Genomic DNA, 123,383 nt, shown 5'->3' on the forward strand with positions numbered 1-123,383 from the left:
TAGTTTGTATTCGCTAATGAGTGTCAATAGGTTGGAATTAATGGCAGCCATTGAATAAGAATCTATACATGTACAAGTAAAAACACACGCATATTAACTACCATCGATAAAAAAATTGAGCATACACATCAATGGTCTCTCATAATTTAGGTCTTCCTTATGACCCAAAAAATGAATTGGATACCTACAACCCTTGTATGCATAACTTAACCTGTCGGGAGTCATTATACACACCGTGGTAGTGTGGACCAAGGTTCTAAAACTCGGGTTTCGACTATCTAGAAAACGAGTTCATCTCGGTTTCGACCATATCTCGGTCGAAACTGGGACTTTCTCTAGGCTAACTTGAACCTTGATTTCAAGGCCCAAAAGTTTTTTTTTTGCTCTGATTCTTATTGTGTTGCCTATTTTTGACATTTTAAACTCAATCCATGCATTAGTTCACATAGAGAACACTAAAAATATTACTTGTGGTTTTTATCCAAGTTTGATATTGTACATTGTTCTTGGACATGGTATCGAATAAGGTTTGACCGGAACATAACTCCTTTAATATAAATGAGATTTAAGCAATCTTGGATTTGTTAGAAAGCTTTGTTTTGATAGCTTTCCAACAATTCCAAGATTGCTTAAATCTGGTTTATATTGAAGGAGTTGTGTACCGGTTAAACTTAATTTGGTGTGCGTGAATGCTATCAAAATCGCTCTGAATGAAAATATTTTTTTGGACATCAAAACAAATGAATATTTTACTGCACTTTTGGTTTTTAGCAATGTTTTACCACAGTAAAATTTATGAAATTTTTAGATTTGAGAAAAACCCCAGCATTAGAAAGTTGAAAATTGCACTTACTGTCGAAAATCCAGTTTTTGTTCTTAAACTAGGGGGGGGGTTGAATTTTTTTCCTTTTGGAATTTGATTTTCAACTATTTTTATTGGATTCAAATAGGGGTATTTGCTTATTTATGAATAATATCTAAAGTAAATGAAATACAAATTAAGTGCATGTCCTAGTTTCTGGCAGTTTTTGGCATAAATACCTGTCTGTCCTAGTTTCGAGCCTAGTTTCCCCTAGTTTTGATGGGCATATGTGTCAAAACCACCAAAATATAGTCAAAACTGGTTGAAACCATCGAAACCTGATCAAATTCAGGGATTTTATAAAAATCCCCCTTCAACTCGTCTCGGAAACCTGCAAAATTGAGTTAACTTGGTGGTTTCATTAGGTTTCGATAGAGTTTTTCTTCCATGGTGTGGACTAATCAGTCCAACTCATGGGCTTCCAATATTTTCGGCCACCTGGGTGTCATGTCCAGATCCTGTCAGCTGACATACACCCAATCAGGCATACACCTATTGCATTAGTTAGAATCATAAAATCATGAAAGATGGTCCATTATCGCAGTGCCCTCTCATTATCCATATTCTAATGTATCTAGATAGAGATAAATATAGACAACCATGTGACAATGAATCTGGCAATGTCTTGTCGGCGTATGCGGGGTCATATCACACAACCTCTACATTTACCTTCAATAGGAGGCCATGGATATGTCTTCTAACTTAGACTAATCCATATCATACATGTATTATCATCAAAGAGGGTTAGCAATCAACTCTCACATACATATCATGGATGGAATCAAATAACATAATTAATCAACATTAATTATAAGTGATTATGGGATGGCAGCATTTTAATTAGAAGAAATTAAAAAATCCTCCCAATAAAAATTTAAATCTAATAAATTTCAAGGGTGCATCATCATGCCAAGGATGTGGCTTGCTTCAACTCGATCACCTCCTCCATCTGGTCTTCCTTCAAAGTTGGCGATTATCATCTCCATAAACTTTGAACACATGCGGATCATCATCAACATGCTTTGGAAAATCTCATCTCCTCTAAAAATTACAATGAAAACCTAGAAAAAATTCTATACACTTTCCTTTCCAACCCACCATTTTGGGCTGCCCATGGGGTGGAGTACATTTGTTTATAAAAAAGATAGAGGGAGAAAGAGAAAGAGAGAAGCATCACATCCATCTATTAACCCAATGCATCACATACATAAATTCACCATCCATTTTATTAGAAAGCCTATCCCTTAATCACATAACTATGTAACATCATACATGGGCATCATAAAAGCAAGTAAACAAAAGATTGGATTTCTTCAACTATTGAACCACCACATCACATGTGATAACATGTATCCAAGCCCATAACCAATTAAAATCCCATTTTAATTTCAAGTGGATGGAGAGAAGAATCTCTTCACCCATCTTCTTCCTCAAAAAACAAAACAAATAAAAATTCTGTTTTGTAAAAAACCCTTTTTTTTTATTTATTAAAACTGGAGGGAAAAACACTACCAAAAAAAAAATCTGCAGACTGCACTTGGGCACAAGCCGCGGGCAACACCCATTAGCTGCGCACAGCCTGTACTGGGCAGACCACACGCGCATGGTGCTGTCTATGGCTTGCTGCAACCGGCTGCCGTGTGGGCCAGGCGCTCAGGCAGCAGCCTGCACACAGGCCGTGCATACGCAGGTTGTGCGCTTGCTGCTGTCCGCACTCCAAGTTGGCAGTGGGCATGGGTTATGGGCAGGAGTAGGGGCATACGGGGATGGTTGGTAGTGTGCGCTCCACCCCCACATCCATTAATAAAAATTAAAAAAAAAAATTCTCTTCCCTTTCATGGATACAATTTTTCAATAATTGCAAAAACTACATCTTTCAAATCCATGGTCAATCATAACCAACTCACATAGGCAAGTTGCTAGAATCTAACAACCTTGTAACTACCCATGTGCACATGGAAAGGTTGTTACAATAACCAAATAACTACCTATGTGCATCTCTAACAAATTTAATAGAGAATCTAAACAACTTGCATCCCAAATATGATAATTACATCAAAAACTTAATTATATGATATCCATGGGTGAGAAAAATGGCTCTGATACCACACTGTAGGTCATGCTACAGTCCATGGGATCATTGTACTCATGTATCAAATTGAGCTCACAAATATTGGTAAGTTTGGGTTGCCCTAGGGTGCCCCATAGTTGCCCTAGGCACCCTATTTAAATTTTTAGGGTTTCCCATGGTCGCCCATGGGTGCCCTACTATGACCCAATTATGGTTTGGTATAAAATTCAATGCCCAATCCTTCTCTTTCTTGTCCCACAAAATTATGGGATCCATGTTAAAGAGAAAATCACATCTCTATTCCATCCCATGGAAAGAGAGATCCATTCCATACCTGAATGCGCAGTGGTAAGAGATCGATTCGGGTTTCTTTCACATCCCATGAATAATCACATAATTAAAACAAGAAGAATTAACAGAAATTTGCTAACCTGATGAGCCTCAAGTGTTGCTCCTCCAATAGACAAGGGTTCTTCCTCCAACGAGCACTCTAGGTAAACAGACTTGAACCTCCAATGGTGCAGCCAAGGTTCTCCAAGCCAATCCTAGATCCTCTTCAGTTCTTTAATCACAGATCTGGGTTTTCAAAACCCTAACTCTCAAAGACAAGTGAGCAAGAAGAAGGAGAGAGAAGAGATCATAAGAGAGAGAGGGAGAGCCAAAAACCCTGGAAGGGGGAGCACTGCCAAAAATGTGGAGTAGTCCCCTCCTGCATTTTTGGTGTTTATATAAAGCCAGGGTTTCTAAAACCCTGAATGGAAAAATCCCAGTGAGAGTCTGACACTCTCTCTCCTCATTGGCTTAATCCTGTTTAATCCTGAAGAGCTTCTAATTGGTGAAGAAGCATAATCTAATAGGGAATAGTATAATTAATTAATTATTTTAATTTATGGATAATTACAATTAGCACCATATCCCGTTAATTAAAATAAATAACCAATTATTTTAGCAAGTTCTAAATAAACCCCTACATGATAATAAATCATCATGTACCAACCCTCCACTAATCAACACCATCATTATAGAATCTAGGGCATGTACACTAGTACTGCCAAACCCCATTCCATAATACATGTCCATATAAGAGTGTCTGTGTATGTGATCGGGTCCCGCAAAACTCGATAAAACATTTTAATTAAATAACTACATATAATCTATCATTTTATGTAAAATAGGTTTTGTAAAAAACCATTTCCAAAACGGCATTGGATCCAGATTTCGATCTGACCATTCACAGACAACCTCAATCTTGGTCTTCCCCAATCGGGCAGTGGTGACCATGTTGAGTAACTCCTTCAATTCACTCACAAAATGTTTGCTCATGCCCAGAACACAGGCTTTGACTCACTTGAGTCTCAGTCATTGATGAACCAAAGAATGCGGTCACATTTTGCAGTGACAGGGTCCCCTCAAATACAGGGTCTCGATGACTCATGTCTATCCCATCCTCCATCTAGCAGTAACACATGAGGGAATCGACAAAGCAGATTCTTTGCCAATATACACATCGAACATGTGAGTACTCGCATTTGTACCCTGACATCATATGTCTAAGCATACCCAATGCGATGACCATATGATAAGGGTGCCCAGCCCAAACCCTAGTTGTGACTACCATTTTAAGTAATACTTACAAACACATAATGCTCAAAAAGTTTACATCGCATGTGATAATATTAAACTAAAATGTCAAAAGGTTCAATACAAAGTAAACCGGACCGAATCGGATTTGATGGACACATAAATCCAACAAAATCTTCTGAATTATCCAACTTACTGAGAAAAGTAGGGTGCAGCTCTAAGGATATCACTGAACCAATAACCAAAAAAACAAGACATTGTTGAAGCTCTAGGTTTTGGTTTTGGGACGGGAAAGGAGAGAAAATCATTGAATAAATTGTCGTTGGAGCTCGTGGAGAAGATTGGGAAATCGAACTCAAATTCGGCCTTAGTTCAGGCACTAACGCTCTAGGTTTCGATTCCAGCCAGAAAAGGAAAGAAACCATTACCAAAATTGTTGCCGGAGCTTGTAAAGAAGATCGTAAAATCATCTTTGGCCTTGGTTCCGACGGACACTTTTGTCATCGAGTTCCAAGGCAGAAGAAAATGAGGAGGCTTGGCTCAAGTTGAGCTATTTAACAACCTAAGCCACATAAAAAGAGCCAAACCAAAATGAAAATTACTTATCTTGTCCTTCATTTCAATACTTATAAGAAAAAAAATAAGGGTAAAAAAGTAACGTTACAAAATCTGTTGTAACCAGCTCGGCTATAAACAAATTTACCCTTTAATAAAAGGGACCCAACCTTTCCCTTTCGCAAGGTTATAACCTCTAATTAAGAATTTGATCTCCTCAAGTGTTTATTAATTAAGAAGATTTTTCTATGAAGAACTTCAGCCATAGGAACAATTCAATTGCCACACTAGGAACCAATTTTGAGGCATTCAAGTTAGAATGTATGCCCATGGAAGGTAAATTTTGAGAGGAGAATTGAAATTTAATCATGTCTAGAATTGTTAAAAACAATTTAGGCATGCATAGAAAAGATAACACAAATGTTATCCAAATAAATGTTGGCAGTAGTTAATTAAGATGTCTAATGTAGCTAGCAATCGGCAAATTTTCTGTTTAACAAGCTTTATAGCAAACATCTTTTGATTTTTTTTGCTAGAAGATCATTGCATTAAAGAAAAGACGAAAGGGTCAAAGACCCAGATAGAAGAAGAACCTGAAAACCGCTACCACGGGCTGAGACGGCCAACCATCTCCCCCTACCCATTACAAAATCTGTATCTAGGCATGGCCATTGCATCACGAGCCAGTTGTTCTTCAATATGTCTAGGGAAAGTATGGCTTGCCAAAGACTCTCCTATTTTTGCCGCATGCTTAGCCATGTAGTCTGCAATAGGGTTCGCTTCCCTGAAATAATGTGAGATTTTCCAATTGCAGGACTCTAGAAAAGGTTTAAGCACCTGCCATCTTTGGAGTGCAAACCAAGGAATATTGGAGTGTTGAATGGACAAAACCAAAGATGATGAGTCAGATTCTATCCACAGGTCCTTGAAACCTCTCTCCCTAGCAATAAAAAGGCCGTCTATCAAAGCCTCAAACTCAGCCACAAAGCTGTTGGAAACACCCAGGTATCTGCAATAAGAATGTACTACTTGGGCCAGGTGATTTCAAAAAACTCCCCCCGCCCCCGCCCTTCCTGGGTTCCCGATAGAGCTGCCATCAATATTAAGCTTGATCCACTGCCGATCAGGCCTGCACCGAAAAACCTCCAAAATATCACGGGCTTTAACATTAGAAACAGCCAATCCCAAGTTTCTGACACAACTCAAGTCCTGAGTATTTTTCACCCCTTTAATCACATAATTGCAGTCTCTTATCTCCCCTTTCACACATTCCAGGACTTGCATCACGCTCCGGAAAAGATCCTCATGGCGCCTTCTAGTTCTTTCTTCCCACAAAATTGCACAAATCATTGTAGCACCTGCTGCCCAAGGGTCCTTCACATTCGTCCTGCTTAGTTTTATTTTCCACCACTCAAAGAACTCTTGAATGGTGGAAGGCTTTCCCCACACAAAACCAAACCAGGCAGAGAAAGAATTCCAAACCGCAGTACTGAACTCGCAAGTGAGAAACATATGAGGTATCGACTCACTTTCTTTCTTGCACAGAGAGCATCTAGCTGCCAAACAAATACCCCTTTTTTGAACTTCCTCGTCCGTGGGAATCTTCCCATGAGTCAGCCTCCACCTAAAAGTAGGGTGCCGTGGTTGGAGATTTCTATACCACACCAGATTCGCCCAAGGAACAATACGCGACTTCCTTCTAATACCCTCCCAAGTCGCTGCCACTAAGAATTCCCCTGACTTCGACAAGCTCCATCTAACTGAATCCTCCACCGGATAACTAGGGATTTGCATATGTTTAATCACTTGGAAGACTTTGATCAAGGCAGCCGATGTGACAGGCGGCAACTTCCATTCCCCCTCCATAATGAAATCACTCACCTTGGTTCCATCATTGTTGAAGAATTCCTCATCTAGCCGGGTTTTTTCTTGAACAGATACAGGACCCAACCATTTGTCGTTCCAAAAATTTATTTGTTTCCCATTCCCCAGGATCCAACGTTCCTTCTCTGCCATAAAGCTCCACATTTTTCTAATTCATGGCCAGATGGAAGAGGCTCTACACCCAGGCCGCACATTCCCCCATTTATTGACAAACCTGTGTCTTAAAAAAATGGAGGACACCAAATCCTCATTCCTAATCTTCCAGGTAAGCTTGCACAACATTGCTTTATAAATCTTTTGACTGACTTTCTCATAAAAAAAAAATAGGGTAGAGCTAACACACAAGAGAAATTCCCAAACTGCCCCTGACTAACAACTCTCATCTTCTAGTTACTATTCACATGAACAGTATACGGTACTGTTCACAACACTGTTTACGTGAGTAGTGTATGGTACTGTTCACAACACTGTTCACGTGAACAATACCCAAAGCACATTAACACTCCCCCTCAAGCTGGAGCATAGATGTTAATCATGCCCAGCTTGTTACAAATATAATCAATTCTCACACTTCCCAAGGACTTAGTAAAAATATCAGCAAGTTGCTCCCCTATACGAACATGTTGTGGAGCAATAAAAACTTCTTGTAGTTTCTCTCGAACAAAATGGCAATCAACCCGTATATGCTTCGTCCTCTCATGAAACACAGGATTGGAAGCTATATGGATAGCAGCTTGATTACCACACCACAGCTGTATAGGTAACTCCTTCGTAAATTTCAACTCAGTCAACAACTGCTTCATCCACATCAGCTCGCAAGTAGCCTGTGTCATAGCCCGATACTCTGCCTCTATACTAGATCTTGCTACTACTGGCTGTTTCTTGCTCTTCCAGGACACCAAATTTCTCCCCCACAAAGACACAATACCTAGTGGTAGACCTCCTATCCACAGGAGAACCAGCCCAATCAGCATCACAAAATCTCTCAACACATCCATGACCATGATCGAGTGTAGAGTAGACCACGACCGGAGCTTTCTTGAGGTATCTCAGACCGAATCACAAGATCCCAATGTGACGTCCTAGGAGAGGACAGAAATTGACTTACTACACTAACCGAAAAGGCAATATCCGATCGAGTCACAGTGAGATAATTTAATTTCCAACAAGTCTTCTATATTTTTCCGGATCATCAAGAGCATCAGCACTATCAGTTGTCAACTTCAAATTTGGGTCCATTGGAGTATCCAAAGGTTTAGACCCAAGCATACCTATTTCGGAAAAGGGTCAAGAACATATTTCCTCCGGGAGAGAGAAATACCTTTACTAGACGAGCTACCTCAACTCCAAGAAAGTACTTCAACTTACCAAGATTCTTGGTCTGAAATTTACACTGCAAATGTAACTTAAGCTGCTTAATGCCTTCAACATCATCACCAGTGATGACTATATCATCTACATATACCTCCAAAAATATCATGCCAACCTTGCTATGCCGATAGAACACCGAATGATCACTGCCACACCGAGTCATCCCAAATTCCAGAACAACATCTGAAAATCTCCCAAACCAGGCCCTGAGGAGATTGTTTCAAACCATACAACGACTTCTTAAGTTTGCACACTAAACCAGACTCCCCCTGAGCAACAAACCCAGGAGGTTGCTCCATATAAACCTCCTCATGGAGATCACTATGAAGAAAAGCATTCTTCACGTCCAACTGAAAAAGAGGCCAATGATGGGATGCGGCAAGAGAGATCAAAAGATGAACAGATGCAAGCTTGGCAACAGGGGAAAAGGTATCAAGCTAATCAACTCCATAAACCTGTGTATAACCTTTGGCAACTAAGTGTGCCTTCAAACAAGCCAAAGAACCATCAGGGTTCACTTTAATCACATATACCCATCGACAACCAACAGGCTTCTTGCCAGCAGGTAACGGTACCAAGTCCCAACTGTGATTTTCAACGAAGGCAGCCAATTCCTCCTCCATAGCTGTCCTCCAGCCAGAGTGGGATAATGCCTCCGAAACAGACTTAGGGGTAAGATAAGACTCAACAGTAGAGAGACAAGCAATAAAGTTAGCAGATAAGCCTGTATAAGAAACAAAATGAGACAAAGGATGTTGAGTACAACTACGAACACCCTTACGAAGAGCAATGGGAATATCAAGATTAGAAGAAGGAATACTTAACTAAGGAGTAGGATCCGCAGGCGAAGTTGAAGTTGGAGGATCAGTAGAGACCGGGGGTGCTGTATCATCTCGAGGACGCCGAACAAATGTAAACCGAACAGGGCGACGGGCAAGCCGAACAGGAGGTAGAGGCAGAGGCGGAGGTGGCAGAGACAGAGCAGCAGCCGGTTGACCATGGGAAATAGTACGTTGCACCACATATAAAGGAAGATCCTCATCTAACTCCAAGGAAGCAAAAGACGTATCATCATAAGCAGTGGACTCAAAAAAGTTAACATCAGCAGAGACAAAGTAGTTTCGAAGAACTGGTGAATAACACCGATAACCTTTTTGAGTGCCTGAATAACCCAAGAAAATACATTTAATAGTCCGGGGATCTAATTTGGATAGACCTGGACGATGGTCATGGATAAAGCAAACACACCCAAAAATTCTAGGTGGTAAAATAAAGAGAGGTTCAGTAGGAAATAAAAGAGAATGAGGAATCCCACCCTGTAACACAGAAGATGGCATACGATTGATAAGGAAACAGGCAGTCAAGACAGCATCAGCCCAAAAGATTTTTGGTACTTTCATCTAAAAAAGAATTGAACGGGTCACTTCCATTAAATGTCTATTCTTCAGTTCAGCTACACCATTTTGTTGGGGTGTATTTGAACAAGAAGACTGGTGCAACATGCCACAGTCAGCCATAAAAGAAATAAATGGAGCAGAAAAATATTCAAGGGCATTATCACTACGTAAAACATAAATATTCTTATTAAACTGAGTCTGAATTTCAATAACAAATGCACGAAAAATGGCAAACAGTTCAAAACAACTTTTCATTAAATAAATCTAGGTGACTCGAGAATAGTCATCTACAAAAGTAACAAAATATTTAAATCCCATCTTAGAAGTAACAGGGCAAGGCCTCTATACATTAGAATGCACTAAAGAAAAAGGGTACGCAGACCGTTTATTGACTCTGGGGGGATAACTCACACGGTGGAGCTTTCCAAACTGACATGACTCACACTCTAAACTATAAAGGGAACTAAAATGAGGATCCAACTTCTGTAAACTCTACAAAGACGGATGGCCCAGTCGACAATGAACTTGGTGTGGAGACAAAACACTGGAATAAGCAACTGAAGGAGAGTCTTCAAGATGATACAACCCCCCTTGCTCACATCCCCTACCAAGCATCTTCTTCGTCATAAGATCCTGAAAAACACAGGAATCAAGATAAAAGGTCACTGAACAATTGTAGGCTTTAGTAATTTTACCAACAGAAAGCAGGTTACAAGGGAAGTCAGGTAAATGGAGAACAAAAGACAAGGACAAGGACTTAGTTGGGTTGATAGTACCCATGCCATGACTTTGGCAAGGGAACCATTAGCCAATGTAACACTAGACTCAAGACCGAAAGGAAGAAAAATTACCCGACACACGGACATATGATGAAGCACCGAATCAATGATCCAGGGACGAGAAGTGGAGAACAGGCAAAGTGGCATTACCTGCTGGGAAAAAGTAGCCGTGGAGGAAGATGTAGAAGGCCGAGAAATCTGAAACTGTGGAACGGCATAATCCTCATCGGATAACCTTACCAACTTACCCTCGGAAGGTGTAGCGGGAGACTCGGTACTAGTCGTTGAATTAGCATATTTGTTGTGGTGGCTTCCCATGAAGTTTCCAACAAAAGCGTTGGATGTGTCCTGGTCGACCACAGTGATTACAAGTCTTCACAGAACCAGAATTTTCACCACCATTAACACTACCACTGCCTCTTCCACCTCCACGGCCAGCTATACCACCACCACGGCCCCCATTTTGTCCACCATTACCTCTCTCTTGACTAGAACCAACAAGGGCAGAGCTCTCACCAGGAGCAGCTGCTGGTTCATGGGAACTATCATGAGAAACACGAGGAACGCGAGAAAAAGTTTCTGCAAGTGAGGCAATTTTATCTCCTCCAAGAATAGTGGAGCGTACTAAGTCATATTCCAGGCCCAGTCCTCCCAAAAATCCCATGACCGCAAGTTGTTCACGTTGATCTTGCATCTATTTCACATCCGAACTAATGGGCAGCAATGCATTTAACTCTTCGAACATTCATTTATAATTGACAAAATATTTGGTCAATGGACGTCCCTTCCTATCCGCTCGATAGAACTCCTGTGACAGCTCATATATATGGGATACATTATTCTGTCCAGAATACAAAACATGTAAGTAATCCCATAACTCCTTCACAGTATCTATGTGAGTCACTAAGTCAACAATCTGTGAATTCCATACTATTCAACATCTGTCCTCCATTTCATGAACAGTAACTAGAAGATGAGAGTTGTTAGTCAGGGGCAGTTTGGGAATTTCTCTTGTGTGTTAGCTCTACCCTATTGTTAATAATATTGGTGAAGAGGGGAGAATAATTTCATTCGACTGGCAGCATTGCAAACATCTTTTGATTGACTTTCTCACCAAAAAAAAATCTTTTGACTGACAGGTTTTAGAGGGTATCTCTAGACCAGCACCAAGTTTTTCCACATGAAAGGGTGATGTGGTAATTTTGACCATGTGGATATTTATAGAATGGTCTAGGGTTGGCCGCATATCGGATTTTAGACCTGGATTCAAGCATATAAACTGACATGTATTGGCTTATTCACTCGTAAAAAAAAATTTACAAACTTGTTTTTGCCACATGGAAACTGACAAATTGTATTCCCATTTCTTATAAAAAAAAAATTCATTTTTTTTCGTTGTATATTATCAAAGCTTTATTTACCACTTGGCCGACTCTATTTAAGCTAAAACTTGAAATGTGAGCAACAGAGCAGGGGCACCTGAGTTTGTACTTGTCCACAAAATTTCATCTCTAACCAATGTGCCTTGTGGCCGTAGATATTTGTGGAATTCAAAAGATATTGTAAGACTCCTATAACCTCTCCTAAGGTTTATAGACATGCACGAAGAAAAAGATTTCCCCTCTCATCTTCTCCTTTACCTCTAATACTTCAATGGAATGCCAATGCCAACCCAAATGATTATAAGTTGCCTCGATATCTATTCCATCATCTTCTCCAAAACAATTTTCATATTCAAAAAGCAATGCACCTCAGTTTAATACAATCTATTTACATCTGACCGCTCAAAATTTCCTCATTTAACCTTTCAAATACTAGGAGCTACATCTTCGAGTATACTCCTTAACAAGCTTTGCAAATGACGAGGACTTCATATCTAGCAATTTGGCAGGGGAATCATACTCCAATATAAGACCTGCTTATTACAAAAAAAACATGTCAATCTGATTAGGCAAGCACCATAGATGAGAAGACGTATTGCCATACTCAAATGAACCCATTTTAATTTGTAGTGTACTAATTGCTTGCTACTAACCATTATCAAGGAGGAGGACCATATCAATATCAAGAATTGATGTTATCCTATGTGCGAGTGTGATGATAGTAGACTCTGAGAAGTGTTGCTTAAGCGTTTGCTGAATTAGATAGTCTGTCGCAGTATCCATTGATGCAGTAGCTTCGTCAAGTACTAACACTTTGCTCCTCTTAAGTAATACCCGTCCTAAACAGACCAACTGCCTTTGACCCATGCTCCAATTCTCTCCATTCTCGGTCACTATGACAACCACCATAATGGGTTAGCTATTTGGATCTTATTTCATTAACTTCTCTTTCCCTACTCTTTCCTTTCAAAAAAGGGGTAGGGGTTGGAGGTTGGGTTGTGCACAAAAAATTAGATGCATCATACAATAACATTTTATTTTAAAGGATTATGTGCTTGTGCATGGATAAATTGATATTGAGCATCTTTGGTATAGAATAAATATGAGAAGAAACCAACCTGAAGAATCAAGCTTCCCTTCTTTCTTTCTAATTTCATCACCAAGTCGGCATTTATCTAAAGCCTAAGACAACAAAAGGTCAATGTCAACTTACCTCCTTCATTGATTATTAAAGATAGTATAGAATTGATCAATAAAGAGCTAAGCATAGGGGTAACAATTGGAAATAGAAAGTGAGGCAATAAAAATAGTGAACTTCCCAAATCTCAACTTATAGAATATCTTAGACCAAACTTAGCCCAAAGATAATCCGATGTATCCAATGAAATGATTTAAAAAATGAAATTAAAAATAAAAATAATACAACCACGAGAAAGGAGTTTATAGAGATACATATCCCAACCAGTCAAATGCAATGTGTTTGTTTGGTGTGAAAATCATCAGTAAGCAGTAAATCTCTCTATCCTATCTAGTCACTGATAAAAGATTATTCATCAAATGAGACAAAAAAGCAACCCACCTCCCTGATTTGTTCATCAATGTATTCTTCAAGCGGGTCAAGATTGCTTCTTAACGTCCCTTCAAACATTGTTGGATCTTGCGGAATGATGCTCAATCTTAACCGCAAGTCATGACGGCCAATCTTGAAGATGTTGATGCCATCTATCCAAATCTGACCGGTTGTAGGTTCAAGCATGTGAAAGAGAGCCTGTACAAGAGTTGATTTACCACTTCCTGTTCGCCCAACGATACCAATCTTAATCCCTTCAGGGAAAGTGCAAGTGAGACCTCGCAAGACAAGAGGAAGATGTGGGGCATATCGGACCTACAGTCATATTAAATAATCAACTCATCAAGCTCAGTAGAATTCCATAAGAGTAGGAAGAATATCAAAAAAAAATATTAGGCTTTAGAGGGTCTATTCCATAAGATCATGAAAAAACTAAGGAGATAAAGATTTAAAGAACAAAGATTACCTGTAGATCAACAATATCGACTTTCCCTCTTGATGGCCATTCATGACCTGGCTTATTTTCTTCTAACAACAAAGGAGGTTCACTAGGGATCCAGGCATACTGCAATATTCTCTCTATAGATATGATTTTATTCTCAAGACCGCAAAGATCCCATATGACCCCTTGCATACTGAAACTAAGCCCATATGTGATTGCTAAACCCATAACACCTTCAAGAGAAAAAAGAAAACAAATTAAATTCAAAAACATGTTTTCATGTGAGCAATCAATCATAGTTTTCCTCAATGATGGTTTTATAAGATTTCAAATTCAATTTTTTACCAGGACTGAGTACTCCTTTTGGCGCCGAGATCAAAAAAACCAAAAAAATGGCATATGTAATGGATGCCAACATATCCATACGGAAGCATAACCACTCTATTGCACCAGAAAAATAAAACTTGGGCCGGAAATAACCATCCACCAGCTTGAGATTTGTGTTCATAAACCTCTCTTCTTGATCGAAGCATCTAATTGTGGTTGAACCTAAGCTAGATTCAACAAAATGTTGTATAATTGGAGCTTGGCATACTCCAGCCAGTCGTGATAGTTCTCGTGCTGCAGATATGTAGTATTGCTAAAAGACAAGATTCATGTAAAGGAAATTAGGTATAATGCTAAAAACAAATGCAATGAATGATATATAGTTAGAGAATGATATAGGCTTTTGTTTTTTAGGGATTTCTTAACATAATTTGCTTTGATTTAGATGATTGATATACACCATCATTATGGATAAAACTGCAGTAAAATATTTATTTTTTTTTTATTTATTTTCAACTGTTGAACAGTTACTATTTTCTATTTTAGATGTTGATTGAATTATAAACATTACATGTATGAGGGTATACCCCAAAATTTATATCCTCAAATTCTTAAATGAGAAGTTAATTAAACATAAACATAAATGTATTAAAAATTTTGTGGTATCCATTTTTTTAACCAAATAATCATATGATCAAATTTCAATCCAATTTTTTGGTAAATCAAAATTTTTTTAATGGAGTGGACAATATGGTCTTATTCACTATTGCCAAAAACATGTGAATGTGCATTTTTTAAGCGTAGTGCAACCTAGGCACTTCACTTAGGTTGAGTGCAATTCATTGCATGCTCAGAATAAAGTATAGCCCACACGCTTCAATTAGGAAAGAATGAAGCATGTGAAGGAAAGGTGGAAAAAATAAGGGACGTTGAAAAGAAAGATGGAAAGGAAGGAAGGAGGAAGAAGAAGATTTTTCTATTGAAAAATTTTAACCAATTAATAATGTGGCAATAGATCTGAAGTGGTCCACCTAGATAAGCTTCTCTTGACTGCTCATATATTTTATCACCTGGCAGTTCCATTGGGACTCAAATTTTGATGATGTGAATTATCCAAATCAACACCTATCTATCTATCAAATTTGAGTTTTAATTTGTTGAGAATTCAACTTATGAGACTTTAGGTTGCTTCAGTTTAACTATTGAAAGGGTGGAAGTCCAAACATGGTGGGTCATAAAATGGAAATTTGATCCAAAACTTCACACATGAATAATGCACATAGGGAAAACCTATCCAATGGTAAGTTTGATTAAATCAGCCCTCTACATGGCTTGAAATTGTTGAACCATTAAGACAAGGCATTGTAATGAACTTTTTCCTTTAATCCTTAATGTTTAAATAATGATAATTATTTATTAACTTACCATTTCTAATTTATATTTATCCAATTTTTTGTTTTAAATTAATAAATAATTTATTTCCAAAATTATTAACTGATTTTTATTTAGCTAGTATACAAATGAAATTTATTTAATAATTTATTATTTTTTAACTTCGTTTATTTATTATATCGTCTTTAGTATGAAATTCAACCGACAAAGCTATCAATAAAACTTCATTTATTTAGTATATTGTCTTTAGAATGAAATTCAACTGACAAAGCTATCAATAGAGCTACTAAGTCATATTATATTTTTATTTGTATGTACTAAAATATTTTATGCATATCAAAAGCACAGCCATGCCACTTTAAGTGCACTTTACACTTTAATAACATTGGCCTTCTTTGATCTTTTTTTCTCAAACAATTTTGGTAAGCAAAAGACTATAGCTTTGTATTAATTTACATGAAAACATGTCATTAGAAAAATGGATTTTTTTTATATATTATTTATAAATTCAAGAATAGTATTAAGGTTTAAATTGCTACTTTCACACCCAAGCATACATATGCATCCACCACTAATATCCAATTATGGTGTGAACAAAGAAAATTCTGAATACTCTAATCAAATAAAGCGTGAACCAACTTGTATTATGGCATGTTAATCATGGAGAATATATGCTTATGCTTTATTTTGAAATGTTAATCATGCGAAGTGGAAGTGGCTACAAAATTACCTGATACCAAATGCATGCCACAGTCATCGGAATAAAAATTATCAACATTTGCCATGCAACTTGTGATATTACTGCAATAGTTCCCAAGAATTCTATGATTGAGATAAGAAGTTCTTCAAATTTACGTGGAATAGAGGTATCAACTGCACTTTGATCTATGGATACCTATTTACAACAATAGAATTTATTTAAAATATATTAACTTTTATAGTGATCAAACAAGATCATTTGAATCCCAAAAGTAATTAAGCATATTTACTAATCCGATTTAGAATCCTCCCACTCGGAGTAGAATCAAAAAATGACAGTGGAGCACGAAAAACACACAAATGCATTTTGTTGAAGAGTAAAGTGGATGTCTTGTATCCAGCAGTTACAATGAGCATGGACCTTATAAGTGTACAAAGAGAGCTTCCAAGGGTTAAAGCAATATAAATAAAGATGAGAGTGGATCCTCTAACATGAGGTCTTACATCCTCTGAAACAGGATTATCTAACACCATCCAATAACTACTGACTATTAGGAGAAGCTGAAAAAGAATTTGTGCCATAAGTATCAATGGTACAAAAGCCCCTTTATATGCAGTTGTAACATATTTCCAATAGATTGAAGGATTAACTCCACCCTTTTCTCTTTCTTCTTCTTGGACAAGTTGTCCTTTTGACTCAATCAATTTTTCTATTTTATAGTTTTTGGATTCCCTTACCTCATCATCTTGAATAGATTTCTCACTGCACAATAGAATATCATCGTCCCCGCCATTAATTAAATTATCCAAAGTAGCCTCATGTTCGACAAAATTAGTTCCATGTTCGACAAATTTAAGTTTTTCCAAAGCTTTCTTATGTGCACCCACTAACTCCATAATATCAGTTCCTGAATTAAGAATTTCTTCGTATTTTCCTGCTTGAGTAATCTTTCCATCTCTCATCACCTGTTAAACAAAAGATGGTAAATAATCACTCTTAAACAAGGTTGAGGTAGTTGAAGTCAGGAAAGAAGATGGCATATTCTCACCAGGATAAGATCGGCAAAAGAAAAAAACTCTACTTGGTGAGTAACATAAATTACTGTTTTTGAACCCAGAATGCCCGTTAAACACTCCTGTACAAAGTTCAAATATTCACATTTAGGCACTCAAAAAAAAATTTTGATTACCTAAAGGGGGAAATTAATGTAAATTAGTTTTCATAACAATAATTAGTAACACCAAACCATAAGTTTATAAAGCAAGAACATGTATTACTTAATCTCATGTGTCTATATATCTCGTTTTCTTAGATAACCATGATTTCATTATTCTTAGAAATATTTTAAATCAACCTCAAATTTTTTTAAATAAAATTGTGATGTAAGCAATGAGATGTATAGTTTCAAGTCAATTTTATCAAGGAAAGTTTTGGAAGTAGAACTTATTAAGATTACCTTAAATAGATGAGTTCCTGTGTGAGCATCAACAGCACTGAAAGGATCATCAAGAAGGTAAATATCAGCATCATGGTACAAAGCACGTGCAAACTGGATTCTTTGCTTTTGCCCACCACTCAAGTTGATCCCCCTCTCCCCTATAATAGTCTGGTCCCCAAAGGCAAACAATTCTAGGTCCTTCTTCAATGAACATGCTTCAAGAATCATCTTGTATCTTTTCTTGTCCATATCCTTACCAAACAATATATTGTCTACTATCTTGCCACTCTGTATCCAAGGTGATTGTGCAACATAAGCCGTTGTCCCCTTCAACTTAATTGCTCCAGATACCTTCAACACTTCCCCTAATATGCATGAAAGTAGGCTTTACTTACCTGACCCAACAGAACCACAAACAACCACTTTCATACCATGTTTCACTTGGAAATTAAGGTCTTTTAATGTAAGATTTGGAGAATGAAGGTCCCAAGAGAAATTCCCCTTGACTATCTCAACTGCAACCTCAGCACTATCTCTTGGAAGCTTTTGTACTATATTTTGATCAAGGTCATCAAGACAAAGAAATGAGGTTATCCTATCAAGAGAGACTTTAATCTAAAGTACCATGGAGATTGTGTCTGGGAGATTATAAATGGGTCCTTGCAACTTTTCAAATGTTGCAAGTGCAGATAAAATCTTCCCTGAGTCTAACCGAATTCCCATAAGTACACAAGACCCAAAAGTAACCATAGCTACAAATAAGGGAGTAGACGAGTAGACAAAGGAAGTCATAGCTGATGTATAGAGTAACTTCTCTAACCATTTTGTTTCAAACTTCCTCAGCTCAATTATCTTAGCCAAGAATTTCATCTCCCATCCCTGTAGCTTGAGAATCCTCATATTCCTAAGAGCCTCAGATGTCACCTTCATCCTTTGATCTTTTGAATCCATCAATTCCTCCTGAATTTTCTCCTGTAGTTTTACCAATGGACCATTTGCTAACATCAAAATCATAGTGGCAACAAATGTTACAAGTGAAGCGAGGCCAAGGCTCTTGTACAAGATCAACAATGCTAGAACAAACTGAACAAGCACCCTCCATATATCGTGCAAGTACCAACTGAAAAAGCCAATCCTCTCAACATCAACAGTCATCAAATTAATGTTCTCCCCACTAGTGTGGCCCTGCTTTGATTGGCTTGAAAGCCTAAGATTCTTCTTATAGATTATTGCGAACAAGGCAGCAATAATCCTATTTGCCATCTTTCGTAATTGAAAGAACAAATGTCTCTCTGAGATGCACTTTATGAGCTTAGAAAGAAAGAAAATAAACACTAACGAATAGCCTTCATCTTTTAATTGGTGAGAGGTGCTGAGATACTGAAAAAATGCGTCAATAAGATATGGTCCAACATAAGAAGTCAATGTGCATACAATGGATAGTAGAGCTGTCCATAGAATTTCTTTCCACGTTAGGAGAATCAATGTTTTTACCAGCCTGAGTGTGTTTACCTGACCACCATTACCACTTCTATTACCATCAAATCCAAGTTTATTTTTAAAACAAGTGAAAACCACATCGGCACTATCACAACTGGCAAGTTGAGGGACATCTTCAAGATCCAATGTTTTTTTATATCCAAGAGCAACCAAAGGACCCATCCAAGCAAAAGTAAAAATATTAAAAAGATTGGCATTTTCATAAGAAGTTACACTCTCTCCACCAACACTTGATCCATGTCTGTTGTCGCCATTGTTTTGATTAGAACTACTATTCAAAAGAGGCTCCAAATGATGGAAATCTTTATCTTCTCGCCCTTTGCCAAACATTCCAGTATAACAAATGGATAAACTAGCAATGATGGATACAACATCGGAAGCCCATAGCAAAATTGGTAAGGGCAAATGTTTCCAATAGAAATCAAGATGTATAACAATATAGAAACAAGACATTAGGAAGTAGAAGGCCCACCAAATCCTTAGTATAATGGGGAACCTACGCTCACTTGAATGAGAAAACTGGATGTGCAAGTAAGCAGAGATCACAAACCAAGTGAGTGTTCTGAAAGTAAAATCCAATTGGGCAGCAATCTTTAGATCAGACCAACCATGTCTATACCCAGAGAGATAGTTAAACACGCATAAGAGAAGATCACAAAAAGATAGACCCATGCAAGATATAAGGGCTGACCAATAGTATAAAAAGTATGTATTTTTCAGCATTGATTTTGAATTTTCAAAGGTAAGAATTGTGTATCTCTTACAGGCCCAATAAATGGATAGAACTAATAACAAAATTAGGTGTGAAGACGCTGAAAACCCGTGCAGAAAAATGGTTGCATAAGACCGTGAAAAGAATATCCAAATATTCATATCATTCTTTGATCCTTCAAAAGAATCCATGTTTGCAAATTCTCCTTTCTCCTTTTTGTAATTTGGTGGCTAAGTTTAGATGGGTCCTCTACAAATCATATCAGATCAGTTTTACTGCATTTTGAATTGATGCAAGCCCACAATGTTGTGGAAACTCAAGCATATTAATACCAATCATTTCGCACCTTATGTGTTTTTGAAAGACTTACACCAATGTTGGAATCTCAATATCACCCTTAAATGCAGTTGAACCTGTTAACGAATAGACAAAAAGAAACTGTTTGAAAATGTATAAAGAATAAGAAAATCAGTGAACTTTTTATTAAAAAAAATCAAGAATGAAAGAAGTTATAAGATTAAATAAACTATAAATATTTTAGAATTAACATATTGAAGTAAAAGGCAAGGAATGTCAGAAAACTTCATGTAATATGAACACCAAGTGATGAGTTGTAAAAGATTTTTATAGCAAAATAGAAAAATTAAACATCCAAAATACCAAATCCTTATATGAAATTGTAAATAGTGATACCACAGAAACAACATCAACAACATAATTAACTTGTGAAGAGAACTTTTAATGTCCACAAGAAACCTTGTCAAACCATCGATGGCAATTTGAAGATCATCGAATGTGAGGGATAAATCCTAGTGACACAACACTACAACTAACCACACTCAACCTAATTTCATTAATGAATTGATAATTGGATTGAATCGTAGGCTAAATAATTCATTCCTATCCCTCTCGTATGATCAACATAATTCCATTTTGTAACAGAATCATATTACCAAACAGTGACAAAAAGAGAGAAAAAGAAGAAGCAAAGGAAAAAAGAGGCCGGAGATCGATAAGGTCGATCTAACAGGTAAATGGTAATAAGGTCATAAAATAATATAATTATAAGCAACTCCTTGACTATTGAGTTATTACATATTACACCCCTTGATTATAACTAATAGTCAGAAAAATACAACATGGTTCACTACTAACTACATTAACACATTTGTCATATATAGTAAACACAATTTTAGGCACTAATTACACAACACTACAACTAACCACACTCAACCTAATTTTCTTTATAAATAAATCTCTGGTTGAGTAATTCACCAAATTAAATGACTTGTTTCAATCAATTTCATATGACCAATACAAATTAAGTTACTAATTACAATAATCTCATTCTTGAGGTGCTAGTTATACTTCACCACTCCTAAATTATAATAAATTTGCAATACGACTAGTAGAACTCTATTGCATGTGTAATTGCCAGTTTACCCTTGTAACAATACTAGCCTAAAGTTTATTCTATCACATCAATATGATAATGGAAATAGTAATGCAGATCAGCTATGGATAAGCCACCTGAACTCTGTTGGTTGTAAGCCCAAAAATTGTCCCAATGATTTCTAACAGTCCCCACAAATAAGATACTAGTTCATTAAAAAAAAAAAAAAAAAAAACCCTACCACAATCAATAATGTTGCAAAATTCAATTACGGCTAAACATAAACAATCAGGTATGTAATACAACAAAACCATCAAACTTTATGACCACTAGGAATGGCATATCTTAATTTTTAGGCACCAAACCAATCAACTTGTGTGATAAAGCTTCTTTAGAAACTACTAAATAAAAACAGATATCTCTCATGAGAAATTCTCTAATTTTGGTTTTTTTTTTTTTTAAATATCTCGAATTTGTAAACCAGCCTCCTTGTACCCTCAATGTTGATTTAATGTAATGTGCAACACTTGAATCAAGGGTTTGGGGCTTGGTGGAGAGAGAAGTAAAACAATTAAACATAACTTTGTTGCAAGTGCTTCCATAGTTAAGCCTCTTGTTAATTCTAGGTCTGACAAATATACATTTCTTGATCAACACAAGATGATAACACTTGGTTTGTTTCAACAATAAACTGTTTTAAGAAATTCGGATAAGATCAAAAGAAAATTGTGTTAGATTAAGAAAAGCATATTATTTATGAAATGCAAAATATCCATACTACTTTATTAAGGTAGATTGGGTTTCTGCAATTCTACTTATGTGAGTCTTTTTCTTTTTTTCAAAAGCACCATTATTTAGAGAAAACATATCTCCCTTATAAAGTTCTCTGCACTGCGGGTGCAGGGGGACTTGGGTCCTCTGTAGCGCGACGGTGGGGTGTTGGGCTGCATGCCCAAGCATTGCAACCCATTGAATGTGCGCTACACACTGTGTCGCGCTACAGAGGAGCCCCGTGGGTGCAAGGAATCCCACCCCATGTGTCTGGACACAGCCTGTGCCCAAATGGGCTCCTGAACAGCGAACGTGTGCCCGAAAAATAAATAACAGATCATTCTAATTCCTTAATTATTTAAGCGTTAGCCAATAAGATACACATGCTCCCTTCCCCCACTTCCTTATCCAGGTGACCCTCCTCCCTGCCCATTTGGCATTTACAATATAATCTCTCTCTCTCTCTCTCTCTCTCTCTCCCCTTCCCCGGTAAATTGAGAGTGAAAATCATTGCTTATACCTTGAACCTAGCTTGGTCAATGCTTGACAGAACAAATGGAAAATTGGAATCCCAACTGGGTGAGAGAGAGAGAGAGGGAGATACGCACCTTCATGAAGAAAGCTTCAAATTATGGCGAATGCTTCTGGATGGCAAACGTTTAACTTGCTTCTTCATTACATAATTAAATACATTGCTGACCTTTAGTGAAAAAAAAAACATGGGAAGCTCAAGCGCCTGGGAGTTAAGACTTTGCCTCTTATAACTCCTGAGTTCCAAGAAATAAGGAAGTCGCGGTCCGTATCCTCAGGAACTTTGTGTACTTCCTGAGAAATAGGAAAGTGGTGGTTCCGTATCCTCAGGAACGCACGTACCTCCTGATTCTTGTCAGAAACGCGTTCCAAGGATTCCGCGGATTCCGTTGGATATATGCTTTTAGTTTACCTACAACAACAACAAACTCAGTCTTATTCCAACTTATGGATCTAAACAAAACTAAATAGTAAAGAAAACTTGGTAAATAGGGAACAAAGAGATGGGAAGTGAAAATTTTAAAATTACAAATGAAAGATGAAAAATAAAAGAAAAAAGAAGAAAATAAGAGGAGAGAGGCTCAACCCGATAGGTCAAGAGAATCTCAGCTAAATGGGGTCTACCACATGGATCATTGCCTTCCAATAGGCTCTATCTAGGTCATACTTGGTACATGACCTAGAATATGCATGTCGTTCCTCACAACTCCTCTTATGATCATTTTAGGCCTACCCCTAGCTCTTTTAGCCCCTTCAATCGGGATCGTATCACTCCTTATTGGGGCATCTCTAGACCTCTGTTGGATATGACCATATCACATCAAACGATTCTCTTGGAGCTTGTCATTGATCGTGGTAATTCCCAAGTCAGCCCTAATACATTCATTCATTATTTTATCCTTCCTAGTTTTTTCGCACATCCATCTTAACATTCTCATCTCTGCTACACAAAACTTCTCAATATTACACTTCTTAACTGCCCGACATTCTGTCCCATAAATCATAACCGGTCGTACAATAATCCTATAGAAATTTCCTTTAAGCTTTAAAGAAATATGTCGGTCACATAGCACTCCAAACGCACCTCTCCACTTCATCCATCTTACTTTGGTTCTCTGTGAAAATTATGTAAATTCCATGCAACCAACCTCTTAATCCTTAGATTGGAATCATGTAATAATGACCATTCATTTAATTTAGATAATAAAAATACTCCTTTTAATTAAATAAGATTTTTATTATTCAATTCTTACTGATGTTGCAGGTTACCTGTTTGCCAACAAAGGTTTTCCCAAAATAAAAAACTGCCCTCTATTCTTCTTTCTTCTTCGTGAACTGCTAACCGAATTTAAAGAGCCACTTAATTTTTTCACATTACAAAATGGATGGAGCTGAAATTTGTAGACAGGTAGACCCCAAGGTTTCTTCCATACTTAATAATTTTCAACTAATATAGAGTGGGAAAAACAGTAAAATAAAGCTCAAAAAATCCTAGAGCACCAAAAGAACACATGCCAATACAAGAATGGCTATAAACTACAAGTTTACAAGACTCAAATTTTGTGATAAGTAGAAACCTAGATAATTCTTTAGATATCCAACCATAGGAATTGCCATTGCCACATCACCACATTATCTTATAACAAGGAAAAACTAGGCGAGCCTCCAAGGAATTGAGCTCGTCTCCAGGGAGGCGGCGGCTGAGCTGTGCAGCACACATCTCAGCGCACGCCTAGGGATGTGTGCGGCACAGCCCAACGGCTGGCAGCACCCTGGGCGTTCCCTGCTCCTTGGAGACGATCTTGATCCACCTTCAAGGTCATTTTCTAAACCAGATTTGACATTACAATTCTGACCATTATCACTTGTATTCATTTTCCATTTGCTGTGCTATGGACTCAATCTTGTTGGCCCATAATGAAGATGGCTTCAAATACCCCAAACATTTCTTTTACTTAACTTTTGCTTTTCCTGAACTTACTAACTATATGTATGACATGCAACAAGCCACCATTTGCCTAATCTTAGAGTACCCTTTTTTTAAATTACCTTACTACCCCCATCACTCTACTCCCATTATAGCCCAGTATGAGAACTGGAAGACATAACAAGCAAGCCAAAACAAGTTATTATTTATTCACAGACTCTCACGGTTTCTTATTGAGTTTGGTTTCACAGCATCCAAGACGGATCCTTCCGTATTTATCTTTACTTCTAGCATGGATCTTATATATGTTCTTGTATATGTTGATGACATTGTGGTTACAAGCAATGGTATTGTTGTGGTTCATCGTCTCTTCTAGTACCTTGCTCAGGAATTCTCTATCAAGGACCTTGGCTATCTAAACTTTTTCCTAGGCATTGAGGTCATCTCTCATCCTAATGGCCTCTTACTTTCATAGGGCCGCTACATCCGTGATCTGTTACAGCGTGTTGTTATGGCGGATTGTAAACCAGTTCTTACTCCCATGGCTACCACTGCAAAGCCATCTGTTGCAGGGGATGCTCCGATGGCTTATGCAACTAAGTACAGGTCTATTGTCGGAGCTCTCCAGTACATCACCCTCACAAGATCCGACGTCTCCTTTGTCGTCAAGCATGTTTGTTAGTTCATGCACTCACTTGCTGAAGAGCATTGGTGCCTCGTCAAGCGCATCATGCGCTAACTTAAACACACCCAATCACATGGCTTGCCCCTCCATCGATCCTCAGGGCTCTCTCTTTAGGCTTTCACTAATGCCGATTGGGATGGCAATGGCGATGATAGGAAATCTACAGGGCCCTATGCCATTTACTTGGGTAATAAGCTCATTTCCTGGAGCTCCAAGAAATAGAAAACGAGTCATGCCCTCCATTGAGGCTGAACACAAGGTCCTGACTGATACCTCTACTGAATTGATTTGGCTTGAGACTCTCTTTAATGAACTGGGTTTCTTGCTCCGTTCCTCTCCGATTTATGGTGCGACAACATTGGGGCTACCTATCTCTCTGCAAACCCGGTGTTCCATGCGAGGACGAAACATGTGGAGATTAATAAACTAGGTGAGCCTCCAAGGTTGTATTCTAAACCAGATTTGACATTACAATTCTGACCATAATCACTTGTATGGATTTTCCATTTGCTGTGCTATGAACTCAGTCTTGTTGGCCCATAATGAAGATGACTTCAAATACCCCAAACATTTCTTGTACCAAACTTTTGCTTTTCCTGAAGTTACTAACTCTATGTATGACATGCAACGAACCACCATTTGCCTAATCTTAGAGTACCCTTTTTTAAATTACCATACTGCGCCCATCACTCGACTCCCATTATAGGCCAGTGTGAGAAATGGAAGACATAACAAGCAAGCCAAAATAGGTTATTATTTATTCTTTCATATAGACCAAGCACCAATATGTAATACAAATAAGAGAACTAGAAGATACTCAAATCTTGAAATGCTTCTCAACCAATAGTCTTTGTTCAGACAATTCCATTCTTATTTATCCAATGACAAACTTCAATTTGGCCTGGACCAAAACCTAGCAACTTAAAAGCAAGATGATTTGAATTCCAAGTAGATGTGTCATAGTGACATGCCATGATCACATGATTCACTTTCTTCTGAGCATGTATAACAAGTGCATATACTTTTACTTTCTGTAAAACATGGCAATAATATACTTGAAATGGGAATGGTTGGCTATGACATAAGGCTGGTGATTCAGAAAGATTTCCATAAATGAGTTTCACAACTCCAATTGTGACATTCTCATAAGATCCTTCGACGCTTTCGGCACTCCATACGCGTACATAGTGCCCTAATTCCTCAACAACGAAATCGATAAGATCTTCTGCAGAAGTTGCACAAGTGATCTTCTCACCTTGAATGGGGCTTTTCTCACATGTCTTGAGAGTGTCTTGAATATATTCATCCATGTTTGATTCATCTTCCACACCAAAAAGGTTCTTTAATTCCTCAATCCAAGCAAAGGAAAAAGGGATTTTTTATGCCAGAGATCGCGGCAAGAATGATTTATATGACATTGGGTCCCTTAGATCAGGGATGGGCATGAAACTTCCTTGTTTCACCATTGACTCCCGAAAATATGGCAATCCCCCTTGCCGGGCAACCGACAGTGGTGTTTCATTAGGAAAATCATATGTCAGTTTGGCTTCATTCCATTGGGCTATTGGTGGCAAGGTTGTGTTGTCCAGTGTGTTCTTCACCATTGCATTTGTAGAACAAGCAACATTAGCTTGCTTACAGAATGAACGCAGGTGGGAAGCCAACTCATTTTTCTCCATTAGTTTCATAAACACCGCCTCATGATGGGGGCTTAATGAAGTAGCCTTTTTAGCTAACCAGTGTGGAGGGTATGGAAGACCAATATGATCTTCCCAGTATTGTAAGAAGGAATTTTCAGCTTGAGAACCCTACAATTTCATGGAAAGGAAATAAAAACCAATTAAGAAAGATAAAACATGAACAATCAATAACCAAGTTTGAAATGAATGGATAATGGAAAAACATCATTTTCCTTACACTAAAGTATGCTACTATCAGAAGTCCAAGCAACAGAATGCAATGTGTCATGATGGAACTGAAATAGAGAATGGAATAAGTTGGTCTTTGCCATCATAGGAATGAGTTAGGTTTGTTGCATGGAGAGGGGGTGTTTGAATTTATATACAAGGAAAATTATTCTAGTACCACAAAAAAAAAAAGGGGAAGTTTTCGTAAATCCCCGCTAAACGTTCTCGTAAAATTTCCCAATTTTCCCTAGGGTTCCAATTGTTTCGATGTAAAATAGGTGAAAATAAAAATTTTACCGTAAAATTTAATTTTTCGGTTGTTTGTTTTGAACACTGTAAAATTCGTATGAAGGAAAATTTTACCTCAACCCATTCATTTCCCGGAATAGAGCCCAACAAATTTTACTGCCAAAATCGGCATAAAATTTTCCCTTAGATGCTCTCGACAAATTTCTCAAAATCATGACACCCGCACAGAAAACAGAGGCTTCGCTACCTTGCTGCGATTTTTTTTTGTTTTTGATGAAAGCGTAATTATACAAACTATACACCAATCCCAAAAGGTTAACCGCCTTTTAGGAGCTACCTTGTGCGATTGAACCATAGCTTCTCCTATGTTTCTCTGCTGCAACAAGGCACAACGGAGCTTTGAGTTTTCCTGAACATTACAGGTCTACTCTTTTCTCTTTTCTCTTCTCTCTCACTCACGAGCTCTCATCTCCCTTGAAGACTGCACAACAGGGTCTCCCCTCTACTAAAGACATAAAGAAGAAACAGATACTCTCCCCCCCCCCCCCCAATGTTTACCCTGTGTTAGGGTTTCCCACTGAAAGCCATAGAATCTCTTTAGTCTTGACATTCATTTTCTGGATTTATTTAGGGCATCATCGTAGTTGTTAGAATGCTCTTCGAATTTTTCCAGATTCAGATCAGGTGAGTCCTCCTCTCTCTCTCTCTCTCTCTCTCTCTATCTTTCTGTGGTTAGAATATGTGAAATGAATAATGGTATAGTATATTAAGACAGAAAAACTAATCTATTCAAGAGAAGGTTTGATTCTAAGTATCGAAAGATCTCAAATATATGTAGAGATGACATGGTAGGAGTTCATGTTTCTCACTCTCAGGTTGATTGTTATAGAATGGGCATTCATGTTGAGGGATGGGTAAATTCCATATATTTTTCCCAGAAATAGCTCATTGTGGGTTATAGTTTTCGTTTTTCTGGTGATATTCTAAACCATCTTGTTTACTCTTATGAATGGGCACTTTAGGTTAAGGATTTAGTCACTGTTACCAAATCCCCATTATTGGTTTTTTGGGCAGAACCAACTTGCATCATTCTTAAAAAGGCGAGAACTTGATTTTAATGGTAACTAAGAATGAGAAAGGACTGGAAACAGCTTCTCTGCGAAGTAGGGGTAAGACTCAATATTATGACCCTCCCCAGACCCCGCAGTGACGGGAGCCTCGTGCACTAGATATGCCTTTTTTTTTTAAAGAATGAGAAAAGAGAGTTGTTTGATCAGTGCAGTTCCAAATGATAGATGGTAAAAGTACTACAAGTAAATTATTTGATTTGTTTCAATTCAAAACTGAAACATGCAATAGAGCCTATCTTATGACTCCAGTTTTAATGGTAAATAAGAATAGAACATGAAATTGTTTTCATTATTTGTAGACTTGACATTTTGGACTCTAGTTATATCAGTTCTATTAACAGAAACTTCAATTGGCATGTTTAGTATCTCTAGATATGTCAGATTACTGAATCCAACTAGGAATTGGTCCGGTGATCTTGTTGTTGCCAATAGTCAAAGTATTTAATCCAGAGCATTTTGACAACCCAATCGAGATATTTACTGAAAATAATTTGTTCCCCAAATATGTATATATATCCAAGATAACTCAAGATTACTACAGTCTTAATGATTAGAGCTGCCCAGCCCCTTCGAAGCAATAGACTTTAATAAAATAAAATTAAATTCAGAAAGCTTAACTCCTTGAAATTTTGACTTAAATGGTTTTTTCCCAATGCAAGTTTCCTCACTTTAGGAAGCATTATATGCTCGTAGAATTCAGGAATTGTTATTTTTCCTGTCATACATTTTTTTAATGCCATCTTTAATGCACATTCAACATTGTTACTGAGTGTTTTGTCTTATTTTTCCTGTTATACATTTTTTAATGAATCTACCCAATAGAACTCTTGTCGTTGTCTTTCCCCAAAAAACCAAGGAAAATTATTTACTCTAGATCCCTGTCCGGCCCAGTTCCCTAGTTCCTCTAATAGGAGGTGGTGGACTCCATCTAGGCAGAGTGTTCGGATAGGGGTAGGGTGGTCATTCCAACCCCCCCCCCTTTTGTTAGAGGAACTAGGGAACTGGGCCGAGCAGGGAACTGGTGGAGATAAAGATCCAAAAAACAATGGTTTTAGAAGTATAGTGTAAAGTAAGGTCTAAATGTATCTTAGCATGCACTAAATTTGAGTAGTCTAGTTGTCTAACCAACTGATATCAGAACTTAGGTAGGCTGTTATAGTTTGCAGCAGGAAGCTTGGGCGATGGATAGTATCCACTCCAATTTCTAGCTATTCAAAGACAACAATCTCATTTTGGACCACAATTCCCCAACTATTTAGTTACAACTCTCTGTCTTTGTCTGGCATGAAGTCAGAGTCGTTATCGTCTATGGTTCTCTAGTTTACAAGAGGAGGGTGGGATCCACCCGGAGCACCCAATCGAACAATCTACCCAGGTGGGGTCCACCCTCCTCTTGTGAAAGGAACTAGAAAATCGCACCGATCAAGGAACCATACACAAAAAAAATTCATAAAGTTGTAGATCATGGTACATGGCAATTGTGTCATTGGGAAAAAGATTCTTGAATAGACTCGATTTAGTAACCAGGGATAGGGGTGAGGGTAGAGACTTAACCAGGTTAGAGTCTGTAGGTAGAGTAATCAAGTTTAATTTCAAAGGTAAAAATAGTTGTTCAAATCTTGACCGTAGGATCACACTAATCCATGTGTCACTCATTCAGGGGGTACTGCTAGGGAAATTGCAGATTAGGAACTTGAGAGGATAAAAATCCTGCGACCTAAACCTATCCCTTTCATGAGGTTATAGATCACTTAATTCCTCTGACAGTATTCCTAACTTACCGAAAATCTGGTTGTGAGAAATTTTCCAAAATAACTACACATCAATCAAAAAGTTGTTGTTCTTGAGTGTGATTTAATTAAGAAGGTTTTTCTGTGAAAGAACTTCAGCCATAAAATTTTGAGGTCAGAATAACCCCCATATGGTTGGCTATAGGAAAAATTCAAATTATCATTCTAGGAATCAATCTTGAGACTTTCAAGTCAGAATGCATTACCATGGAAGGAAGGGTGATATGGTAGTTTTAGAGGGTATCTCTAAACTGGCACCAAGTTTTGCCACTTGGAAGGGTGATGTGGTAGTTTCAACCATATGAATATTTTAGATAATGGTTTAGGTTTGGTTGCACATTAAATTTTAGTCATGGATCATACATATACCCTCCCATGTTATTGGCATATTCACTTGTATTTTTAGCTGACTGTTTTTTATTAAAAAAAAAAAAATAGCATTTTTAATTGAATTTTCAAAGTTTTTTTTTTTGTCCACTTGGCCAACTCCATTTTAGCTAAAACTTGACATGCGAGCAGGAGACTCTGGGTTCTAATTAGCCACAAAATTTTCAGCTCTATCCAATTTGCCTCCTGGTAGATATTTGTGGCGTTCTAAAGATACCATCAAACAAAGCCACTAAGGTTTAAAGTATCGGTATCAGATATTGGGTATCATATTAGTATGGTTTTAATGCACGGTATCGGAACGGGTATCGATTGACGTAGAAATCGATATGGTATCAGATCGGTATCGGCATGGATCGGTCGTATCAGACAAATATGCCCCTGATTCTCCTTTAAAAATTGATTTTTTTTGACCATTTTACCCCTTGTACATACCGTGTCACCGATACAGTATCAACATGGTATCGGGATTGGTCACTTGCAATATTGGTACGTATCTAATACGGATACCTCAAACCATGGGTATAGGGTATCGTATCATATCGGGGGGATGTAAGATACGTTAAAGATACACATGAAAATGGTCAAGAATGTTTGAAAATGCTCAGTATGCATACAAAATACAGTTTTGAAGCATAAACACTATAGCTAAGTAATATAATATATCCTATATAAAAAGAAGAACATAGTACGACAAAATAACTGCATTCCATTGATTATATATTAAGGATGAGGTTTGTTACATGAACTAATACCAAAAATATGTCATTTTCAGTTTGGGGAAGATTTATGGATAGATGCACATATCATTGAGGGGGGGAAACTAGTTTGATACAATCATTTAGTTTGTTTTTCACTAATTTAGTGATCCATTGCAAAAATAAAAACTAACACTAAAAAACAATATTTTAGCAAAAAATCAATATTTTAGCAAAAAATCAAAGTTTTAATAAATAATTGTTCTCGAGCAAATGTGGTTTTGATTGTATCAAACTAGTTTCCCCCCCTCAAACTAAGCCGCCCACAAGGGGTGTAGACACCACATTTTGACACCTTGGAAGTATGTCTTGGCAATGATGGTTAAGGACGTAACTCATGTGGTGACTGAATGGCAAGAATTACCAAATTACCCCTATCTCACTTTTTGTAACCAAACTGTCCCAAATAGAGCCTAAACCCTTAACATAGTCGTATTTAACCATTTTAAGTTCACATTTGAAGTTTCACCCAAATCCAACACCTTTCATAAAAATGATCGTTTTGCCCCTGGCACGGTTCTCAGTATCTGGACCACCCGATTTAGTCCGAAATACTTTGGATGACCTCATTTGGTCATATTAAGTTTTCACGTAAATTTTTGGCCAAATCGGATAACTTTTGTGAAAATGACCGTTTTACCCCTGGTATGGTTCTTGGTACCCGAACCACCTGATGTGACCTAAAACCATTTGGATAACTTTATTTGGTCATATTGTGCTTACACGTAAAATTTCATGTAATTCCGGTATCATTTGGACCTTGATCGGTGTGAAACACCATTTATGTACTTTCTTCGGTATCCGTGCCACTGTTAGTCAAAATCTGGCTGCATCAGCCACACAGATGGAAAGTACGTGTTGCGACCTTCACGACGATATGTGGCGTGCAAAAAGCGGCCATCTGGATCAAAAGATATTGATGTTTGAATGTGGACCCTTTAAAATGGAATCTTTAAATGGTTTATATAAAAATATAAAAAAAATTTACTGAACCGAGTCAGACCGGGTTAACCCGACCCGGACCAACCCAGCCTGACCCAGCCCGGCTGGGCCTGTCGGCAGGCCGCAAGGCCCACCATTCTTGGCTGCACCGGCCTAGGCTGCCCAGCAGGCCTAGGCATGCACAAGTCAAGCCCATGTGCGCCCAGCCACTTGCACCTGCCAGCCCCAGCTGCTCACCAGCCTCTTGTCCCCTGCCTTCAATGCCCCAGGCCTCCTTCAGTCATTTCCTCGAACACTTTTTTTTCCTATAAATAGGATGTGTTTCAGAGAGGTTAGGGATGGAGTAAAATTAGTCAAAAATTACTTTCACGTAGTCCTTGATCCCCTCTTTCTATCCATGATTTTCTTATCCATATTTTATTCTCCGTTACTGATATAAAATTCCGTAAATACCTCATCTTCACCACTCTTGTCATTCTGAGCAACCACACTTGGAGCGGCTTTCGGAGGTTTCCGGCGATACTTACGGTCAAAAAAAGGTTACTCAAGCTGAGCCCAGGCACTTCCACACTTCAAGGGTATTTTTCCATATTTTTTACTTATTTCAAGTATTTGTTTTGATTTTCTTTACAACAAAGGTTGTTTTTCAGTTATAAAAATTTTAAAAATAATTCAATAGTGATAAAAATATGAAATTTTCAGGGATGATTCTTGTCACTATGTTTGACATTCATTAATTTTCTCAAGCTCCAACTCATTTTTTGTGACATTTTTGCCCCTGTAAAGGATTTTGTATTATGTAAAATATGAACATGTGGGTGGGTATTTGGACAAAAGTGTTATGACCATGTTAAATATCATGTTTTGATTAGTGGGAATGGGCTCTGGTTTGATCCAATTCGGATCTTTGATGGGGATTTTGTATTTTTCTTTGTTTTTCCTTTTTTTTTAGCATTTTATAAAATATTAAAAATAATATAAATGCATAAAAATTCACAAAAAAATTATGGAATGCAAATTTCATCATGCTTGATTTTATGGAATCATTATCCACTGACATGCATGTTTGATAGTTTTTATACATTTCCCACCTCATTTAGGGGTATAAATGTCATTTTTCTACTTATAATGAAAAATTCTGGAAAAATAGGGAAAAAAATGTTTTTATGCATGACATGCTGTTTTAGAATGGTTTAGGATGTTTTCATATGCATACGTGACCATCATGCTTGATAGATATGCATACAAAGTCATTTGCGCCCTCTAGGGGCATTTTGGTAATTTACCAAGCGTGGGCCCAGACTATCATTCTGAAAATATCATTTGGTGTGTTCAGTCATTTTAGGATGTTTAACATCACTTTCGATGCCTACAATGATTCTAAGTGTCTTTTGACACTTTTGCCATTTTGCCCTTAGAGGCATTTTGGTCATTTTGTGACCAAACCTTGTTTAGGACCCCGGAAAGGCTCCTACTACTTTTGCCGCATGTTTTAACATTTAATAAACATGTTTTAAGCATAAGTCAGCATTTTCATGAATTATCATGCATTTTCTACATGTTTGCCATAACAGGGGCATTTTGGTAATTTTTACCACCCCACATTTCCTTGCCATTTCATGTGCTCTTGATGATCCAAATGCATGATGTTAATGTTATTTAATCATGTTTTACTTATTTACAGCATTTAAATATGATTTTATGCCTTTGTACATATTTTGGCCCTTCAGTGGCATTTTCGTAATTTTGGCTATTTTGGCCTATAAGCTGTTTTGCTTATCAATATAATTGTCCTTCTCCATGATATAATTAGGCTTGGTTTTCTTTTTCTTTTTTACAGTCAGCCATGTTTTAGACCATAGAGTTAGGCTTTCTAATTTAGGTAAAATCCATTAATTAGCTTAACTAGGATGCATAATGTACATAATCACCAAACTTAGGAGTAGTAATTAGGATTAAAACAGTAATCTTAACTACCCTAATTAGGTTTATAAATTTCAATCAAGCTAATAAAAAAAATCTTCAAAAAAAAATTAGTTTAATTAGGTACATAATATGTATAAAACAACAGTACACAACAGAGTTTGGTCTAGGAAGACCGGCCGTCGGTCGGGCGGTTGTTGGGTGCCTAACACCTTCCCAGCCCATAACTTGACACTTACCCAGAGATCTGGGGCAGACCATCCATTGAGTCATTGGAGTTAATTTAGCGCCCCTTCTGCAAAGAAAGGGCACCATTCATGGGTCCTACACCCTAAATGTAGGTGGCGACTCCCATTTTTCCATTTTTCTTCATTCCCCCAGATGCACGCCCAGCGACCCTCCATCCTGTCACGCCCCTATTCCAGACAAGGAATATAATATCATATAAAGGGTGACTAGGACGACGCGTGTCATCCTACTAAACCGCCCGGATCACCGACACGTGTCCCAACGCATATCATATCCAATATTAACACAATATAATATCGAATGCGTAAAAGAGGAATATTACATTCCAAGGATCGTAGTATTGCGGAAGCGTATAAATCGAATAGTTACAAGATGTTCAAAGCTAGATGATAAATACAGAATTAGTTACATTTCCAATGATCATCTAATAACTATCAAAAATGGTATTACAGAAGTATTTCACCATAGGCCTTAGCCTCAAAAGTAATCAAAAAGGGATCGAGTCCCGAATATCCTCACGGCCCGTAGGCACAATCATCGCAAGGACACCCGCCGCCATGTTCCTCAAACACGGCCTCCGGTTCCTCCTCACCGATCTCATCGTATCCCGAGGGCTGAACTCCAAGTCCCGCGAGATATCCGTCCACCGCACCATAATCTAAAAAAATGTGCGCACGAGGGGTTAGCTCCATCGAGCCGTGAGGGGATGGGAATGCACAAACACGCAATTCACATAGTCCAATGATGCATGCACATGTTAAGTTCATTTTTCCACCTAACAAACAACTAAGTCAATGGCATATGCTCTCGTGACAACTCGGGAGACACTGTGGGTCACTTAACTTATCGCCACAATGAAACCTCAATTGTCACGTGGGACCTACGCCGATCGAAGCCTCCAAGACCACTCAAGGCGACCCGATAACCAATACTACCATGATGGCCTCTCCCACCACAGAATCCGGTGTACGATTACCCAACACCTAAACCCCGTTGGTAAGGGTCGTAGCATAAGGGTGTGAAATCCTAGCCACAATATACTACATGCAAGTCCTATCGCCCCGAGAGGTAATCCGGCGCATCAACTTTTCATCCGGTTTAGTGCCCGGTTAGCACAAGACGCACGGCGCATACAGATTCAACATGACATTCAACAAATTTCTTCATAAATGTATATAGTGTTCGGGGTTCCGACCGTACCCACCGCACCGAGACCCATCAAGATACAACATTACCAATCAACATTATAACAAATAGATATAAAATTATGCAATATGCGCAAACATGCTTATTAATTATAATGAGTACATAATATATAGTGCAATAGTAATAACAAGCCCAAACAACCAAACCCACTCACAACGTATACGCCAAGCACCCGGTTTATCGCTTGTCGCCTCGATCAAGCAATAAGCCACAAAAGTGAATATTTTAACCTATACAAAGAATGGAATAAGGTTAAACGAGCGAAAGGAACGGATCCCCAAAAGATCTCCCATAAACACTTAAGTATAAGGTTTCAGAGACGAAGTGGTTGCGGGAGTGGTTTCATGCCCAAATTCTCGCAACCACATGTAAATCCTAGGAAACCGGGATGCTTTTAGTCAAGGTCGGATGTAGATGTGGTTTCGAAAACTGAATCCAAGTGTAAACCGAGCTTCACGGGGCTCGGACAATTTTTGTCAAGGTCGGATGCGGATGTGGTTTGTAAAACGAATCCGAGTGTAAATCCGACCTTCACGTAATCCTTCTGGAAGGTAGTTTCGTGGGGTTTCTTGCAGGTCCGAAATCACATGTAACCCTCACACCTTCAGGTCCAAAGTCCGAAGGATTCCCTCCAAGGACCCCATTTCAAGTGGTTTTTTTAAAGCACAAGGACTTCTAGAAAACTCTATCCTAAGCTCCTTAGGGTCCAACCTTAAATCTCCCAATTGGCAATGAGAACCCTCACATTAGAGCTCATAATGGAGTGAACTAACTCCACCATAGCTTGGCTTTAAAGCTCCATCTACTCCCTAGGTTCCAAGAGAGATCTAGGTCAATCTCTCCCATTACCCAACCCCTTTTTGAAATCCAAAATAGAAGAAGGAAGAAGCTTACCTACCCCCAAGATGAAAGCTCCACGATTTCTCGGCCCAAGAGATGGGGTCTCCACCTTTCTCCAAGCCTCTCTCTCCTTCCTCTTTCTCTTCCTCTCCTCTTTCTCTCCTCCACGATTTAGGGTAGAAGAGGATGTTGAAGAAGAAGTGATGTTCTCTCCCCCTCCTCCTCTCTTTTATAATAAATGGGTCTATGGGTACCCTTAGTCAAATGGGTCATGAGGCCTAATGGGTCAACCCATTAGTCCTATGTGGGTAAGTGGATGGAATAACCCATCATTGGGCCAATAGGTTAAATGGGCCTGCCCACAACCTTAATTAAGGAAAAGCCCATTCTTAGATGGGCTCATATGAGATGGGTATAAGTCCCCAATGTACTTCCTAAAGGTACGCGGGACCCGAACTTAAATTATTCCCTTCTCTCATGAAATAGCTCGAGCGGTTCAAGCCCGGACCCGCACTTCGAGGTTACCAAGGGAAGAATAATTAATAAGACTTGAGGCTAGAACTTACTTTTCCCCCTGTCATGGTTTATTACCCATGACCCCGAACAGCCTTCGCCACGGCAACGCTAAGCTCATCACCGAACGAAATATCCGGTGAGGTGACGGTCCAGGATGCTCTCTCCTGAACTCCTCGCTTTGGGCTGGTACTTGGAGGGTAGTCGACTGAAGTCGCGTCCACGAACTTTCCCACTCGGCGGTTGAGGAATCTTTCCTCCACAGCACACCCGTGCTTGTGGTCAACGATTTTGTAGCTAGGTTTGACCATCATGGGAGAAGTGTCACCAGATACATGGCAGCGGTATCTACACGCCACGAGAAGAAATGATATTTAATTATATCCCGGACGGGTATAACACATCCCTGCACCTACAAGGGCGTGCCGGACTGACCCGACCTAGTGCACATAGGAAGAACCAGCCACTTAAGTGGTCTGGTCTATTCCTCCCTCTTAGATAGATTCCAGTGGTAGTCTAAATGGGGCAGGGGTCTTAGGGTTTTGACTTTATATAGAAAGCCTGTAACCCTAAGACCTATAGATCTGTTAAACCAAATTCTGCCTCTCTCCAGTGTTTGTGTTCTCTTTGGGATTCCATCTCTTCCTAGGGATTTGTGGTGTGGAGTTTTCTGTGGAGAAGCCTGTCGTGATCGTGGAGATTTGATCGTGTGCTTGTAACCACAAGTTTGGCATTTGATCCTTCTTTTGTTGCGCTTCCGTACACATTCAGGTATGATCCAATCCCTAGATAATTTGGATCTTAGTGTTTGGGACCTAACAATGGCATCAGAGTTATTGGCTTTTGGTTCGCCCTATTTTTTTTCTTTTTTTTCTTTCTTCCCCATGCCTCGCTGTCCTTGGCGCACGCCCGCAGCAATGGCTGCCTCGGGTGTGTGCAGGGGTACGCACGCCCTAGCCGCGCACAGCAGCAGCAGTAGTAGGCCATGGCCTACGCTGTCATGGCCATGTGCAGCGAAGCGTACATATGGCAGCAGCGGTTGCTGAGAAAAAAAAAAAAAAGGGAAAACGGAGAAGAAAGAAAAAGAAAGGAAAGAAAGAAGAAAAAAAAAACAAAACACATTAGGTCATCATGGTGATTGATGGTTGAAAAGTAATGATCAAAGTTTTTTTAAAGTTTTTTTAAACTACAATTTGTTTTTTTTCGTTTTTTTAAGCATCTGCCTCTGATGTGCTTGTGAGCACAGCAATAGGCCACGGCCTGCGGCTGCCGCGGCTGTGTGCCACAAGGCAGCTTGCATGGTGGTCTGCCCCACGGATATATAAAAAAAAATGGGCAGATTCGTTTTTTTAAGGATTTGTTTTTTAGAGTTTTTGGGGGAAGGAGATGGGTGAAGTGGGAATCCCTTCGCCCACCCCCTTACCTTTTTTCCTAATGGGCTTATATTTATGGTTGTGGGCCCCTTTTTTTGGGTTTTAATTATTTTCTTTATATTTAATTTTGCTAGTATGCGTTTCTAAAGTTAACTTAGCAATTATACCCCCATTGCGCTACAGATCGATTTGACTCTACCATCAGGGTAACGCTGTCAAACACCCCATCCCATGCCCGCCATGTGTTTTTATTATTTTTTATTTTTCTATGGGATGGATTTGGTGCTTACATAGTGATATGTTTTTTTTGAGATGTATGTGCATTAGAGTTGGCACCTGGAAGTGATACAAAGTGCAGTGCTCGCCGGTAGTTTGTAGTAGGAATCTTGAATGTAAAGAGCTGGTTGTAATTTTTAATATTTTTGAGAAGCCATGTAATGGGAGCTACTGCACTGCGTATCACAACCCCGTACCTACTCGGCATATCACTTCAAGTACCAATTTGGGTCTCTTATGTGAGTCCCTTGTACACCCGGTGTATGACGCGTTAAATTATGGTTGGGAGATACTTTTTCCTCCTATTTTTGTTTGAAATCAATTAAAGTTATACGTCCCCAGACTCACACAATGTGAGATTTGATTACCAGCTTAGCGAAGTTTTTGGTCTCACCGTGTGGGAAAAGAACCATTAATTTTAATTAGGGTTTCTTGAACAAATTTGATTTATGGATGTATACTAAATGTTCTCCCTTGTACATTGTAGTGATGGCCTCTAAAAGTGTAGTTGCTGACCTTAAGCAAGGTAATAAGTTGGATGGTATCAACTATGACATGTGACACCGAAAGGCCAAGTTCTTCCTTAATGAGCAAGATTACCTTGAACTCCTGACCACTGAAATGACCCCACCGGAAGTGGGTACTACTCCCCGTCACCGACAAGAAAAAGAGGCTTACGACAATTGGTTTAAGAGAAATCGTAGTGCACGCTTTCTTATGTTAAGCACGATGCACGATGATCTCATCGGCCAGTATGAAAAGTACGAGACTACCAAGTCCATGTGGGATAAGGTCAAGCTCGATTGTGGTGGTACATCCACTACCAAGCTTAGGTCCATGACCTTGAAGTTTGAGATGTATCGTAAGGACCCCAAGCACATTATGTTGAACACCTCAGGGTCGTGAAAGACATGATCCAAAAATTGGATGATGTTGGGGTACACCTTACCGATGAGCAGCAAGTACAAGCCATCATCAGGACGTTGCCCGATTCATGAGGGCAAATGAAGATAGTTTTAACACATAATGACACTGTCAAGACGCTTAATGACATTGCCGCTCATGTGGAACTAGAGGCGGAGTGCCTAGAGGCGACCTAATCACATGCCCTTGTCGCCCAAGCGGGGTAGTGCAAGAATGGGTCTAAGCGCAAGAGACAGAGGACCACTGGGAATCAGGACCAAGCTCAGAACACTGCACCAACTGGGCTTAAGACCACCAAGCGCCGATGTGGCAAGCAAGGTGGAAAGAAAGATATCGCCAAGGTCAAGTGCTATAACTGCCAGAAGATGAGGCACTTCGCTCATGACTGCACTGAAGTGAAGCAGGTATCATTTCTGCCCCTCTCTCCTTGTACTTTTGTATGTACACACATTTTGGTTGCCCAAACCCAGTCTGACTGGATTGTGGATGCAGGTGCAACAAGACACATAGCGCGGGATCGAGGAGGGTAGGCAGATTATAGAAAGATTTCGGATGGCGCCCAAAGTATCTACATGGGGAATGGCACAAGTGAAGCAATTCGAGGAGTTGGTACCTACCAGCTCACCTTGCGCACTGGGCACATCTTCCTACTTCATGATGTGCTATACGCACCAGAAACCCAGCATAATCTACTTTCTGTTACTGCATTATTGACTTTAGGATATTACTTTATTTTTTATGGTGACTCATTTGAGATACAATTGGATGGTAGTGTTTTTGGATATTGTAGACTTGAGAATGGTTTTGTTAAATTAGATTTAATAATTCCTGTTGTTTCCTCTTCATCTTTTGTAGTTGATTCTAATACTAGTCCTGATTCAATTACATGACATGCTAGACTAGGACATATAGGTCGAGATAGGATGGGACGGCTAGCTCGAGAAGGCCTTCTTGGCTCACTTGCTAAAGTCAACCTACCAACATGTGAGGCCTGTTTAGCGGTTAAGGCCCACCAGAAGCCTTTTGAAAAGGCTAAACGGTTAACCCAGACCCTACAGCTTGTCCATTCGGACATCTGCGGACCAATGAACGTGAAGGCAAGTCATGGTGCTTCCTATTTTCTCACCTTTATCGACGATTACTCGCGATTTGGTTATGTCTATCTAATCGCTCACCACTACGAAGCGCTAGATTGCTTCAAACGCTTTGTAGCAAAGGTTGAGAATCAACAAGGCAAGTGTTTAAAAACTTTGCGCACTAACCGAGAACGCAAATATTTGTCAGATCAATTTAAAGAGATGTGTGAGGAAAAAGAAATCACCAGACAGCTTAGTATAAGGCACGTCTTGTGGCGAAGGGATATACCCAAAAGGAGGGTATAGACTATGATGAGACATTCTCCCCTATGGTGAGAATGGCCTCCATACGCCTCATTCTAGCCATTGTCGCAAAGTTGGATTTAGAACTCTACTAAATGGACGTTAAAAATGCTTTTCTCAATGGAGAACTGGACGAGGAGATCTTTATAGCTCAACCTATGGGCTTTGAGAAGAAGGGACATGAGCGCAAAGTATGCCGTCTCCAACATTCCATCTATAGCCTTAAGCAATCATCCAGGCAGTGGTACAATAGATTTCATCATGCCATTACCACCTCGGGTTTTGACAAAATTGAAGAGAACCACTATGTGTATGTCAAACGGTCCAAGGCAGGGTTTCTTATCCTATCCTTATATGTTGACGACATTTTGTTGGCTGGGAATGACATTGAAATGATTGCCGCTACTAAAGAGTGGTTGTCCTCTACTTTTGAGATGAAGGACATGGGTGAGGCCAACTTTGTGTTGGGCGTGAAGATTGTGAAGGACCACACTAGGAGACTTCTTAGTTTGTCTCAAGAGACTTACATAAAGAAAGTCCTGGAGTGATTCCATATGAACAACTCAAAACCCATTGACACCCCAATGGACAAGACATGCATTTTGAGCCTAGACCAATGCCCTAAGAGTGATGAAGAGAGATACCAAATGTCCAAAATACCCTATACAACGGTAGTAGGCAGTCTGGTGTATGCGATGATGCGCACGCATCCAGATATTTGCTTTGCCATTGGCATGGTGAGCCATTACCAGAGTAACTCAGGGCCAATTCATTGGTAGGCACTAAAGAGAATACTTCGATACCTATGTGGCACTACAGACCTCTTGCTCACTTTCAGTGGTTCAGACTTGAGACTGAGAGGCTATAGTGATGCTGATTGGGATAGTGATAGAGACGAGCGTAAGTCCACTTCGGGGTATGCGTTTGTCCTGAGAGGCGGGGCTGTCACTTGGAGTAGCAGGATATAGACCTGCATCGCCCTATCCAAGATGGAGTCGGAGTACGTCGCATGTTCGGTAGCTGTACAGGAGGTCGTTTGGCTTAGGAGGTTCTTACAGAGACTTAGTGTTTCTGCTCACTCAGACGACGTTGTGCTTATACACTGCGACAGCACGACAGTGCTTGCATTTACGAAGGACCTCAAATTCCATGGTAGAGCCAAGCACATTGACATATGGTATCATTACATTCGAGACATGGTAGCGCGAGGTGAAGTTGTTCTACAACATATCTCCACTGATAATATGTTGGCTGATCCATTGACTAAGCCTATTGCCAGAGATGTTTTCCTAGTTCACGTTAGAAACTTGGGACTCCGGCGGATTTGATATGCATTTTAATGAGCCTATATTTGTTTAAGTAGTTTTGTGCGTATACATTCATTGTTTGTAAAGATGTCACTAGGCATTGAATCGACCCGCTCACATGGGTGATTAACCTCGACGCTTGAGCGTAGCGAGCGAGATGAGCCCAGGAGCATGTGTGCTCGATGGCGCCTTAGTTAGAGCTAAGATGAGACCTTTACTTGGTCCAACTTGGAAGATACCACACTTCTAAGTAGCATGTTAGAAGTCGGATGTGAGGTTCTAGGCAGAAACCATGCGGGCGGCTGTGCTAGAAACTCAGGTTAGGCGCTTGAAGTAGCGACTAGATTAAGATCTATATGGTGTTTATTTAATTATTGCGAGTGACATGCCCACCCTAGTGGGAGTTACTCCATAGCATGCATATCATACTGCATGTGCTCATGTTGACTGATTGTGAGAGTGACCGAATGGATCCCTGCTTCGTCACTGTGTGAGCCACGTGGATTATATTAATCCCAACGTATCCTTATTACCTGAGACGTTGTCATGAAAAAGACACCCAATGACGTTACTTTGACGTTTTCCTTAGGATCATGGATGTTGTGGTCCAGTGGGAAGCGATTGGGGAAGCTGTTGGGGATATTTGAATTGACATGAGGGGCTCAGGGAAAACCATCGGACGTTACACCTTTGTTATGTGACTCATTGCCCGGGCAACGTGTCGTATTTGTGATCGACGCAGTCATGAGTACATTACATACCAAGGATTAACACTGCTCATCATGAGGGGTCGAGAGTGTTAAATCTGGTGTAAGTGGATCGTTGGGGTATTTCGAGATTGTTTGTGGGTGATGTACTACGTTGGTTAGAGGGAAGCTTGATATAGTACTCCTACCCTGTTTTATCTTGATAGGTCGCACGCCCCATTTCCTGTATGAAGAGTTACACAATTGAGAGAGACTTGGATGCATAGTTAAACTATTGCACCCCATGTGGGTGAGTGGGAGCTGTAAATAGAACACGGGCCAGGCCCGGTCCAAGCCGCCCACAAGGGGCAGGTCGGACCCGACCCAACCTGACCCTGGTGCACATGGGAAGAACCAGCCACTTAAGTGGCTGGGTCTATTCCTCCCTCTTAGATAGATTTTCAGTGGGAGTCTAAAAGGGGCAGGGGTCTTAGGGTTTTGGCTTTATATAGAAAGCCTGTAACCTTAAGACCTGTAGATCTGTGAAACCAAATTCTCCCTTTCTCCAGTGTTTGTGTTCTCTTTGGGATTCCATCTCTTCCTTGGGATTTGTGGTGTGGAGTTCTCTGTGGAGAAGCCTGTTGTGATCATGGAGATTCGTTCATGTGCTCGTAACCATAAGCTTGGCGTTTGATCCTTCTTCTGCTGCGCTTCCGTACACATTCAGATATTATCCAATCCCTAGATAATTTGGTTCTTGGTGCTTGTGACTTAACAGTGTGTCTCTTGTAAGCCCAAAAAATGGGTAGAATTAATAATAAGATTAGGTGTGAAAAAGCAGAAAACCCATGTTGGAAAATGGTTGTAGAAAACTGCGAAAATAATATCCAGATATCCATATCATTCGTTGATCCTTCAAAAGCATCCATGTTTGCAAAATTTCTTTTCTTCTTTTTGTAAGTTGGTGGCTTAGCTTAGACAGGTTCTTTACGAATCCTATCAATTTTACCATATTTCGAGTTAATGCAGGCCCATTTGACCATTTCCACCTTATATGTTCTAGAAAGACTTCGAACAATATTGGAATCTCAATATCGCCCTTAGATGTAGTTGAACCTGTTCACAAGTAGACAGAAAAGAAATTGTTTGAAAATATATAAAGAATAAGAAAATCGATAACATAGATAAATCAAGAATGGAAGAAGTTGCAGTGATATGCGATTTAGTCCACATTCAATTAAGAACTCCAATAGAGAGAATAGAGACCATGTGATAAAAGAAATCAATAAACTTTTTAGAATTAACATATTGGAGCAAGATGTAAGGAAATGCAAAGAACTTCATATCATAAGATTTCTAAGTGATGCATTGCAAAAGATTTCTATATCAAAATTATAAATTAAAAAAAAAAAAAACTGAACTTATGAAATACCAAATCCAACCATGAAAACAACATTAGAAACATAATTAACTTGGGAATAGAGCTTTCAATTGTTGACATAAAGTAGCATGTCTGCAAGATCATAGAGTATGAAGGGGGGGAAATCCCAGTGATATAACACTGCAACTAATCATATATAACCTAATTTTATCTATAAATTCATAATTGAATTTAGTCGTACACTAATTTAAGTGACTCATTCCAATCCATCTCATATGATCAACACAATTTCATTTTGTAATCGAATCAAATTACCAAACAGTGATACAAGGAGAGAAAAGAAGAAGAAATAAAGGAGCAAAGAGGAGATCGAGAGAACAACTGCCTAGCACAGTTGGTACGAGAGTGGCAAAACCCACCCTACTAGGAGGTCTCAGGTTTGAGCCTCTTAGTTCTCACCTTCCCTCTCCCCCCTTAGAGTAGAATACCTATCCCAAACCAAAAAAACAAAAAGGAAATCGATGGTATTCAGATTCCTCAATGTCTAAAAAGAATCTGTAATTACAAGTTACTCCCCGACTATATCTATTGCATGTGTAGTTGGCAGTTAACCCTTCTAATAAGACTAGCCTATGGATAAGTCACCTGAAGTCTGTAGCTTCTAATCCCAAAATTGTCCAAATGATTCTAACAAGTAACAACCCCAACAAACCAGATTCTAGTTCAAAAAACAAACCTGCCACAATGTAATAATGCAGCAAATTTCAATTAAGGCTAAACAAGATGGTTTACAATACAACAAAAAAAGAAAACTTTACAACCACTAAAAATGGCAGATCTAAATTCTTGGGTACTAAACCAATCAACCTGTATGATAAAACTTCATTAGAAACTACGAAAGGCAAGTAGATAGTTATCACTAATGAGAAATTCTCCAATTTGAAAGCAATAAACCAGCCTCCTTGTACCTCAATGTTGATTTAATGTGGTGTGCAACATTTGAATCGAGGGTACAAGGCTTGGTGGTGAGAGAGAGGTCAAACAACTAAATAGTACCTTGTTGCAAGTGCTTAATAATGCAAGCGGCAGAAGTGTGAGACCGGGAGAGAGATAGAACAAGGAACAAAGAAAGCAAAATTCGGATAGAAAATTTCAAAAACGCGTGACCTCAGTAAAATGAGGATAAATTTCTCAATATAGTTTGTATTGACCTGATTCTAAGTCCTACGTATCAAGGACTCATGGGGATAAAACTTTCATGGATAAAGTTTTCTCTAATTCTGACTATAAATTGATCAAAACAAGCTGAGAATACAGATCTTCTGCAAATCCGAATTCTAAAATGAAAAACAACAAACTATTTTTTGTGGTTTTTTGTAAAGGGATAAATATGGGACTGAAACACCTCTCTTCTAGGATGTATAGCAATACCAAGAGTGTTGTTGCAACTCTTCTAGGATGCAAGTAACACAATGGAAAGCACCAACTCTTCAAGGATGGTGAGAAACTCTTCAAGGTTTCAAAATGGATGAACTCTTCAAGGTTCAAGAACACATCTTGGTTCAAGGGAATGTTTTTGGCAACTTTCATTCACAAATCTCTACTCTATTACAAATAAGATAGGTAGGTCTTTTCTAGGCAAAACAATAAACCCTAAAAACTCCTACGACATCTTGACCATCCATTTACAATGAGATTCAAGGGTTGAGATTACACCTTGATTTATAAAAACTCTAAAGCTTCTTCTCAACTTTCTTGTTAGTTGCTCCAAACAATAAGTACAAGTATTGGTTCTTGTTTCAATGTGTTGATATTTGTTTTGAGGAGCTTTGATACTAACTTCAAGGGAAGACTCAAGAGGAGAAGAACTTAGCCCAATACAATTTGAAAGTGGATGCCACATCATCAAGCACTAAGAAGTTCAAGAGGCATTGTAGATATTCTCCACTAGCAAGGCTTGGTGATCTTGGACTAGTTATTTTTTGGTCTTATGGTCTTAGACTTAAGTAGGCCCTAGGCCTTGTGGACTTTATGGGCTTGGGCCTGCATCACTTAACCATCCGTACATACAATACTCAAAAATACACATCTTGACCAATACAAGATGATAAAACTCTATTTATATCAACAAAAAATATTTTAAAGAAATTAATTGTGATAAAAGAAATAGAAAATTGTATAGGATTAAGAAAAACACTAATTTTTATTAGGGGAAAAGAACGCTATCTGGTCGTTCCTGAGCCCAGACACAAGAGCGTGCGAAAGTATCACATCGTTCCCCATGAAATCAAAAATCATATTTATGTTGATGCCCCTGTGTGTGCTCTCATTGGCCCCCTTACTGGCGCTGGCACTACACGACTAAACAACTCAACTCTCTCTCTCTCTCTCTCTCTCTCTCTCTCTCTCTCTCTCTCTCTCTCTCTCTCCCTCTCCCATATTATTCAAATAAAAATATTGGAAAACGATCCCTATTTGGTGGGTCCCCCTACACCCTCTCATAGGGCACCGTGAAATAATACCCTTAACCCTAGGTGGTGGTGTACCTTGTTACCCCCTACCCCATTAGCCCAGACGCTGGTGTAGAGACCATGCGACCAAACAGCGATCTTATATGCCCCTAAAAATATCTGTACTACTTTATTAAGGTAAGTTGGTTTACTACAAAAAAATCCAGCCTATTTCTCTTTTTGTTTAAATTTCAAAACCACCATCAAATACAATAAGAAAACACATCTCCTTGATAAGATATTTCTTATCAAGGAGATGAGGAGGAACATGGAATAAAGCAGCAGAAATTGCATTCTCCTTGATTCTTTCCTTTCACTTAGCTCTAATGAATTGTACCTGGCCGGCATATATTCTCCTTGCTCATGACACATTGTAGAAAAATATAAAATAAAAATTTATAGATAAAAGAAACAAGCTAGGTTATAATTTCTCTCATTCATAGAGGAAGAAGAAAGAGAGAAAAGAGCAAGAGTTGCATTCCTCAAACGGTTTTGTTAGCGTGAACCACTACTACCGGTGGCACAGAACAAAACCTGTAAACCGGCCTCTCACATAAGTTCACAGAGAGAGAGAGAGAGAGAGAGAGAGAGAGAAGTGCACCTTCATGAAAAGCTTCAAATTATTCCGTGTTTCTGTTGGGCGAATGTTTAATTTCTTCGTGCACTTCTTCAACGACCATGACCTCTGCTGGGGGCGTAAGTCAACATGGGAAGCGCATAGGGACGATTTCTATGTTACCATGGAAATGGTGGGCTTTCTCTATGATTTGGCTCATAACTCCTGACTTCCTAAGAAATGGGAAATTCCGTCCGTATCCTTAGGAACGCGAGTACTTCCTGAAAATACTGAAAGTGTGTCCGTAATCCGTATCCTCAGGAACGCGCGTTCCAACGATTGCGCTGGATGTCCAATTACATGATAACTACGTAAAACGCTGCGGAAAAGGTTCATTGACGGACGCGAAGATGTAGGCAACAGAATAATATGGACATACTCCTTTTGGCGTATGAAGTCAAGAAGTTAAATTGATGATTTGTAGGTCCCACAAGTGATTTGATGGCATAATGATTCATATCTTTCTTGCTTACATCAGAGAGGGTAATGAGAAATTAAATTAAGGGGGAAAACTCCAGTAAGGCATCAGCGAGGCATTTGCGCCCTGGTAGAGGGGCACGAAATGATCGCCCTGATCCTATGAAAGGTGGAAATTTTATCCTTATTGATATTTTCTAGCACATTTCCATTGACCCTCATCTTAATACATGGTAAGAAATTATTGTCCGGTCATGTAGCCCTTGCACCAACACGAGGTCAATGAAAGCGTGCTCAAGGGCATCAATATGGATGAGATTTTTTTCCTTTACAAAGGGTGGAACGGTGATATCACATGTTCCTATGTCAAGGTGCATGATCCATATGATCAATCAACATTCTTTTTCCCTTAAATTAAATAACAAACAAAGAACACTACCATGCTGCATAGCATATGCTCTCTCTCTCTCTCTCCACAATAGGTGGCAGATATGCCATTTCATAGGAAGGGAGAAAATATATAGATAGAAACATGATAGTTCAGTTCATTTGCACGTACGTGTAGGTGCACGTACGTGTGAGAGGTAACTAGGGGTGTAAGTTTGGCCTGCCCTAAGCCCAAACAAGGCCTGGGCTGGCTTTTCAACCTTGGGGGCGGGTAGGATTGAAATTTTCAGGGCCCTTGGTCAGGGTCGGGTTGGGCCAAGGTGAGGCCTCGAGCTAAGCCCAGCCCGACCTGGCCTTGTGTTAGGTTATGCTTTACAATTTATTGGTTTACCAAAAAAATGCCTAATTGTCTATTGAACAAAAATATTTACAATTTTAAGATTGGGCTAAGTTTTTTAACCCAAAGAAAAGTTTAATAGTCAATTAAGTTTGAAACAAACCAATACCCAATCACATGTGTCTCATATTTTTAATCCATAGGATAATGTGAATGGCAAAAATCAGGGTCAATCAAGGCATACCCAGCCCCATGGTCAATCAGGCTGGGCTGAGCCCAACAGGGTTGGGCTTGGGCTTAGCGAAGAGGACTCAGGGTTGGGCTAGGGTTTTAAAAAACCCAGCCAGCCCAACTTGTCCCTTTTTCGCCCCTAGAGGCAACCACATATCCCATTTTTTTACCATTTACAAGGAGAGGAGGGGTATTTATGGAAACAAAAGGACATGTGGATGCCTCTCAGATGTACGTTCACCTACACGTATGTGCAGATGATCCATTCTCGACACATGAAGGAGCTAGTGCATGCTACGCAGCCTGCTGGCTACATTCCTTCTCCCTTTTACAAAATCTACATAATTCGTCCAAGAATAAAATCCTTTAAAATATTGTTATTTTATTAAGCTGGAATAATTATATGGTAATATATTAAGCCCACAAGTGTTAAGCTCGTTCACACTAAACCAGTTCGGTTCAGGTTTAGCCCAAAAATCAGTTAAAGTCTATTTGGTTTTTGCCATTTAGTAATTAATGTATTATTTAACTGGTGATCTATTTATTGAATAATTTATTAAATTATTTATTTACAAATATGCCAAAAATATCCTTCAAAGTTTCTCTCTCCAGAAACCCTAAAAAATGTCATTTTTACCCTTTTGTAAAACTTCCAGAATATCTCCTGGGAACTAACCTTGATTATTTACGGACTTATTTTGGCCCAAAAGCTAGTAAAAATCTTATTTTAGGTAAAATACTTACCCCTGGTTGGCTATCTCAGGGCCGAAAGTCCTCTCAAGGCTTTTCCAGAAATCCGATCATCCTTCTGTCACTTCTACAATATCTGGATAATAGGTCAAGATTTAAATTGCTTTCCCTACAATTCTAGGATATTAAAATTCCACCGACCCTATCACATATGCAAGCTTCATAAGTCCTTATATGGGCTCAAGCAAGTGCCTCATGCTTGATTTCACAGACTCTCACGGTTTCTTATTGAGTTTGGTTTCACAGCATCCAAGACGGATCATTTCGTATTTATCTTTACTTCTAGCATGGATCTTATATATGTTCTTGTACATGTTGATGACATTGTGGTTACAAGCAATGGTATTGTTGTGGTTCATCATCTCTTCTAGTGCCTTGCTCAGGAATTCTCTATCAAGGACCTTGGCTATCTAAACTTTTTCCTAGGCCATTGAGGTCATCTCTCATCCTAAGGGCCTCTTACTTTCACAGGGCCGCTACATCTGTGATCTGTTACAACATGTTGTTATGGTAGATTGTAAACCAGTTCTTGCTCCCATGGCTACCACTGCAAAGCCATCTGTTACAGGAAATACTTCGATGGTTGATGCAACTAAGTACAGGTCTATTGTCGGAGCTCTCCAGTACATCACCCTCACCAGACCCGACGTCTCTTTTGTCGTCAACCATGTTTGTTAGTTCATGCACTCAGTTGCTAAAGAGCATTGATGCCTCATCAAGCGCATCATGCGCTAACTTAAACACACCCAATCACATGGCTTGCCTCTCCATCGACCCTCAAGGCTCTCTCTTCAGGCTTTCACTGATGTCAATTGGGATGGCAATGGCGATGATAAGAAATCTACAGGGCCCTATGCCATTTAATTACTTGGGTAATAAGCTCATTTCCTGGAGCTCCAAGAAACAGAAAATGAGTCATGTCCTCCATTGAGGTTGAACACAAGGCCCTAGCTCATGCCTCTGCTGAATTGATTTGGCTTGAAACTCTCTTTAATGAACTGGGCTTCCCGCTTCGTTTCTCTTCAATTTTGTGGTGCGACAACATTGGGGCTACCTATCTCTCTATAAACCCGGTGTTCCATGCGAGGACGAATGTTAAATCCGTGCCCAAAACCCAGTTTAAAACCCGATCTGACCACTAGTCTGGTTTAAACCTTTTGTGTAGAACCGGGAGTGGAGTACGCTCGTGAACTGTGGGTCATAATACTCAAGCCATCACACAAGATTGTCGACTGCGAAACAGGGGAAGTCCTCGAGGAAAGATCCACCGTCAGAGACAGGGGGAAAATCGTCCACGAAAGAATATTCTCGGAATTCCCTTATGATGGGGATCCACGGGGCCCGCACCTGAATCGCCCTTATTCACTTAGCGATGACTGGGAGTAAGTCACTATCCAACTAATTCATGCCTATGCATGACCATTAATAAGCATAAGAACTAGAATAGGCTTGGGCTTAGGAGCTTAGCCTCTTTCTATTTGTAACTTGAACTTAGGACATGGGCCATGGGCCATGGGCCCAAATGGATCCAATGGCCCAATGACTTAAACTAGACCTTGGGCTTATACCTAACCAAACAAGCTCCTAAGCAAATGGACCTAAGGACCTAAGACAACCAAACATGACTTAAGACTAAAGTGAGATAAATAGGGGTCAATCCACTATTCACCTCACAATAGAAAACCTAAATTGTGGAGAGGAAAGGAGAGAAGGAAAGAAAGAAGAAGAAGAAAAAGAAGAAGAAAAAGAAGAAGAAGAAGAAGAAGGAAGAAGGAACGAACGAAGAAGATGAAGAAGGAAGAGAGGTGGAACCCAAGCTTGCTCTCCTACATTGGTGAGCATTCTCTCTCTCTCTCTCTCTCTCTCTCTCTCTCTCTCTCTCTCTCTCTCTCTCTCTCTCTCACTTCCTAATTTATAGACCTAGGGTTTGGAATTATGAGCCATGAATGCTTCATCTACCCTAATGGAAAGGCCATTAATGGCTAATCTTTGAAGCTTAGTTATAAAGACACTTAATCCTACCTTGAACCCCCTTTCACCCTTTCTCCATTTATGAACCCTAAATTGGGGATTCACCTCCATTTATGGGTTTCACCAACCCTCATAGAAGACCATAGAGGTGTGGTTTGTGGGTTGTTAAATAACATTGATTAAAGGCCCTTTCAAAACCCCAATACCCAAACCCATGAGTTTCCTTTCCATATGTATTTTAATGGAGGAAAACCTAATCGATCATGGGGTTTACAAACCCATGTTGGGTGTGTGCTATGGCACCTTGGTTGGGGTTGTTCTCATGGCCAAAGCGACCCCTAAAAAAACCCCTAGGAATACCCCATTTTAGCCCAAGACTTTGGGGCTGCAAAACCATTCTCGAAATGGCATGAACAGCAAGACTGGCACGTGGACAGGCACATGCAAGTACCAGTCCCTGAGAAACTAGATCTGCCGGTGAGAAGTCCAAGAGGGATAGGCACATGGACAGGCACATGCAAGTGCCAGTCCCTGAGAAACTACATCTGCGGGTGGGAAGTCCGAGAAGGACAGGCACATGGACAGGCACATGCAAGTGCCAGTCCCTGATATACTAGATCTGCCGGTGGGAAGTCCGAGAGGGACATGCACATGGACAGGCACATGATATAACCTTGCTGTATGTGCCGGTCTCCTATTTCATCCTTGTTTGATAACTTATGGGGCCAACTCTTCTAGCCCTAAGGCACTAATCTCTCCCCACGTTGTACACTCTCTTTAGGTTGACTGACCCGGCTCGAGGGCGTATTAGTACGTGGGACAATGTACTTGGCATCGAACGTCGATTTAAAGAACTCCGTACTGACGATTGATTGAGAATCAAGGTGAGTGAGTTAAGCAAACGTCTTAATTTATGGAATGTTTGTGTGTCGTGTCTTGCGAATGCCATTCATGCATGTGTACTATAATATATAATTATTGGTAAGATATAGGACGATATAAATGTTTAGATGTTGATAGGACTTTACATTCTTGTCTTGCGATATTATTTATCTTATTGCACTATGGTGCGAATGGTATTGGATTTAGTTATGGGACTCGGGTGCCGGTTGGTGCTGGACCTGGGGATTTCATAATATGGACTCACTCATGGCATGTAGATCTAGGGCTTCGGAAGCGGGATCCAAGTGCCGGTGGGTGCTGGGCTTGAGATTGTCGTACTTGAAATTGCATTAGAGTTGTAACTTGCATTAGGTGGAAATGGGATGGTGACCGACCAACTACCTTCGGTATTCACATCTCGTACTTGTATACGTACGTATGGGCTAGAGGGGCGAGAGGATAGCCGGCCGACCATATTTCGGTATCTATGGACTCGGTCTCTGGCCTATGCACATGCGTACCTCACTTATACAATAGGTGAATGCTGGCTAGGATAAATGTTTACCCAGTACTATGACCCTTACCGACAGGGGGTTAGGTGTCGGTCAAATCCGTGGGTTTCGACCGTTATTCGGGTATACCCACCCGGGAAGTTCGGGCACCAACCGTATTTTGGGGCCGAACGCCAGGACGGGATTTAACTTGGGGGTTTGCGTATATCTCTTGGTGGAGACCGGTACGGTAGGCTTCCAACGCGACTCGAGTTTGTCATCGCCGGTATACCATTCATTTATGGTACCGATGTCGGGGATGCTACCTAAGGTGTTGCTATAGTACTATACCTGACTTAGTTGTGTGTTAGGTGGATTGGCTAGGATAAATGTTTACCCAGTACTATGACCCTTACCGAGGGGTTAGGTGTCGGTCAAATCCGTGGGTTCGACCGTTATTCGGGTATACCCACCCGGGAAGTTCGGGCACCAACCGTATTTTGGGCCGAACGCCGAGGGGATTTGACTTGGGGGTTTGCGTATATCTCTTGGTGGAGACCGGTATGGCGGGCTTCAGTAGCGACTCGGTTTGTCATCCCGGTATACCATCCGTTTATGGTACCGATGTCGGGATGCTACCTAAGGTATTGCTATAGTACTATACCTAACTTAGTTGTGTGTTAGGTGGATAACAATAAAACTATACATCATCATTCATTCATGTAGCATGATCATAAATTGTATGTGATGTACGGTCTACCTTGGTGGTATGGGACACCTTGGTATCCGTCCATCATGTATGGTTTGCAGTCAACCCCATTCATTATTATTATTGTGTATGCTTGTGTGGCTTAGCCACTCATTGGGCTCAGTTGGAGCTCACTCCTCGAGGAAACATATTTTTTAGTTGATGCAGGTACATTCGAGCAGGACGGCACGGAGTTCAAGACTCCTGAAGAAGGTCATGAAGAGTGGTGGACTTCGGAGTATGAGGATCATGGACCGGAGTGCTACTGTGAGATGTGTTCCACGAGGGAACAGTGATTCTTGGTTGGTGGCCATCTTTTGTTACACTTTGATAAACTATTTTCTGATTCAAAGGTGTATTCTTTTATTCCTTTCTTGATAAGTGTATTTATTATACAGTGATAATGCATAGATCCTTATTAGAACCAATTGACATGAAGGGGTAAATTTGAATAGACAATATTTTATATGCTATCACCTAGCTTCTGCTAACTCTAATGTTATTAATATTAATCCTTTCCTTTTACCTATTATTTTTCGTTGTGAATGAGTTAGTCTTGGGTACTGCATCAGTGATTCTGGTGGTTAGAGAGCATATTGGTACGCTCTGGTTGCATTCCCCGTGGTTCAGGGATGGGGGTGTGACAACAAAACATGTGGAGAGACTGATAAACTAGGTGAGCCTCCAAGGTCGTTTTCTAAACCAGATTTGGCATTACAATTCTAACCATAATCACTTGTATGGATTTTCCATTTGCTGTGCTATGAACTCAATCTTGTTGGCCCATAATGAAGATGACTTCAAACACCCCAAACATTTCTTGTACCAAACTTTTGCTTTTCCTGAACTTACTAACTATATGTATGACATGCAACAAGGCACCATTTGCCTAATCTAAGAGTACCATTTTTAAAATTACCATACTGCCCCCATCACTCTACTCCCACTATAGCCCAGTGTGAGAACTGGAAGACATAACAAGCAAGCCAAACAGGTTATTATTTATTCTTTCATATAGACTAAGCAGCAATATGTAATACAAATAAGAGAACTGGAAGCTAATCAAATCTTCAATTGCTTCTCAACCAACAGTCTTTGTCCAGACAATTCCATTCTCATTTATCCAATGACAGACTTCAATTTGGCCTGGGCCAAAACCTAGCAACTTAAAAGCAAGATGATTTGAATTCCAAGTTGATGTGTCATAGTGGCATGCCATGATCACATGATTCACTTTCTTATGAGCATGTATAACAACTGCATATACTTTTACTTTCTGTAAAACATGGCAATAATAGACTTGAAATGGGAATGGTTGGCTATGACATAAGGCTGGTGATTCAGAAAGATTTCCATATATGAGTTTCACAGCTCCAATTGTGACATTCTCATAAGATCCATCGATGCTTTCAGTACTCCATATGTGTAAATAATGCCCTAATTCCTCAACGACGAAATCGACGAGATTCTCTGCAGAAGTCACACAAGTCCTCTTCTCACCTTGAATGGGGCTCTTCTCACATATCTTGAGAGTGTCTTGAATATATTTGTCCATGCTTGATTCATCTACCACACCAAAAAGCTTCTTTAATTCCTCAATCCGGGCAAAGGAAAATGGGATTTTTGATGCCAGAGATCGCGGCAAGAATGATTTATATGACATTGGGTCCCTTAGGTCAGGGATGGGCATGACACTTCCCTCTTTCACCATTGACTTCTGGAAATATGGCAATCCTCCTTGGCTGGCAACCGAAAGGGGTATTTCATTAGGAAAATCATATTTCAGTTTGGCTTCATTCCATTGGGCCATTGGTGGCAAGATTGAGTTGTCTGTTGCCTTCTTCACCAATGCATTTGTAGAACATCCAATATTAGCCTGCTTACAAAATGAATGCAGGTGGGAAGGCAATTCATTTTTCTCCATAAGTTTCATAAACACTGCCTCTTGATGGGGGTTTAATGAAGAAGTCTTTTCAACTAACCACTGTGGAGGGTGTGGAAGACCAATATGCTCTTCCCAATATTGTAAGAAGGCATTTTCAGCTTGAGAACCCTACAATTTCATGGGGAAGAAAAACAACCAAATAAGAAAGATAAAACAAGAACAATCAATAACCAAGTTGGAATGAATGGATAATGGAAAAACATCATTTTTCTTACACTAAAGTATGCTACAGTCAGAATTCCGAGCAACAGAATGAGATGCGTCATGATGGAACTGAAACAGAGATTTGGAATGAGCTGATCTTTGCCTTTGTAGTAATGAGTTGGGTTTGTTGCATGGAGAGGGGGTGTTTGAATTTATATAGAAGGAAGATTTTTGTAGTACCAAAAAAATTAAAAAAGGGGAAGCTTTCATAAAGGATTTTTTTTATTGACACCCCATTTGGTGTCAAATAAGTTAATCTTGCTTTTTGTCTGTCACTCTGAAATTATTTTTGAAAATCTTTTTTATACACTTATTTTATAGAATTTTTGGGAATAAAACAAGGGCAATTAAAAGGAGGTATCAAGTTCTAAATACACCCCACAGAGGTGTCATTCAGACATTCCCCATGACCAAAAATTCCACCTCTACCATGACGAAACTTACCCTAGATGATGGTAACAATGTTTGTCCCGCAGACTTGTATTCGGCTAATCCTGATGTGTCAAATCCAGAGGACACCAACGGTGATGCTTTTCTTGTTTTTACTTTGTTGCATTTTTTTTATTCTGAATATTCTCTAGGACCCGTGCTGGCCCTTAGAATTTTATTAGAAATCAAATAAAATCAATAAAAAAAGAAACAAGGGGGAACATACCCGAGTACTTTGTTTTTACTTTGTTACATATATTGGTTGGACGATAGTAAAACATCATAGCAAATCCCGTAGCTACTTGTATTAAAAAACAAGTACATGTAATACCCCCTAAACAATAAAATATGTTGACATGGAAAAGAACATATTTACTTAGTTATATCATCTGCAATCGCATGAACCTCCAGCTGCTCTTTGAACCAATAAGATAGTTTTCTTGTCTGGCAGGCAGGAACCCAATCTGAGAATCGTCCGCCAAGTGCTTCAAAGACGATGCCTGAGGATATCAAGATCACTAGAGAAGACAATTTTGTGCCCCTTTTTTTTTTTAATCCATACATTTTTCTTTTCGGATTTGATTTGGTTAGCTGATAGCAGAAATGAACTGGGAAAAAACAAGAAGAACCTACAAGGAGTACTGTTTTGTATTAAAAAACTTGAGGCGAATAAGTGAGGTAATTTGATGCGAATATGGCTACTGGCATAAGGGATTTTTTTGTTCAAAATTGTGTTATTTAACTGACCTCACTTTGTCAAACAATTTTCAAAGTACTATTAAAAAATAAGAAATTTTCAAAATGGTCTGAATCATTTGCCTTATTGGATGAAATGTAGGGATGTAAATGGATAACCAAAAATTCGAATTCGATCAGCTTTCGAATCCGTTTAAGGGCATCCGTATTCGTCTTCAGATATCCAGAAAAAAATATGAATACTCCAATAAAAATCTGTCCCCAAAAAAAAATCTGAATACTTCATAATAAAAAAATTAAGTAATTAATTAATGATCTTGAGGGTTATTGAAGATTCATCAGGTTCTAGAATATGAGGAAAAGAGAATCATGATCTAAGAGATATGGATTGAGAGTGAATTGTATCAGCTAGGGGGAGGAAGGTCCGGGTTACACAAGGTAGAGATGTAAACGGATGATCAAAAATCCGAATTCAATCCGCATCCGAATTCGTTTAGAGGTATTCGTATTCGACCAAGAAATGTCCGAATCCAATCACATCCGATCTGTATCTGAGTCAAATCCAATCCGTTTACATCCCTAATAAAATAGCCCTATACGACTGTGATGTGGTAATTCCATTCATTGCACTATGGAGTACAGTTTGGATTAGCCACATGTCAAATTTCAGAGCAAATTTGTATCATACTCCGCATTGTATTTAAAATTTTTCTTCTATTTGTAAGCTGTCCCTTTGTTTTCCTTATTTCCCCAAAGCTTTACTTTCTAACCCACTTTAAAGCCTTATTTTGCCACCTGGATAAATTCAATAGCCTCAAACTCCACATTTGAGAAAGAGACCTTCACCCTACCGACCCACAAATTTGGGCATCACCTGGTTTGCCAGGTGGCAGATATTTGAGCGAAGGAGGAAATTGGGTGTAAACCTATTGGACTAAAACTTTTTTTTTTTATGATCTTTTCAATAAATATTTTTTTTAAATAAGGGCGCCACGGATGTAAACGGATCAGATTCCGATCGGATACGGATCGGATGTGATCGGATCCAGATCTTTCCTGACCGAATATGGATCCCTCTAAATGGATTCGGATGTGGATTAGATTCGGATTTTCGACCATCCGTTTACATCTCTGCCTTGTGTAACTCGGACCTTCTTCCCCCTAGCTGATTCAGTTCACCCTCAATCCATATCTCCTAGATCATGATTCTCTTTCATTATATTCTAGAAGCTTTGAATCTTCAAAAACCCTCAAAATCATTATTTACTTATTTTTATTATTAAGTACTCGGATTTTTTTCGGACGGATTTTTTTCCAGATGTCTCTAAATGAATACGGATGTCCCTAAACGGATACGGATGCAGATTCGGATTTTTAGTTATCCATTTACATCCCTAGATAAGGCCTCACTATACAAGTTGGCTGAGATCGGGCAATGGGCGTGCTCTTCCCCAAGGCATCTCAACTCCATCCATAATAAAATTAAGGGAAGTAGTTTTCTACACGGGAGTGTGGCCTACGTCAGCAATCTCTTGTGTCTATATCTCTCCTCCTTGAAACAAGGGGGCAGAGATGTCTTTTCACATGGGAAGGAGAGAGATAGACTCATGGGAGTGTTGGTGTAGGCCACACTCCGGGTAGAGAACTTTTTCCCTAAAATTAATTTTACTCCAACTATCGAAGCACCTAAAAAAGGGCATTTACAAGTCCAAAAAACTTGATTAAGAATATAAAGATATGGGAAAGAACGCTACCTGGTCTTGTAGCCCCCGTGGCTCCTACTGCTATACACAGAAGGGAGTGAAAGTCCACGCTGCCCCATGGAAAGGTGAAAATTGTGGCGAAAATCCCTCCCAAGGGATGCTTTTGTCCACTCTCCCATTGGCCAGCGCTCATGCATGCTCTAGAGGCCCAGGCAACCATCTTTTTCCCCGATAGATAATAACCAAAATTCACTTTTATAATTACATCCGCTAAAACAATGGATTCAGATCCTCTATTGCCGAGCTGCCCGGCAGAATTCTACCGTAGAGAATCCAAATTGCTAAAACAATAATGTATGACCTAAGCAATCCAAACAATGTGAACTCAACATGTATTTCCCGCCCGAAAAGGTAGTTGCAAATGAAAACAAGAAAAGGAAACTCAAGAAAAGTATATTCCATAAAAAGGAACCAAACCTTTACCTTTCAAAAGGTTATAGATCACTTAATTCCTCTGACAGTCCTAACTTACCGAAAATTGGATTGGGAAAAATTTTCTAAAACAATAGCACATCAATTGAAAAGTTGATGTCTTCAAGTGTTATTTAATTAAGAAATTTTTTATGTGAAGATCTTCCGCCATACACTTTTGAGGTCAGAATAACTCCCATATGGTTGGCTATAGGTACAATTCAAATTACCATTTTAGGAACTAATTTTGAGACTTTCGAGTCAAAATGCATGACCATGGAAGGAAATTTTTGAGAGAAGAATGTAATCCTAGCTAGAATCGGTAAGAAAAATTTAGGAATGAAAAAAATAACACAATTCTTATCCAAAGAAAATTTTGCAGTATATTTATTACGATGTCAAATGTCTAATGTAGCAACGCACAAATTTTCTTTTTGTGATATTCTAAAGATATTGCTAGACCAAGGTTTAAAATATCGGTATTAGATATCGTATCGGAAGGATGACTTTAAGAGACGTATTATAGCGTATCGAAGAGACGCAAGATACGTTAAAGATATGCATGGAAATGATCAAGAAATGTATGGAAATTCTTATAATACATAGAAAATATAGTTTTGAAGCATAAAACACTAGATAAGTAACATATAAGACATATATATCATGTATAAAAAGGAGAACAAAGTACGACAAAATAAGTGCATTCAATTGATTATGGTATAAAAGATAAGGTTTTTTACATGTGCTAATACCAAAAAATATGTCATTTTTAGTTCGAGGAAGATTTACAGTTCAGATGAATACATCATTAAAAAATATATATATATATTTAGATGTAATCATTCAGATTTTTTTTTCACTAATCTAGTGATCCATTGTAAAGATAAAATGACACTGAAATTCAATGCTTTAGCAAAAATTCAAAGTTATGATAAATAATTATTCCTGTGAAAATCCGGCTTCGATCGACTTAGCAGGTAATAATTGAAAATCGATGTTTCCTTACCTTTACTTGAGTAGGGCTCATCAAAAAAGGTCTCTGATTGTAAGTTGTTTAATCCCCAAATGATGAGAATCATTACTACTAGAGTCACTTATGCTACTACAAACAAATAATCAAGTTGATTTTGCAAAAAAAATAAAAGATTAAAATGCCTTACATGAGATCTTGGTAAGTATTTTGCAGTCATGAACCATGTTTTGTAGTTTATAAGAGATGTATTGAGTATATCGATAGGTATCGACTCTGTACCGACCATATCAGGTCATGTATCGACCCTATACAGTCGATACATTCTTTTTAGGTATCACATCGGTACCTTAAATATATAATACATCCTCTTCTAAAGTTTATAAAAATGTACGAAGATAAAGATTTTGTCATACTCAAAAAATAATGCACCTTAGTCTAATGCAATCTGTTTACATCTAACCATTCAAAACTTACTCATTTAACCTTTCAAAAACTAGGAGTTACATCTTCGAGTATACTCCTTAACAAGCTTTGCAAATGACGAGGACTTTATCGCTAGCAATTTGGTTGGGGAATCATACTCCAATATAAGACCTGCATAATACAAGAAAACATGTTAATCTGATTAAGCAAGCACCAGAGATAAGACATTACCGAAGTCAACTAAACCCATTTGTGGTGTACTAATTGTTAACTACTAACCATTATCGAGGAGAAGGACCATATCGATATCAAGAATTGATGTTATCCTATGTGCGATTGTGATGACAGTAGACCCTGAGAAGTGTTGCCTAAGGGTTTGCTGAATGAGATAGTCAGTCGCAGTATCCACTGATGCAGTAGCTTCATCGAGTACTAACACTTTGCTCCTCTTGAGTAATACGCGTCCTAAACATATTAGCTGCCTTTGACCCATGCTCCAATTCTCTCCATTCTCAGTCACTATGATAGTCACCATATGAAAATGGGTTAGCTATTTAGGATCTTATTTTCATTAACTTTTCTTTTCTTTTTTTTTTTTGTGGAAAAGGAGTTAGAGTTGGGTTGGTTGTGCACTAGAAGTTAGATACATCATACAATAATAATTTGATTCTGAAAGGATTGTTGACACTGAAATTTCGCTACCACCCTTGGAGATGATGACAATAGGACACGGATGGAAGACGTTACACCCATACCCCCTAAAAAGCCCAAAGAAGCCCAAGAAAAACCGAAAAAGGCCCATATGGAGACTCAAATCCATGGGTGACATCATTTTTCAAAATGTGGCGCCATGTGGGATTTCCAAGGCACCATGGGAAAAGTACAAATGTCACCCAAATGACGTCACCCACAGCGCCGGGTGAAATTTTCCCACGATGCCGTGTTCCTATGGGTCACCCCTATAAATAGGAGGGTCCCCCTAGCTCATTTAGGAAGGGAAATAGCTGGAGGAGACGCTCCCAATTCGTGTTTTGAGCTTTCTTGGCCTCTTTTCCAAGCCATTATGAGAGAATTTGAACAATTTTCTTAAGTTATGGGTAAATCTGTCGATTACCCTATTTGAGTGATGATTATTCTCATTCCAGTCTATTGGTTACAGTGTCCGCATATGGGTAACAAAAATCCTCTTTTATAGCCGTAATTCCATTTGCGTACGGATAACAGAAAACATCCTTAGTGAGTCGTTATTCTGTCCGAAGAACTGGTGACAAACCATCCATCCGTCTTCACCTGAGCCAGGGAACCACCAATTACCAAGGAACTTCCTTGAAAATGTATAATCGTTACATTTTTATCGTTGCAATGTAGTCCTTTGTGTTTTCCACTTTAATGTATGTAATCTAAATAGAATGCATTTTGTATAGTCATTTTAAGCATGTATGATAAAGAGAGAATATTCGACATCCAGCATTTATAATAGAAAGATCGGTTTTTACCGGACAAGGTGGGGTGCCTAATACCTTCTTATACTTGTAACCAGTCCCCTTACTCATTCTCTGACCAGACCATATGGAATTACGTAGCTCATTCTCGGTTATTCCAGATAGGGCTACACCCATTAGGTCCTAGGCTCTAACCCTAGGTGGTGACTCCATTTTTATGAAGCATGATCCCAAACCCCATGATAATGTATCGAAATGATATGCCATAAATCATTTGAGGCCGAGACCTTGTTGCCATAAGGCGTAGGAACCCTCCTCTCCTGAGGACCGAGGTACTTACAATTGTTCATGGCTAAATAGATGTTGAGTAAATTTGGTATAGAGTAAATATGAGAAGAACCAACCTGAAGAATCAAGCTTCCCTTCCTTCTTTCTAACTTCATCACCAAGCTGGCATCTATCTAAAGCCTAAGACAACAAAAGTGAAATGTCAACATTCGACCTTGCTTGATTATTCAAGATGTTATAGAATTGATAATTAAAGATGAGCTAAGCAAAAGGAGTGCCAAGTGGAAATGGAAAACAAGTAAAAAATAGTGCACTTCCCAAAGATTGTGCAAATCGTTCATAAGCACAAAATTTGTCTATCCTATCTTTGTTACTAATTAAAGATTATTAATCAAACGAGAAAGAAAAAAAACCCACCTCCCAGATCTGTTCATCAGTGTATTCTTCAAGCGGGTCAAGATTGCTTCTTAGAGTTCCCTCAAACATTGTTGGATCTTGAGGGATGATGCTCAATCTTGACCGCAAATTATGAAGGCCAATCTTGAAAATGTTGATACCATCTATCCAAATATGACCGGCTGTAGGTTCAAGCATGTGAAAGAGAGCCTGTACGAGAGTTGATTTACCACTTCCTGTTCGTCCAACGATACCAATCTTAATCCCTTCCGGAAAAGTACATGTGAGACCTCGCAAGACAAGAGGAAGATGTGGGGCATACCGGACCTACAAACATATAAAATAATTAAATCATGAAACTTAGTAGAATTCCATAAGAGTAAGAAGATTGTCCAAAAACATTAGACTTTAGAGGGTCTATGTCGTAAGATGAGGAACTAAGTAAGCAGATAAAGACTTGAGGAACCTAGATTAGGAAGATTACTTGCAGATCAACAATATCAACTTTTCCTTGTGATGGCCATTCTTGACTTGGCTTATTTTCTTCTACCAACAGAGGAGGTTCACTAGGGATGCAGACGTACTGCAGTATTCTCTCAATAGATATTATTTTAGTCTCAAGACCACAAAGATCCCATATGACCCCATGCATACTGAAACCAAGCCCATATGTGACTGCTAAACCTACAACACCTGCAAGAAAGGGAAAAAAAATCAAATTCAAAAACATGCTTTCATGTGAGCAACCAATCATAGTTTCCTTAAATGGTTGTTTTATAAGATCTCAAGTTCAATTTTTTACCAGGACTAAGTACTCCTTTCGGCACTGATATCAAGAAAACCAAAAAGATGGCATATGTGATTGATGCCAACATATCCATACGGAAGCATAACCACTCTATTGCACCAGAGAAATAAAACTTGGGCCGAAAATACCCATCCACCAACTTGAGATTTGTGTCTATAAACCTCTTTTCTTGATCAAAGCACATGATAGTGGTTGAACCTAAACTAGATTCAACAAAATGTTGTATAATTGGTGCCTGACATACTCCAGCCAATCGTGACAGTTCCCGTGCTACAGATATATAGTATTGCTACAAGACAAGGTTCATATAAATTAAGGAAATTTGGTACAATGTAAAAAAAAATGTATAATGAATGGTGTATAGTTAGTTAAACACTGACATATACTTTTTATATGAGGGATTTCTTAACAAGTGTGCTTAGATTTAGATGGTTGATAGTTTTCTCTTAACATGAGTGCTTACATTTAGATGGTTGATAGTTATACAACATAATGGATGAAAAGGTAGGAAAATATTTTATTCTATTTTATTTAGTTCAATTATTGAACGGTTACTATTTTCTAATTTTATTAGATGTTGATTGAATTATAAACATTATTTTCTATGTTAAGCATATCTCGAAAATTTCTATCCTCAAATTCTTAGATAAAAAGTTTATTGAACATGAACATAATTGTATTCAAAATTTTGTGGTATCCATTTGTTTTTTAACCAAATAGTCATATGATCAAATTTCAAATACAACTAATAGTGCATGTGTTAGAGCAAACACCAACTGAAACACGAAAAGAAACAAAAACAGAACAAGACGACACAGAGATTTAACGTGGTTCACACACTAGTATGGTGTGCTATGTCCATGGGCGAAGGCAAAGCTGTTTCACTATGTCAATCAGAGAAAGTTACAATGGAGAACCCTCAAGAACACCCAAAACGGCGCTACTGCTCTCTCCCTGAAACCTAAAACGAAAAACCCAAATCTCACTATCTTTACAATAAAGCAGGTAAAGAATATAAATATTCCTCCATCGGATCGGATCGGGTCGGGTAGTACCGTACCGCGGGGACTTTGCCCCCTACCCCCGCACCCCCAACGACATTAGTGATGGGCTCCAATAGGCCTTCTGCTACCATCACAGATCTCAGAAAAAAATTCCATTCGGATCGCCACCAAAAATGTCGAAGCAGGTCATTCTTCCGAACAGGTCCAAGAATTCAAGACATACATAACAGCATGCAATTCATATCTAATTTTTTATCAAATTTAAATATGATAATAATGGACTTGACAATATAGCCTTCTTCATTGTTGCCAAAAGCACATGAATTTGCAATTTAGTGCTAAAGTGATGCATAGTGCAACCAATTACTTCGCTTAGGCTAAATGCAATTATTTGCATGCCAAGCATAAAGCATAGTCCACACGTTTCATTTAAGAAAAAATAAGGAAAATAAAAAAAATATGAAAAATGAAGAAAGGAGGAAGAAGATTTTTTTCTTGAATTAATAATGTGGCAATAGTTCCTAGGTGGTCCACCTAGATAAGTTTCTCTTGATTGTTCAAATATTTTTCCACATGGTAGTCATTGAAGCTCAAATTTTGATGATGTAAGTTTTTAAAATCGTCCCATATCCATCTATTATTGATTGATTGACAATTCAACTTTCACAACTTTAGGCAGCTTCAATTCAGCCATTGAAAATAAGGGGTAGATGTCCAAACATGGTGGGTGGGTCGTCCAATTGAAATTGGGTCTAAAACTTAATACGTGACTAATTCAAATGGATAACAACTATCCAATAGTCCATCTGACTCAATCAGCCCTTCATATGACTTGAAATCATTGGACCACAAAGACAAGGCTTTATAATGGACTTTCTCCGTTAATCCTTAATATTTAAATAAGGGGAAATTTTGTTGTAATTAAGGTTGTTTATAATAAGATTGTGACCTTACTTTTTTTTTCTTTTAGTTAAGGGTGTCAATCGATTCGGTTCCATACCTTGATGGTGTGATTCCGGAACTGAATCGAGAACCGAGTCGGTTCTAGAATTGGAAACCGAATCCGAACCTGCTTGGTTCAGTTTGGTTACAGTTCGAATTCGTTTTTCCAATACGGTTCTAATTCGGTTCTCCAATACAGTTCCATTTTACTAGGTTATCAGTTGTTGCTACCTTGTTGTGTTCTCAAGAAACTTCATTTATATAAAAAATGCTCACAAAACCTTAAAGAAACCAGAAATATTAATAAATAAATGAGAATCCCTAGTGAGTTCTCCACTTTCAGATCTTTTCTTTTAGCTTACCCATCTATAAAATCAGAGAAACACATCAAAATTATAGTTCCAAAAGGAAAGGCAACACCATAAAACCAAATAGACGATTTTTTAACTAAAATCGTAACCGAATCGAACCAAATTAATTGTTCATATACCAGAACCAAAACCAAACCATATAATTTGGTTTGGTTTCAGTTCGATTAATTCGGCTCAGTTACAGGCTCGATATTCAGTTCCGGTTTGGTTTTGACACCCTTACTTTTAATCTAATACACTTTTTTCCAATAAGGGTAGAACTTGCCATTTCACTTTGGGGAATAAGATGAAGGGGAAAAAAATGTAAGGTTATAACTTCTTAATTCACCACTTTGGTGACAACAAGTTGTTCCTTTTAAATAATGAGAATTATTATTAAATTGTCATTTACTAATTTGTATTCTTATCAATTTATCATTTTAAAAGTTATAACTAATTTATTTTTAGAATTATTAATTGATTTATTATTTAACTGGGGTAAAAATGAAAAAACTATCTAATAATTTATTAGTTGTTAACTTCTTTTAATTATTATCTTTGTCTTTAGTATAAACTTCAACCGACGGAGCTTCCAATAGGGCTACAAGACATATTATATTTTTATCCATACATATCTGAAATATTTTATGCATATCAAAAGCATAGTCATGTCACTTTAAGTACACTTTACACTTTGATAACATTGGCATTGTTTGGTCCTTTTTTTCCAAACAAAAGACTATAGCTTTGTATTAATTTACGTGACAATATGATTACAAAAATGGATGCTATAAATTCTTTAAAATTCAATAAGCATATTAAGGTTTAAATCACCAATTCCACACCCAAGCATACATGCATCCACCACTAAATCAATTATGATGTAAACAAAGCAAATTTTGAATTCACAACTAAAAAAATAAGCGTAAACCAACTTTAATAATGACATATTAACCATGGAGAAATATATATATACATATATTAACCATGGAGAAAATACAGTTAAACTTAATTTGAAATTTTAATCATGAGAAGTGAAAGTGACTACAGAATTACCTGGTACCAAATGCATGCCACAGTCATTGGAATAAAAACTATCAACATTTTCCATGCAACTTGTGACATTACTGCAACAGTTCCCAAAAATCCTATGATTGAAATAAGAAGTTCTTCAAATTTACGTGGAATTTCTGTATCAACTGCACTTTGATCTATGTATGCCTGTTTACAAAAGTAAAGTTTATTTAAATTTTAAAATTATATTAACTTTTACAGTGATCAAATAAGATTATTTGATTCCCATGGGTAATTAAACATATATACTAACCCGATTTAGAATTCTTCCACTCGGAGTAGAATCAAAAAATGACATTGGAGCACGGAAAATGCACAAATGCATTTTGTTGAAAAGCAGAGTGGCTGTCTTGTATCCAACAGTTACAATGAGCATAGACCTTATAAGTGTACAAAGAGAGCCTCCAAGGGTTAAACCAATATAGATAAAGATGTGAGTAGATCCTCTAATATGAGGTCTTACATTCTCTGAAACGGGATTAGCTAACACCATCCAGTAACTACTAACTATTAGGAGAAGCTTAAAAAGAATTTGTGCCAGTAGTATCAATGGTACAAAAGCCCCTTTATATGCAGTCGTAACGTACTTCCAGTAAACTGAAGGACTAACTCCACCCTTTTCTCTTTTTTCTTCTTGGACAAGCTGCCCTTTTCGCTCAACTAGTTTTTCGATTTTGTAATTATTGGATTCCCTTACCTCATTATCTTGAATAGACTTCTCACTACACAACATATTACCATCTTTCTCACCATTAATGAAATTATCCGAAGCAGTCCCATGTTCGATAGAATTAAGTTCTGCCAAAGATTTCTTATGTGCACCCACTAACTCCATAAAGTCAGTGCCTAAATTAAGAATATCTTCGTACTTTCCTGCTTGAGTAATCTTTCCATCTCTCATCACCTATCAAACAAAAGAAAATAAATAATCACCCTCAAACAAGATTGAAATACTTAAAGTAGAAAAAAAAAGATGATATATTCTCACCAGGATAAGATCAGCAGAAGGAAAAAACTCTACTTGGTGAGTAACATAAATTACTGTTTTTGAACCCAAAATTCCTAACAAACATTCCTGTAAAAAAGTTCAAATGTTCACATTTTGTCACTCATTACTTAAAAGAGTCACATAGATATACTAATAATGTAAATTAGTTTTCATAATCACAAATAACATCAAACCATAGGTTTTATTAAAAAGCATGCATTGCTCAATATAATGTGTCTTTACATCTTGTTTGTTTAGATATCTATATGATTTCATTGTTCTTAGAAATACTTTTAAATCAAACCATAGGTTTTATTAAAAAATATGCATTGCTCAATATAATGTGTCTATATATCTTGTTTGTTTAGATATCCATATGATTTCTTTGTTCTTAGAAATACTTTTAAATCAACCTTAATTTGTGATGAATAAAATTGTGATGTAAACAATGATATGTATAGCTTCATGCCAATTTCATCAAGGAAATTTTTGGAAGTAGAGTTCAATAAGAAACTACCTTAAATAGATGAGTTCCAGTGTGAGCATCCACAGCACTAAAAGGATCATCAAGTAGATAAATATCAGCATCATGGTACAAAGCACGTGCAATCTGGATTCTTTGTTTTTGCCCACCACTTAGGTTGATCCCCCTCTCTCCTATGATAGTCTGATCCCCAAATGCGCATAATTCTAGGTCCTTCTTCAATGAACATGCTTCAAGGATCATCTCGTACCTTTCCTTGTCCATCTCTTTACCAAACAATATATTGTCTACTATCTTTCCACTTTGTATCCAAGGTGATTGTGCAACATAAGCCTTTTTCCCCTTCAACTTAATAGTTCCAGATACCTTAGGCACTTCCCCCAATATGCATGAAAGTAGACTTGATTTACCTGACCCAATAGAACCACAAATAGCCACTTTCATACCATGTTTCACTCGAAAATTAAGATCTTTTAATGTGAGATTAGGGGAGTGAAGGTCCCAAGAGAAATTCCCTTTGACTATCTCAACTACAACTTCGGCACTATCTCTTGGAAGCTTATGTACTATATTTTGATGAAGATCATCAAGACAGAGGAATGAGGTTATCCTATCAAGGGAGACTTTAATTTGAACTACCATGGCGATTGTGTCTGGGAGATTATAAATGGGCCCTTGCAATATGTCAAATGTTGCAAGTGCAGATAGAATTTTTCCCGAGTCTAACTGAATTCCCATATGCATACAGAATCCAAAAGTAACAATGGATACAAACAAAGGAGTTGACGAGTAGACAAAGGCAGTTATAGCAGATGTATAAAGTAACTTCTTTAACGATTTTGTTTCAAAGTTCCTAAGATCAATTATCTTAGCCAAGAATTTCATTTCCCATCCTTGGAGCTTGAGAATCCTCATATTCCTCAAAGCCTCAGATGTCACCTTCATTCTTCGATCCTTTGAATCCATCAATTCCCCCTGAACTTTTTCTTGTAGTTTTCCCAGTGGAACATTTGCTAACATCAAAATCATTGTGGCAATAAAAGCTACAAGTGAAGCGAGGCCAAGGCTCTTGTACAAGATCAACAAAGCTAGAACAACCTGAATAGGCACCCTCCATATATCGTGCAAGTACCAACTGAAAAATCCAGTCCTCTCAACATCAACAGTCATCAAATTAATGTTTTCCCCACTAGTGTGGCCCTGCTTTGACTGGCTTGAAAGCCTAAGATTCTTCTCATAGATAATTGCGAACAAGGCAGTACGGACCCTATTTCCCATCTTTCGCAGTTGAAAGAACAAATGTCTCTCTGAGATGCACTTTATGAACTTTGAAAGAAAGAAAATGAACACTAGCATATAGCCTTTATATTTTAGTTGGTGAGAGCTGTTTAGATACTGGAAAAATGAGTCAATAAGGTATGGTCCAACATAAGAAGCCAATGTGCATACAATGGACAATAGACCCGTCCATAGAATTTCTTTCCAAGTTAGGAGAATCAATGCCTTTACCAGCTTGAGTGTTCTTACCTGACCACCATTACCACTGGTATTACCATCATATTCAATTTTATTTCTAAAACAAGAAAAGACTACATTGGCACTATCACAACTAGCGAGCTGAGGGACATCTTCAAGGTCCAATGTTTTTTTATACCCAAGTGCAACCAAAGGACCCATCCAAGCAAAAGTGAAAATACTAAGAAGGTTAGCATTTTCATAAAATGTTACACTCTCTCCATCGACACTTGATCCTTGCCTGTTGTCACCATTTTTTTTATTGGAACTACTTTTCAAAAGAGGGTCCAAAAGATGGGAATCTCCATCTTCTCGCTCTTTGCCAAATATCCCAACATAACAAAGGGATGAACTAGCAATAATGGATACAGCATCAGAGACCCATAGCAAGATTGGTAAGGGAAAATGTTTCCAATACGAATTAAGATGTATAACAAGATAGGAACAAGACATTAGGAAGTAGAAAGCCCACCAAATCCTTAGTATAATGGGAAACCTGCGCTCACTTGAATTAGAAAATTGGATGTGCAAGTAAGCAGAGATCACAGACCAAGTGAGTGTTCTAAATGCCAAATCCAATTGGGCAATAACCTTTAGATCAGACCAACCATATCTATACCCAAAGAGAAAGTTTAACACACATAGGAGAAGATCACAAAAAGACAGACCCATGGAAGACATAAGAGCTGACCAATAGTATAAAAAGTATGTATTCTTCATTGTTGGCTTTGAATTTTCAATGGTAGAAATCATGTATCTCTTGCAAGCCCAAGAAATGAGTAGAATTAATAGCAAAATTAGGTGTGAAGAAGCAGAAAACCCGTTGTGGAAAATGGTTGCAGAAGACTGTGAAAAGAATATCCAAATATTCATATCATTCTTTGATCCTTCAAAAGCATCCATGGTTGCAAATTTTCTTTTCTTCTTTTCGTAATTTGGTGGCTTAGTTTAGACGCGTCCTTTACAAATCATATCAATTTTACCACATTTCGAATTGATGCAGACCCATTTGCAAGAATGTTGTGGAAACTCTAGCAAATAAATACCAGCCATTTCAACCTTATGTGTTCCAGAAAGAGTTAGACCAATAGTAGAATCTCAATAACACCCTTAAATATAGTTCAACCTGTTAACAAATAAACAATAAAGAAATTGTCTGAAAATATATAAAGAAAAAGAGAATCAATAGACTTTTCATAAAAAAAAATCAAGAATGGAAAAAAGTTCCAATGATATATGAATTAATCCATGTTCAATTAAGAACAGCAATAGAGAGAATAGAAACTTAGTATTATAAAATGAAATGAACCAAAAAATATTTTAGAATTAATATATTGAAGCAAGATGCAAGGAAAGACAGAGAACTTCATATTATAAGAGCACCAAGTGACGCATTGCAATAGGTTTCTATAGAGAAATAAAATACTGAACTTCCAAAATACCAAATCCTTGTACGATAACATAACTGTAGAAACAACATCAGCAACATAATTAACTTGCAAGTAGAATTTACAGTTGTTGACATACAATAGCACCTACAAGAAACCTTTCCAAACCATTGATGGTAATTGAAGATCATCGAATGCGGGGGGGAATAACTACTAATAAAACACTACAACTAATCACACTCAACCTGATTTTATCTATGAATTGATAATTGGAATGAGGCGTACACTAGGTTAAGTGATTCAATCCAATTCATCTCATATGATCCACATAATCCTATTTGTAACAGAACTAGATTACTAAACAGTGACAGAAAAAGAGAAGAAGAAGAAGTGAAGGAGAAAAGAGGAGATCGATATGGTTCAGGTTCCTATTCGATCTCACAACTATGTAGTAATAAGGTCTAAAAGAATCTGCAATGACAAACAACTGCCTAACTATTGACTTGTTACACAAAACCTCCTGATTATAACTAATAGTATTAAATATAAAACTTGGTGCGCTACTAACTACATTAAAACATTTTTTATTTACAGTAACCACATTTTTTAGGCAGTAGTTATACAACACTACAACTAACCACACTCAACAAGGGTTTATCTATAAATAATCACCTTAAGTGACTCATTTCAATCCATTTTATATGACCAATACAAATTCAGTTACTAATTACAATAACCCCATTCTTGAGGTGTTAGTTGTACTTCACCACTCCTAAATTATTTTTGAGACGACTACTAGAACTCTATTACATTTGTATTTGTAAGTTACCCTTGTAACAAGATTAGTCTAAAGTCTATTCTATCACATCAATACGATAATGGAAATTGTGACGTAGGACAACTATGGATAAGCCACTTGAACTCAATAGATTGTGGGTCAAAAATTGTCTAAATGATTACTTACAACTCCCACAAATCAGATACTAATTCAGAAAACAAACATGCCACAATCAATAATACTGCAAGAGTCAATTAAGGTCAAACAAGCATGTATGTAATACAACAAATCCAACAAACTTTACCGATCACTAAAAATGATATGGTAAATAGATCCCTACTTGGTCGTGTGGCTCCTATGCCCTGACATAGGAACCCACAAAAGTAGCACCCTGCCCCCATGAAATCAATCACATCTATGTTGATGTTGTTGCGTGAGCTCTTATTGGCCCTCGAGTTGGTGCATGCACTACATGACTAGACAATGATCTCTTGCGCAAATGGTATATCTTATATTTTAGGCACTAAACCATTCAACATGTGAGATAAAGCATATTCAAAAACTACCAAAGAAAAATAGATAGCTATCTCTCGTAAGAATTTCTCTAATTTTGGTTTGTTTTTTTTAAAACAAAAAACCCAAAGTAGTAAACCATGTTGGCTGACGTCACCCAAATGTCATATCACCCTAAGAAGTTGCTAAGGTTGTTTACATAGTTATCTATCCTAATGAGTAACAACTTCATGATGGCAGTTACTCTTTGATAGAGATTATGTTTAGTGGGGTTCTGGATTTGCTAATTCACACGAGAATATCATCTTCCTTGTATGTTGTGGGTGAGAGACAAAATCCAGAGGACAATTTCCGCTTGTTTGACCATTGATAACTTGTGGAGTTCTTCACCAGAGAAGCAGAAATCCTAGTTGAAAAAAGAGAAAATTTGTTGATCAAAGAACCATGGCAGCAAGGACACAATCAAACTTGTTTCTGGGACCATCAGGAGGTAAGAGTGCCCTTCCTCCATTAAGTTTACAGACCTTGATTGTGCGGAACTTACAAGTGGTATCAGAGTACTCTGTTGCCACTTTGGTCACGTCGGATTTCTGGCTTTTTTTGTTCTCTCGAATTTGCTCTTTGTGAAATTGTTATGGAGAACTGTTTTGAACATTAATTATGTGAAACCTGAGAACCATGTATTGATATAAATTGTTGTGAGACTTTGTGTTTCTGAGAACCTTGACGAACTGGGATTTGAACATAAAGAAAATGTCACGGATCCTTCAAGTTTACAGTGGCCAATTATAAATATTTTGATCACTGCCGAAAGGGATTTTATAATTGGAAATCAGGTTTTGAGCATATGGTTTCCATTGCTTTCCAGCCTTTGGAGTTGTCGGATATCATTGTCATTTTAAGGTTGTCATTTGATTGCAGCGACATTCTCATTGATTAGAAAAAAATCATTGAGTCATAGTTTCAAGCAAGGGATTCCAGTGTGTTTGTTGTTGGGAAATGGAATCTCACTCTCTTAAGTAAACCTCAAGTATATTTTGATGATAACAAACAATTAAGATTGTTTAACATCTATCTTTACAGTCTTAGTGCTTTTGTAGCATTCAAATTTGAAGAACCAAGGAAAAAAGAAGAATGAAAAGGAAAAATAAATAGCTCTACAATTGAAGTTATAGAGCAATACGAGGACAGTCATGACAATGCTCGTGTACACTTAGTATAGGATAGCAAACAATTATATATGATTGTAATTGCAGTTATTTGCATACATTTCATGACTTATAGAGACCCTAGGTGGTGGCTAATATCCCTACAAAAAGACCCTAACATAGTTAGAATAGGTTGGAGAAGAGAAACCCCCAAAGTCAGATGGTCGAAAACTGACCAAAAAGTCTGACGGTTGCACCTGATGGTCGACCGTGAAAACAGACATATTCAACCATTAGAAACATTGAGCTAATAGTTGATACCTTCAGCTTTTGATGGTCGACCAAGTATCAACCGTCAACCTCCAATGGCTCTCTTCAAGTCCAGCGGCCATATTTGACGATTGACCATCAAAGTAAAAAATAGAATCGTTAGAGCTTTTTTGTCCACCAAACTTTTGGATAATAAAGTGATTATATAAAGACAAAACTTTGTGCACCTTTATGACTATCAACTACCATCCAAATATGAGAATGAAGTTTATCATATTAGGGTTCATTATGAGAATGACAGGTCATTATAATATATGGAAGAAAATGGCTTACGTATTGGATATGAATCGCCGTGATTCGTGGGTTGGAGTTTCATTTTAAATGTTAAAAAAAATTAAAAGTTTTATGTATGACCAACAACAAAAACAACACCAACAATTACATGGCATGTGGCAATTTGGGTCAAGTGGGAGAATGTTGACTAATGTGGCCCTAATGCCACATCACCCTAAGAAGTTACGAATAGGTGGTTAACACAGTTACCTATTCTGATGGGTTACTTGATGGGGCCAATTACACTTTGATAGGGATTATGTTAAGTGTGGTTCTGACTTTGCTAATTTACACGAGAATATCATCTTCTTCGTATGTAGTGGGTGAGAGACAAAAGCCAGAAGACAACTTCTGTTTGTTTGTCCATTGTGGAGTTCTGCACTAGTGAAGTAAAAATCCTAACCGGAGAAAGAGAAGATTTGTTGATCAATGAACCATGGCAGCTTCTGGGACCATCACGAGGTAGAGTACACTTTCTCCATTAAGTTTATAGATCTTCAGTGTGTGGAACTTACAAACCAACCTCCTTGTACCCTCAATGGTGATTTAATGCAGTGTGCACCATTTCAGTAAAGGGTTTGAGGCTTGGCGGAGAGAAAAAGAGAGAGCAAAAAGAAGTAAAACAACTAATATCAAAACCTTGTTAGAAGTGGTGGTTAAGCCTCTGGTTAATTGTAAGCCTGACAAATACACGTCCTAGTCAACACAAGATGACAAACTTTTGTTTCTTTTCAATAAAATGTATTTTAAAGAAAGGATAAAGTTTTCCTCCACCCATAGAGGACGGTTCACTCATCATAGGGTTCACACACCCCTCCTAGAGTTTTGGTATGTTCCAAAATGAATTTTTATCCTCTCCTGTTATTCAACGGTGCAGTACTGCATCGTGCGGCGCTATAGAGGCCATGTGGCACAACGGGCCCCACATGATGCACATGGCCTTTACAGTCGCCGCACGATGCAGTACTGCATCGTGCAGTAACGGGAGAGGATAACTATTCGTTCCAAAATACTCTCCTGATACCCTTTCCCACCCCCACCCCCCGGGGCCCCCCCATGGTGAATCCATTCACCATGGGTAGAGGGAAACTCGATCTGTCCTTTAAAAAAAATTGTGATAAGAGTAAAAGAAAATTTTATATGATTAAGAAAAAACACAAATTATTTATTAAAATGCAAAATACGTATACCTGTTTATTAGCGTAATTAAGTTGGGTTCCTACGATTCTCTTTGTGTGCCAGTATTTTTCTTTTTCTGTTTCTGTTTTTCAAATTCTTAAAAGCACCTTTACCCAAAAAAAAAAAAAATTCCTCAAACACCATCATATAAAATATATCTCCTTTATTAAAAAATATATAAATGGCATCATTCTAATTCCTTAATTACTTGAGGTTTAGCCAATCAATTATACTTACTCCCTTCCTTAATTTCTTATTCCAAGTGACTTTATTTCCTATCCATTTTACGATTCTCTCTCTCTCTCTCTCCATGTGTAGTACTACGCACACATTTCTATAGTTTTTAATAAATTGGAAGTAAAAACCATTCGGCACTAATGACTCAAAGCTGCTTTGAGACCTTTGACTATTTTCCTATGGATTTGCTGACGTTTCATAATATGAGGGAAGCCATTCAGATTTCTCATACAAACACGTCCATTTGCAATACCTTTTGCCATCTGCAACTCATTGAAATGGGGACTAATTGGCCTTGCGACGCACGTTTAAATGAGGTTTAATCAAGAGAGGAGGTGGGACCTGGAATAAAGCACCATAAAACTACTTTTGCTATTTGATTAAATAGGAGACTTTAGGTCTTTGATGTTGAAACCAACTTATGCTTTTCACTGGACCAAGAGAAACAGAAAACAAAGAAAAGAAAAAGATAACAAGGTTATGGAACCCTTCTTACAGGAACGTAAGAAAAGAGCAAGAGTTGTATGAGAGAGAACCAAAAGAATGATTTGTCAAATCTATGTGGTGTTTTTGCTTTTTATGAGTTTGTACATGTGGTGATAGATCTCACCAATCCATAGGATGTGGGTCTTACACGCAAAAAGTGAAATCCACACCCCATTCTTGCTTTCTCAGCTCTGGATACCTTTGATGCGGTGTTCTTGGGGGAGAGCTTAGCACTGAGAGCAAGACTACAAGCAATGGTGGACCTGGGCTGCTTTAATGTTGAAGTCGAATCAGATAACTTGGACCTGGTCGATTTGCTCATGAATAGATCCCTACATCCCCCTTTAGATGCTGTAAATATCATTCAAGACATACGTGTCCTTGCAGCGCATCTTAATGTGTCATCCTTTAATTGGATCTCCAGGAAAGCGAACTGTGTAGCTGATGACCTAGCTAGGAGGGCCCTCTCTTTGGTAAGCAAAACTGTTTGACCTAATTCCACCAACTGGCTTCTGGAGTAGTGTAACCAGAACGCCCTGTAACTGCTTACCTTTCTTCTCAATGAAATGGCTACTTATCAAAAAAAAAATAGAAAAAAAGTGGAACCCACACCCGATGATAGACGTGAGATCTGTCCCGCTGTCCCCACGTTGGGATCAAATCCAGACCCAGAATTCTATTTTCTCATGTCCTGAATTTGTGTGAGAGGTTCAATGGTGTCACTGTTCACGTTGACAAACGAAGAAGGACAACATTTCCAATGCTGTCCTCTGTGCCTAGACACATCATAGTGTGAAATGATCGTTCCACCCCCTATTGATGTTTTCTTACATACTCCCATTGGTTTCCATGCTGGCCTAAGCACCATGTTCGTAGACAAAAAACTCTTCCCCGTACAATTTAAGAATGCAAGTAGTTTTCTAAAGAATATTTTATGTTAAAACTTGAAACAAACAGAGCCCCAAGTGTTCATGGGAATTGTGAACCACTGTTGATACAGGATTTCACTTTCATTCTTATGAAAGTGACGAGCACAAATCTTGTCTTGCACCTAGCTTGGTCAAAAGTACAAAATCTCATCCTGCTTAACAGAGCAAAAGGAAAATAGTAATCTTACCTGGGTGAGAGAGAGAGAGAGAGAGAGAGACACGCACCTTCATGGAGAAGCTTCAAATTATGGCAAAGTCAACATGGAAAGCTCGCCCAGATGTTTGTCGGTGAGCAGAAAGACGTTTTGTAAGTTACGAAGGAAATGGGCGTGTATTTATATATGACTTTGCCTCATAACTCCTGAGTTCTAAGAAATAGGGAAGTCGTGGTCCGTATCCTCAGGAACTTTGCGTACTTCCTGAGAAATAGGAAATTGGTGGTTCCTTGTCCTCAGGAACGCTCATAAAACTTCCTGATTTTCAGTGGTTGGACGGAATTCAACCACTGAGCATGCACCCTCCATCTTAGGGATCAAGCGTAATAAAAGTATGGTTCACATCTTTTACATGTTTAGGGTTCAAAAAGAAAGGCCGCACTGCGACGACAAAGTCCTCCGTAACAATCTCCCAACCCATCAGAAAAAATTCTCACATTAAAATTAACCATCTCTGCCAAGGGATTTGTTAGTCTTGATATATCTAATCACTACAAGAATCTCCTCCTCTAAAGGAATAGACTAAAGATATGAGATTTGTGGGAAGTATGCCAAGTTGGAATCTCCTAGCTGCAACCCAGTGATTCTGGATTTTTGCCTTTGAAAACTTTCTTGACAACAAAAAAAGAGATTTTACTAGACAAGACTTTTTCTTACTCAGCACGCGGTAAAGTTATCACCAAGGAAATAACATTTCAAAAGGTAGAGAAATTCCAAACCTTCAACGAGGCCTTAACCTGAGGATATCAAAAAAGATTACCTTAATATGGGTGTTTTAGGTATTTCACTCTCTTGTGCCAAACATATCAATGTTAAACTGGGCCATTGAGCTCACGGAATTTATATTCATAGATTTTTGTTTAATTTTATCATAGATTCTCTTTGGGCTCACTATATGGTTTGGTTCTGGTTCTGGTTCTGGTTCCTAATTGATCTCCGTATCTTCTGTGTGAACTTCACACCCTATTCATTAATTTTAATGTAAAAAAGAAAACTTTTGCCCTCAAGCTTCTCTTTCTCCACTTTTCTGAAGCCTTATAGCTACTAGTCAAATAAAATGTATGGCACCAAGGAGTCATACCAACCACCCTTGTGGATTTTGAGTAGACCCTAGTGCCATTGTAACTCAGTAGTGTATTTGTTAAACGGTTGCCCTTCAAAGGCAAACAGTACACCCTTCGGGTTATAAATTTCACCGTACCTTGATATCATTTACAGTGTTCAGTTTTTGCAAGTCAGTCTGGTGATCTACTAAACCATGTTTAAATATGCTCTGAATCTCAAATTCTTTTGGTAGCATTAAGTTTCCATCAGCCCAGATCATGTGCACTTGTATGTTGCAGTCTGACCTGAAATGCAGAAAAAACCTAATTAACCCAAAAACGGCAACCCATTTCCCCCATAATCAACTTTTTTGAAGCTTTTGTTCTCTGTTTGAAGCACATTTAGAGTTTGAACTTTCCAGTTGGCACTGTCCACATCGGCCCAAATACTATAAAGTAATTTTTTTATCCAAGGGAAACCAAACGTTTAGCAGTTCCAATAAAGGAGATTCAAATAACTGGCGGCATCATAGCAGAGTGATCATGGCAATCGTTACTGAAGATCAATCTAACTTGAATTCTCTATTACAGAAACATGTTACATTGTAAATCAGAATATCAGGGGAACAATCAAAAAGTTCCCCTACTGAACCCATGGTAAAATGATTATGGGTCCTGATTCATAATATTCTACATACTTACTAGCCAATATTCGCCAACTAGAGGGGGAAAAAGTTCTCCCTATTCATCAGAGCTATCTTCACTGGAGTCTGGCAGCATGGGCACTGCAGCACAGCAGAACAATTCCCGGTCCTTAAGGAGAAGACAGCTTCCATCTGAATTCCATTTCAGATCAGTTACAGTAAACTGTGGCAATGGAATACTCACACAGAAGGCACCAGAGGGGTTCCACATATACACGTGTGAACTACCAGTGCACAGAACAAGGCGTGGGCACGATGGATCCCAAGCAGCTGCACGGATTGGTTCTTTCTGCACCAGGATAGCTGCAAGTTCTAGGTGGCGGATGTCCCATATCCACAGAACTGTTGGCATGCTATCGTTGCGGGTGAAGAGATACTGGCTGTCGTTGCTCCATGATAATAGACCTGTTAATTTTGCCAAGTTAATCCAACGGGTTTCATGGTCTTGTGCAAGGCTTTCAAGAAGAGTTTGAGGTTCATATCAGAAGATAATAGAACCTTAATATTTCCTCACTTAAATCTTGATGTAGATCGAAGCACGAAGAAGAAAAGGACCACAACAAAATTTGGGAAAAATACTAGTCATGTGGTTACTGTTCACACGGTTACTCTTCACATAGACCTAGTGTGGGTCCCATTGAAGATAGCAAGAGAAGGAAAATTTATTTGCTGGTTTGGTTTAGTTGCTATTTACTTGACTTCCTATTTTTGTAACCATTGCTCAGTTGGAGTTTCTATTTCATACTTATCAGTTAGATTTTAGTTAGTTTTTATTTCTGTTTTGAAGAGATTTAGGCTAGATTTTATTAGATAGCTAAGAACATGTTTCCTTTTTACTACTACTTCCAATTTGTAATGTTTCTAGAAGAGAGATCTTAGGATAGGAATAGTTTCTATAATTTAAGTTTCCAATTTTGTAATAGTTGTTTTAACATTTAATAAAGAGAAGGGGCTGGACAAAGGCAACGATTGAAGGATGAAAGAATGGCCTTACGCTGGTTTGCTGTGTGATTCAGCTGTTGCGAGAGACAGCCTAGGTGAAAGGCCCTTGTGGAGATAGGTGGGAGACCTTCTCTACAGTAGGTTAGATACCTTCGTATCCTTCTTATTCCCTCTTCTTCTCTACCATTTTCTCTTTTTATTTCTATTTTATTTCCACTGCAACTGGTTTGGGTTTACTGCTGGTTTATTACTATGAACTGATTTGTCGTTGCCCTGCTTTTCATGTGTTCTGCTGCAACTATGAAAGGGTTATATCTCTACATCCAACCATTGATTGCGTGAGAAATTCTGGGGTTCATACCTAGTAACCGGACTCATCCATCAAGCAAAACTTTGTTCTGATCTGTTCAGCCGTTGGATAGTTCTTGGTAGTTACTAATTTCTGAAATTCAAGTTTCTATTTTGAAATACCTGTTATTACCAGCCTATCTAACCATTGGATTTCTCCCAAATTTTGGGTATCAATACTATTGTTTCAGACCTACACTCGCCCGGGTTTGACTTAAATCTGATACCCAGATTTTGAGTTCTCTTTCTCACAAATCAGGTACAATTGGTGTCCGACGATCCTGGTTATGTCTTGGTTTCCTGGTCATTAATAGTTTGGTGATTCGGACTCTCCATTAAATCTCCTTATTCTTCCACAATATCATCATCATCATAGTAAGTATTGTTTCTTTCCGTTTAAGCTCCATATGGTGTACAAGTAAAGGAAAATGCAGCAAAGTGAAATTTGTTTCAAAAAGAAAATGGAAACTTTTTATAACCATGGTTATCTAAGTTAAAATTTCAGGAAATGTGGTAATTAAACTTTGCAAACAGATTCCTTAACCATATCATATTTTCCTACTGAAATCAATGGACTCTGGTTGAAAAGTGAAGTAAAATTTAATTACTATATATAATAAATTTTTGGGGTTAGTTACACAATCATTGTCAGTATTAGTTCCCTAGTACTAATAAGAAAAGTTTTTTCTTGTTATTTCACTTACCTTCCCATCACCTTATTTCCAACCAGATGGAACCTTAATGATTCAGTAGATCACAAAACTGCTGTGCAGAGCACATAGTAGCATGTGGTATTTAATGGCCCACACCAGGAAGATCTTCTGTATATTTAACTTCAGATGGTTTCAAAAATAATTATATATATTTACAATATGCCCTTTTTAACCATTCCAAAAGGATGCCACAAATCAGACCATTGTCATCATTCAATCAGATCAATTCTGATATAGATGATCTCATAGGAAAACCCCAACAGGATAAGGCCTTCACCCCAGCACCCAAGCACATATACTGTTATGCAGCATCCTTCCAACTGGTCTATTGATGGGGAACCTCACTCTATATTTTGTTATAAGGAATACAACAATTGCAAGCATAATGTACAAGTAAGAAAATAGGTTTGCTTTTATTGGTTTAGCAAATGAAGATACAGGAACTCACCAACGCCTTGTTTGGGGTTTGGTTTGTCTGCAGGAGGCTTCTGCGAAGGTAACGTAATGGGCAATTCCATTATTTTGTACCTGACTCTGAAGTGTCCTTCTGGAACATTTTCTGGAGAATTTTTTATTGCACAATTAGAATAATAAGAACTTAAGAAGCTCAACTTGTCTACTAAGAAACAGAGGTTATGCATCTGAAGTACATCATACACTTACACAAAAAACATACAACAAACAACAGGAAAGTTGCATAGTTTGGGGAAAAAGGAAACTTCTGTTAAAAAAAAAATGTTTTTGGGTTTTGGGGATAGGTGACATCTGTCACCACGTTCACATAAAAGTACAGTTTCTTACTGGAGGGCAAGAATAATGAGACAATATTATTTAGCATATCTTCAGGATACTTAGAAGAAAAGCTCAGCAATCATCACTAGAAATATGCATTTAGTGATGATATGTGTATCAAGGTTAGCATATAATGACAATATGATTGGATATCATGCCTGAAATTTTTCTTATTCACTTCACGTATGCATGCACATAAACGAGGAAGAATCTCAAGTTCTCACCATAGCATAAGAACCTGTTTGGATTCAATACAACTCCGCATTCCCAATTTGTTTCAGTACAGCAGAAGAAATTTCCTTTAAGCTTTCAGACATCTCAGGGTACCCCAAAAAAATTAAGGGAGCCAACACAGCTCAACATCCCAAATTTGCAATTATAGTTGCACCCACATCCTTTGTAGGTCAAGGATTTCCTATGCCTGGTTTATACTTTCTATGTTGTGATCTTCTAAAATTGTAGATTTTCTTGGCTTTTCACTTGAAAATCAACACATTATTATTTTATATGAATTTTAAATTCTAACCTATTGCATTGTATCTATGTGCATCTTTCCCAGTGCTAGTAAGACTTCATACTATGTGGTTTAATTGTATGTCTAATAAAACCTCCTGTTTTACCAAAAAGGAGCAATACTTGGAAGAAATTGGCAGAAATGTTGTGATTCAAGCACGAACACCCCCTCCCCAAGAAAAAAGTACAAGAAGATGAAATAAGTAGAGAAAGTTGTCAGTCCCAGTACATCATTGAGAGGGGTGAATTAGTGACGGTCAAAACTTCTTCCGTTACTGTAACAATTTGTCAAGCACTGGCACAGACCATTTTGGTCAATCACATACACTACCGTATGCAACACCCCCACCAACATGTTGCAAGGTCTACCAGGTGTGCACACCACTCTGCAACAAACGCACTCCCAATATTTAATGAAATAAGCATGCACAACCACAGAAGACAAAATATTTACGTGGTTCAGCAAGAGTGCCTACGTGGCTATGTCCACAGAACAATGCCAAAAATGGGGCTTCGTATCTTCTACAACGACCCAGGAACACCAAGCACCCACTTTATAGAGATTACAAGTATGATCAAAATAACAAACCCAACCCCTCAATACATCATTGAACTAGGAATTTCAGCAACCAGAAATCCTAGAACAGGCCAGATAGTGTGTTACCTCCCCTTGAAGTAATCACAACCGAGAAGAACTTTGCAGACGTGTTCCTCTAACGATTCACCGTTGTGCAGCAAACGAACGGCAAACTGAAGCTTTGGTGGAACTTTTTTGAGAGACGCAGGTTTTAGACAATCATCGAATAGCATAAACCTCTCTTTCTTCTCCTCTCACTTCTTCTCTCCTTTAGGCGGCTCTCTACTCTCTTCTCTCTTCTTGCGCTGGAAAGAAATTAAGAATGAGGCCCTAAAAGCTTCATTAAGTAGGCTAACAAAAGCCCTAATCCCAGGCATGGTCCAACCACCTGGTTCAGACCGGATGCGTGTCTGGCAAACTGACCTTTGCTCAGTCCGGATGGCAGAACTCCCTCTGTACAACTCCAATTGAGATCATTCTTTTTGCATCTGAAAGTAGACTTAAAAAGCTTCAACTTTTATAGAAATCATCTTCCTCTAATTTTGCCCGGATGATGCTCAAGAATCTATCCAAAGTGACATGAACCAAACTCGAGTTGACCAGCACTGAATTGAAGTTTGCTTACTTCAATAGGATATTCGACGACGCTGACAAGGCTTCATCCAACGTCATCAAATCATGTTCTGACATCAGCAGATCTTCATTCTGCGCCGAATAGAGAGCATTTAGTGCCAGAGTTTGTCAGACCCGAGAACATGTATATTCCTTCATTAATCGAGTTCAGCCCGACCTCTGCTCAATAAAATGACCATATCTTCCTCGTCCGAACTCAGATTGACCCAATTCTTTCACCAACGTAAAGCTGACTCGAAGAGCTACATTTCTTATGATACGACCTTAAACCTGGGGATTTGAATCATACCCTCAAGGTGGTCCTGAAAGTTACCTGCTGGAAATCACACTTGAATCAAGAGCTATGCATTGAAACCCCAAAGGAGTCCTGAACTTCACCTGGAAATATTTCAGAAGCTATTATTTTTTATTTTTAGTTCTCTGAATGATCTTCCTATTAATTGGTTTTGAGAGAGTTTTACGTTACCTCAAAAGTTCCAACTCCATTCGATTCCTATTGAGGGAGACCTCTTCCTCGAAGGTGAACACCTCTGTCGCTGGCCTTCAACTTCAGAACTTCTCATCCAAATATCACTTATTTCTCTGGAGTTAACGGTGGTTTGAGTCAACTCTGGAGACCTATGTGATTCTGGTTCTGGACTCAGAGTTGTTGGAGAGTGATTTCATGGCCATGTGAGGAAGCAACATCATCCATTTGCACATTCTGGTGAGTGAGAGGTTGAAGACAACCTCATCGTATGATTAAATCCCCCTCTTCTTTCTTCTCCTTTCCATTATTGCCCCTCCCCTTTATCCTTTAATTCTGTTTTGTCCTTTATTTTGTTTTTCTTCCACATTTGCCCCCACTCAATAAATACCAATGCCTCTCTTGTCCATTCCCTTATTTAACTACCAAATTGCCCATTGAAAATTCTGGTTTATTACAAGTTTACCACTCCTTCCGTGTAACTTGAGTATTTGGTATCTGAGCGGGCCCATAGCGAACCCAATAGGGTATTTAGACCCCAGGATCGCACCAAGACTCCTTCCCATGGTGTCAAGTCTTGATACATATTGACTGATACAGTTCAATACTATCAAGACTGTCCATGTCGATACGATCCAAAAACTGATACATAAAAAAAAAAAATTTATGTATGGAACTGTATCAAACCAATATAGACTGATACGCTTCAACTCTAATTTTTTGGCCAAAACCTAAGTGCATCCCATCTACACTCAAAAACAACCTAGGAGGAGTGAATAAACAAGCAAATTTTGCATTTCCAATGAAAATTTGAATTACATAGATTTTTCTTTTTCAAATCTTCTTGCTTAATTGATTCTTATTACTTATTTGTAGATTTCATATTACACTTGCCAACGAAGATTTGAATCATATAGATGCCTTCAAGACAAAGATAACCTGTCATTGGTTGGATATCATTATTTATTGCTTATGGTGATACAACGCTTACAAATTCTAGTTTTGCATGTATCATAAGCATATCCATGCATATCAAAATGTATTTTAAGCATATATAGCATCTCTTAACGTCCCTCCGATATGTCTCCATGACAGCTCAGCTTTCCAATACGTTGCTCAATACTGATACTTGACACCTTGCTCCTTCCTCATCAGCTGACCATCTTGTCCAATTTGATTTAGATGGATCAATGTTAGAACCAGATAGGACTTGAAAGAGCTGAATCAAAGAATCCATCTCCCAGCATTTAAGTTTCTCCATAAGGCTGGAGATCAATCACCTGCCTCCAACTATTCTGTAAACACCCCTCAATCTTGGCAAACAATAAGAAATAAATCCTGGAATCACACCAAAAGAAACTTCTGCCCAAACATCCTAGATGCAAGTTTCCTACGATATCTCTCAATCACTGGATCCTAAATAGCCTCCAAACCCAGCAAAGAAGCTGGAAAGTCATCCCATCCAGTAATGTTTCCCCATTTCCCAATGATAAAAATTCCACTCTTAGATCAGATCATTCTGAGAACAGAAACTACCCCAAGCAGTCTACCACCAACTTTGGATTCATCATTTGCAGACGAGTAGCTTCCTTCCACAAATTGAAGATGTGAGACATTGAGGCCAGACTGAGGGAGAACAAAACCATTTAACAGGCCCACAGATTCAGCTATAAAAAGATCTTGCTAAGAGCTTCAACCACAATATCAAGGTAAAAGAGGAGCAGAGAGCCACTCTGCCTTTTATCTCTTCAACTTCTAAAATAGCCTTTTGGAAAACCTCTTATATTAATAGCCAAAGAAGCTGTGTAATAGTACATAGACATCACTTCACCCACTTCAAACCAAAGCTCAATTTCCTCACCATAGGGTCCTAATAAAACCAGCAGTCATGGTTTTGGACTTTTTCATAACCAATATAGGATCCCCACCCGATCCCCTTTATGGTTCCAGTTTACATATCCCTTAGATATTAAGGCAGTATCCAAATATCTCTTTCTTGCACAAAAGCCACTTGGCTCTTTGAAATGGTTTCATAATTCATATAACCTCTTTGTGTCTTCTAGCCAGCACATTGGTGAGTAATAGTTGTCAAGGCGTCGCCTAGGCGATGCCTAGGCGTCCAGGCGCTTTGGTCGACTTGGGCGCCTTAGTCGCCTGCTTTATGTCACCTTGCTTTTTTACCCTCTCCAACACCTTGGGTCGCCTAACCGCGGTGACAACTATGTTGGTGACACGTTCATAGAAACAGCCAAAAAAATAATGTGCCTGAAATCTTTGAGCTTTTGTGCTTGACTTTTCTTTAGGATGGCAAAGATGAATGTAGCAACACATCCATCATCAAAAGAAGCCTCTCTATATACTCCAGAAAACAGTTTGAGCGCATTCTTTCTAATTACCTAACACATTTAAAATTGCTACTGTAAACCCATATGTTCCAGGGGCCTTCTCATTGTCCATAGACTTTAGAGCAGCCACAATTTCCTCCATTGAGAAGCATCTCTCCAGCCCACCCATGGACTCAGACAATCAGTTGAACAAAAGGCCAAACCCTCCAAACCAGGTCCAAAGGAAACCTTTTCAGCAAAAAACTCTTCATGAAGGAAATTATACATCTCTGGAATTTCAGGGGATTCTACCCCATCAATCTTCAACTTGGAAATAATACAAGCCTTTAGACTAGAGGAAGTCACCTTAAGGATACATGTATTTTTGGACACCCCACCCAAGGGCTTCCTCCTTTTTTTCGTTTTTTGTCTCATTTATCAACACAAGTACACACACATAAAACACAAGAAAGAGGAAGAAGAAAAACTACAGGTTACACTTGCAGGGCTAAAAGCAAAGTCAATAATAGGACAGCAGAAACAGCCAGACAAAAGATTGTGAATATGAAATTATGAATAATTGTCTAAATAAAAAATAAGTGCCAACCTTTTGTGAGCACAATATAATAAATTGACAAGATACAAAAATTTAATATAGTGAGTTTCCTTTCCCTCAAGGATCAGCTTTAAGCTCTTATTTGTTAGCATTTATCATGGATGATTTAACCAGAGATATTAAAGATGAGGTTCCTTGGTGTATGCTTTTTGCTGATGATATTGTTTTGGTGGACGAGACAAAAGCAGAGAATAACGCCAAGTTGTTGTTATGGAGATCAACCTTGGAATCAAAAGGTTTTAAGATAAGTAGAATGAAGACGGAGTATATGGTGTGTAAATTTAGTTACACTAGGATGGATAATGAGGTGGTGAAAATTGATGGGACAAAGATTCCGCAAAGTGATTATTTTAGGTATTTGGGTCTGGGTTTAATCATAAATTAAGAAGGTGATATAGAGGATGATGTTTCACAGAGAATTAAAATAGGATGGATGAAGTAGCGAGGTGCGTCCGGAGTGTTGTATGATCGACATATTCCTTTAAAACTTAAAGGAAAATTTTATAGGACAGTCATACGACTGGCTATGATGGATGGTGTTGAATATTGGGCAGTTAAGAAGCATCATGAAGATAAATTCAGTGTAGTGGAGATGAGGATGTTCAGATGGATGTGTGGCAAAACTAGGAAGGAAAAAGTAGGGAATGATCATTGTTGAAGTATATCCAGAATACGAGAAGGGAATCTCAATTAGAATAATGGAATATTCTGATCGAGATTCCCTCTTGTGTCTCTTGTTATTTGTGGTTTACAATTAGGATTGCTTAGTCCTAGTTTCTAATTTCTAATTTATGTTGGTTTAGGATTAGTTTCTATTTTAGATTCTATATTTAATATTGTAACTATTTGGCTGTAATCTATTTTATATAAACAAAGGCTTTGTGAAGGAGGCTGTGAAGCTCGATCATTCTTGATATCACTCCTTTCTTCTCCCACTTCTTCTCTTCTCTTCTCTTCCCTTCCTTTCTCGGTTCTGGTTTTCTGGTTTTCTAGAAGTGCATTCTGCTACATGGTATCAGAGCACAATCATTAATTGATTGTTACTCTGATTCTGGTTTGAAGGTCTTTTCAAGTTCTTCTTAAAGGGGTGCAGCACCCTATGCTGCATACTACTACACTTTAAACCCTAGATGGAGTTCTCAATTAAAAACTAGGGTTTTATTTATTTATCTGCTATACAAGATCGATTGGAGGTTATCCTTTTCAACCTACGGTTCTTCTCGAAGACTCAATCTGCGATTTCTTCTTGAAGATTATCTTCATATCCTATTTTGGATCCAGTCAGTGGATTATTGCTGAAATTTGAAGGTACTTTTATACGGTATTTATGTACCTCTACTCCAGAACCCTAGTTAGGGCTTTCTTTCTCCAATCGATCCCTATTTTCTGGTGAGAGAATGGGTTCTGTTTCCTCTCTCCCAGAACAACACTTGGTTGTCTACCTTTGATATTTTTGGGTTGATAAACCCCTGGAAGGATTATTCTCCATTGCCGGTTGTGTTATTACTATTAATTTGAGTTCACAAACCCTAATTCTACTACTGCCAGTGTGTTAATACTGTTCTGCTGCTATTTTAGGGTTTTTAAACCCTAATTCTGCTACTGCCAAGTGAGTTCATGCTGTTATGCTGCTATCTTAGGGTTGTAGGGTCGTTAAACCCGGATATTGTCCCTGCCGATAGTACTACTGCTTGTTTAGGTTATTATAACCGAACATTGTTACTGCCGAGTATATTGCTGGTGTTTTTGGGTTATTTCAAAGCCAAATCTGGTTCTATCTAAGAGCCGATTGACAAATTGCTGTTGCTGCTACCTATGGCTGATCCTAAGCCACCTACGGACAATGTCCAAGTTCAGATCAGTACAGTTTCAAATTACCAATTATGGGCCCAGGCAGTGCAAGCTTACATTCATGCCAAGGGCAAACTGAAATACATTACAGATGATCCTCCTCATCGTGATCCTAAGGATCCTACCACAATCATTGCTTATGATAAGTGGATACGTGAAAATTCTATGATCAAGATATGGTTATGGTCTTATGGAACAGTGTTGAACCTGCTATTGCTTCCAATGCGATGTTTCACTCACTTGCTAAGGATGTCTGGAATGACTTGCGTGAGAGCTTCTCTCAAGAAAGGAATATCTCTCATATGTATGATCTCTATGAGAAACTTTTTACTTTCCAACAGGGGGATAAAACCTTGAATAAATATTTTGCCAGCTATAAGGGCATGGTTGAAGAACTCCAAATACATCAACCTCTGACTACTAATCTAGAATAATTAAAACAATAGAGAGCTGAGTTCCATGTTGCAAAATTTCAAGCTAGACTACATCCTAACTACCAATATGTGAAGAGTCAGTTACTCACAGGGGAGAAGGTTCCTTCTCTCAATGAAGTTTTTTCTTGTATTAATCGTCTAGCTAATCCATCTAAACTTGACAATACACCCAATGACAACTCAGCTTTTGTTGCCAATCGTGGACAAGGACGTGGCATGGCCGTGGCCGTGGTGGACGAGGTATAGGTTCTCAAACCATTGACAAGTCTTCCCGTCAGTGTTCTTATTGTGGCAAACCTAATCATACAAGGGATACTTGTTGAGCCAAGCATGGAAAACCTGAGTGGACGAATGAACTAGCCAATGCTGCCATAACTGACACTACTACTGAGAAACCTACTGGTGATAAGAATCAAAGTCCTAGTACTTCATCATTTGTGTCTCAAGATGATTACAACCAGCTAGCCAAACGCCTTCAACGACTTGAAGCTACAACTGCCTCTACCTCTAGCGCTACCTTAGCTTATAAAGGTAACTTTGCTTTTTATCCTTCATCTACTTCATGGCTTATTGATTCCGGTGCTTCGTGTCACATGACTGGTAAGTCAAGTTTGTCATCTTTAATAAATCAAGTTCAAACCCCTTCCAGTGTTATCCTTGTTGATGGGTCCTTGACTCAGGTAGCTGGTCATGGCACTGTTTTTCCAACATCCTCCATAACCTTCTCTCCTGTTCTTTATGTTCCTAAATTACCTTTAAGTCTATTATCTATCAATCAAATTATTAAATTTCTTAACTGGTCGGTAACTTTTATCCCTCTTACTGTGTTTTTCATGACCTTCAGACAATGAAGATAATCAGTGGAGGGCTTGAGCGCGATGGCCTGTATTATCTGGATGGCACTAGACCTTCTACTGCGGCTACATCTACTACTACTCCATCTCCCATGCAATGGCATCTATGTCTTCGTCACCCATCTCTACCTAAACTCCAATTAATGGTACCTAGTTGCAAGTCTACATCTCATCTTGAATGTGAAGCTTGTGAACTAGGCAAACATCACCATGCCTCCTTTCCTGCCCGTACTACACCTAGAAGTTCTTCATTGTTTTCTTTAGTTCATTCGGACATTTGGGGTCCATTCGAGTTCATAATATGTAAGGATTTTCTTATTTTGTTAGTTTTCTGGACAATTATTTTCGTTTCACTTGGACCAGACTCAATTTCTTATTGTATTCAAAAAAATTTACCAGTAGATAAAAACTCAGTTTGACACATCCATAAAAAATTTTCATTATGATAATGCTCTTGAGTACACTCAAACTGAGATTTCTGATTTTTACCTCACTCATAGTATTATTCATCAAACTAGTTGCTCATACACTCAACAACAAAATGGAGTAGCTGAACACAAAAATAGGCATTTATTGGAAGTGGCCCGATCCATTATGCTTCACATGAATGTCCCCAAAAGTTTTTGGTGTGATGTCGTCCTTGCTACTTGTTACCTTATTAACCATATTCCGTCCTCTATTTTACAAAATAAAATTCCCTTTTCTATTCTTTATCCCAATAGTACTTTCTTTACCTCTCCACCACAACACCACATGTTTTTTGTTGTGCTTGTTTTGTCCATATTCTTCGCCCTGCCATTGATAAACTATCTCCTTGGTCTATTAAATGTACTCTTCTTGGCTACTCTCGCACTCAAAGAAGGTATAAGTGTTTTGATCCGATTTCTAATATACAATTTATTAGTGCTGATGTCACCTTCGTTGAAAATACTCCTTACTTTTCTAGTTCTTCTATATCATCCACAGTGAACAATGAAGATCTTCTAGGTCCACCCTTGCCTATTACCATTCCCATCCCCTCACCTCCACCAGCTCAGGGGTCTATCACTGTCGTCGACATCGACCACCAACCTTACAGTCCATCCCTACTCCTATACCAGCCTCTACTATCCTGTCCACCATTCCTGGTCCATCACACACTGCTCCTATTGTTCCGGACCTGCCAACTACTACTGTAGACACTGCTCCTCCCGACACTCAATTTGACTTTGATGTTGAAGGCTCCATCGACTTATCGATCATTGTCCGTAAAGGTACTCGCTCTTGTACTCACAAGTCCCACAAATCTTTAATTGTTTATCCAATTGAGCAGTATGTTTCCATTTCTCATCTTTTGCCCCACTATCATCCACTTGCTTCTACTTCATCTACTAACTTTGTTCCTACAACCCACCATGAGGCGTTTTCTCACCCTGGTTGGAAGACTGCTATGGATACTGAGATGGACGCCTTATTATCTAGAAATACTTAGACTCTGGTTTCCTTACCTACTGGGAAGGATCTTGTTAAGTGTTGGTGGCTTTAGACTATCAAATACAATCCGGATGGTTTTGTTGAAAGGCTATACTCAAACTTATGGTGTTGATTACTTTGAGCCTTTCTCGCCTATTGCTCGCCTGAATTCCATTCATATCATTATTTCTCTGGCTATTAATTTTGATTGGCTCTTATCTCAAATGAATATCAAAAATGCTTTCCTCTATAGTGATCTTCAAGAGGACGTTTATATGGAGCAACCTCTAGGGTATATTGCTCAAGGGGAGAATTCTACCAAGGTTTGCAACCTTCGTAAGGCAATTTCTGGGTTAAAACCATCCCGAAGAGCATGGTTTGATAAGTTCAGCTCCATTATCACTCAAGTTGGGTTCTCACAATTTTAATTTTGAATCATTCCGTTTTTGTTCGTCATCAGAGTTCAAGGTAGTGGTGATGGTAGTCTATGTGGATGATATTATTATATCAGGAAATGACGCTTCTGGTGTTGCTCAAGTTAAATCATAACTTCATCAGCATTTTCAGATGAAAGACTTGGGTATTCTCAAATATTCCCTTAGTATTAAAGTTTTACGAAGCAAGAAAGGTGTTAGCTTATCCCAAAGGGAAATATGTCCTTGACCTTCTGACTGACACTGGAATGCTTGCTTCCAAACTAGCAAATACTCCCATGGACCCCCATCAAAAGCTTGGGTCCATTGAGAGTGAAGATTTTCAAATGTTCATCGGTATTGAAGATTGGTTGGGAAACTCATTTATCTTACTGTCACCCGCACAGATATATCCTTTGTTGTTGGAGTTATTAATTAGTTCATGCAGCATCCAAAGAAAATTAATTGGGATGCTTCTAAACCAACATATACTCCCATGGACCCCCATCAAAAGCTTGGGTCCATTGAGAGTGAGGATTTTTCAAATGTTCATCAGTATTGAAGATTAGTTGGGAAACTCATTTATCTTACTGTCACCCACCCAGATATATCCTTTGTTGTTGGAGTTATTAATTAGTTCATGCAGCATCCAAAGAAAATTCATTGGGATGCTGCTTGTCGTGTGTTGCGATATCTAAAAGATGCTCCTGGTAAGAGTCTTATTTACCGACCTAACCAACATGCTAATCTGGTTGGGTTTTCTGACGTTGATTGGGCTGGTGCTGATGATGATAGGCGTTCTACTACTAGTTATTGTACCTTTGTGGGTGATAATTTGGCCACCTGGAAAAGCAAGAAACAAAAATTGTTGCTCAATCAAGTGCTGAGGTTGAATATCAAGCAATGGCACATACTACAGCTGAGTTGATGTGGGTAAAGTTATTGCTCCAGGAGTTGGGATTTCCTATCGCTCAACCTATGAAGATGTTTTGTGATAATAAAACTGTTATTTATATTGCAAGCAATCCAGTGTTTCATGAGAGGACTAAACACATTGAGGTCGATTGTCACTTTGTTAGGGATGCTGTTATGAAGAAGTTGATTTCTACTCCGTTCATTTCTACTACCAATCAACTTGGTGATATTTTTACTAAGCCGTTGTTTGGACCTACCTTTCGTCGGAGTTGTTCCAAGTTGGATCTAGGTGATTTGTACTCTCCAACTTGAGGGGGAGTGTTGAAGTATATCGAGCATAGGAGAAGAGAATCTCGATTATAATAATAGAATATTCTGATTGAGATTCCCTCCTATATGTCTCTTGTTATTTGTGGTTTACAATTAGGATTGCTTAGTCCTAGTTTCTAATTCTAACTTATGTTGGTTTAGGATTAGTTTCTATTTTAGATTCCATGTTTGATATTGTAACTAGGATTCCTAATATTATTAGGAATCCCCCCTTTGGCTGTAATCTATTTTATATAAATAAAGGCTTTGTGAGGGAGGCGTTCAAGCTCAATCATTCTTGACAGCGCTTCTCTCTTTTACCACTTCTTCTCTTCTCTTCTTTCCTTTCTCGGTTCTGATTTTCTGGTTTTCTAGAAGTGCATTCTGCTACAATCATATTAGAGCTGCTTTGGTAGTAGCTCCAATACATGATAAGCTACGAGAAAGTCATTTGAGGTGGCATGGCCTTGTTCAACAGAGGCTTTTGGATGCTTCAGTACAGAGGAGTGATTTGATTCAGATTGAAGGAACTAAAAGAGCCAGGGGCAGACCTAAAATGACCTTAGGAGAAGTGATGAGGAAAGACTTGCATAGGTTAGGCCTTGTATCAAGTATGACCTCAAATAGAACTGATTGGAGAGCAAGGATCCATGTAGCCGACACCATGTAGTTCGGATAAGGCTGAGTTGTTGTTGTTATTGTTGTTGTTATGTAGCTCGTATTATGATAAATGAAAATGGATGTTAGTAAGAAGTAGGAAACACTCACCAGAATTGCCTTGTATAAACTCATCACTTAAATGTAATCCTGACATATCAAGTTGCAAAGGATCATCCACCTCCTAGAAATGTTGAGAAATGAACCCCAAGATCTCAAGTGAGTAGAATCCACCCAAAAAAAATAATACTTATATATTATGGATTATGAAATTAAAAACAGAAAAAGAAATACCTTGAAAATAGCTGCACTGCAAGGAGCACGAACAGAAGATAGGTGCATAAATTCAGCAAATTTTTTCCATGTCAGGTGATTCAAAACTCGTAACATCTGGTCATAACTACCCACTGCCAGAAATTGGCCACATGGGGAGCATGCAACACTTTTTACACCCAACCCACTTTCATATGCTTGATATTTAAACAGACACCTCCCATCTGGAGAATAGATCAAAACCTGTACCAAATAATACTATTAATAAGACTTGCTTCTTAGCCGTGCTTTTTTTAACCCTAGAAAAAACAACCATAAACACAATTGACACCCAAGAGAAGGGGAAAAAATCTAATGCATGACTATGGGAAAGAGAGGTATTAATATTTTGCAAAGTGAACAGTGGTGTTATTTTGAAGACACGAGTTCCCATAGTCCTACTTTTTCATAGATGAAGCACAATCAAATGGGATTAGGAATTAGGATCTTCCATTCAGTGGGTGCAAAACATGAGTTAAATCAAGTTTTATTACATGATTTTAATCTTCAAACAGGCTTTGTTTGGATAACATTCTACATTTTCTATTGCAAAATAATATAATAATTAAATGTTAAAATCATCTGATGAAAGGGTCGTTTCATCTAGGAGATCACTTTGCTTCAGACCCATAGAAAGGAAGATCCCAATTTCTTGCAAGTACCCCAGATTCTGCAGTAAATAACAAAGCTAGGGGAATTTTGTATTCTACACAGACAACCCAATTATACATAAAGAGTTGTAATAGGAGCCTGAGAAAGTGCACAAAATTAAGTGCAGAGATAAGAGATTGTAGTTGAGGTGGTATTGTCTATGTAGGATAAGTGATTGTAAAATTACACAATAAGGGGAAAAAATACAATTTGGTACTAATTTAGCTTCATCTTAAGAATCCTGATGTTGTCAATGAAAGTTTAAGACAAGAAGCATTGGAATTAGGTCTGGCTCAAACAATAGATGTGAAAACAAAAGAAGGGCCAGAAAACAAATGATAGACCTTATAGTCAAGAGATGAATCCCAGATCACTATGGCACTATCATCTGGTGACCATTCAATATCAGCTAAATCTAGAGTGTCAATAGCAAAAACACCCATGACCTCCCATGAATGACAAGACAGTAGATTAATGTAGTCTTTGCAATCACGTCTTGTGCAAATAGCAGCAAACTTTCCATCTTTGGTGAAAGAAACACCCTTAGAAGCATGCTTGGGCCATTGGACATGTACACAAGCTGTGTTCACCAGTGACCATACTGTTAGCCGCAACTGGAAATCTGATGTGGTAAGTATGTGGCGACTATCAGGGCTCCACCTTGCGTATGCAATCCCAGCAGGACCTTCATCTATTTTGCAAGTCCATTCAGGCTGGGTTAATGACCATGCCTGTATCATTGGTCTCTTGTAGAGACCACACAGTATATACTCTGAATCAAGAGCCCATTCAACATAGCTTATCTTATCCAAGCACGAAAACAATTGCACCACCTGTCAAAAAATAGTGAATAAATAAGTGAACCATGACCATTGAGACATTGAGTTTAGCATCTCAAGGACTGTTAATACAATGGGCATAAACAGGTTGCACCATTTGAAAGGTGGATACGAAGGTTCAAAACATGGAACTGGCACAAGGATTCAGTGTAAAATAATGGACTGTAATAGGTAAAATTAATGTGGCTTCCAACCACCAGCATACTGTTTGCTCCACAGTAAGAGTCATTTCAACACCAAAATATTTTATATCCAAGGTCACGTGTACATTAAATCACAGAACACAAGACTGATCTGTTGGGGATGCGGAATGCCAATCAAAATTTGGCTGTCGGAAATATCTCCTCACATGCATTAGTGTGTTTGCCATTAAAACAACAGAGAGGGGTTAGTGTTACCTTAAGATTACAAAAGCAAATCCTCCAATGGAATGCAACAATTGTACCCGTAACCGCCCAATGTAAGAAGCTCTTTCAATAGTGAAACCTAAATGGAGAAAAGACCATCTCTTCCTCTCTCTTAAATCCTTACTCAATTCTGAATTCTTAGTTCGTGAAAATCATTAGGGTTTCACATGTCCATAATATTTATAACAAAGCTTCTTTTAATCCAATGGTTGTGATTGAGCCTAGTGGTGTGATCCAAAAGGGGGATCTCACAACTTGTACATTATCATACAAAGTACAATCCGTGTGACCATTAACCATTTAACCCCAAGTGATAGAAATTTCTATTAAGCTTTAGTCCCTCCACTTAACAACATCATATAACAGACTTTTGGGTATGGAGACGAACACCGCCAAAAACCCTAATCCCTCGAACAGAAAATATTAAAGAGTCTTAACCAGTGATTGAACATAAAACATTTTAAATATAAAATTATATACATTTATAATTATATTTTAAAACACTTTGTAAACAATTTACAAAACTGCCCCCGGTACTGGAATTTGTCGTCCAATCACAATCAAACAACTCTCTCGAGATGTTCTCCCCTTCAGGAAATGAATTTCTTATTGAGCATCCATTCCATCTACAGCAGGACATTGTACGCCGAGCGCACCAATATGTAGCCAGTGTAGGCATCAACCTTTGGTAAACCACAAACGCATAATGTGCAACTGCAACAATAATAACCTCTCAGGTATAGGGACAAAACAACTATCGGAGATTCTTGTCGCTCAAACAACTGACAGTATTCCATACAAGAATCTCGAATGATCACGTTCAACAAACATACCATATGAATTCTCACACTTATATTTTGTAATCACATTGCGAGAATGTATGGTGTGACAAATGTAAGAACAGAATGGCCAATTTTGTCCCTAGTTGTGAACACTTTAAGGTCATACCTAGGGCAACCATCACACATAAAATATCAATGCAACTTAATAAACTCAATCTTTAGTGAAGTGGATTTGATGGACACACATACATATAAATATAGGGAAAAGGATGGGCACGGCGTCAGGGTGCCCAGCCTATGTCACTCTCTCTCCCCCCTTTGGAAAAAACCCCCTGCCCCTCCCCGTCCAGTTCTCTCTTATATGTATATATATATATATATATATGACAGGTAATAGTAAAGTTGAATCCGGCTCACTTGAGAAACAGAGAAATCAAGTTCTTAAACATTGACTGATAGTCTGAAATAAATAAACAGAAAGATGATGGACACACATACATATAAATATAGGGAAAAGGATGGGCACGGCGTCAGGGTGCCCAGCCTATGTCACTCTCTCTCCCCCCTTTGGAAAAAACCCCCTGCCCCTCCCCGTCCAGTTCTCTCTTATATGTATATATATATGACAGGTAATAGTAAAGTTGAATCCGGCTCACTTGAGAAACAGAGAAATCAAGTTCTTAAACATTGACTGATAGTCTGAAATAAATAAACAGAAAGACATGGTTTGAAAAAAAGGCAAAACCTGAGATTATGTCATTGTAGACACCTAATGAATATATTAGCTAAATTGCATTCGAAACCATTTAGTAATGGACCACAGATAACATTGTAAGATTTTAACTGAAAATAACTTCTTCTTTCTTTTCTTTTTTCTGCATCATTAGCTAAATTGCAAACAAAACCATTTAGTAATGGACCACTATAATTGGAGATTCCATTCTTTCTGGTACAAAAGTTTCTATAAAAATGGGAAATGCCCTACCTTTGAGTGCGGTTTGAACCATTGATTTACATAATTGGAAGTAACCAATTAGGTTTACAACAAAACCTAGAAATCGATAATTGATTCAATTTGAGATAACATTGCAAGATTTTAACTATAAAAAAAAAAATCTGCCGTATAGAATGAATTACCTACCTCGTAATTTATTTCTAATTCTGTGCGGTTGTAACTTTTGAAGTCCTACAAGCTAACAGCAGTGATCCTACTGTACGTCTGTACTGCTGATTCAATACTTTGTTGATAGTAGAAACATTTGAACACTGAGTATGCATGAATACCCCAATAGGAATGCAGGCATTTCTACTGCTATTGTTAATGTAGTTTTTACATATTCATTGTGAGATGAGATCCGATTAAAACTAAAAACTACTGAAGGTTTTTGAGTAGAAAGCATATACCCATATGGTTATGGTAATTTTAGTGGCGAAGGAGAGGGAGATGAGGGAGGAAGGGAAAACTAGGATTACCTTGAGGGAAAGAACATCACGAATCACCAAGCGATAGTCGACTGCAACAGCTAAGTAACGAGCATTTGGCGAGAAACAACATGGACCCGTCTGCTTATAGCCCTCCGTGAACTCCATTAGCACCCAAGAGTAATAACGGAGAAATTTATCAGCAAATCAAACAGCAACTAGATCAGGAAAGAACCTGCCGCGAGTGTATTCGACTCGCATTACTTCTTCAGAATATGCTGGAAAAAGAAAACCCGTGAAACTCGTAATCCGAAATGCCAAAACCCTCTACTTTTTAAGATGGCGACCACCTGGTTCGAAACTTAATTTTTCCATCAATTTTATACCTGTTTGGGTAAACCGCCCAAGATTTTCGCGTTCTTTGCCATCCCAGAGCACAAATGAGCTCTAGATTTTCTCAGGATAGCAGATCTCTGGGTCGAATCAGCAATGGAGATCATTTGACCCTGAATCCTCAGACGATGGGATGAACTTCGGTCTACAGTTGGATCTGTTTTTTGAAACTATTGATTGATAATGAAACGAACGCATTTTAATTTGAATATCACAAATCAAATTTTGGGGATCGGCAGTTCGGCACTCAAAATTTTACTTAACTTAAAAAGCAATCGCGCTTAAAATTCAATCAATTTGAACTCTTTTGGAAGAAAGTTTGAACCAGTTCCACGATGGCCCGCCTCTCCTCTTCTTTTTTTTTTTTGGTCAGAAAGATTTTTATTCAAAAGAGAAGGATGACAGCCGACGACGGACTCCAGGTTACAACATGCCTGGAGCCAAGGATTGGATAAAGGCTAAGCTGTCCTACATCCAAGAGACAGGGCCCTCCAGGCTAGGGTGTCAGCAACAGATTTCGACACCCTAAAAATATGAGAAAAAAAACACTCATCAAAGCTGGCTGCGAAATAGCGAATGTCTTCAAAGCTGGTTTGTGAAGAGTGACCTGCCTCTCTCCATGCTCGAATCAAATATTTACCATATGGTAGATCTGACCCAAATCTCATAGAATAGTTCCTATAAGGCTATACTGATGTAGAGACGTAGCGTAGATATCAATTACCCGAAAAGAAAAAAGATGTAGAGGAGATATCGAATGAGTTTTTGAGCTGGTTACTCACCCAGTTTGGTTCGGATCGGAACTGAACGTATGTTGAATATGTATCGATTCGAAGGTCTCGATCCTCAACATCTCATCTCCATGTTTCTTTAGAGATAAAAACACTTTATAGAAAAGCTCTAACCCAAAAGCGTACAGAAATACCCTTCAATAACCCCAAACGACCCACCGGGCCAGGTTCAAACCGGAACTGAACATGTGTCGAAATACGTATCGATTCATAGGTCTCGACCCTCAACATCTCATCTAAACCTCTCATAAGAGGTAAGGACACTTTATAGAAAAGCCCTACCCCAAAAAAGTACAGAAATGCCCCGCAATAAGTCTAAACGTCCCTCCAGGTCCGATTCGGATCAGAACTAAACATATGTCGAATTACATATCGATTCGAAGGTCTCGACCCTCTACATCTCATTCACACGTCTCATAAGACATAAGGATACTTTATAGAAAAACCATAACCCAAAAAAGTACAGAAATGCCCCCCAAAATGCCCAAACGATCCACCCGATTTGGTTTGGACCGGAACTGTACATATGTCGAAATATGTATCTATACGAAGGTCTCGACCCTCAGCATCTCATCCACATGTCTCATAAGAGATAAGGACACTTTTTAGAAAAGCTCAAACCCAAAAAAGTTCAAAAATACCCCCCAATAACCCCAAACACACCCGGTTTGGTTCGAACAAGAACTGAACATATGTCAAAAGACGTATCTGTACGAAGGTCTCGACCCTCAACATCGCATCCACATGTCTCATAAGAGATAAGGAAACTTTAAAGAAAAACCCTAACCCAAAAAAGTACAGAAAATGCCCCTCAATAACCCCAAACGACCAACCCGGTCTGGTTTGGACCAGAACTGAACATATTTTGAAATACGTATCGATTCGAAGGTTTCGACCCTCAACATCACATCCACACCTCTCATAAGAGGTAAAGACACTTAATAGAAAAGCTTTAACCCAAAAAAGTACAGAAATACCCCCCAATAAGCCCAAACGACCCTTCTGGTCTAGTTCGGACCAAAACTGAACATATATCTAATTACGTATCGATTCGAAGGTCACGACCCTCCACATCTCATCGACACGTCTCATAAGAGATAAGGACACTTTATAGAAAAGCCCTAACCCAAAAAAGTACAAAAATGCTCAAACGACCCACCCGGTCCTGTTCGTATCGGAATTGAACATATGTCGAAATACGTATCAATACGAATGTCTCAACCCTCAACATTTCATCTACACCTCTCATAAGAGGTAAGGACAATTTATAGAAATGCCCTAATCCAATAAAGTACGGAAATGCCCCCCAATAAGTCCAAATGACCCTCCTGGTTAGATTCGGACCAGAACTGAACATAAGTCAAATTACGTATCGATTCGAAGGTCTCAACCCTCCACATCTCATCCACACGTCTCATAAGAGATAATGACACTTTACAGAAAAGTCCTAACCCAAAAAAGTATAGAAATGCCCCCCAAAATACCCAAATGACCCACCCAGTTTGGTTCGAACCGAAACTGAACATATGTCGAAATACGTATCGATAAAAATGTCCCGACCCTCAACATCTCATCCACACGTCTCATAAGAGATAAGGACACTTTTTAGAAAATCCCAAACCCAAAAAAGTTCAAAAAAACCCCCAATAACCCAAAACGATCCACCCAGTCTGGGTCGGGCAGAAACAAAACATATGTCGAAATACATATCGATTCGAAGGTGTCAACCCTCCACATCTCATCCACACTTCTCATAAGACATAAGGGTATTTTATAAAAAAGCCCTAACCCAAAAAAGTATAGAAATGCCCCCCAAAATGTCCAAACGACCCACCCGGTCTGGTTTGGATCGGAACTAAACATATGTCGAAATATGTATCGATGATTGTGTAAACTCTGTTCCCAACCCCTATAGACAACGAGGTTTGAAAGTGTGAGGAAGATGATTACCCTACAAGTAGTCATCTTCACATTACCCCCTCTCTCTCTCCCTCTCCCTGTCTCTATTCATGATGCTTGAACCCATTAATTGAAGTATTTTCAGAACCCGATGTTGCTTCATTTTGGTTGTTACCCATATCTGCCAAGGACTACTATATCAACCCCTTACCCTCAACTCCCACTTGAGGCATTTTTATGCGCTTATTTGGGTTGTTACCCATGTCTGCTGAGGAATATTATCATTGCCAAATTTTTTTTATTTTAATTTAGATTTTGCTCCCTGAAAACATGAATTTATGATCAATTGCAGCATCCCTTTCTTATTTTGTCTCTGATGACAAAATCAGCCATGCACTGAACAACAATATAGTGAGCCCTGTTTGCTCAGGAGGAAGTGTAAACCAATTCAATGAAAAATAGATTTAATAGGAAACCCCTTTTTCTCCTGGAAGAATCAGGGAAGACTCTGTCACCACCTCATCATGGATTTGAGTACAAAAAGGAAGACGTAATTGCCTCATCTTTCTTTATTGCAATTCTCAATGCAATAAATTCCTATTGAATTTCTGAATAGTGTCGCATGGTTGTCTATAATGATATATTATTATATCAAAGGAAGAAACAAAACATTCTACGCATTTATTGATAATTCTATCCTTACATCATGTTCTTCTTCTTTCCTTTTGTAAGCCAGTAAATTACCTGTTGGTCCGGGTTAAGAAGATCCACAAATAGAGGGAGAAGCTCACCGAAGGCTAGCAAGTAGTAGCCAACGCTGCCCTGTGGGTAGCATGCATGTTGTCGTGGGCTGGCTCGCTATTGTGTGCACAATCCCTGCGATGCAATCATTATACACCAGGGATGAGCCGCACATGGTAGGATCTTCTTCAACGATGAGAACCAATAATAGGGTTTATTTTTTATGCAGAACTAACTATGGTTCCAACTACAAGTGGACAGAAAGTTTGCATAGCGCCATAAAAAAGAGTGTGACACAATCATAACATATCAAAAAAATGTATATATACAATGCAGCTTATATGCTACAACATTGGTGGTTGCACTCAAGAAACGGCAATAAACAATGCTCAGCTAGCAACCCTTGAAGAGGATTTTAGTTTACCCATAATGGACAGCAACCAAAGGCGATTAAAACCCATAAACAGAGATAGTTCAATTATAATATGCAACAAAGAGAGGTACTCATCATCGTTGTTCACTCATAAACATCATCACATATTGTGATTCAAGAATGCAGAGGCCAAACCATTGGCTCTAATACCAAGTGTGGAATAGATATTGTGCATCCTCCCATTAAGGAATGCTAATCATACTAAGACTCTAATCCTTGTATTTGACAAGTAATGGGTCTCTTAATTATAATCCACAATCTTAATATTAGAGATATATTTGGTCAATACAATAATGGACATGTGAGACAATTATAGAAATTAACTATTTTCCTACAATATATTGCAGACATTTGGATACAGACGTGCTTGCCAAGACGTAGTGAATGTGGTGATAACGCCTTATGTGTCGTCAGAAATTGTAAGGTCGATGCTCAAAAAGGTGCAAGAGGTCGGTGAGAGCCTGAGAGGGATATATGGGTGTTCTTCAAAGGGGAGATGGAAGTTCATCCCAAGAACATCAATGGACGATTTTACAAAAAAGAATATAAATTAATAATCTTCTTAAATTTTATCCAAAAAATAATAATGTTGTGGGTCCCATGTTTACCTGTCAAACCCGTTTCCCTATGCTATATTTTCTTTTAAGTATTTAATTATAAAATAGATCCAATGGTGGGTATCGAAACTACACAATCCAACGGATATAATGAAAGTAGTGTGGAAAATGCACTACCCACACAACCAAGTAGAGTTCTTTCTCCCTTAAATGATATACTTGACATGTTTTTTGAAAAGAAAATGGAAGTGAAACTTGATGATAGGCATAAAATTATTCTGACTACTGGATATAAAGAATTAGCAAGACATTCAAATGTTCTGATCCTAGAGATTCAACAAGTTGCAACATGATTTTCTCAAGCTCTTTAGGGGTTGGGTACTATGCTATAAAGATTTAAATATTTTACAAGCTAAAATTTTCCTGTATTGCAGAACAAAAGGAACTAAGAGTGTAAAGACCATTGAAAGCAAATTCTAGTGCTGCAATAGGGCAATCAGATTGGCACTGAATGATGTCTTAGTCTTTGGAAGAGAATGATGATTCCCTTTGTATGGTCAAATGGGCAAGGGAAAGGGTTATAGGTAGAGAATAGTAATACTGATAAGCTAAATAGGGTGGTACCAAGCACCATAATCATCTACAAAATATAACTTCACACTTGTATGATAGCATGTTTAGCTAACCCCATCATTGCTCATTATTTGTATTAACTACAACATTTTGCATCACTTGTGCATATACGAGTACAAAACGTCCCTCAGACATGTGGCTTATTCGGCGAGGCATACTATGTAGGTTGGTTTAATCAAGAATGAAACCAAACCCTCTGATCCCATACTCTCCAGGCCTCGAATATGAATCACTAGTGAGGGTGGTCCTTGGGGTGCTTTAGGGTGCATATATGCCACAAGAGGCACTATATTTGCCACAAGTATATTTCATATATAGGAGGGCAGTGAGGTCATTTCATGAGAGAGAGAGGACCAAAATATCATTGGATTTTTTTTTCTTGCTACATCATTTATTTTGATATTATTTTGCCTTAGTTCTACTTTCAGCCGGACATCCCAATTAAATTTTTCTTGGGAAGAAAAACTCTATCCGGGAGTGTAGCCTACAAAAGCACTCCCATAAATCTATCTCTCTCCTCCCCATATAAAAAGACACCTCTGCCCCCTTGTTTTGAGGAGGAGAGAGATAGACACATGGGAGTGTTGGCGTAGGCTACACTCCTGGACAGAGAACTACTTCCAAATTTTCTTATATGATTTATGGGGAAAAGATCCCCACAATGTTGGAGTGGAGATTTCTTCTCATGATCTTGAGAAGTCATAGTGAGTTCGCCCTAGAGCACTAGAGCTCGTGGGGAGAGTCACTTTCGGTAAACCTAAAAAACATTCGAAAATGATGATTAACTTTCTTTGATCATTTACGATAACCTTAATCTTTTTCAACTAGATATAACCAACTTCCTTCAAGTGGAGAGAGGCTCAAGACTACCTTTATAGAGTTCTAAACCAAACACTTTGTAATTCTTACCCGTCCCAGTGGGAAGTCCCATGGGATCTACATTGACACTCTTTTTCCTTAGACAGGGCCCTCCTATAAATGAATTTGTACCCCATACTCTCATTGGTATGGCCTCCCACTCTGGCATTGTGTAAAACTTCTAGCCATGATTTCTTTTTATTTCATTTTTTTTTGGTGAATAAATAAAGGAAAAATGTTCTTTGTACTATTAGACACATGGGGTGGGTGAAATGACCAGCCCACCCCCCTGAATGACTGAATTGGCAGCCCCATCCTACCCCATGTGTTTGGGCACAATCTATGCCCCTATGCACCCCAAGGCGGAGAACATCGCCCCATAAATAAATATATTAAACTCCAAATGGAAGTGGAATTTTAAAAAGTAAAGATGCCACCAAGAGGCACAAGCCCTTGGACAAACAAAGAGAAAAATAAAAGGATAATAACATCAATCCTAGGACAATGAGCTTGCACTGTGTTGTTCCAAAGACATCAAATTTTCCAATCATTTGAGTGAAGAAAATAATACCAACACAATCAAACGGTAGTGTCTGGTCCTCCCTAAGAAGTGTGGGTCCAACTTTTGATATTTCCTAGGTTTGAGACACGTGTCCTCCTAGGCTCCCAGCCCACCCCAGCCTTTGGATGCCTCATTGGGCACTTATTGGTGATGCCCTCCAAGGAGAGGAACCCAATCCCTAGAGGTGCTCCTCGACAAGGATTAAAATCATCTGCAGTTCTTAAATCTGGCAGTGCCTAGCAGGGCCCCTTTAGAGACTAACATGTGGCGTTGGAAGATCGAAGGGTGGAGATTGTGTTGCATTATTTCAAATGAAAAAAAAACCCATTTTGATGACCCGGTTTGAAACTCGTAAAATGAAAACCCAAATCCCAAATCCCCTACCCTCTTCCCTCTCTCTCGACACCCCTGTGATCTTCGAGCTTAAGATTTTGTGTAACCCTAAGGTGGCTAATCCCTTGACGGGATGAAGAGTTAAGCTACTGTCGAAGCTTCTAACGGAACTAAAGGAGTTCTCCTCCCTCTGGCAATCTTCGAGTTTCAGACGGAACTACTCCTCCCTCCAGCGACTCATCCTGTGCGGCTTAACTCATATCTTGTGTTTCATAGTAGCCATCCACTCTACAACTATAACCAAATCTGCAAATAGATAAACACAAAATCATTTTTTCACATAAGACCCAATCTGCTCTTGGAAGGAAGACATCTTCTTACATCATAAGAACCTAGAATAGTTGAAAGATATTAGATGGCCAGAGTGGATGAAATGTCAAATGAAAGCAAGTTCCTTTAAAGCAGCAAAACTTAGTTGGTCATTGCGATTGAGAAGAGACCACTAGGATTTCAAACATAAAGCAATGGTTTCTCATCAGGCATCAAATTCCCTTGCTTGGAGGTGCCTACTTTATTGAAACACAAACAACAACATCACCATGATTTAAACCCTAATTAGGGAGCAAATAAAAAACTCTACAATAGACATGTGTTGAGTATGATGCCCACTCATAGGGACATACTGGATCTTCCTTTGTCGACAACTTCTCTTACCTAGCCCACCAGCCATACATGCTGCCTTTACCATCTTTTGAAAGTGGCTCAGTGGCTGGTTTTTCACATTATGATGACTTATACCCTACGATAGGTTACCTGCAGTATGTAGCTGAGGCTGTTTATAGGGCAGCTATGGAGGACCACTCTCGTTTCTTTTTGCACACTATGACGTGGCATGCATTTGTCATGCAGTCGGAGGACAATGCTTTAGTAGACAATCACAATATGGTATTGTTGGGACATAGAAGACTCTAGGGTAGGGTGTCTATGACATGTATTGTTCATTGTACTTAGGTGTCTATGTATCGTTCATTGTACTTTGTAATTTCTACTTTAACTATTTCTTAAATAATTAAGCAATATTATGTTCCTTCATCCATTGTTGCATTAATTTACTTGCCAATTATTACTTATAGCATTAAAACGATGTGTAGAATGACAATATTATATAAGGTATACAACATGGTTCGATGTTTAACGCCACCCAAGGGTGCAAATCCAAAACATCAATTTGTGTGATTTTTTTTTTTTTGCGGGGGCAATTTGAAGATTTACATATGTTTATTAAGCTTAAAACAAGGTTTCCCTAAAGTTTCGGAGCCTATTATGGCCATTTGTCTACTGAAACATCAAAATGAAATCAATTGAGAAAAAATGCAAGGTTTCGGTGAAATTTTGCCGAAATTTCGGTGGTTTCCGAAACACCAAAACGAGATGAGTTTTAGAACTTTGATGGAAACTATACATGAGACTATGAGAGGCTTCTGAGGAGGTATCTAGGTTTATTTGTTCCTATTTGTTTTTCCAGACTTTTGGTTAGCTTGTGAAATGAATTATTAATATGCTTATTAACTAGATATAGGTTCAATGAATCAGATTTATATATTAATGGGTCCAATTAGATGTTATCAATTATTCTTATTCCTGGAAGAAAAGATTCCTATATTATTAATTACCCACTCAGGAAGGGCTCTCTGGCATGCACAGATGAAAATAGGATATGATACCAGGTCTGGACTATAGAGATCAAACTGTCTAAGGGTATTGGGACTGAATAAAAAGGTCCAACAAGACCCATCTAGGTGCATTTTTTTTGGTGCATGTCTATTTAGTGATAACTGAATTGGCAACTTTTTACCTAATCCTCAATCTAATGTGCGATCAGTTCAACAATATATGATTTGAGTTATGAAATATGGGAAAGGATCAATGGTTCCCAAGTAATGTCATGGAAGAAACCTTGACCACACATTTCATTGGCGCCAAGAAACGAACATCTTTAGACATTTAGTCTAGCCACAGGATCAAAACACAACTATCCTTTTTCTTTTTTACCAATTTTTAAATTACACGGAACAGAACAAGAAGATAGTTTGTCTCTTTCTGAAGAGGGAAGAAGAACATAGCACTTACAAAAAAAAAGTAGATAGTGATAGGAGAGGATGGAAGAATCCACCACAGGAATTGGGTTACTGAGTCTACGGTAAAGTGATCTGATAAAAAATCACATGATCCTTCGGCTTTGTTTCACTAATTTTCAGCTGAAACAGAGAGAGGTTGTGCTACGGTCAGCAATAGGTTACCCTGATTATGGTTAAACAATTCACGCACAAACCAAACCAAGCCAACCCAAAAAAGAATAGGGTAAGAGGTTATCAATATGAATTGTGCGGGAACTTTTTTGTGCACAAATGGCTTTTTTTGTCATATTGACTGAGGATACTAAGGAACTCCTGAGACGGCCACACATGAAATTTGATATTGGTGACCATTCTTAATTGTATGACCTGTCATATATAGAGAAGTCATATTGTTTAAAAAATTAACCCATGATTAGGTGATGATATAGATAATAGGTCCACAAATTTTGAATCCTCACATTCTACCACATGACAAAAACTATAGCGGTCATAAAATCCTAAAAGCCAGAGAGAGAAGATTTGAGCAAATTCAAGGTTAACCTGCCAACATTGTGTCAAAGTACTGACAACTTTGGGTTTCGCTTGTCGCTCAAGTATAAGTTACTAGGAAAACATAGATTTAGGACTCATGTTAGGATCAATAGATCCCAATCCAAGTTTTAAGGTGGTGCAGCAACTGTTATTTTATCCGTGTCTGATTTCCTAACTTGACCAATTCTGACCAAAACACAGCCGAGTTGATTCAGGATCGGCAGTGGCCAATCTGAACCTCGGATCCATGGCCAAAAATCTCTAATTGTCAAACATTCCTTCCATTCAGGTTCGAAATCATTCTCAAAAGGGCTACGCCAATTGATCAGTCATTAACTGAAGTAATAGGTGAAGATAAACATACACATAGCCACACCAAAAAAATATATATACATGTACATACATAATATCCAGGACCCAATAATGTAAACAATTTTATAATAAATCCAGTTCTTATTCGTAAGTTGGGTTGGGACTCATGGTATGTTGAAACTGAAAATAACTACAATAGACAAACCACCAAGTTTATGCTCTGCAACATCTCTCTCCGTTTCTTAGCCTTTTATTTCACCATTGTGATTCTTGGTAGCCAGTTCATCTTCTGCTGACAGAAATCAAAACAAAAGGTCAAGAAAAAGGTCAGCCTTTAGGTTAGGGGAAAAGCAACCAACTTGTAGGAATGCAACTCTTAAAGAAATTATATATAAAATGAAAAAATTCATTATCTGAACCCTTCATGGCCATCACTATCTTCAGCATATACCGGAGCTTCCCCCTCACTCATCTGAAAGTATGAGGACCCACATTGGTAGTTCTGAGTATAGGTATATACAAAAAACATTTGGCTATACTTGGATCTAACAATCCCCAAAACGTTTAAATTTCCCAGAGGCAGCGGCGAGTGAATCCCCTGAAGCGCTAGCATTAGTGGTCAAGGGCTGCCAAAGCAATTACTTATAGGAACTACTCTCTGTATATCATCAGTTTCTTATCCCAGTATTCAGGATCAGTTTGGTCTGTTTCACCATTCCACTGTAATGTGGTATGTCCCATCTTCCCACTCATTCTTCTTAAATGAGCCCCTGGTTAAGTTCTGTTACATTAACCTGGTTGTCCTGGTTAAGTTCTGCTATATTCCTAGTGTATATATTTGACGCAAAAAACCAGAAAGGGAACTAAAGCTAAGCTCCCCATATCTTGATATCTTAAAATTCTGAGACTTATCAGGTCTTAGGAGCTTGTTTAAAGAAGAAAAATCTAAGTTATAGCCATCAACTCAACCCAACCAACACGCCTGTCATTTATAGCTTACAAAGGGCTGATCAACATATGGAGAAAATGTCTCAAACAGGGTTCGTAGTAACATACAAATGACTTTCTCTATTTGAGAACCTCCAATTATTCTGTTAATAGTAGATTCCAAACAGTCACAGAGTAAAGTATCAGAGTGTGGGTGTTTCTCTAGAGTATGAAACCATCTCAGGCTATTTGTTGACAACATATTTTCAAATCCACTGCCAATTTTTCTTCTTACATCCATTTCTCCATGCAGATTCATGTACACATAAAATAACTCTATTCTTAATTGATCATTCCAAATAATTTATAACCATATAACTGTAAAAATTATGTTACCATATGCAACATATCAAATTTCAGGATATGAAATGTTTAACTTACTCAAAGCTATGAGGTCAAAATTTGAGTTCTTTTGCTCAACAAAGATGTGCATGCAAACACATATATGTCAAAAACATAAATATGCAGGATATGAGTGAGTTCATATAAGGTCACATATACACTGACATAGAGATGCATGCGCGCAAACATACAAACACAAACACAACCAAAAACTTTAGCAGAATTTATTATCAGCAAAGTATCATGTCTCAATTATAATGACTGATTAACTCCCTGTTTCAAAGAGAAGAATAGTATGTTGATTACCGCTTAGGTTGCTGAGTTCGACGCCTTATTTTGTTGCCATCGTTGACCTATAATGACAAGGCCCATCAGAGCTGCAGCAACAAAAATAGACCAATATGCATTCGCCTCCTTTGCGTTCTTGTACAATGAAGCAATTCTTCTCTTCCATAATTCCTCACAGGGAAGTCTATTCTTGTTAAATTTAACTTCTTTTGTAGGACTTATTGGCTTTGAAACATCTGAATGATTATCTAAGCTTTTCTGAGAAGAATCACACGATTCAGCAACAACTGCATCCTTATCATACACAATTGATCCACTAACATCTGCTTCACTGTCATAAGAACTAAATTTAGCAGAATTGTATATACTTTCCTCTTTGCCAATTAAATCTAGCCCTCGTAAACCCATGTCTTCTTCAAATTCTGTGCCACGAACAGATTTCCTATTACCCTTTTCGTCGTAGAACTGTATTCCAGTTAACTCATCTGGTACAGGCAACTCTTTGACATTCCAATCTTCTACATTTTTCTTATCAGATTTGTTCATATCAAATATTGGCAGCTCGTTAGCAACTATACCTTCATCTTTTGGTTCATTATCGATCTCATTCTTGTCTGACTCCAGTGGTGGATTCTCAAGCTCGGTAGGTTGAAATTCAAAGTGACCCGACATGAACATTGCATCTGCAGTTCCCTCATCACATACAATGAACTCATTGCCTTTATCATCGTCAACTCTTTTTGGACCAGGAGCAGCAGAATATGTTGATGCCGTGAGTGACACGACTTCCCATTCATTTCCACGGGAGGAAGCTTCCTCCCCCCCATTATCGGCCATTTTCAAAATTCAAGTTCCCTGCAAATTCAGAAAAAAAACTAATCAATATCACCAACATCAAACAGGAAGAATATTCTGCAACTAAAAAAGAAATCGGATAATAAAAAACCTACTTCAAATTCACAGACCGGCCCTTTGGGGAAACAAAATCGATCCTTTCAAAAATAAAATTCTTTGAAAGAGTAAAAAGAGTCAAAACTTATCCAAATAACACTGATCAATAAAAGGAAACCTTCAATCAAAACCTACACAAGCAATCAACAAATCGAACTCATACAACTTAAAGAACCTTTCGATCAAATCAAACACGAATAGATCGAAATAATATCGAAAGCTTGAAAACAAAACGAATAAGAAAAAGAAAAATTCAAGCTTCTTCCGGCCAATCAATCAATGGATTAAAAAACTTTTACAGATCCAATCTTCAAAAGAATGGAAAAAAAAAAAAAAAAAAGAATTCAAGAGTTTCGATTCCAATAACCTAACGCAGGAGATATTTCAGACACCGGCGCAATTCAGGCACGAAGGAACTGCTCTGTAGCCTGTAGGGGGTGGAGTAGTGTTGGATACTGAATTCCCCGGGAAGAATTGAGATAAAAAAGCCGAACTGGTTCAACCGGTATTTGCTAGTCTCTCAAAGGGTTTTACCGGCTGTAGTCAGTCTCCTTCCCTTGCGTATGGAAGAAGAGAAAAATATTCTGATCTATTGATGCCCGGCTGCCATGACGTGTTGACGAAAGAATTGTACGATGAAGACTTCATATCAATGTGCATAGATATAAACTGTTGGCGTTAAAACAATGGTAGAGATCCAACGGCGTATAGAATCACATGGATAAATAAATGTCAATCGGTACGGTATACGGTATTTGGTATAGTATATTATAAAAATATCCTATACTGATACCATACCAAATACTGATTTGGTACAGGTATCTCATATTGATACCATATCAAATCGATTTGATATTATTTTGTATAAGTATTCAATACGGTATGGTATATTTTCAACATTATGTTTATACCAATAACATATTGAATACCGATTTGGTATAGGTATCTCATATCAATACCATATCAAAATTTTTTTGTATGATTCGATACAGATACTTCGGTACGAAAACAATATCGGTATACGATACGTGGTACACATTGACAGCTTTAAATTCATGTTTGAATATTAAAAAAAAGGCAAGAGATAATTATTTAGTCATGTAAGGCTTGCACCAATGTGCGCGGAGGGGGGGGGGGGGGGAAGGAATAAAATATTTTATTGGGTGTTGAGAAATAATTTCACTCTATCCTGTGGTCCGGGAGTGTGGCCTACGAGTCTTATCTCTCTCCTATTAAGATGAAAAGACACCTATAACCACTTGTTTTGAAAAAGAGAGGTGAAACACATGGGAGTATAGGACTATGGGAGTACTGGCACAGGCCGGACAGAAAACTACATCCCCCAACAAAAAATAACCGTAATTTGAGCTGATTCTAAACTTAGAGGGTTTATGATTGGTCAAGCACTCAAGCCGCGAGATGTGTTGGGCTAAAAAATTGCAGGCCAACATAAAACCCAATATAAGCTCAACAATTGTATCATTATGTGTACTAGAAGGGTTATGCAAGCGTGTGCGTGACCCATGGGATGATGTAATGGAGTGTAACATTGCCAATTTAATCAATTTGGTCAATGCAAAACTCCATGATTTCAAGGAAAGGAGTCAAATTCAAGCGTTTTTTGTTGTATTATTGTGCTTATTTGTTCGTTTATTAGTTCTAATTCATGAATAAATTGGAAGGGCCCCAATTTTTCCATAGAAATCTCCTCACCAAAGAGATCTGATCCTTTGATTAGCTTGAAAAATGATATTTTTGATCCAGTACAATAAGAGGCGAGAATTAACGATAATTCATGAGTTCAATCATAAGTTCACATCAATAGTGGTGAAGAAATTTTTTGTTCTCCATAGTTGAAGGGAACCTCAATCAAATTTAAAATGATTCACATTAGTTACTTTTAATTAGAATTGGTCCAAAGATTTTGGAAAATTTATGGACTTTAAAGAGTAGGTGCCAATATTTTGAGTGGTCTTATTTATTTTTGTTTTTCAAATGTATGCATTTATTCTAATATTGTGCTTCATTTTTTTTTAAAAACATTATTGAACTCTTTTTTTTTTTTTTTTAATTTACAAATGAAATTAAATATAAATTTTATATATTCTGAATTATTCCTGAAATTAGATTTACTTGCTTTGTTCTTGTGAGTCTTTTGTCGCAAAGCAATGGGCAGGCTGTTTCTATGATCTACGCCGCTACCTTCCCAGAACCTTTGTCATCACCGTCTTCATCATACAATAACAATAACAATAACAATAACAACTCAATTTTATTCTAATTAAATGAGGTCGGTTACATGAATGCTTACCCTCCAAAATCATAAATGATACAAGGTCTAAACTACGTATATCTTTCCTCACCAAAAAATGCTTCAAGAATCCACCCAATGGTAAATGAAGACTTATAAACTGATTAGTACCAATCTTAACTACATACTTTCAATGCTTATCAGCCCATCCACCAATCTACGAGGGACACTTATGTAATTATCATCTCACAATAATTCCAAAACATTGGAAATAACAAAAAATAAAAAATCAACAAGACCCTTTCCATGAGAAGAAAGGTCAAAGGTGCATTCCTCTCTATTCTTTATTACTAGGTATAAAGCATGATTTGTGAAGATAAATTAATATCCATAAAATGGTTCAAGAACCCACTCAATGGCCCTCAAATATAAGGTTAAAATTATTCTAAAAAATTGGATATAAAATCCCATTCCATGAATCCACCTGTTCTAGAAAATACTAAAAATAAGAAAGAAATCCTAAAATTCAAATTTTTTTTTTTTCAAAGACAGTTTGCTGAAACGGCCTATAGAGTTCATTGGTTGTGATTCAATCAAGCAAGCACGATGAACCATGAGGAATTCCACTAAATACAGTGCAAACTTGTGCCCAACTATCATAATAACTGACATAACATGGTTTTCCCTCATAATATTTTTATGGCTAAAGTTTTACATCACCAATGGGTGAAGAAAGGAATCTCATAATTATCTATGAAAAAGAAAAACACGTCAAAATGTGTTTTTTTTTCAGGGATAAATGTCAACATATGGATAATTAATCTCAAGGGGTAGATTAGTTGTTAAGGACTAGCACCTCAGAATTAAGACGTCATGAGTTCAAATATTCTTGGGGCTTACTTCTCCCAAAAAAAAAATGTTAGCATATTAGGTAATTCACTCCATTAAAAAAAATGGAATAGATGTCTATGATGGGAGATGACCTCTGACTTCTCTCTCTCTCTGAGTAGCAGTAGAAGAAGTTGTTGAATGTGAAATCGACCTAGAATGCAAATCAAATGCAGCCTAAAAATCTGTTTTTGGATTATTGGGACTTGTCCTGTCCTCGTTAACTATAAAAGAGTTGCTTGCAGATGGAACTTTAAGATTATTGGGATAATTTTTGGAGAGACATAAAGAGATACCCATTAAGGAGAGAATTGAGTGGTTTAGGAGGGTGGATATCATATTCCATATGAAGTCTCTATCAAGAGCTTTGGGTTTGAGAACATAGGTTACATGTTGGGCCAATTAAGAACTACCAAATTCTAAGAGCTATTTGGTACTTTCTTTCCATGGCTCTTGATTTATTTTAAAAAATTGGGCTGATGTTCTTTGTGCCGCAGCGCAGGCTGTGCCATGGGCTGGCCATTTAGGGGGGTGGGGTGTTCATTTCGCCTACCCCATGTGTCTGAGCGCAACCTGCGGCCCCAGCACAGAGAACATTTGGCCAAAAAAATTATAAAAATCTTATTGTTAGTCTTTCAATCTCTTTAATGTGTAGCATTCAGAGATATAACAATCTTATTTTAAGTCTTTCCATCTCTTTAATCTGTAGCATGCAGAGAAAAAATATAGGTGGAATGAAACATGAGCTATTTAAATAAAAACAGAGCAGAAAAAAAAAAAAAAAAAACCAGAGTTAATCTGTGATCAAAGACTAGCAGTGCTTTTCTACTTGGCTGAAGTTCCTTCAAGATCGTTGTTGATTTAACAGTTAAAGCTCCCAAACACTTCTTATAATATCAATGTTGTACTTATGAAGACCATAACAATGCTGTTTAAGTTCCTGTGTATGTGCTCTTCCTCTTCTATGGGGCTCTTTCTTTCTTCTTTTTTCCTAATGAAACTACAATAATTTTTTTAGTGGCTAATTAAACTGATTTTAAACTATAAAAATATTTCAATTTAAAAAATAAATTCCATTGTCAACAAGAATGTGGGAACTTACCTGCTCAATTATGTTATATTACATTATTAACATAAAATGTGTTATTAAAGGTCTTGACAAACTTATAGGTTACCGCAAGCAAGATACATAATGACAAAGTTAACAACCAAATTGGAATATTGCTGAGCACAAGTAAGACATGTGGAGGTGTTTTAATGCCCAAGACAAATAAAAAAATACCAAGTATTTGTTTGGATTCTATTTATAGCCAAATGATACACAAGGCCCTCTAGGCTTTAGTAGCAAGGAAATTCTATTTATCTACTAGTTGGTGTGAAAATGACCTTGACAGTTTCCTACTCTTGGCTAATAGTTATCTATTTTATTTTTGGTGAAGAGATGGTCTTAATTGTCCAGCAGCTCTAACCCCCCATCTGCTAAGGACTCCAAGAATGAGTAGTAGCAGATACAGAAACCAACCAACTTTTGGGTTCCATGAAAGAGTAGATCATTAAGCTTGCTGCAAATGCTCATGTCTGCACTGAACAGCTCTTACAGTCCATGTCTCTCATGTTTCCCTGCGGGAAGTGAATGTATACAGAAGATACTATAGTGAACAACGAATCGGATAAACAAATGAAGCAGTAATGGGTTCCTTAGATCTTCATGAGTTGTTTGATATCAATGGTAAAAATTCAAAATTCATTTGTACATACACCTTCATTCTCCAACTAACTTTGTATAAAGACCCAATTCAGGGTTAGTTTCTTGAGTATCCAAATAAACCATTTTGAGTTTTTTTTCTTTCTTTCTTGGCTGCTCCTACTGTGTTCTTCCTCTCTGTAAAGTTATCTGTGTCGATTAATTGATCGAGAATACCCAATATGTGTCATGAGTCATGACTGAATCTACAACCTGTGGTGCTGATTACTTGTCAAATAGACAAAAATCACCAATTCAATCTAACATCCTCTCCTGTTTCCTCACCCACGAAAAAGGCCTTCCTCAAACAATCACTGTCAGTGTAGGGGCCATCAACCCTGTCAGCATTAGATCATGGAGATATTTGTATCCATCTCTAACCATCTGCATCATGATCATCATCAAGATAAAAGCCTGAAAATAGTCCACTATACCAAGGTTCTCAGTTTCCAATTTCTTCAAGCTTTCCGAGGACTTGCTTGATATCTGGTCTCAAAGCAGGGGAAGGAGAACAACAAGCCATTGCCAACTGAAAGAACATGAGCAGGTGTTCTTCAGTAATTGGGTTTTGATCATTGCTTCGGTTAATAAGTATGTTGGGGTTAAACATATCTGATATTCTATGCTCAAGGATTGCATTTCTCATGGAGTTCGGCAGATACAGATCTGGACTAGGAGGCGCATTCCCATCAATAGACTCCTTCCCTGTAATTATTTCAAGTAAAATGACCCCAAGGCTGTATATGTCACTTTCTTTGCTTACTTCCTTCATCTTCATGACTTCAGGGGCTTTGTACCCCTGAGCTGCTGAAACATCAAGCACCTCTTGGCCAGCTGATGAATTTAAAAGGAGGTGCAGACCAAAATCTGAGATATAAGGCTGATGAATCTCATCCAGCAAGATATTCTTTGACTTGAGATTTCCATGGATTATGGGAAGCTGTAATCCAGAATGTAGATGATCAAGTCCTTTGACAATACCAAGTGAGATCTTATAAATGATAGCCCATTTGTGTGATTCGCCATTTCCATCTGTCCATAAGAGAACATGGTCTCCCATTTAAAATATTGAATCCTCCATAATGATGAATTAAAAATTGGAAATTGGAAACCTGACTTGAGCTAAAGAATGGATTTCAAAAGTTCATTTGCAGGGATGGAAGAAATAAAGAACAACAATAAGAAGAAAAAGAAGAATTTATTATTATTATTATTACTATTAAAAAGCAGTTGAAATTATTGATAAATCAGAACTACAGATACCAGTAAGAAGCAAATACACAAATTCCAGAAACAAATAGCATTACATGGAAGAAATCCGAAGGTTTAGCAGAAAAACAAATATAATACCGGCAAAAAAAGGGGGGGGGGGGGGCATTCATGATTCAGCCTTCATTTAAGTTGAAAGATCGGCCAAATAAAAGCTACCCTCAACCAAAAATTAGATTTTCTATTCAAAATGGAAACTGGTAGACCAAAATCCTCATAATTTCCATCAAAAAGGAATTACGAAAAATAAAATATGAATCAATGAAAGAAGATCACAGCTTCCCCATCCCACCTCCCCCCACCCCCACACAAACAAAAAAAAAAAATTCAATAAAGGAAAAGAGTGGGAATAATATGTAAGCTGAAAACTAAGTGGAATACCATAAATTAAAAGGAAAAATTGAAAGAGACAGAGAGATTGAGATTGAAGAAAATATGGAAGGCAAATGCTTTACCATTTAGAGAAGTATAATAGAAACATGAAAGGGAAAAAAACAAGTTCTATAAGAAGTATGTAATTCTGTGGAACATAAAGATCCAGAAACCAGAAGACAAACTCTTCAACAATGAGTTATACTGTGAAAGCGAAATTGATTTGACTTTGAGTCCCATACTTGGATAACTAAAAGCCAATATACAGCTGTGTGTTACCCTTGTCTTGCATAACTGCCAAATGCTATCAAAATCCTAATTTTTTGCCCCAAAAACGAATGGAGATGAAGGAAAACCATCAAAATTAGAAAGAAAAGTTAAGCAGATTACCTCGAATAAACTGAGCCAGATTACCATGGCTAAGGAAGGGATGGACAAAAAGCTTCTCTCCTCTTGGCCCCGCGTAAAACGCTTGAAGAGGCACCAAATTGGGATGCCTAATAAACCCCAGCATCTGAATCACAGGATTAATCTCTTTCAACCTTCCCGTGCAGGTTGGCCTCAGAAACCTAAGCAACACATTCGAATTAAGCCTTTCCATTGTGGCTTTATACAGTGTTCCGTAGCTCGATTTCCCCACAACTTCTCCCGGAGCATCTAAGATGTCATGGATTGTGCAATTCTCACCACCTGGGAAACTGTACAAATCTTCTGTTTCCACTTCATATTCTTCTTTCCTTCCAGAGCTCCGCCTCTGTGGAAGCTCATTTCTCGCCCTTCTCTTATAAACGAAGTAGACGAAGCATATGATACCAATCACAAGAATTGCAGGGACGACTCCAATGACAATTTTGAGAGTGAGATTGAGTCCCATTTCATGAAAGAAATTTTGATCACTTTCTAAACTTTTCTACCATTTTCGAATTCTATAAATGCAGATCCAGCATCAATCAAGGGCAAAAATCTAATAGAATAGAATCTGATCCAGTAAGAACAAGTTAACAAATTAACAAGTTTGCTGGGAAACCTAGAATTAGAAAAAAAAAATGCAGATAGCAGCTTAAAGAGCTCTGAGCTTCTGAAACATGGAAGGAGAATTTTTTGAGGTTTTAAAGAGAAGCTGAGATGGAAAAGCTTCCATTTTTGGAAACTGGGCCCTTTTTCTGGTAATGGAGTTTAGAGGGAGAGGAACTTGAGAAGCTTTTTCTACAGAAAGGAGAAAGAAGACAAAAGAAGAGAACTGTCGGGTAAAAAAGACAAACCGCTAATGGAACAGAGGCAAAAAACACGTGGCATAATCTTGTTGACGGATCTTTAATCATAGAGTGATGGAGGTTTTTTTTTTTGGGTGAATGGAGATGTACTATATCTAAACCCATCCTAACCACTCCCTCTCCCGGTAACTGGGCTGCACGTAAGTAACACACAATTCGTCTCTCATGGAGTTGTTTACAAAAACACCCTTTCCTGCAGTCTATGCATTCAATGGATGTGATGAATCGGCTGATGTGAGAATTGAACGGTCCAGATTCAAACTTGGTGGCTCCGTAGAAGAAATACTATATTCTCGTATCTAGCACAAAAGTGGGCCCCACCCATGTGAGGCTATTGACGGTATCTTGTCGGTCTGACATGTCTGCGGTTTAGCCCAATCGTAGCCATTAGTTGCTTTTTTTTTCGTTAATAAGGGTAAAGATTTTATGCAACCGATCCCATTAATGAATTACTACAACGCCAGCTTTAAAGATTATAACGGCCCTTCTAAACATCATATGAGAATCAAATTCCTGAATTAATTATTTAATCGTTCATACCATATTATTTTTTATATCAAATAATTAATTAATAGTTCAGATCAGTATAGATCACAGGTAGGATTATTTTCAGCTAATCAAAATGAATTCCTTCTACCAAAACAAATTAAATAAATAAAAATAAAAATAAAAATCAGAATGAATTCCGAAGTTCTACCAAAAAAAAGAATGAATTCCGAAGTAAATAATTATAAAATAGTTTTACATTTTTTTTTAGGAAAGTAGTTTTTTGTACGGGAGTGTGGCCTACGCTAGCACTCTCTAGCACTCCCGTGTGTCTATCTCTCTCCTCCTTAAAATAAGGGGACAGAAATATCTTTTCACACGGGAAGGAGAGAGATAGACTCATGGGAGTGCTGGCATAGGCCACACTCCTTGACAAAGAACTTTTTCCCTTTTTTTTTATTAAGAATTTATGAAGAAGAACCAATGTTTCATACATCTTCTCAATTCTCATATGGTTTTTTTTTTTTAATTTATAAAGTTCTCTATTTTTTCTTAATCATGTGGGCTCCATGTGAATATACCTTTCCCACTTTGATTTTGGGAACCCTCCCCTTATTTAGATAGGGGTCTTGTGGAAGAGCTGATTCAATAAAAAGTTAAAACTTGGTACATTGACTTTAATCATTATTTATGACTAAAGGAAAGACATTTTGTGATTAAATCCAGAGTGAAAATGATCTATCAAATGATTATTGATTACTTCTACAAGTGTACCATTATGATGAAATGTAGTTCAAGGTTAGATACTGATAGGTGAAGAGGCCTTCTCTATTATTAATAAGGAGAAAGTTTTCATACGCGGCCATGTAAGCATGCACGGCCGTGTCCCTTCTCACAAAGGGTTGAAAAAATCATAAACTCCCACTCATTAATTAATGCTTTGAAACTCCCACTCTCTCACATTCACGCCGTGTATGAAAACTTTCCCCTATTAACAATGACAGTTTCTTTTTCTTTTTATGTCTTGTACATTTGTATGAAATATAAATGCAATTTAATGAGTAAGAAATGATTAAAAATAAAAAGTAAAGTTACAAATCCCTACACAAGCGTCTGGGCCAATGGAAGAGCATGCCTGGGTATCTTCCCAGAGAGACTGAGGCGTCATTTCATGGTGTCCTGTGAGAGGACGTAGGAAACACCACCAAGTAGAGATCTTTTTCCGAAGTTACTATATATATATAGTCGATCTTCTCTTGTTCTTGGTTTATCCTCTTTTTCTCGGAGAGTTTTTGTGTCCCTATTGGCTTTCATTGAGTAGAAAAACCCTAGTTCTAACCTGTGGGGGTTGATTTACTTTCCTCCCTCTACCCAGAGTTTTTGTCTCCCTTTTGGCTTTCATTGAGTAGAAAATCCCTAGTTCTAATCTGTGGGGGTTGATTTACTTACCTCCCTCAACCTAGAAGTGCAATCTCTTTCGCAATATATATAAAAGAGATTGTTGTTTGGGCCTCTAGAGCCTGCACACACGTGTTGGCCAATGGAGTTCACGCAAGCATCACCATGGGTGGAATTCCACCTATTCGTGGGGAGTAGTGTGGTACTTTTGCATGCTCTATGTCTAGGCATAAGAGCCACATAGACCACGTGACCAAATATTGTTCTTTTCCCTATATGATGTGAAATTAATAACCCAGTCTAATACTATAGGCTCCGTTTGGTTGCAAGGGGAATTAAAGGGAAGGAAAGGAAAATTTTTCAAACCTAAAAAAGAAACTTTTGTAATCATTACCCCATGTGATTGTATAAACTACTTAAATTTCTTACCATATCTAGTAAAGATATATTTTACATGTAATATTTATTTTACATTTTAAACCAAAGGGAAATGGATGCAAAGTAAAGTGAAATTTAATAACCAAATATGGAATGATTTGGAGTTAGATATATTGTAACAAGGTGTCACATGGGGTAATGATTAAAAAAGTTCTTTTTTTAAGTATAAAAATTTCACTTCCCTTCCCTTTAATTCCCCTTGCAACCAAATGGAGCCGTAATACATATAACTAAAATATATGTGATTTGTTTTGTATCATGTTTAAAGCCGTTTGCATGTACAACTAGTCATCCAATAATATATATTCTACATGGTAATAGTCTCTAAAAACAAATAACTTCAAAGAAAGCATCTCGTTCCATAATGCAAGACTAACAGTCTCTATTAGTTTCTGAATCCTCCCACAAATATGTGGAGTGTTTGATTACCATTATAATGCTTACAAGAGATAGAGTCCATGATGACCATGAGATAGAGTTCATGATAGACCACATTACAAGTAGGGATGTAAATGGATTAGATTCGGCTCGGATTTACTACTAATTGAATCTGTATCCGTTTACTGAATGACATATTCATATCTGATCTAATAATTGACGGAATTTTAAAACTAATATCATATTTGAATTTGAGAGTTTATCGGATATCCGGATATTATCGAATCCGATAAACTATTTAATTTTTAAACAAATCTGACCTATATCAATTACAGATTTCGGATTCCGATTACTGATTACCGAATCCGATTACCAAAATATCCTTATAAGAGTGTTTATATTAAGGGTAATATAGTATTATATCATACGTTTTTACAAAAATATTAAACTAATCACATTTTATAATCGGATAGTAAATTATCCAGATATTATTCAATCTAAAATGGAACTATTTGAATCTGATTATCTTTCGGACTGATTCAGATATTTTTCGAAAACCAAAATTTTGGATTTGAAAACCTCTAAACTGATTCGAACATGGATTTTTGGCTATCCATTTACATCCCTAATTACAAGTGGGATAGAGTCTAGGATAAACATAGCAGACTTCATCAGTTATCCTCAGCGGCAGACTTGGTCGCATGATTATCAACAATGTGTGATTCCAGGTTTGCCTTATCAAGAGTTGGAGCTAATGTAGGACTCATATTCGTAATATCCACCAAAGAAAAATTAATGTAAGATACAATTTCATTTGTTATTTGGATCACTTGTATGAATAATTGTTTTGAGCAATACAAGAGGGAGTAAATTGAATTATCCATCCATGTATAAGCACTTCAGCAGTAATAATATTTCATGAATTCTCACATTTTTTTCCATTAAAATTAAATTAAAATTATTAATATTATAAATACAAATATTCTTGATTTATGTATTTCAAACTATTGTATACACAAGAAACCTTTTGACTACATATAGGTATAGCATGCATGTTATAAAATTAGATAGGATGAAGATTCCGACATGCCCTCACCCGGAAGTTGATCAACATGCCCTATACTTTTTGGCTATATTAAAAGGTGATTTGGAAATTTTAACTGTTAAATGTAAATTGTCATTGAAAAATCAAGTAGAAGAAAATTGCAAACTAGTAACCCCACATTCCCCTCTAAAAATAAGAAAAGAAAAAAAATACAACTATTTTGAGTAATATAAGAAGGATAAATTTGGATTGGATTATCCATCTGTGCAGAAGCACTTCCAGAGTAACTGTATTTTATAAATTCTGACATTTCAAAAAAAAATAAAAACTTGGCCATTGAATTGAATTTAAATTATTAATATGATAAATACAAATATATATCATACTACTGTATAAACAAAAAGCCTTTTTTTTACTATATATAGGTATATCAAGTACATTATAAAAATAGGTAGGAAAATGATTCCAACTTGCCCTCACCCAGAAGTAGATCAACATGCCCAATATTTTTTGGTATGTGAAAAGGTGATTTAAAAATTCTATTCGTTGAATATAAATTATCACTAAAAAAGTAAGTGAAAGAAAATTACGAACCAACAATCGTACATTTCCCTCTAAAAAGAGAAGAAAATAAAAAATATATATAATTATTTTGGGCAATACAAGAAGGTGAAAATTGGA

General features: G+C 38.1%; 7 protein-coding genes and 1 pseudogene across 7 annotated transcripts; all 8 read right to left on the reverse strand.

Annotated features, from left to right (window-relative positions):
- Nucleotides 1–12,115: 12,115 nt before the first annotated feature.
- Nucleotides 12,116–20,210, reverse strand: LOC122638248 (annotated as a pseudogene).
- Nucleotides 20,211–26,124: 5,914 nt separating this feature from the next.
- On the reverse strand, nucleotides 26,125–26,580 carry LOC122653507 (BURP domain-containing protein 16-like). The gene has a single exon (XM_043847362.1). The coding sequence runs from the start codon at nucleotides 26,578–26,580 to the stop codon at nucleotides 26,125–26,127; it is 456 nt and encodes a 151-aa protein (XP_043703297.1).
- LOC122638239 (polygalacturonase non-catalytic subunit AroGP2-like) lies at nucleotides 26,222–27,338 on the reverse strand. Its single transcript, XM_043831109.1, has 2 exons — nucleotides 27,188–27,338; nucleotides 26,222–27,078 (listed from the first exon to the last, which is right to left on the reverse strand). The coding sequence occupies exons 1-2, from the start codon at nucleotides 27,236–27,238 to the stop codon at nucleotides 26,650–26,652; spliced, it is 480 nt and encodes a 159-aa protein (XP_043687044.1). The 5' UTR covers nucleotides 27,239–27,338; the 3' UTR covers nucleotides 26,222–26,649.
- Nucleotides 27,339–54,864: 27,526 nt separating this feature from the next.
- On the reverse strand, nucleotides 54,865–56,123 carry LOC122672934 (polygalacturonase-1 non-catalytic subunit beta-like). The gene is made up of 2 exons (XM_043831097.1): nucleotides 55,991–56,123; nucleotides 54,865–55,883 (listed from the first exon to the last, which is right to left on the reverse strand). The coding sequence occupies exons 1-2, from the start codon at nucleotides 56,039–56,041 to the stop codon at nucleotides 54,912–54,914; spliced, it is 1,023 nt and encodes a 340-aa protein (XP_043687032.1). The 5' UTR covers nucleotides 56,042–56,123; the 3' UTR covers nucleotides 54,865–54,911.
- A 4,536-nt stretch (nucleotides 56,124–60,659) lies between these two features.
- LOC122672910 (ABC transporter C family member 3-like) lies at nucleotides 60,660–71,387 on the reverse strand. Its single transcript, XM_043870418.1, has 10 exons — nucleotides 68,484–71,387; nucleotides 67,967–68,053; nucleotides 67,232–67,882; nucleotides 66,961–67,125; nucleotides 63,603–63,897; nucleotides 63,285–63,493; nucleotides 62,822–63,127; nucleotides 62,521–62,584; nucleotides 60,954–61,193; nucleotides 60,660–60,845 (listed from the first exon to the last, which is right to left on the reverse strand). Exons 1-10 carry the CDS (start codon nucleotides 70,866–70,868, stop codon nucleotides 60,745–60,747), a joined length of 4,503 nt encoding a protein of 1,500 aa, XP_043726353.1. The 5' UTR covers nucleotides 70,869–71,387; the 3' UTR covers nucleotides 60,660–60,744.
- A 7,653-nt stretch (nucleotides 71,388–79,040) lies between these two features.
- On the reverse strand, nucleotides 79,041–98,991 carry LOC122640758 (WD repeat-containing protein WRAP73). The gene is made up of 7 exons (XM_043834009.1): nucleotides 98,773–98,991; nucleotides 98,462–98,737; nucleotides 95,305–95,793; nucleotides 94,292–94,513; nucleotides 94,109–94,181; nucleotides 81,640–81,750; nucleotides 79,041–79,593 (listed from the first exon to the last, which is right to left on the reverse strand). Exons 2-7 carry the CDS (start codon nucleotides 98,576–98,578, stop codon nucleotides 79,226–79,228), a joined length of 1,380 nt encoding a protein of 459 aa, XP_043689944.1. The 5' UTR covers nucleotides 98,579–98,737; nucleotides 98,773–98,991; the 3' UTR covers nucleotides 79,041–79,225.
- A 9,824-nt stretch (nucleotides 98,992–108,815) lies between these two features.
- On the reverse strand, nucleotides 108,816–111,645 carry LOC122650528 (ATG8-interacting protein 2-like). Its single transcript, XM_043843936.1, has 3 exons — nucleotides 111,528–111,645; nucleotides 110,227–111,082; nucleotides 108,816–108,880 (listed from the first exon to the last, which is right to left on the reverse strand). The coding sequence occupies exon 2, from the start codon at nucleotides 111,043–111,045 to the stop codon at nucleotides 110,230–110,232; it is 816 nt and encodes a 271-aa protein (XP_043699871.1). The 5' UTR covers nucleotides 111,046–111,082; nucleotides 111,528–111,645; the 3' UTR covers nucleotides 108,816–108,880; nucleotides 110,227–110,229.
- A 4,507-nt stretch (nucleotides 111,646–116,152) lies between these two features.
- On the reverse strand, nucleotides 116,153–118,665 carry LOC122643202 (putative kinase-like protein TMKL1). The gene is made up of 2 exons (XM_043836853.1): nucleotides 118,074–118,665; nucleotides 116,153–117,074 (listed from the first exon to the last, which is right to left on the reverse strand). The coding sequence occupies exons 1-2, from the start codon at nucleotides 118,555–118,557 to the stop codon at nucleotides 116,485–116,487; spliced, it is 1,074 nt and encodes a 357-aa protein (XP_043692788.1). The 5' UTR covers nucleotides 118,558–118,665; the 3' UTR covers nucleotides 116,153–116,484.
- Between the last annotated feature and the right edge of the window lie 4,718 nt (nucleotides 118,666–123,383).

Source organism: Telopea speciosissima, chromosome 1 (assembly GCF_018873765.1).
Source record: "Telopea speciosissima isolate NSW1024214 ecotype Mountain lineage chromosome 1, Tspe_v1, whole genome shotgun sequence".
Taxonomy (NCBI): domain Eukaryota; kingdom Viridiplantae; phylum Streptophyta; class Magnoliopsida; order Proteales; family Proteaceae; genus Telopea; species Telopea speciosissima.

Coding starts and splice junctions, on each gene's coding strand:
- LOC122672934 (XM_043831097.1), bottom strand. CDS start 56,041: ATGACGCATCTCATTCTGTTGCTCGGAATTCTGACTGTAGCATACTTT. Junction 55,884..55,990: donor TGACTGTAGCATACTTTAGT/GTAAGAAAAATG, acceptor ATGAAATTGTAG/GGTTCTCAAGCTGAAAATGC.
- LOC122638239 (XM_043831109.1), bottom strand. CDS start 27,238: ATGACACATTGCATTCTGTTGCTTGGACTTCTGATAGTAGCATACTTT. Junction 27,079..27,187: donor TGATAGTAGCATACTTTAGT/GTAAGGAAAATG, acceptor ATGAAATTGTAG/GGTTCTCAAGCTGAAAATTC.
- LOC122643202 (XM_043836853.1), bottom strand. CDS start 118,557: ATGGGACTCAATCTCACTCTCAAAATTGTCATTGGAGTCGTCCCTGCA. Junction 117,075..118,073: donor TCTGGCTCAGTTTATTCGAG/GTAATCTGCTTA, acceptor TCTTATGGACAG/ATGGAAATGGCGAATCACAC.
- LOC122653507 (XM_043847362.1), bottom strand. CDS start 26,580: ATGGATGAATATATTCAAGACACTCTCAAGACATGTGAGAAAAGCCCC.
- LOC122672910 (XM_043870418.1), bottom strand. CDS start 70,868: ATGGATGCTTTTGAAGGATCAAAGAATGATATGAATATTTGGATATTC. Junction 68,054..68,483: donor CTGGAACTCATCTATTTAAG/GTAGTTTCTTAT, acceptor ACTTTTTTACAG/GAATGTTTGTTAGGAATTTT. Junction 63,898..66,960: donor TGGCATGCATTTGGTACCAG/GTAATTCTGTAG, acceptor CTTGTCTTGTAG/CAATACTATATATCTGTAGC.
- LOC122640758 (XM_043834009.1), bottom strand. CDS start 98,578: ATGGAGTTCACGGAGGGCTATAAGCAGACGGGTCCATGTTGTTTCTCG. Junction 94,514..95,304: donor ATTCATCTCTTGACTATAAG/GTCTATCATTTG, acceptor TATTTGGTACAG/GTTTTGATCTATTCTCCAGA. Junction 81,751..94,108: donor GTTTATACAAGGCAATTCTG/GTGAGTGTTTCC, acceptor AAAATTCTCCAG/AAAATGTTCCAGAAGGACAC.
- LOC122650528 (XM_043843936.1), bottom strand. CDS start 111,045: ATGGCCGATAATGGGGGGGAGGAAGCTTCCTCCCGTGGAAATGAATGG.